Here is a 142,214-nt window from a genome sequence, read left to right on the forward strand (position 1 = left end):
TTATTTCTCCTTTCTCTCTGTGTGGTGAGAGGAAAAAAAAAAAACCCCATACACCCTCTTCTTTCAGCTCAGTCTCCGCCCAGTGGCCCCAACCACTCTTGTGCTGGTCTGCGCTTTCTTTATGTACTTCATACAATAGCTGTGCATAAGGCTTGTTCTAGAAATTTTAGTCTCTCTCCCCCCACACATGGCAACTGAGATGTGATTGGATAGCCCGGTGGGAGGGGGAGGATAACTGGGAGGTGCAAACTCTGCCCGCTCATGCGCTCTGGCTTGTTTTCCTTGCTTGATCACAGGAACAATGTTATGATTTTCATCTCACGACTGGCACTCTCTCTGGGCCCCCTGTAACCACTTTACTGCTGTTGCACAATATGCACTTTTGCATTTGAAGCGCAGTTCTATGGTTCTCAAATACATTTTATGATTTACAGGTTTACTGTAAATGTAGTGGTGCTATACTGGGTGTAAACTGGGAAAATAGGGACTCGAATGAGCCGAGATAGACCCTTCTAGGAAAAAGACTAATTTTAGTTTACTAGGAATTCTGCGTGAGTGATTGCCCACCTATGTGCCCAGTGAGATGTAATTCTGGCTGTTCGAATGCCGAGGCTTAAATGTAGCAGCTGGAAACTGTAACACTGCACACAAGCAGTTTAGTCTGTTTAATTGAGGAAACTGCTTGTTTGTACCTGTCATAAAGGTAGGTGCAGTTTCTTGAGGACAGAACAAGTCTTCTTCCTGTAAGCCTCTCCTAGTAATCCTTTCATTTACAAACACCAGAGGTGTGTCATCAGTGCTGTGGGTATGGTGTGACTAGTCACATGGTCGTAGGAAAGCCCCAGGTTGCAATACCGACAAATCCTGTGGTAACAGCAGCTGATTAACAGCTCTCTGCAGCTTACTGGAAGATTTGAAGAGGATGTGACTGCAAGTTCGCAAGGTGTGCAACAGCACAGGAAGAACAAATGCAAGTTTATGTTTAAGTCTGTGCCAAAGAGCCATGATTACTGTTATTTGACTGCCCTCTTTTAGCCCTTATCAGCTGCAGGTAGTCATGGACTGGCTATCTATGTCCTGACTTGTTTGTGATTCAGGGGTGGTAAAGCAGCTTTTAAACACGATTAGCCTTGATAGCTGTTTATGATAACACAACTATTGCATTAGTCTTCAGTTTCAAAGTACCTTGGTTGGCAAAAAAGAGAGTGCGTGTGTGTGTGCGGCAGCTGCATTTGACTTGAATCCTGGAGGATTGTCTGTGTAAGCAGTTGCCCCAGACTCGATGATGGCGGAAACATGGGGGTTGGGATTTTCTTTGTCTGAAATGCGATTCCTGTGCAGCAAACTTCATTACATAAAACTGGAGGTGGAGTTAGCAGACAGCTGGTTTATGTTACTGGGACACAATGGAGGCCTGCTCAATGTAAACATGTGCCCCCACAGATGGAATGAAGGATATGTGGGGGACTTCATGACAAAAGGACTAAAGCGTCTCAGAAATGAACATGATCTTTGTCCTGCTGAACCAACGACCTGCTTTTTCCCCACCTAAAACTATTAAAACAGTACTTGCTGTTTGTGTTCTCAAGTTATGTAACTGATCAGGGCTCAGCCCAGTCTCTGGGTATGCAGGACAGCCAATCCTCTTTTCCATGCTCGGGGTTTGGCCTAATTTCTCTCCTAGCTACATAACAACATGCTGGTAGAGCTGAGTCTGTCCTTGCCCTCAACAAAGTCTGCCTGGGCTGTGTACAGCTGTGTGATCAAAGCACTGAGTCACCACTCGCTGTCTACCCACACAAACCTGCCTCATAGCACGTTCCAACTAAGAAATGTTCAACGGACTAAGACGAGCAGTTTTGTAGATTAAGTGAACCCATTACTGCAGATAATCATGCGACTGTCTCATAGACTGCCCCCACCCCACAAGCTAAGAGTGGGGCCTTAGCTTTCACACTCGGAGCCAGGAGGTGTCAGCTGAGTGAAAGAATGTGGCAGCAGCCAAGCAAAGCGTCTCTTTTTTCCTCTGGTTTAACTCTTTCATGCTGCGCTTTGTGTTTTTCGTCCCTTGGGGCTAACGCACTGGCTTTCTTGTTCTTCTTTTAGTGCGGCTCAGCAGAGTACATGGCACCTGAGGTAGTTGAGGCCTTCAGTGAAGAAGCTACAATTTACGACAAGCGCTGTGACCTGTGGAGTCTTGGAGTCATTCTGTACATCATGCTAAGTGGCTATCCTCCATTCGTAGGCCGCTGTGGTGGCGGCTGTGGCTGGGAATTAGGTGAACCCTGCCACACCTGCCAGGTAAGACTGATGAATTCATTCCCGTGAGTTTTGTTTGTCTTACGTTATCTTTGTGAGTTCAGAGCAAAGTAACATTTGCAAATGTTTCGCATCTGTTTACAGAACACTTTATTTGAGAGCATCCAGGAAGGAAAATATGAGTTTCCGGAAAAAGACTGGGCTCACATCTCCTCAAGTGCCAAAGACCTGATATCCAAACTTCTGGTCCGGGATGCCAAAAGTCGTCTGAGTGCCAGTCAGGTGCTGCAGCACCCCTGGGTGCTGGGGGTGAGTCTGAATCCACCACTATGCCACTTTTTTTGCATTTTAGGCAAATCACAGTAAAGTTGTTCAAACAAAAAACCAATAACATGACTTTGATTTTTCAGGGTGCATCTGACACTTTGCCAACATCCATCTTACATCAGAGGTGAGAAATTAAGAGCGACAAGACACTCTGACAATAAACATTTCCAACTTTATACCTGCTTTGATCACAGTTTAATCTCTTTTCCCCTTTTCCTCATCAGGACCAGCAGTGCCAGGGATCTTACAGTTTTTGCAGATAAGGCCATGGCTGTGAACCGGCAGCTGGCTGAACAGGATGGCATGGAAGAGCAGCAGCAGCAGCAGGAAGTCCAATTTTTTGTTACCGCTTCTGGCTCGTCTATGCACCTCTCTCCTCCTTCCAACTCCAAGCTGGCCAAGCGCAGGCAGCGAAGCAGCCAGCCGAAAGGTGGGCCCGTCTCCGCCGCGGAGCTTCGTCAGCTCTTGGCCCCCCTCGTCATCGTGGGAGACTGTGCCTGAACTTTCCCGACCTTCCGTTATGATTCAAGTCCTGTTCCACGACTGCCCTGAGACTCTTCCTCCTCAGTTCTGGCCCCTCTCTGGCCTCGGTCCCTCTGCTATTCAGGTTCTCTTGCCAGCTGTAAAGGGAGATGCTGCCTGCAGCCCTTCCTCTAAATGCCTTCTGCCCTTCTCCAGCACTTCTGAAGCACATCAGCACAGGGCCTGCATATAGCAAACACAGCTATGTGCACTTCCAGGTTGGGGAGGAGGGCCAGTTAATGACTCGTTGGACAGCAAAGTATTTTCTAAGTTATGTTGGTTTTTTGTTTGTTTTTTTCCTCATGCAACTCAGTTCAGAAGAAATCCGAACATAGATCTTCGAAACTAAGCTCAGACACCAAAGGACAACCTGTTGTGCTGCTCCCACGTTACAACTGGATCCACTGTGAATTAAGTTATCTGGAATGTTTTTTGCCTGTATGTATATGCACGAATGGCCCATCTGCACATACGTACAAGCTTATGCAATATGCCGAGATGAAGGCTGTTCCTGTCTTGAAAGGATTCAGTGTAATAAGGGTTGGAAGGGCTGTAAGCCAGTGCTGTCTGTGCCTGAGGCGCGTTGGCTGGAGACTCTTCAAAGTCTTTTTTTGTTTTTTTTGTTCCCCTCCGTTTAAGATGAGCTCTTTACAGCCGACTCTTGTGTAAATGTCTGAGATGCGCACTTATCCAGCTCGGTCGCCGTGCACTTAGTGCTCAAAGGGCAACGGCTGTTTGTACCTGACCAGCTACGACTTGCCGCTGCATCGGTTGATGCAGTTTTTCCTTTTCTTCTAAATTGAATCTAAAACTAGTGAATTGATTTGACTTGGTCATGCTTGATGGCTGCCGGGGAGGGGGGAGGGGCCAAAGCTCATAGCGTGTATATCTGGCTTATTAAGCTAATTATACAGTACTTAAAATGGCTACGCAAGTGAACTGGGTCAGTGTTACTTTCATTGTAAAGAATTTGACGTCCCCTTGCTACAACCAGAATTTGTTTTTGTTTTTTTTCTACAGATCAATTTATGGATTTAACTTTAAATATTTTGGCAGTAAAAGTTTAAACTCCTGTGAAGGGGTTGAAAAGCACATTTTGCCCAATGTGACCAGACTGTCATTTGTTGATCAGATTTATTTGGACCATCATCTTCGTCCTCCTCGTCCTTCAGGGTCTCAACGTTGTCTCTAACGACACGCCGCCCCTCCCAGAATGATGTCACAAATTTTCTTTCAATGTTAGAGGCAGACGGGGAAAAATAAAATAAAATAAACACAAAAAGGAAAAACATTCCACAAAAAGACAAAAAAAACTTCAGACATTTAGCTGTATAAAGTTTACTTTTTTTTTTCTTCCAAGTTTGAAAACTCCATGTCAATGTGCCACACTGATTTTTATTTTTATCCTTTTTTGTATGGCTGTTAATAAGCTTCTTTTTTTTTTTTCTTTTTTTTTCTCTTTTCTATGGAGATTTTTTTTTTTCCATGCAGGTGCTGTTCAGTTCAGGTGAAACACCAGATGTTTTCCTTTGTTGTTTTTAATGTTTGTTTTGTTTTTGAGTTTTTAAAGTTGAGTATGTGGTGTATGAGGTAAAAATGGAGAAAGTTTAAGTTGAACTGGAGCGTTCGTGCCCAGTGAAGGCAAGTTTTTAAGTGTTATATATATATATATTATTATTATTATTATTTTTTTTATATGTGAGCAGGGTGGGGAATTGGCACCAGCACCGATGTGGTAAAACATGAAAGTGGCTGGTACATTTCAGACACAGAAAACATTAGTATGAAGTTGCTGGTGAATTTGGAGCAGTTATCCATGAGTGGCTGGTACATCTTCATTTTTCCCTACTCTGCGTTGGCAATAATCTTTCTTTGTCGTTAATTAGATTAAGTTAAAGCTCATTCTGAAACTGACAGGTAATGGACTGGCGATGACGTCTCTCAGCACTGTAGCCATTTCACCAAAGAGGGTTCAAGTCATGACATTGAAACATATGATCCACGACCTAGCAGAGATAAGTGGGGAACTTCTGATCGTCTCCGTGTCCTGTTGGCAGCACTGCAGCGACGGTACTCTGGAAATGGTGTCAGATGACGCGTTATTCTGTTAATAGGACACTGTAATAGTTCTAAGAATACCTTTCTACAGATGCATAGTTATGAGGGTTTATGTCTTATAATAAGACTTACTTGAATATGTGTATGCAGCTGTTTCTTCATTTTGGAAACTACTTTGCTTATTGGTAATCTCAAAGCATTAAGCTAATGATCAAGGCAATCTTTGTGGGGGGAGGGGGGTGAAAATATACAGATCAGTATTCTGCCTTTTTCTGGGGGGGGGGTCTTCATACAACTGAGTTTGTCCCTGTCTTTGAATGGGGGTGGATACTCAAACGCACACTGTGGCCATACTCTGTAATATCCCGACCAGTACAGTAAGGGTTTTCTGGGTCATGACCATTTCTATTTCATGTCGAATGGCGGTAGCTTTTGTTTTCTTTCGACTGCCTTTTATTGGGAGAAAGGGGACAAAGTGATATCCTTCAGCCTCCATTTCTTTCTTTCTTTCTTTTTGTATATTGTCGCTGACGTCGTGTTAAAATTCAGTCATTCGAATGGATAGTACCAACAGTCTCCCCACAATCTGAATGTAGCCTGCAGGTGAAAGCATTTAAGGCAGATCAGACCATTTAAATGGTTCCTTCTCATGAGCACAGTGTGCCAGTCAGATACAGTCCAGGCTCTGGGTTGACACCTGATTTTTAACACTGTCTGAATCGCCCCTGAGACCATTGTGTTCATGGGAAGTGGCTTCAAACCAATACATCCTGTAGTACAAGGTATTTTGATTTAAAATAAGCACTTTACTGTACCATGTGAATGATTGCAGTTCACCCAAGGCAACGTTTATGACCGTTGCTTTGGAATTTTGTATTGTTTTTCTAAAAAAAAAAAAATGCAATAAAATGCTTTGAACAACATTCTCGTCTGGCCTGTCACTTTTTTCTTTTTTGTTTTTGCTTGAAACCAGGAAAGTGAAAGACCTGTACTTTCCCTGCACTCTCAGTAGTTTCACATTAACTAGAAGGCTTATCTTCGGGCCAAGGCTGAGGCCATTTCAGCTGAATCTGCTGTAAATCCCAGTATCAGTAACGCTCCCTGATAACGTGAGCCGTGTCACAGACGCCCTTGGCTGTTGGTAAATGTTTCTCACACATGGAAATATGACTGTGGTTTCATGACACATTAGTCACGCTTGCAGCAGTGGTGAGGGGAGGCGCTCTTCTCAGCCAGACGCAGACTGATGCAACCTGCTGCAAGAGCTGCAGCCTCTCTGCCACCTGATGATCCTCACAAAATCCCTTCTGCTGAATTAACGAAACATGTCAGTGTATGATTTCAGCAGGATCTGGCATCCCGTGATTAGTCAACTGTGCAGATGGAAATATCTCAAGAGATGTTATCAGCTGGGCTTGGTCAAATGTGCGTGGAGAGAGGACAAAAATGATGATACTGCACAAGAAATGTTCTGTGTGATGAAAGGGTCTCCAGAGTCTGTGTGTGGTTGGCAGTAACAAGGGTTACAGCAACTGGTTTAGAATGAACTGGCTAATGTGATTACTTGAACGATTATTTAGTCAAAACTGATCTTAAAAGGTGAAAAATGTCCTTCCTGATTCACAGTCGTGTCTTTAGATCTCTTGTTTATATCAGGCCGGTGAAACTAATGCTCAGTTATTTTTAATAAGATGATCACTACAATCTATTAGTGATATTTATGTCTGATTTCAACCAAACTTAAATGATCTGTGGGCCCCTGCTGACACTGTCGTCTCATTGGAGGGCCACAAAACAAACAAGAAAAAACCCACAAATATTTCCTGAAATGTAGTGTTTTGTTTTTCTCATACAATAATTTCAAATATTGTATGAGAAGACAAAACTGTAAACTAATTGAAGCCTTTCATTGAACTACCAAATAAACACACTGGTCCTCTCTTCCTGGCCACACATGTGGCATCACTTCTGCTTTAATTTTGTTCGTATTTAATAAAATACAAATGCAGACATAGGTGTACACATTAGTTTGTGGCTCTTTCACTGAGCTAACACAGCCGATCCCTCGGCATGTTTGTGCTCTCTGCTCATGTTGGCTTCATATTCAGTCATTTTTGGCGTTTTAAAGAACTTATTTTAACATCACACTCAACAACAGATAAATCCTCCCTAACAGTAAAAGTACTTTGTGCATTAGATTTCTTCACGTCAGTATAAGTGGCCCCGGGCCGCGAGTTTGAGGCCCCTTTTTTAATATATTAAAAATATATTATCAAAGGGTGGGGGTTTCAACTAGCACCCGTGCAGTCGTGGTGATGCTTTAACTCGTCCCCCTTACATGTGGACTGGCAGGACTTCACGCAGTCACTGCGTGGGTTTATCAGCGGAGGCCAAAACACACGCATTCTCACACTGTTGCATAACTTCTTGTTCGGCGCAGAAAAAGCGTCAGAGGTCTGGAGGAAACTGCATGATGCAACAGCAGTTTGTTTTCTGTGCGGTGTCCAGGAAACATGGCGTGATCCACGGGAACACCGCGCAGGTATTTGTCTCCCCCTGCTGTCCCGTTAAAACATTTCAACGGGACGTGCAGGCGGGGTTAATCAGCTGCAGATAACGGAATTTCACGTCCCAACATTTAAACGTTCAACAGCATCCAGTTGATGTTATTTGTGCACCGTGTGCGTGCGCAGAGTTGTTTAGAAGGAAGGATTTCTCTAACACGAATCATATGAGCATGTTTATTAATAAGCTACAGGGCCTGCTGAAGTCTGTTTGTGTATCTTTAGATATATTTGTGTCGTGGTTTCGGTCCATTTACTTTTGCTTTTGGTATGTTCCCTGTGAAAACAATCAGCTCTGTATTGACATCTGGTTTGCATTTTATAATAACAAATAATGGAGCCGAGTAGTTGCCTGTTTCACTTCATCTTTAACAGGATCATAGCTACAAAGATATCCGTGTGAAAAGCAACGCATATCAGTTCACTGAAGGGGGTTACAATAAATCCGGTGAAATAAAAGCGTCATCTTTGAAGCCCTTCATGACGCCCTGTTATTTTTCTCGCCGCCGACACATTCGTGGCATTTTACAGCAAAGTAACAAGTGTAAGAAATACTAGCCAAATTCAATAGAGTATTTCTAGATCTTATCATTTTCATCCATTTGATGAAATTTCTCTACAATTCTACAGCAGCTGCTACAAAATCCATTGTTGGACAGAGGCTCATTTTATTTCTCTAGTTTTGGCTCTGGACACCAGCACAGCGGACACTAAATCAAACAATCAAAATGTGACCGAAGTTTAACCCAAAGATTTTGCATTAACTACTGCAGAACAGACTAACAATCTTAAATGTACGGCTTATTTTTTAATACTTGAATGAAAATCTTTTGCTGTGAGTGACGGCCTGAACTCTAAATTGCCAAATGCCGTTTGCTCCCTCAGATGCTCTGCCAGACCTTGTTTATGAGACTCTCTGCCTTGAGTTTTGTATTTAATAACTGAAAAGCGGCTCTGTTGGATTGAAATCAGGTGACTCTCTTGTCCACTGAGTAATATCCCGTTTCTTGAGAAGCTCTTGGGCATTTCTACAGATTTTGGTGATTCTGAGCAGAACGCATCGCCCTGCGCACTTTATAATTCATCCTGTTACTTCTATCGGCAGCCGCATCATCAGCAAACATCAGTGACAAGGTAACACTGGCAGCCATACATGCCACACCATGTTTTAAAGATAAAATGGTATGTTTTAGATCACGAGCTGCTTCTCATCCCAGCTGTTTCAGATGTTTTCCTATAAAGTCTAATCCAGTCTTCCAGTTCTTGAGTGTAATCAGCACTTTAAACTTTGCAAGTCCTAAAAATATTTGTATTTTTTTTTTAAATAAAAGGCTTTAATTTTGAAAAATCTACATTATCAATGGGGCAAACATTTTAAAATAGTGAGCTTGTTGAATGTTTTTGCCGTAGAAAATCAATAATGTGAACTTCAGCTTATGTAAAATTAAAAGCCAAACTATTATCCATAAGAATAAGTAAGAATGTGTTGAAGAATAAAGGGATTCATATGAAATACTGACTTTCAAACTCTTTTGCATAATCGAGGCTTTCTGTGTACATTTGCACATATCTTAATAAATCACTGCAACTGTTTTTTATTTCCATGCAAAGTATAAAGAAATAAGGAGTGGCTCACTTTTGCAAAGTAAACCAGCCAAAGGTTCAGGCGTTGAAAGACTGCCAATTATTATGCTGCTCCTGCACACCTGAAGCTGAGCTGGATCTAATTGGTAGCGCTGTGCGATACTGCAGGGCCAGTATTGCCGATACCAATACATGTAAAATATAAAGGGAGCTTGTATAGATGAGAGCAGTGTGTCCTGACTTATATGAATCAGCATTAGTTTTTTAAATTCTGAACACATTTTAATGACCACTAAATCACTGTTAACACAACAAAAACACTCCACTGGTTTTGTTGCATTTTGAAAATTAGACGCGACAGTTAACACAAAAAAGTTAAGACATTTATCGCACTAGATTGTTCCCCCCCCCCCCCCCCCCCCCCCCAAAAAAAAAAAAAAAAAAAATCCAACACAATTTTAACACAATTCAGTGCTACATGCTGAACTTGGAGGATTTAGTATCGATCTCATTGTGCTAGTATCGATCTCATACCAATACTAGCGTTGGTATTGGTACTATCGGTCTGCCCACCTCTACTAATTAAACCGAGTGGAGGGCACAAAAACCACGAGCAGCGCTTAGTTAGAAATTTGCCAGTGGAGCTGAAGGTAGGTATCACGTAGGACCACATTAGGAGCCGGCTAATGTTTTCTTTACCTGGAGGGTGTGCAATTTATTCATCTTTTTTTAAGGCAGTACAGGAAGTCTGGTTGATAGCGCCAACCACCTTCTAAGTTATGTATTGATAGGTTACTCATTTTTAAACCCTCAAAGTTGTGACCATCCACAAATGCTTAATGTGGGCTTTAGAAAGAAAGATTAAATAAATGATCGAATCCAAAGGTTAATCGCATTAACAGGCTGTTTGGGTGTTCAAAGAAGTAGTCCCCTTATTTGAGACCTATTTTTAAGTCCGTAAGTTTGAGGCATTTAATTTTTCTCGGCTAACTTAAAGATGGTGACTGAATAAGTTGGCACAATTCTCAAAAACACTGAGTTAAATCTGTACGGCCCAGATATGTAATTATTCCCCCTTCCTTAAACATTTTTGCCCGTTGTAGTGGAAACGGCACAGGTGTTTTATCTAACGAGGGTTTCGTGAATGTTCCGAGCTCTAAAGGTGGACCAACGTCTACAACCACCGTTGTTTGTGCTGTGACATGGTTTCCTTCTTTTCTTCCGCATCACCAGGTCTGTCTTTGAGATATCTGACTTATGTGAAATAAAATCTTGAAACACTTGTCTCGTTTACTTGGCTTTCACACGGACCATGAAGGGCACATTCAGGTGTTCTGGAATTAGCTTGACTCCGTGTGTTTAAGGTTCTGGACATGTTCGGGGAAATAAATGAATAAATAGCCAACATATTGTCAGCTCCCGTATTATAAACGGAGAAGTGTCCGCCTCAATCCCTTTTCGAGTGGAACAGTGACGGGGTTCGAGGAAAACGGCCGTATATTTGACTCGTTTCTACGCTCGCCGTGTAGCGGAGACGTTACGAGTCGCTGCGAGCCAACCTCACGCGAGATTTCGCTGCTCCTGACCGATTCAACATGGCGCCGTAGGAACGTTGTTATTGTTCCGTCGCTCCTGCTAGCTCTCGCTGTCCGACTAAAACTACGTAGATAAAAAAGGCCGAACGCTTTCGTGCGGGCATGAAAGGAGCATCTGGGGATAATGTTAAGATCCACCGGCTTCTTCCGAGGGATTGACTGTCCGTTTTACGCGGAACACAGCGAGGGCCAAGGCGGCAGGAATGGGTGTAACAGACCGTACTGTCACTTCAGGCACAGCCAGCAGAGACGGCCGTCCTACGGAGCACCGGCAGATGTTAAAAAGCAGAGAGACCTTCCTTCCGCACACAAAGGTGCTCGGCATTATTCTGTCAGTTACTGAATGGACCTAAATACGTGTTTGCACAGTTTGTAGGACGAGTGTGGAGTGGCACACGGTGCTGTGGACGTGTGGGAACTGGCAAATCACAACCAGAAGCCCTGGCAGACGTGTTATTGTTTATATCGTGGATGCGGAGTACATTAAAAAAAGAAAACCAAACCAACCTTTAAGGACGTGTAAAATAACCGCAGGCAGGAAATTGCAGCAGCGCACATATTCTGATGTACTGCTACAAAATTAGAATATTGCACACATGACTGCACAAAGCGAGGCGTGAAAAACGGGACTGAAGCACCAGATGAGGCGGTCACAGAGCTGTTAATATGAGCTCATGTAAAGCAGTGAGGGCGAAAAATGTTCTACTGCACTTGTAGCAGAAGGTGAGGCGTTCATGACCGATTCGCTCTCCAGTAGCTGTTCTGGTCTCTACAGTGTGTTCAGAGGCGTTAAAAAGACGGTGGCACATTCTCCTCGAAGAATGCTGCTCTGCATCCTACTGGACTTTGTTATATTATATGGTAATAATGAGCATTTCCAAGTAAACATTTAGGTTTTAAAATGGGGGGAAAAGAAAGCAGAAAATGTTTTAATTAAATCTGGGCGCGATCACATTCCCACACTTTGCTCATTCCTTTGCCTGCTCCCTTCTTTTCCTCTTCCCTTCTAGCCCCGTCTTTTACCTGCGCTATTCCCTCCTCTGCACATGCGCAGATCACTTTGTATCCAGTCTGCTCGACCTGAGCTGTGGTCATTTCTAATCCTGTCCATCAGCATCCGGCCACCTTCAGCTCCCAAGCCACACATCATAGCAGGTCTCACTAACATCTACTCGAGCATGCACACGTTTCACTCATCCACCTTCATTCTCCACTGTTACACCTGTCTCCCTCTCATTCATCGTGTATTCTGTCCTGCTTCTACTGACTCTGATTCTTCTTCTCTCCGGAGTGTAGCTCCACCTGCTGCTAACTCTCACATCCACGTCCCTGTGCAGTTCTCCTTAAACCTTTAACGCTTCCATTACAGAGCCTCTGAAGCTTTCTGTGCCATTTGTGTCCATATTTAAACGTCAACTCACGTGGTGATAGTTGTGATTATGCCCTAGTTTAACTTGATCTAGCCAACTGCATCTGATGGGAAGAACTGTATCTCGCTCTCCTTCCATCAGTCTAACAGTGACCTCACCGTCTACAAATATTTGACTACATAAGGCAACAATCATTTCCACAGATTGAGTGAGTGGCCTGTAAATTATTGCAGGAACAGTGAATTTTCTACATACAGGGACAGAGAAACAGCTGCAGTGTGAATGCATCACTTCCTGGTTAATATTTGACGTGCTTAACGAGTTGGTTGTATCCGGTCATTTCTATTTAAAATGCACACAGTAAATGATCACTTTTATTCTTCCCTCCAGATCAAGGCTACGATCCCTTCAATCCTGAAGTAGTGAGACCGCAGGAGCAGCAGAATGGCAAGCCGGCTGCCTCGGGCGACATCAGTGGCGCCTTGGAGCTGGTCAACAAGGCCATCGAGGAGGTCCGGAGTCAGGTGGAGCGGGAGAAGAGGAAGCTCTCTCGGATTGGGGACGAACCGTACAATCCCAGCGAGAACGCCAGCTTGTCTTCGTGCAAGACGGACACGAGTAAAGCGGCGGGTTTGCACTTGGCCTATGATCCCGGGAGTTACCAGATCACATCAGGAGGGTATAATCCCACCCCTGGCTGCAGCAAGTACACCTTGGATTCAGACAATCAGGGGCACAACAGCAACTCTATGGAATATGTTCCCACGTCGCTGAAAAGGCCTTTGTCTCGGACACACTCGCACCAACCTCCTTCTCCTCCTCCTAGCCCAAAGCGTTCGAATAGCACGTCCTCTTCAAAGTGCAAATACACTGTGGATAATTCTAGGCCATCCACGGACATGGAGTACGACCCGCTGTCCAACTACTCGGCTGGAATCGCTGTGAAAAACAAGAGGAGTGAGGGCGCTCGGCCCGTCAGGACAGAAGGCAGCAAGGCGCACAAGCTGTCGGGCTCGGAGTTTTCCGATGAGGACTATGTTGTAGCTGCGAAAAAGCCACGGCAGCAAAGCGTAGACACAAAAAAGTACACCTTCTCTGACTCTGATGGGGAGAGCTCTGGGGCAGAGTATCGCCCCACCTCGCTTAGCAATCTGCAGCAGAGAAAAGCCGCCCACGGCTCAGACTCTTTTGGGAAGGGGAGAAAAGGGAGTGGTGAAAGTTTGCTAAATGCACTGATGCAGAGGAATAAGCAGGACTCTGACACCCAGGAAAATATTAAAAGAAAGGACAGCCCAGAGAAAAAGAAGAAAGAGGGAGGTCAGACTAGTCAGGAGAAAAGTAGCAAGACTGAGAAACTACATAAACTTGAAAAGGGAGCAAACAAATCATCCGGTAGTAAGAGTAGCGTCAGCAGCAGCAGTAAAGACAGAGGGTCGATAAAAAGCTCAAACCAGGATTCGGCGAAAAAGGAGAACAGGAGTCACGACAAGAAAGACGACAGGAAGAACACAGTGAAGGTTAAGACGTCGGATAAAATTCGCAAGGAAAGCAGGGACGAAAAGAAGAGCGACACCAAGTTGAAAACTTTGGATAAAGTGAAAACGGACTCAAGCAAGCAAGATAAACATGCAGAAAACGGCGCGAGGGAAAGCAAGAAGCCGAAAACATCAGACAAGGAAAAGGAACAGAGCAAATATAAAGAGCATCCCCACAAAAACGGGAAGCTCGATGGTATTAGAAGAGAAAAAGATGCGAAAAAAGTTAGCAAAAGCGGTTCTAGCAGCAGTAAAGCGAGCCCATCGAACAGCAAAGATAAAGCGAGGCAAAGCGTCGGCGCTTCGAGTGTAAAGAGACAGAGTTTGAGTCTGAGCCACGCTGATCTGTTTGGAGACGAGAGTCCGGACGAGGCCGAGCAGATGGAGGCGGACTACGACGACGAAACCGAGGAAGTCCTGGTGAGGAAATCTGCCGACGCCTTAAAGAGGACTCGTCTAAACAAGAGGAAAGCGTCGGAGCTGACTCCGTCCTCCTCGGAGGACGAGGGCGACCGTGACGTGGACTGCAGCAGGGCGGGCAGGGACGAGGTTGACGGCGTCAGATTTGACCTGTCCGGTTTCCAGGACGATCTGGACTTTGACTCGGATCCCATGGAGGAGTGTTTGAGGATCTTCAATGAATCCAAAGACGTGAAGAAGGAAGACAAGGGAAGGCAGGCCAAGCAGGTGCTGATGTCTGTCGCGCTTTAGCCGTTTCCTTTTTTTTGCTAATGAATTTGCTTTGATTTCAATAGAAATGTCGTGTTGTGCCCTCTCAGCAGCACTCTAGGGACTCAGAGGAGGAGAAGAGCACAGACAGCACTTTAACCACTCTCTTCCCTGGTCAGAAGAAGAGAGTCTCTCATTTTGTTGCCAAAGGAAATGTAAGTTTCTTCCAGTGTTTTTGTTTTTCCCGTCCTATAATCTCACAGTCAGGACCGGCAGCAGGTGTCTCTGAGGTTGCTCGTTATATAAAGAGTGAGTTTTGTGCACAGTGTCGCACAGAACTACAGTTAATCATCTTACGACCTGCAGGCTTAGTTTAATGCTCATCTTTGATTGGGATATGGAGAAATAACACGTATTGCACAGTGTAACCTTTGACCCGGCTTTTCTTGCTGACGAGTCCAAGGAGACATCTTTAAATGTCTTTGATCAAAACCCTGAAATTTTACTATCATCCGCTGTAAGAAGAAATACAACAAAAACAACATAAAAGCTATAAAGGTTTCAATTTACATGTCCCTAAACTAATGAACTACTTTAAGTAGAGTACTGGCAGTTGAATAGTGCCTCTACCTGTTCCTATAACACCAATAATATTTGCATACTAAACAATAGGTTTTTTATGAGGGGTTAAACTCGATAGAAACACCACAATAGAAATAGAAAAACACGCGGCAGAAGTTTGACACAGCGAGGAAGCTACAGTAAGAGGAGGAACGGGAGGTTCAGGGCTTCTTTGGCTGAGGAGGAGTTCGTCGTTACCACTTGAAGTCAAATGTTTGCGGCTCGTTCACGCTTCTGTTGTCTCTGTTCTTTAAACGCCGGAGTCACGGGGAGGCCAGACAGCAGACCTCGCCTCGACTCCGTGTTATTTCAGTGCAGGTGTGAGTTCAGGAAACGCGGCGGGCGAGGAAGTAAAGAGCGAGAAGGCGATCTGAGGCTGTCGGGGCTTTCCGCTCATGATTTGTCAGTAGTTAGCCAGTAACTGCTCGACTGGGCGTTTCCATACCTGTGGTGACAAAATGGTCAGCAACAATTTGGGTGATCTAATCAGCGGGTGTCAGCTGACTTTGAAGTGTAGCTTTTTTTTTTATTGCATCATCAGCTCTGTTCTGAGCAACCAAAATAACATTTTTCAGTTTTTTAATCTAAGAAATAAATTCGGCTTACATGTGGCAACCTGTGAGCTCTAACCTCTGACTCACAGTTTCATAGAGGAACTGCCTCCAGACTGATCTGTAACGGTTTGTGTTGTATGTACGTCAGCGCCTTCACTTTTAGATAAAACTTCCTGTTGTCGTTTTTCAGACTGATGCACCTTCCAGGACTGCGGTGCGGCCGTATAAGAGACCCACGGCCCAGGAGATCTGCTACCAGCGTATGCAGATGGCCCAACAGCAAGCGGCTCAGCTCTCTGCTTCGGTCAAAGCAGCCACACAGGCCTCAAGCCCCAGCTTCTCTGGAGAGAGGAAGAGAATAGCGCACCGTCCTAACCCTCAGATAGCATCCTCCAAAACAAGTACGAGTGGCTCGGTTTTCTTTGCCAAGAGGCAGAAATGGCAAAAATCTAAACGCTGACGTTACGTGTGTGTCTTTCTGATTTAGGTCCCGCAGACACTAAACATGCTGCAGGTCGCGTGTTATCCCCCAGTCACACCCTTCAGAGTGTCAAAGCTCAGACCACAGTCGGTATTTTGTCCAAGACCTCGTCTACCGTCACGCAGAAGAGGGTGGCGCACACACCCACCCTGAAGGTATCCCGAGCTTCCTGTAACCTGATGCGTCGGATAGTTTGCGCACGTGGCTTGAAGTCATTGTTCTCTCTCCGTTTTGACCTTTTCAGAGTACTTCAATGAGGCGTCCTGTCATCCCCACCGAGTTCGGGGCCAAAGTTCCCACCAACATCCGCCAGCGCTACCTCAACACTTTCATCGATGAATGCGTCAAGTTTTGCCCATCGGAGGACGGCGCCTTCCAAATGGCATGAACAGCACATTTGAAACAGCCTAGGCTGTTTTTGTTTTGTATGAACCATAGATGGTGAAAAACATGGACGTAGCTACAAACCTGCATTCTATCTAAAGACCACCAGATGGCGATAGCTGTGGTCCTGTAAAGCCCGTGGGGGAAGCGGCTCACCGAACACTTGTGTGTTCATTTTATGGGCTCAGTCACTCATATCGGGTCATTTTAAATAAAAAATTAGGGCTATTTTAAAAATCTTGATCATATTGTGTATGAAAATGGAACCGCACACTCGTTGCCTCTTTGCATCACTCTTGGTTTTTGAAACCAAAGTGGCGTTGGCGGGGAAACGGTCTTCACAAGGCTTTAAAGCGGGACTTGAGACACCGCCAATGTCGCAGTAGCTACGTCAGTCTTTTCTGCCCTCTGTGGTTCTGATGGTGGATAAAAACCGTTGATGTGCTGCAGCGGTGTAAGCGGAAAGTCTCGTTTCAGGCCCTCGATGAGGAGAAGCTGGTGTACGAGCGCAGTAGCAGTAAGAACATCTACCTCAATGTAGCTGTCAACACGCTAAAGAAGCTCCGGAGCAAGAGCAGCGCCAGTCCGTCTCCCGTCACCAGTAGGTCACCAGTAGGGGTTTCCCATACACGTTACAGTGGAGCTCTTTACATCCACAAACAACGACGTGAGTGCAGCAGAAGTAGCAGGTTCTCCATATACAGTAAACATTTGGTGTTTTTTTTGTGTTTTCCCCGCAGAGGAGCCGGGGTCAGTAGCTAAAAGGAAGCCACAGTCCCACGAAGAAGTTCTGGGAGGTCGTCTTGCTGCCACAACCAGCTTCACTGTAAACAGGACGGGTAAACAGCAGGAGGAGAAACTCATCGGTGAGAGGACGAGTCCGATTTCACGCCGCTCTTTCTCTGGCCTTGTTAGGAACGTTTCCTTCCTCCTTTTGGTTTGCAGATTAAACATCTGATAAAGTGAAAAGTGCAGGACAGAGAAGCTGAAAGATTCTTTGTGTCAAGCAGAGACTTGTTTACTTGTTGAGGCGCTTTTACTTTAACAGTGAAGCTGTTCAGATGGTCTTGTGACTGTTTACCGCCAGCTACCTGCCCCGTGACCCGACGTCAAATGCAGCGTGTTTACGAGACTTTTTCTAAAGGGATCATTCACTGATCAGCAGCAACTAATAAATCCTGTGATATGTTTAAAGAGCAGTAGGTAATTCAATTGAATCAGCTGTGGTGGAAATAATCATTAGATGTAACCTCAGATCGTCTGAGCTCATCTCGAGAAGAATCGCAGTCGCGTTCGACGATTGCAGCCGTCGTCCTGAGTTTTCAGCGTCTGTGCAAAGACGTCATTTAGGTGTGTGCGTCTCCCTGCAGGAGCCACACTGTACAGGAAGATGAAGGCGTACCTGATGACAGAGGAGCAGCTCCAGCAGCACGGATACCCGCGGCCGAACCCCGAGGCCGCCGGCAAGGCCGTCGTTTACAACCAGCCCGAGAAGAAGGGCGTCGCAGACCGTGAGTGACGCTCCCGCTTCTCCCTTAATCGCTGTTAAACTGTGAATTCATGTTAACAGCAATATGAACGTGATCTGCTCTTCTGCAGCGTTTAGCAAGATATGCTGTCGATGCGGCGCAGAGTATAAGGTCAACGTCAACGGCAGCTGCGTGCGGAAGGAGGAATGCAGCTTTCACTGGGGACGTTTGCGCAGACACAAAGGTGCGTTTGCTTTATTCATCAGAAGAGCATCCCCATCAGTCTCCCAGTCGGCACCTCAGCCATCTTTGCCTTTCCCTTCTGCTTCTCATTCACTTTCTTTCATTTATTTTTATCTGCTCCTGTCTGTCTCCTCTCTTCAAGTTGCTGGAGGCTGGGAGACCAACTACAGCTGCTGTGCTGCAGCTGTGGGCGCTCCAGGCTGCCAAACGGCCAAGGTACCCTTAAAAGAAAGCACTACATAACAGGACAGCACACTCCCCATCTACATGTATTAATACTCCGTGTATTTAATACAACACTGTAAAGACTGAAATATCTTCTATATGTGGCTTTTTGGACCTTTCTTCATTCCTTTGGCAGAATTGCTCCATCTCATACAGGTTGGAGGGGAGCACTGGTTTTCTTCCGTTTCCAGTTCCTTCTACAGGTGCTTGATTGGTCCTGAGCTGGGACACTCTTGTGGTTTCTTGCTGGTGTGTTTCAGGTGTCTTGTTTAAGTTTCTTCTTCTGGGCCTGAAATCTTCGCTCAGACACTCTGTAGCTTCCTGCGTCCACCTTCACGTCTCTCACCTCGGGTCCCCTTCGCAGGAAAACATCAGCGTTGTGCAAAACTGTACCAACTGTATTCATGAACTAATGCTAGGCGCTCTGCGTCATCAACATACGCCTTTGGGAACTTTAACAAAATAGATCAGCCGTTGTTTCAGACCGCAGGACTTTTTCTTCTCGTGGCCTGAGTCGCCTACATCGAGCTGCCTTTCAGCCACTGGCAGCAGGCTGTTCATGCTGTCCTGTGTCTTCACTGTGAGAAGTGTTTGCTCTGATTTTTCCCGTGGAGCTGTGACCAAGACGTTTCGTCCCACATTAGTCAGATCCAGGACCGTTAATGTTTCCCATCATTGTCTTTTTTAATGTTGCAGAGATTTTCTTAACATCCTCACATCTGCGCTTTGACACAATCTTGTCTCACAGGTGTGACGACAACACCAATCGGGCATAACATTATGATTGTCTCTTCACCGCGGCGCCGGCTAATTTAGGGAGCAGTGAGCATTTTGTTGTGTCAGAAGCAGGAAAAATGATGAAGTGTAAAGATGTGAGTGAGTTTGACGGGGGCTGCATGACTGGGTCAGAGCATCTCCAAACTGCAGCTCTCGTGGGTGTTTTGGGTCTGGAGGAGTCAGCATCTATCAAAGGTGGAGGAAGGAACAGCGGTGGACCAGCGACAGGGTGATTGATGTATGTGGGGACTGAAGGCGGCCCGCCTGGTCTGAGTGACTTTAAAGGGTGTGTTGCTAACATCTTGGTCTGAAGCATCATAAACCTGACAGCTAAAAACGGTTTAAAGTAATAAAGTGTGCATAGATGTGTATAAAGTGCAGGTATGAAAGCACCTGATAAAAAGAGCAGGCGTGCACGTTCAGTTTCTTTTCTTTGAAGACAGATTCCTCGTTTGTGTCTAAACTTGGCTGTAACTGAGAGAAATAACAAGGAAGCAGCAAAGTGCCAGTCGTGATAAGAACTGGTTTGTGGTCATGGTGCAAAGAATCCTGCACATTGCACGTCTCCTGCCGATGACCTTTCCGTGACCTAAACGCAAACTCGCAAGGTCGAGAAAAGACGAGAAGAAGATTTCTTGCTGAGAGCCGCGTTGTTCAGAATCTACTCGCACAAAAGTACCTGATAACACGCCGACGGACGTGTTTGATGAGAGTCCGCTTTGTTAAAACTACAACGTCCTGCAGATGGACTACAAAGGTGCATCTTAGATAGGCGGAAAGCACAACTTTGTTACCGGGGTTGGAGTTACTCGTTGCAGCTGTTCATCCTGCTGCGCCTCCGGCCTTCATTAAGGTTTCTCTGCGATGCCTCCAGCTTTTTAACTGACGGCATAAATCATACAAGCTCATAATCTTGATTTATTAAGTCTCACCCAAGGCAACAACTTCATAAGACGCGGATTTTATTAAAGCAGCGTCGTGTTCAGAGTTCAGCGGTGGGTTAGAGGTCGGTTCAGAGTGAGATGGACACGAGTCACTCATGGTTTCAGTTGATGTGTTGAATCACAGCAGGGCGCTGCATCGATTCGACCTGCGGGACGGAAACACCGAAGCCCCTTTGCTTAATATCTGGAGAATTTAACCAGCTCTCATTACGGCTGCAGTGCAGCTGCCTCCAGGTCGTTTCACTCAGAGACTTTTGTATCGTCCTGCTCTTATCTAGCAATGGATTAGCAGGAGTTGATAAAAAGCCAGCACACTCGGGGACTGATCTGCTCTTTATAGAGGTCGAATTGACCTTTTTAATACCTTATGTTACATGTATCCCTGTTTATTTACATATGTACATATTACTAAGTTTATCAGACCTAAAACGGTTCCTGTCCCCACAGCAACACGTTCAGGACGGGCGTAAAGAATCACTGGACGGCTTCGTGTCGACCTTCAGCAAACCTCTGCCTCCAGATGGAAACGCAGGGGTGTTTGCTCTGGACTGTGAGATGGTGAGTTCACCACCATCTTCAGTTTTGTGCGTTTTTATAGTTAATTTATTGAGTTTATTGTTGATTTATACGTAGTTTCACCTGTGAAAACTTGGCAAATAATTATGCTTTTATGCTTTTTTTGTTACTTATATGTTTGCTAAATAAAATCTTTATTTCAAAGAGAGTCTCTTGTGTAGAAATGATGTTGTTTCTTGTCATTTATTCATTTTTCCCTCACCTGTGGAAACAGTGTTACACAAAGCAGGGTCTGGAGCTGACCAGGGTGACGGTCATCGACTCAGAGATGAAAGTCATCTACGACACGTTTGTGAAACCTGAAAGCAAAGTGGTGGACTACAACACGCGGTGAGTCCTGAGACAATATATCAGCCGGCTTTTGCTGCTTAACTAAACCAACAGTGATCTCGGGTCTGATTTTGATCTCGTGTGTGACTCACAGGTTTTCGGGTGTAACGGCGGAGGATCTGGAGAGCGCCGCCATCACCCTGAGAGACGTTCAGGCCGTGCTGCTCTCCATGTTCAGTGCTGAATCCATCCTGATAGGACACAGCCTGGAGAGCGACCTGCTCGCTCTGAAAGTGAGTCGCTTCTTCACTGCAGAAAATGTAAAGCAGTTTCATTTTTCCTTTTTCCCCTTCAGCCGTCCACCCAGCTGTGCAGGTTTCCTGAAAGTCTTGTGAATATCATAACTCGAACAGGATTTTATATCGTGTGTGCATCTGCTTGGAGGGTGAGAGGTAGCGCTGGTGGAGGACGTCCTCCCTCTGCTTAAAATGTATTAACTTAACCCCACGAGGTTTACCAAACGGTCACTGCAGTGAGTTTTTTAAAAGCTATGATGTCACAGCGTGGGTGCTTTCCTCTCTGGATTGCAGCTCATCCACAGCTCGGTTGTAGACACGGCCATCGTGTTTCCTCACCGCCTTGGTTTGCCCTACAAGCGTGCCTTGAAGAACTTGATGGCTGATCACCTCAAACGCATCATCCAGGACAACGGTGAGAACGATGTCATTGATTTCTTTGTAATTCTTCATAAAAATTGAGCACCGCAAACACCGGTGTTTCTCAGCAGCATCTAAACTGATCTGTGTGGAAAATGACATGAATGTTGTTTGAATTGCTCCGATTTAGTTTGGACGTTTTTGGAAAATTAGGAATGGGGGTGGAGCCTGTGAGGGCTGCGATGTGCACGGTGTCACACACGGTGTTTCAGGATGAAAAGAGTAAATTGCTGGTAAATCTTTAGGGGAGGACGGCTCTTCAGATGGATGCTGCTCCAGTCATTTTATGAAGTGGGTGAAATAATAGTTAAATGATTAAATTATAACAGCAGTTTCATGGGAATGTAGTAAACCTGGAGGGTCCAATAAAATGAAAGTGAGCAGCTATAAATTTAAACTCATGAGTGGAAGCTCATCTCACACAAGTTTTAATTCTGCTGGTGAAAAAGACAAAGTGCTTCAGGTCTAACTGATGTGACTGCAGTGTGACCGTGTCACCAGCAGATGTCGCTGCAGAAGCCCGAGTGTTTGGGGAGAAATCTGTGTTTTTGACCTGAAATACAAACGTCCGTCTACGACAGCAACAGCTTCACGTCCTCAGTCATCCAGGTCACGGTGGCAAGAAGGCACCTGGACTTTGTTTTGTTGGTAAAGGCTTTTCAGCAAAGAGGCTTCTTCATGTCTGAACACTTGGTGTTCACAAACCAAAAAGAAGTCCACTTGCCTTCATTCCAAGTACTCAAGACTCTTATTTGTCCACTGTGAACGACCATCTTTGAACAGAGGGCGGGGCCTATGACACCAACTGTCTGCCATCGATAATCCAGTTCTGAGATCCTTCCCAGACGCCTCAACGCCCACTCACATCCTGGGCCCTTTGACCTCAGGAAATCACATGATAGGGTGGGGCCAGGTTTCCCAATGGGTTCACCTGAAACCCTGGCTGATTGTGACCCACACCCGTGTTCACACCTTGGCTCGTGTGATTAGGTAGAGGATCATTAGGGGGTCCGTTGTCACTCTTGGTGATTTACTCCCACAGAGCTTAAACTCTCCACCATTTGACCTTAGAACTGAAGAAGCTTCTCGGATGAGAGGTGAAACGTCTTCAAGCAGGTTAAACAAGTCCAGACGCTTTTCTCTCCAAGCTCCTTAGACTACGATGACCTGGATGACTGAGAACCTTCACAGAGACTCTTATTTTTGCTGTTCTTCTAGCAGATTTTCATCCTGGCCTTCAGTCATGAGTCAGTTGACTTTCTTTGAAGAGCTGCTTAAAGGGATTATTTTACTCATTAAAGTCACTTTACATGTGTTGAGAAGTTCTGAGAGCTCTTTGCCTCCGCTAGCTTCAATGACGGGAAACGTAGGAACAAATGGGGCTTAAAAAGAAGACGATGTTACTTCTTTGTTTGTAACTTGTGCGTGTCTTTTCAGTGGAGGGCCACGATTCGAGCGAAGATGCAACTGCCTGCATGGAGCTGATGATCTGGAAGATCAAGGAAGACGCAAAGGTCAAAAGATGACCTCTGACCCCTCTGCTCTGTTCTTCAGTATGATTTCCTGCTTTCATGCTGGTTGCAGGCGGACAGAAGTTCAGGAGGAATGCACTTGCTCTCACTAAGAACCTGTGGTCAGAGGAACGGGGGAGGCGGGGCGAGGGGGGGGGCGTTGAGCAGAGTTTGACATTTTAATCAGTAAAAGGCTGAGAGGTGATGATGATGATGAGAGGAGCTCGGTGATGATGCTGTCTACTGTGTTTGAGATGCGAGCTGTCAGCCCCCGTCAAAGCAATAGGAGCCTCGATTAACCATGTTTTCACTCGCGGATTTTTCTTCAGTTCTAAATAATGTAAGTTAACACATATTTCTGTTTAAGGCCTCAAACCTACTCATAATTAAAAACCGCTCCACGGGAGAACTAGTTAGAAAGTCGGGTCGTTGTCCACTGAACGTTAGGAATTATTATGATATTCATGGCAGGCTGTACCTTCGGCCTAAATTGCACTATAGAAATGCTCTTGTTGTTTAGGGCCCAAGTCTGAGTACCTCATGTGTGTCGTAACGAACGATGTGTTACTTGTTCTTAGTTACATTTAGGTGCTTTCAGCCGTGTAAATGCGCTTCTTCGCGTGGCACCTAGTTTCCTGTCGCTGGCGCTCTGTTTATACGGCGTTTCTAACAGAGATCGTTTTGTCGATTGCCTCTCAAACCTGAGAAATACTTGATTGTGTCGGAGGGCAGAAAACAAAATAAAGTCAGCCGGTTTGGTGTAGCTGAAGGATTCTCTGTGTTTTAGTGTCCAGGCACAACAGTGACGATCCACCGCTGTCTCTGCGTGAAGTAGAACCACAGGAATAGTCGTGCCAGCAGGTGTGACTTTGTTTTTCCTCCGTAAAATGACTCAATTATGTTCAGTTGTTGAACTAAGCCTTGGTTGTTAACAGCAAACAAATCTCCGTTTAGTGAGCATCAGCGAACCTGTGCTGTTTATGTTGGAAATGACTGAAAAACTACCAGTGCTGTAAATAAGCAGTTTTCCTTTTGTATTCTTTTTTTTTTTTTTTTTTTTTGGTGGTTTATCTTTTTCTATTAAAATCTATTAGTTTAAACTAAATGTTGCTCTGATTTCTGGCTCCATACACACCCGTACACCTGCCCGTCATGAATCCTGTGCTGTCCTTTCCTAATGCTCCTGTCATCGTAACACACCCACGTCACCAAGCAAAATGAATCCAGTGAAATTCCCAGTCGGGAACCGGCCAACACCCAGGGAACGTGGTAGAGCGGGACGCTGGCGGGAACTCTGTGCAGCTGACGTCTGGGCAGAAATGATGTCATCGAGTCACGTCGACATCGCGTTTCCAGCAGCTGAGTGTTTCAGGAGGCGGACCCAGCATTGGGGTGGTGGAACAAAAATCAAACTTGCAGTGTCCTAAAAATATAAAAGTTACTTAAGCTTACTTACTTTTAGGAGTCAGTTCATGTGAAGATGAGACTTGTGAAACTTCTCCTGTTGCTGTTGAATTGAGTGTGACACCTGTGATTCCTCTTATTTCTTTTAAGGCTGTTATTTAGAAGAACCCCTCTGTGAACTAGAAGTGCTGTTCTCTGAATAACAGTCAGACCTCGACATGATTTTTGGCCTAAAGAAGTTTGATTGCGAGGTTCCTCTCCCCTTTAGTCCAACCAGAGGTGGCTCCTACATCACAGAAGATCTATTCTCAGGCCTCACGTGTCGCACTGGTTTAAGTATCCGGTTGAACCACTTGTGACATCACTATTTAGTGTTAAACTGAACACACACACACCTTTCAGTGCAGCAAAGCTTAAACTTCCAACACATAATATTCTCAATCCTGTATTTTTTCCATAAAGGGGACTTTAAAGTGTGATACAGGATGTTTTCATTATTGTGCGTTTTCTCGAGCAATGTCTCATTTTAAGCTTGATTTAACAAACTGAGCTCGACATTTCGACAGACAGGGAAGAAAGAAATCATTTCCATGATCTCTCGAGCTGCTGAAAAGAACTTAAAAACAATGGTAAATGTAAATATTGCTTTACTTGTCCCTAAGGACCCCAAAGCACTTTACACAACCAGTCATCCACCCACTGGTGATGGCAGCTACATTGTAGCCACAGCCACCCTGGGGCGCACTGACAGAGGCGAGGCTGCCGGACACTGGCACCATTGGGCCCTCTGACCACCACCAGTAGGCAACAGGTGAAGTGTCTTGCCCAAGGACACAACGACCGAGACTGTCCGAGCCGGGGCTCGAACCGCAAACCTTCCAATTACGAGGCGAACTCCCAACTCTTGAGCCACGATCACCCCAGGAAAAAGGAAAGTTTCCTGCTTAAAGTTTGCAGCAAAGTTGTTAAAATGAGTTCAAACAGCGAGGGGCCACTTCCACTTGGATCCGTCACACAGGTGCTGTTTGTGTGCACAGCAAGTGCTCGAACTTTAGATTTTGCAGATTCTTGCTGAATTCTTGCCGCTCTGGACTTTTAACTTGTCGTGGGTCTCTGCCGTTGTTCAGATCAGAGGACTTCTTCCACCGCAGCTGCACAAATGCTTTGTGACAGTGTGACAGCTTTTTCTCGGGACAGGCCCGGGCCTCTTGCAGGCTATATGTCCCTTTAAAACAGCAGGTGCAGCCGGTTTAAACTCTCCTCTCTCCAGCAGATGTGTAAATCGTAAAAAAAAAAAAAAAAGATAAGAGAGAAATGCTAAACTGTGAGGCCCATCCTTTCTTCAGTGTGTTTGCCTATTAAGCTCCTCCCGTCACATGTCAGTATGCATTTCCCCAGGCCGGGCCACGGACCCCAGGTATTAAAAGAGCCAGTTAGCAGGGATCAATACCTACACAATGTTCCAGTGACAGGGAGGGGCCTTCCTAGTGTTTATTGAGTGTTCCAGAGATTTCGAACATGTGGAGCAAAGCAGCTTAGAGGGGTCGTCTTCATTATCAAATTCGATCAGTGCCTCTCTTTCTCTGTCCCCCGTGATCACCTTTGACTGGTGGTGGTGGTGGGAGGAGGGGGAAGCTGCAGGCCGGGACCCCAAAAGTGACCACATGCTGAGAGACGGAGGGCTGCATTATCTCTGAGAGGAGCAAAGGAACACTTTACTGCCCACATCGTGCATGGACTTAAAACTGACGTTGGAGTTTATCGAGTCTGTAATCGATAAGTCGTTAACAATAAATGATTGAGCTGCTACAGCTTTGCTCGTGGACCTTTGCTTCCATGGTGCAACCTGGAGCCAAGTGCTCGTAGGCTGTAAATAGCGATCACTTTCATCATCGATGTACAAAAACTGACACACTCGGATGTCTCGTTTGGTTAGATGCACAAATCAGAACTTCAAAAATATTAGTGAGAAAGATCCCAAACATACTGGCAACACAGAGGAAAAAAGGAGGGTGGATGGTTAAATGGAAAAGACTGACCTCGGGGAAAAAGAGGAACGAGAAAACATGCGCACAAATGGAGACTTTGGAGCAGGGATGTCAAAATCTTTTCACATCATGGACCAGACCAGTGCAAGGCCTTTAACTAAGCATCGAATCCTGAGATGCCTTAATACAAGAACAAAAGTTCAATTTCAACAGCACATCTGGGTTTTTCATTGCTGAGGCTGCCTTGTATTTATAAAACACAAGGTTTTTATTAATATGTAGCTGCCTCCACCAGTGTGTGAATGTGAGAGTGAATGAATAGTGGCATTGTAAAGCGCTTTGGGTGCTTAGAAAAGCGCTATATAAATCCAATCTATTATTATTATTATATGCTGATTTTTCATTTATTAAATTTTTTGCTTTTACTGTGGAACCACCAAAAAAGGTTCAATTGTAAATAGTTCAAATACCTGGCTTTTACACTTAACTACTTTGGTATCATATTTATTACAACAGCAGCTGTAAAACCTATAAAAAAATACAGTTAAAAATTCCAAATCTATGCCTTCCTTCGTATTTCTCAAAGCCTTCGAGGAGGCCGGATTGGAGTCTTTACTGGGCCACTTCGGGCCCACAAGCCTTCTGTTTGACATCCCTGTCCTAGACTACATTAAAACTTCATAAATGGTCTACACAAGCACGCTGCTCCCCCTTTTCCTCCATCAGGTCACTCACTCTCTGGACTTCTTTAGCAGCGGTTGCCTGTGTAAAGTATTCGCTCCTCATTGGTGCGTACGGGCTTCAAACTCCTTTAAAAGTGCAGCAAAATCACTATTTACACAGATTTTATTGTCACTGGGTTTAAGACCCACTGAGTTTCCCCTCTGTTGGTCTGACTTCACCCCTGCTCCCCTGTGTAGCATGCTGCGGGTGCCCTTGACCCCGGGGACACACACAGCTGCCCGTCCCTCCCTGCCTGTCTTTAATCTATAGCTCCAATTAGGAGACTGATCTTTACTGAGCCCCTTATTGATCAGCTGGTGTGGCTGCTTATTACCGTGCTCCCAGGGGCTGCAGAGGACATCACAGTAAGATAACGGGACTCGAATTGCACTTTAATTGTTGTAAAGCAGAAGTTATTCAGGTCTGCTGGATTTCTTAGTGTGTGTGAACGTTTGCTTGTAGCTGTCATAACTCATCTCCTCACTGCCTTTTCTGAGCCGCAGTGTGTATATTTGAGCTTTTCGTGTGTGTTTGCAGCCAGGTCAATGTCACTCTAAGCCCCGAGTGTCATAGTCAGTGTCAGGCCTCAGCGTGATCCTGGCACTCACAGGGACTTAAGAGGACCGACCGACCCGCCGCCGCCGCTCTCCCAGTCCCCCCTCAGGTCAAAGGCCAGCGGGCCCTATCGATTCCCCCGAGTGTTGTGCAGAAGTCTTTAGATCCTCTGCTCTCCCTTCTTCTGCACACATGCTCCCGGACTCTTACCCCCCCTTCAAAAGGCCTCCCAATTGTATTTTGCGCGCCAATCGATCCATTCGGTGTCCGAGGGGGCCGTCCTTTAAGATAACTGACAACTACAAAGGTCCCGTCCTGACAGGCCCTTGTCAATACAAATTAGTACTATTGATAAGCAATTAAAGAAAGACTGGGCCACTATATAAAACATCTGTTAAACAGGAGGCATTAACATCTTACTGACCAAATAAAAAGAAGCAGAAGATGACGAAAAGCACGGCTCCAAAACCAAAACAAACAGGAGGCGAGCGCACGCCTGAAATCGATCAAAAGCCGAGATCGTTTACTCTAGTTTTGTTTTTTTCTGCAAAATATTTGACAGTTTGTCGGTGGGAGGCTCACAGGTTTCCCCCCTAAACTCAACTAAGATGTACCTGCACATGTGATGTGACAATAAAAGTGATTTGATTTGATTTGATTTGAGATGCACAAGTTAAAAACAGGATTTGGGACCTCACAGCTGGTTTGGAGGACCAGTCCTGATGAGACTGCACTCTCACTGGTGAAGGACCCACATTTTGAACTTTAAGGGGAGCACTGGCTGGTTTAATAAGTTATATTCAAAAGTTTTTCTCTTTGAACATTCTTGGCTTTAAACCATGGATTATGTCATTTTCTCCACACCCAAAAAGTTGTTCCTGTTAATGATTTCTAAAGCGAATATTAACCGCTACCATTAACACCTCCTAGTAAAGGCTGACTTATTAGCTTTGTCTGAATTGACTTATCCCCTGACTAACACACACAGCCTGCTGTGTGTTTGAAGCAGCGTGTGAAGTATGTACGAGCACTAATGTCATGTTTGGTGACACCGAGCAGGATGGAAACTGTAAACCGTTCACACCATCATTTTCTTATTGGGAGCAGAGCAGCAAGGTCCCTGTAATTCCCTCTGCTATGTGACAACAGTTATTAAACCTGCATAACACCTGCTCGGCGGTGAGGCTGTTGTCAGTGCCGTGACTCGGCCTTTTGTCTTCTATTCGCCGTAATCCACGCATGTGTAAGTGGATCCTCTAAGAGCAGGATAACTCCTCTTAAGTGGTCTTAAACTCTACAGGAGGGGCTGAAATCCACTAACTTCTCATTTACCTCTGCACTCCGGTCCTCGAGGCAAAAGCAGTTTTTACCTCGGTGATGGGACGGTACCCTCTCTCAGACAGCATTCACATAAACACAGATGAAATACGGCGACAGCGTCGGTTAAAGGTCACTGGGTGTTGAGAGTTTAAAGACGCTAAATGAAGCGCCTCGCTTGTGTCGATGGGTAGGTGGTGAACCCGGACGAGCCCTGCCGGCCCGCAGAAGGGGGAAATGAACCGGAGTGGGGGTGGGTGGGCAAGCGAGGGGGGCTCGTGAGTGAGTCGGTGGTGGCTGCTCTGGGATGGGGAGGGTCACACACAAGCACACTCTTTGTGTGCCTCTAATCCCCCCAGCCAACACAGCTTTGGCCAGGTTTCATCATGAAAGTGCCATGAAATAACTACTTTTTTTCTCTCCTCGCAGTAAATCTCCCCTAATCCTGCGGGCTGTGGAGACAAAGGCCTCCGGGACCTAATCCTGGAGCTTTTAGTGGGGCTGAGGGGCTGGCTGACAGAGCCTCTTCTAAATGACTTATTTCTATCGGACACTAATATAGCCTGACAGCCAAGAACAGTGAAAGGAGAAGAGGGAAAAACACAGGGAAGAGAGGAGCACAAACATTTTCACATATTTTGGAAGTCTAAGCAGTTGATTGTGTTTGAATGGGAAACAAGTGAAGTGAACCGTGGTCAACCCTCAAGTACACGGCATGGGACCAGCAGGGGGGCAGCTCAGGTGTTTTATTGTTGAGTATCAACACAAATGTGAGCAATTTTCTTACCTACAATCGATTTTTGGACTTGTTTTGCCATCAAAACATGTTTGATGCAGGTCTTTGCTTCATTTCTAAATGAACAGTCTGCGGTGCAGGACACACTCTTCAGACTGCATCAAGCATCAAGTATCCACACAGTCATTGCTGAAAACACAGACTTATTAGCCTCACTGTATCTGTCCACTTTACTGTGGAATAGGTTTAAGGGATAAACTCTATTAACTCTTTCAGCACCGTTAAATCTCTGTTTAACCTGGAAGAAGATCTCGTCTGATGAGGTTTCCTCGTTTTACTCATTGTTAACGTTGTTTTCAATCCAAGAATAAAGACTGTAGTTTGTTTTGTAGAAATGAATTTTGCATTTTGGGCTTTAAAACAAAAGAAATATCTTCCTTTTTCTTTTTCTTGGTCATTGGAGTATGAGTATACGGAGAAACCTGGATTTTTTTTTACACTGACACAAACAGTTCTGAAACGTCTTCTCCCGTACTAAATTGTTAGGTCAGCATTCATCCCAAGAATCTGGGCTCTGATATGCTGTTGTGAAGTTTCCTAATGAGGTGTTGTCTCATTATAAAACTGTCCAGTTTGGTTTGAAATGACAAACTTGTGACAGAAAACCTGATTATAAGCTGGAGGTGAAAGAACAGGGATGCAGATAAAGTGTGATGAAGACACCAAAGAGATGCATTCTGGGACATGAGGGCATCCAGTGTTTTTGGAGCTTTGCCAGAACTGAAGTCTCAGAAATTTTGTTTTATGAGTTCTTTGCAGAAATGAGCATCAGCGTGTCTTCTTTCTAAGCCTTGAGAGTCCAAACGTGACACCATGAGCTGAAAACAAAAGTGGAAATACTTCAAAGTGTTTGCTGTTAAACTAGACATGGTTTTAAAAAAGTGCACCAGAAGTGATGGCGATGAAAGTATTCTGGCTCCACACTGGTCATTTGGTGCTGGAGGACTTTATTCTTTCTGGTGATTTGATGCAGTCCTTGATTTGGTCTTGTGTCCCTGAGAGGACTTCTAATTTAGCTCAGCTGGAGCTTATAAATTGTTCTCGCAGAGTAGGGTTCAGATTAACTTCACATTGTGACAGTTCATAGGCAAAATATGGTCCCTGTTAGCAAAACAAACCCTTAGAGAAAACCCCCTCCGAGGGGGAGACTGTCAAAACCAGCGGTATGGGAGAAAGAGGGACCGAGAAGGAGAGGACAATCAAAGGCTGTTATTTTAATCTGCCCTGCCTCGGAGATTAGCCGACCACATTGTTTTAATTGTTTTAAAGGGAGGGAATGAAACGCGCTCTTATAGGGAGATCCTTGGCATAAATCTCTCAAGTTCAATAGTTTCAAAAACTTGAGCTCCTCGCATCCCCCCTCTCTCCCCTCATCCCACCTAATCCCGGCTAATACCTTTCTTTCTATTGGCTAATGGCTGAGGGGAGCCTGGGTAAACGCTTCTTAAATAGCCGTGGGTGAGAATGGTTTGGGAGAATTAAGCCCATGCCACGACAAAGAGCGCTGCTCTGCGAGGATATAAGGCCCAAATTGGACTAAAAAAACCTGGACTACCGTTTACTGGCCGACCTGTGTGCATGCGTAAAGACGCACTTGGAGCTGGATCTCACGGTTCTGCTTTGGATTCGAGTATCAGGTAAAAACACGCACACTTTTAAAACTTAAATAAAAGAAAGGAGGAGATTTGAGTAACGTCTTAACCCGGATAGCAACTTACTATTCTAGTTTAGCTTCCTGGCTGCGTGATGATATCACTGAATTTACGAACTAAGACTTTTGAGCTCTAAACTGCGAGTTAAACGGCAGTCAAAACAGAAATAGCTCTAAAGCAGAAGCAGAAGTGATAACCCACGAGTGCAGACGTGATCCTAGATCCGTTCACACTGATATCACTATTATCGAAAGAGGCAATTATACCGTTTTATCTACTTTGACCCGTTTACGCACAGAACTTCAGATTCTGTTACACCAGCGTAAATAATGACGTCATTTCAGAGAAATCAGTGGAGTTTATATCAATAGAGTTTATGCTCATTCTCGCTCAGATTTTATTACAATAAAAAAATAATATGGTCTTTTATTAATTTATAATAAGACAAGTGTCACCGTGTTCCCATTTAATTAGTAGTTAATTCGTTTGGAGAGGAGCTGGCGGTGATGTGGAGACTTAAACTCTGGATTTTCGATTAATCTTAACTTCGCTTCGGTGGGCAGTTATTGTATCGATACCACAGTAAAGGGAAAAAACGCACAATCTTGAAGGTAATGAAGTCTCTCTGTTTCTTCAGGTTCAGCATGAACTCCTTGAATTTCTGCGGGACGTCCAGCGGCGGCGTGTACCCCTTCCACGGAGTTAACTCCATGCTGGTGGACCTGCGCCACCAGATGGCGGAGCAATACCACGCATACTCTGCAGCAGGTCCCACAGTGCACACACTCACTGTGGCGGAGAGGCTGGCAGGTGGGTCAGTCACCACGGTGGGATTACTTTTTTCTTTTTCTCACAATGTACATTAATCTTTTACAGCACAGCATATATCAATAACTACAGTTACTTTCAGATTAATAACACAAATTATGACCGATATTGAGCCTCAGGGAAGCAGTCTCGTTGCTGCATGATTATAATGTAATCTTTATAATGTAATATTTACACAAACATCAATATAAGTATATTTTATAGTGCTATTTGTTTAAATATTTGTACAGTGTGAGAAAAAGATATGTTTGTCCAGTACAGAAAACACAGTGAATTCCATCCCAAACTCATAGTGACCCATTTAAACATGGTGCTTAAGAATTATTCCTGGTTTAAGTGACTGTTGTTGTCCTTTTGATATTGTTGACATTTTTGTTGATCCTCTGTAAGTTGCTGAAAACGTGCCTGAAGTGATGTGCTGCTCCCATTTTCTTCCTGCCAGAGCTCATCCTCGAGGCTCGCTATGGCAACCAGCAGAAGCAGCGCCGCAGCCGCACTGCATTCACAGTGTCGCAGCTGCAGGCTCTGGAGAAAGCCTTCCAGCAGACGCAGTACCCAGATGTTGGCATGAGAGAGAGGCTGGCTGTTTGTATAAACCTGCCCGAGGCTCGCATTCAGGTGAGAGCACACCTCAAGTATAATCTTAAAATAAAAATGCATGTTTAACTTTGAGGGTCACTGCATTAAGCTTTAATAGTGTTAAAACACCTCACTTATTTGTGGCGCATCGGTCGTCCTGTCTTCCTCATCCAGGTGTGGTTCAAGAACAGGAGGGCAAAGTTTCGTAAAGGTCAACGATGCTCCCCTCTGTCCAGAGACCAGAGTCTGGAGGAAGCTCCACATCACAGCAAAGCAGGACACGAGGACATCAAGGCTAGAGACAAACAGGACATCACCTTATCATGCGGTGACAGGAGCATCCCATCAGCGCCTCCTCCTCCTGATGTGACCAAAAGCAGGGATTTAGACTCTGACACCTCACAGTGCCCCCTACGACTTCCCTCTCCTCCGCTTTTCCCCTTCATGGCAGGAGAGTGTTATAGTCACACACCTCACCAGCCAGTTGTAGGAGTGCTGTCCACTGAGCTCGCCTTCCCTCCGGTGTTCTGGCCCGTCATGCAGCAGCACAGCTCCACCCTCGGGATTCCTACATTGTCACTTACAAAAAACTGTAGCGTCTCCCTTCAGACTCCTTGCTCTAGTAAAGCAGTGCAACATCCGCATCTGGGGCTGTAAGTGATGTGGACCCCTGAAGCAGTCCTGTGAGAGACAAACCTGAAACCTGCTGAAAGTATATGTTTATATTCTGTGAGTTTCACCTGTCTGCATAAACGGATGTAACACTCTGTACTTTCACAGTTCATTTTTCCTAATCTGCTCAGCGCTATATAGCTTGTTACACTGCTAAGTACTAGGATTAGGGGTAGACAATTAAAAAACATAGCAAAAGCATTTGGGAAAAGTCATTTTGTAACTGAGCACTGAAGCATAGAAATGTTAAATAAAATCACTGGCACCTGCTCTTTCTATTATTTATTTTAGACTCAGAGTTCTCTTTCAAGAGAGGATTATGGTATAGACCATAGCCAGGAAAACAGTGGAACTGTTGGAAATGAAGTGTGAGCAGCTTGGAAAGAAAAGCAACTGGACTTCTTTAAGCTCTTTCTGAACTAAAGAAGATTCACAGCTGAGAAGTGAAACGTCTTCAGGAAACTTAAAGAAGTCCAGTCGCTTTTCTTTCCAAGCACCTTAGACTACAATGGCCTGGGTGACTGAGAACCTACTCAGACATTTTGGAAAGGAAGTTAAAACTCTGATATTTCCAGTGGTATTTAAAAAAGAAAAGAAAAAAAGAAGCAAGTACAAATACCAGCTCACTTTGAGGTATTCGTACTGTGAGGATTTTATGTAACTTTTAACTTCTGATCCAAGATTTTCAGCACTTTTCACTCCACTACCTTTACTAGACAGTTTCAGTCACTTACATGTAAATTATCCCATAATTCAGGAAATATGTTGTAATTATTGTAAACTGTTGTAAATTGTACATACAGTTAGTAAAATTGTATATTTGTCTTTTTTTCATTAAAATATTTTAAAATCTAAGTGATGTTTGACATGAATTAATTATTAATAACAATAATTAGTACCAATTATCATTATTATTATTACCATTGCGTTATTGCCTCAGTCACAACGGACTGAAAAGCTTGAAGGACTTTTACAACCTAATGTATGCTTCAACTATATGCTCCCTGTTTATCTGTAAAGGAGTATTTTTACAGACTGTAAAAGGGTTAGTACTACACTGTAATTTACAGTGTAGTACTAACCCTTTTACAGACTGTAAAAGGGTTAGTACTACACTGTAAATTACAGTGTAGTATCAGTACTAGTACGTTTTAAAAGGACGGTAGTAGTAGATGTTCGCCGGGCTGAGCAGCTCTACACTTGCAGCATGTTAGTTTCAGTTTTACCGGTGGTGCACATGTGTCAATCAAAAGCAACCGGTCTGGTCTGGAGCACGTAGTCGGGGAGCTACGATCGCCTGATGTTTCTGGTTATTCACCAAAGCGGTTGCGCCGGTTTTCCAGCGTAGCGCCGTGTGGCGTGAGCCCGGGTGACGCTGTGCAGTTAAGGGAGGCTTAAAGAGACAACAGTGAAATCATAGCAACTTGAGGATAAGAGGCACCAGACGAGGAAGATAGCGACGAACGCAGAACCATGACTTCGACTGCGTTTCGATAGCTAACATTTAAAGGTAACCATTCTTCCGTGACAGGGCTTCATTCCCAGCGGCTGTTTTTCAAAAAGCCGCAACGCAGTTTATTAACGTGCCTGGCGTGCTAGCTTGCTAAATGACTAGCTTGAGAGCTAAGCGGTAAGAGATCCCGGGCTGCCGTTGGTGTGCATTCGCTTGTTTAGGATTAAGGAGTTGCCCGGCAGTGGTCCGGGTAATGGCTGTAGCTGTTATCTGAACTAACATAAAAGCGACATTATGAGGTGACTCAAAGATATATATAGTTATATTATAGTATTTTTTTCAGTCGATAATATTTGTAACAGCCTCGCTTGGGACGTTATTTTTCGGTTATTAAGCATTTACTAACTAGCCACGTATATGTAGCTCAGGAAATGTCAGTCAATGAATATTTGATTCTCTGTAAGGCTTCGACTTATTTAATTTGAATGTGTTTGCTAACAGGTAGCCCGTGTTGTTGTGATACTGTGTTGTTAACAAATTGGCTAGCGTTACATCGTCGGCTGGGTTTTTTTTTTTTTTTTTTTAAAGCAGACGTTGGGCCAAGAGGATCGGTGTTTTTGGCAGGTACGAGCTAGGTTACCTTAATTCAACTGTGTGACATGTTGGCTTAACTACAACTTGAAATTAAATGTTTACATTCACTTACCGTTAATTCTTAATTAAATAGTCAAGCTAGCTACGACTGAAGGATGTCAAGCTAACTCGGGCTTCCTAGCCAGCGCTACGATAGCTTTAGAGTATCTGGCCTTGCCCGCCGAGCCAGCAAGTGTAATGTTACAGAGCCTTTCTTAAAGCTCATACCGACGGTATTCACTTTTTTAAAACGGCGTTTTCCATCTATCGTTCTTTATGGGGAAACAAATCGGCTAACAAGTATAGAAAGCGAGTCTTTGGGTTGTCCGAAACTAACGCTAAATGACAGCTGTTAAGACAGTAGCAACTTAGCAACTAGCTATCATTAACCTAAGCTAAAAAAGGAAGGTAAGTGACGAGGGAAAATTTGCCATTCCGGTTTGGTTACCGCTGCTCATTTGCATTTTGGGGTATTTTCTGTGGGTGTTTGTGTTCGTATTTACACGGTTTGAAACGGTCCTGCTAGTGTTATTGCTAGTTAGCTTTATGAAACTGGCCTTAGGGACATTATCTGGCTTAGGGAGGTTTCTTTTGGAGGGGGATCATTCATAAATGGACTGTCTTTGTGCTTCCAAATACCTTCTCGATACGTGAAATATGTCGCTGTTCGCTTTGCATGTTTTTAACAACTCTATAGTTATGTCAAATAGCTGTCATGGGAAAAACAATGCACCACTTCCTTAAATGGGACAGACTGAAAACATGGGCAGCCTACGGAAAGTTAACCAAGACAGCAAGATACTGAGGTCATTGGTGTTTTTCAGAAATATTCCCATACTTGCCCAATGTCCTTACATCATGTTGTTATTTTTAAATGTGTTGATAGTGTATTGGCCTCCGGCAGCTTGAAAAATGAAGTGCCTCGCATAATGCACTCTACCATTCCAGGAGCTGCTGTCATCTTTTGGCATGCACAAGCTGATAAGTTTTACTCCGTCACATAGTGTTCATCTTATCTCGTGACCGGCAAGGTTAGTTTCGCCACAATTCCTGTAGTAAGTGTCACCATATGCAAAGCAACCTAGGTATATATATATAATATAGTGCTTTGTTTTTCTCATTGTAGTCTTTGGAATGAATTCTGCATTGGCCAGAGTCACTTTGACAAATGTGTCGTTGTAGTAAAGACGTATTTAAACACAAAAAATTACTTGCTCATCCCTAGCAAACTTCTAGCTGATGATACTGTGTTTTTTATCTTGTGATGGTCAGACACGGCTGAGCTAGCTGTGGACTAGACTGTTTCTGAATCTTTCCAATAATGTTGTCCAGTGATGCAAATGTTGTGATTAGATGAAGCATTACAGCAGTCATTGATCTGTGTAAGTGCCTTTCCATAGGAAAGAGTAGCTGCCCCAAGCTAGCGCCTGCATTACCTGCTCTCTTCAGCAACATCTTAGATCATGGACATGACGGAGTGGCTCTGTGCAGAGACTCCTGCGTGTGGTTGTGAAAGACGACAACAAGATGGTTATTTAGCAGTATTAGCTATGTTGGTCTTCATTATAAACACACAGCACATTGTTACATGGTTTCTTTTAGAATATTTTATCTGTAATTTCTCATGTCTGAGGTCAACAGTTCTCCTCGTATTGATTCCTTTATTGAATTTGCTTTGCGTCAGTCTGCATAAAGATCTCATTTCAGCCGTAGTAAGGAACAGCCACTGTAGATATAATGTGATACTCATGCAAAAGGCTTGAATTTGTTTGTTTTTTTCCCTGTCGAAAATGTTAATTTCATAAAGGCCCAAGTGTTGCTGGAACAAGTTGTGATTAATTTGCTAAATTTACCAGCATTTTTACCATTTTTAATTGTTTTGTAGATGGTTTGTAAAGTTATGGCAGGTACCTGCCATTGCAGAGCTTTTATTTCTGCAATTACAGTCCAAATTGTCCATCTCCAAACAAGCTAATTTCAGTTGTAAGCGTGAGTAATGATTGGGTTGTGTGTAAATGATGGCCTGGGCTCTTAGTCGAGACAATACCAAAATACATCACAACCTATGGACTGATTTCTGGCCATGTTTTTCTTTTTCAGATAACAAACCAACATCACCCCAGACTGTTCGTTCCTGCTGTCAGTGTAATTCCGGGTTGCCCGCTAAGCTGTGGCCCTGCATCATGGAGAGCGTCCAAAGTGTCACTGAAGGCTGACCAGAAGGAATGAGGCACTCCAGGAGATGTTCCCAAGTGGCCTTGTGGATGCAGTAGTTGCGTTTCCGAGTGCTTTTTTATGACTAGTGTTGCATGTGTGTCTTTGGACACATCCTAACATCACCTGCCTATTTGTCAGGCGGGGACATGATGCTCTGAGACTGGAGTGGAGAAACGCACAACAAAGAAGCCCCTCTGGTAAACGAAGAAAAAGGGAAAAAGCTGTCCAATAGACACACGGGTCCATTCGGCTGCAGTTTTGGCTCATTTAAGTGTCTTCTGAACCGCTTCGCATTTTAACAGCAACACCTTTCCTCTGTCCTGTGAGGTGTCTCCCTCCCCCCCCCCCCCCCTCCCTAAAACAGTCTCCATTGTCATTGGAGTTTCTATGGTTTGCATGGCTGGAAAATAACCGTGGAGAGGCCAGGGTATCACAAGCTTATGGATTTTGACAAGAGAGGGGGCAAGGGAGAGACAGAGGAAGGGAAAAAGATGTCTAAGACAACAAGCAGCAGGCCTGGACATGGGGGCAGGAGTACAGGGAGCAATTCTGGAGTTCTTATGGTTGGTCCAAACTTCCGCGTGGGTAAAAAAATTGGCTGTGGAAACTTTGGAGAACTGCGGCTGGGAAAAAATCTCTATACTAACGAATATGTGGCCATTAAGTTGGTAAGTATCTCTTGAACTATCTCTTGAAATTGAAAACAAAAACCTACTGTTCCAGGTGTCCTCAAATAACTTATTCTGATAAATCTCTATTGTGAAAAGTTATTATCTTAATTACAGCCCAGTTTCATTGTGCACTTGACTGTTTGAGAGTGAGATACACAGGAAGTAAATAAGAACAATCAGACGGGGCCCTTTTCCCACGACCTGCTCTTGTATGCTTTTGAGTCAGCTGTCCTCTGGATGAGGTGAAGAAACTGCGACTGAAAGAACATTTTTCTTAAGTGCATTCCAGTGTTTGTTTGTTTCTTTAGTAACCTTTGTCACTTCATGCACAGTAGCAATTCTTGTAAAGATCATTTTTACACTTCCTTCCCTTTCACCAATTTCTTTGTCATTAGAATAATGTTAATTCATTTGTAGGCCCTTATTAAATAATCCCACACAGGCCTTAAGCTCAGTCAGTAGTGTACTTGCTTTGTGTCAGCATGAGCGGTGTTTTTTTTTTCCCCCAGCGGCACTGGTTTAGTAGCTTTCAAACAGACTGTGAAAACCACATGAAATGTCAAGGCCTGTTTGTTTTCTGATTGCTTGATTCTGGGGCAGCCTGTGACAGCTCAGCCATTTCCTCAGCACTTCAACTTTTCTCTTCACCATAAATTTGTTGCCACTTGTACCACTTTGATGTTTGAAATCTGTTTTTCCCCTGAAATTTGGTCAGTCTAGAAGAAGAGGTCTAACTCCCATTCTAAGTAGGTGTTAATACTGTTGGGGCTAGGCATATGATTTATATATGATTAACGTTAACGTTTCTGTCTCTGAGGGAGGTCGTTATCGCTGAATAGGTATTAACTAAAGGTTGTGCTAACCACTAGAAGGCAGAGGTTAGCAAACAGCTGTAATTGCAGTCCTCCTCTTGTCTGAAGTCTTTAATTGTGCTTGGTGCCTCTCCCCCTCTGCCTGTGAACCCTCCCATCTGTTTGGGTATTTTTATCCCCATGGTGTCCAGCTATATCTGGATCTGGCATTAGGGCTGTAACACCACTATGTGGATCTCGTGGCTACTGGACCCAACATCTCCGACTGTAAAATAACAACAGGGTGAAGTCTGCCAAAGGGCTCATCAGACCCGACTTGACTCTGTAGACTCGGGGTTATTAAGGACTTTTTTTGTTTTGTTGTTGATGTGTATTTTCATGTTGTTTTTAGAGTTAAAATTACGACTTCTGTTGCTTCCTTTCAGGTTCACTATCGTTATCTTTTGTAGGCGTACATTTTCAGCATCAGTGTTATTACTGGGCTTTTATTTATCTGATATTTTAGAAAGACACAGAAAAACAGCAACATGTAACAGTAAAATTACAGTTGATGTTTTGTGTTTGCACATGTGTAGCTTTGGGTGAGTTTGTTGGCAGGTTGTGTACGTATGGGTATAGAAGAAAGGACAGACACGGGAAAGAAAATTCAGTGAATACATAAAAAAAAAATAAAAAAAAATAAAACGCACACACACACTGCTGTTTCGTGGCATATTAGGTTCATTCCCAGAGATGGGAATACCCTAATAGTAGAGCCAGGATGGGTCAGGACACTTAACAGCTGGCACAGCTCTGGGCATTACTGGCGTTGACATGAAGAAGGCTTCTCCCTTCACCCAGACTGCAGATAGTTCCCCGTCCACTTGTTTCTGTCTGTCCCTGATCTCACAGCTCTCCGGGGTAACCCCGTGAGTGTCACTGCCTGTCAAGTAGGGTATCTGATTTGTCAGAGGCTGTTGCTGAGCATTTCCTGACAGACTAAAACAAATAACAGTCCTGTTATCTATGAACATAAGTTAGACATGAGTTGAATATTGTCGTTTTATCACAGATTTCATTGATCACTGTAAAAATGACAAAATCAGAAAATATGCTGTTTGTTACATGTATCAATCTGTCAATCAGTTCTCAAACAGTTCACTAATTGTTTAGTATATACAGTGGGGCAAAAAAGTATTTAGTCAGCCACCGATTGTGCAAGTTCCCCCACCTAAAATGATGACAGAGGTCAGTAATTTGCACCAGAGGTACACTTCAACTGTGAGAGACAGAATGTGAAAAAAAAATCCATGAATCCACATGGTAGGATTTGTAAAGAATTTATTCGTAAATCAGGGTGGAAAATAAGTATTTGGTCAATAACAAAAATACAACTCAATACTTTGTAACATAACCTTTGTTGGCAATAACAGAGGTCAAACGTTTACTATAGGTCTTTACCAGGTTTGCACACACAGTAGCTGGTATTTTGGCCCATTCCTCCATGCAGATCTTCTCGAGAGCAGTGATGTTTTGGGGCTGTCGCCGAGCAACACGGACTTTCAACTCCCGCCACAGATTTTCTATGGGGTTGAGGTCTGGAGACTGGCTAGGCCACTCCAGGACTTTCAAATGCTTCTTACGGAGCCACTCCTTTGTTGCCCGGGCGGTGTGTTTTGGATCATTGTCATGTTGGAAGACCCAGCCTCGTTTCATCTTCAAAGTTCTCACTGATGGAAGGAGGTTTTGGCTCAAAATCTCACGATACATGGCCCCATTCATTCTGTCCTTAACACGGATCAGTCGTCCTGTCCCCTTGGCAGAAAAACAGCCCCATAGCATGATGTTTCCACCCCCATGCTTCACAGTAGGTATGGTGTTCTTGGGATGCAACTCAGTATTCTTCTTCCTCCAAACACGACGAGTTGAGTTTATACCAAAAAGTTCTACTTTGGTTTCATCTGACCACATGACATTCTCCCAATCCTCTGCTGTATCATCCATGTGCTCTCTGGCAAACTTCAGACGGGCCTGGACATGCACTGGCTTCAGCAGCGGAACACGTCTGGCACTGCGGGATTTGATTCCCTGCCGTTGTAGTGTGTTACTGATGGTGACCTTTGTTACTTTGGTCCCAGCTCTCTGCAGGTCATTCACCAGGTCCCCCCGTGTGGTTCTGGGATCTTTGCTCACCGTTCTCATGATCATTTTGACCCCACGGGATGAGATCTTGCGTGGAGCCCCAGATCGAGGGAGATTATCAGTGGTCTTGTATGTCTTCCATTTTCTGATGATTGCTCCCACAGTTGATTTTTTCACACCAAGCTGCTTGCCTATTGTAGATTCACTCTTCCCAGTCTGGTGCAGGTCTACAATACTTTTCCTGGTGTCCTTCAAAAGCTCTTTGGTCTTGGCCATGGCGGAGTTTGGAGTCTGACTGTTTGAGGCTGTGGACAGGTGTCTTTTATACAGATGATGAGTTCAAACAGGTGCCATTCATACAGGTAACGAGTGGGGGACAGAAAAGCTTCTTACAGAAGACGTTACAGGTCTGTGAGAGCCAGAGATTTTCCTTGTTTGAGGTGACCAAATACTTATTTTCCACCCTGATTTACGAATAAATTCTTTACAAATCCTACCATGTGGATTCATGGATTTTTTTTTTCACATTCTGTCTCTCACAGTTGAAGTGTACCTCTGGTGCAAATTACTGACCTCTGTCATCATTTTAAGTGGGGGAACTTGCACAATCGGTGGCTGACTAAATACTTTTTTGCCCCACTGTAAATGTCACATGAAACATATCAGATGTTCTCATGCTGCTTGTTTACTGAGCCTCTGACTTAGTAACACAAATGTTACTAAATATGTGTTTAAAAAAAAAGTAGAAATTTTTTTGCATTTGAATGGTATGAAAAAAAGATTAAAGTTTGCTTATTCTGCTTTGCTAAGTACTCCTTACAGGTCTATTATAGACTTTAATATAGACTAGAGCCTGATTTAATGGTGCATTTTGGACAACATCTCTTGGAGAAACTCTGATGTACAGTAATGAGTAGATGAGAAAACAAAGACAGAGGGAGAGTGTGTAATATAAATTTCTTTATGCCCGGTCAAGTGAAGATTGTTGTTTTACCAAGAAACTAATAAAACTATTTTCTTGGGATAACAAATGTAATCTGGTTGACGAAAGTAGTTTTTAATCTGCTTTGTTGTAACAACCAATTTTAAATGCTAAGCTCTGATGGATGGCATGTAATGATTAGTTAGTCTTTGGCTGGTACTGTTGTTTGCTGAATGCTGTGTTTGGCTGGGTATTTTGGTGGCACCTCTGTGAATCAAAGTAAAAAGGTGAATGTCAGTTTCACCCTGCTTTGCCACTTAATAGCAGAGACAGAGATTGAGTTGGTATGGTATGAAAGGCCTGTGCACTCGATCCTCTGGCAGTGGATCGAGAATTGCTTTAAACGTTACTGCAGAGAGAAGCTGCTAAGTGCTGAAAGGTCGTCTTTGTTGGCCGGCCTTGTGGACACACAGTAGGTCAGTCTTTGGTTCAGCTGGGTGCTTTCTCACACTGGCAAGTGCCTACGTGTTGGAGGCAGGACTGTACAGACGCTGCTGTAAGTACACTGCAGGCTTCACTCCCAAGGGGAGATCCCAGAGTCTTAAAGAAACAAAACCATTAAATGTCTGCTTGCTGTTGTGGCTTACTGTACACACTAGCCACCCATCAGGCTTTACTGAGAGGGTAAAGTGACACATCATCTCCATCAGAACGTTTTCGTCTAAACCTTTCTATCCATGAGGCATTTTACAGATTTTCATTTTAATACTGCTGTCTTGATGTAGCACTCGCTCTGTCTTACCATCTGTAGTTAATTGTTTTTCGAGAGGTCTTCAACCCCCTCTCAACCACTTCCCTTAGTTTTTGCGTACATTTTTGTTAGGATGTCTACCAGTCCACTTTGAACAGACTTTTGAGTTACAATCTTTTCAGTTTGGTTTTTATTTCTAATCCCTTTTGATGTAGCTGGTTGTTTATCGACAGATAGGAATGGCCTGTGATACTTTCCGCCTTCAGAACTGGTATTGGCAGTAATGAATCAAATAAATGAAGTCTCCTCTTTGTGGTCATGACTACCTTTAGCTATGACAAATGTCTGTAATATCTCCTGAACGCAGGAGGAGAGTAATAAGTAGTGTGGTGCTGATACTTATTGTACAGCCAATGCCTCCCTATAGCTCAGTGAGAGGGGGCTGATGTTGGATGGCCATCTAGGGAGATGAACACAGTAAACACAGCATCCTACTGTGCATTGTGTGCCAGCCACGTGCATGCAGAGGAGTATTTTATGTAGACGGTGCTTGTTAAAGACAGACACATTTCAGATGTGGGGGGGAAAACAACATTTGTTTTGAGGAATAGAAAGACACCATATGAATTTATAAACTAGGGCTAGTTATAGTCAAATCTACAAGTTGGATAAAGTACAAAATGTCTGATTGGTGCATGTGCTTTGCTGATGTCTCTGCCTTTTACACTTGAACACGATGCCTATCAAGAAACACCGTAAAGCTATTGTGGCTTTAAAAGACGCTGTTTTTTGTTTTGTTTTTTTCACTGTGCAAAAAGACAGAGTGCATATTGTTATTTAGGGAAATGATCTAGCTGAGTGCATTATGCAAGTTTTAGACAGCCTTATTAGATAGCTTAGTCTGAGTCAAATAGCAGCAAAAAACAACCTTAATCTGTGGTAAATCTGCAGTTCCCCCATCAGCGCTAGAGTGTTTTATTATACTTTATTTATTTATTTTTGTTTATGGATGGCAAATTTGGAGTGTCACTGCTTCCTTCCTTTCCACTAAGTAACTTATACAAGGACAAACGGAGTGAGAAGCAGCATGGTTGTTGGGACTGCATTATGTTCAGGCTGCTAGACAGCCAGGTACAAACGAAAGCTCATATCTATTTGTATGTGGCTGAGGCACTGATAATACTGAGCAGATGTTCACTCTGTTAGAAACAAAAAAGTCATTTAATGTTACTTTACGTATTTCACTAAATGTTTTGCTTCCAGTGAGGACCAGTATACACTGGTAACTACAAGGGATGACCATTGTAAGCATAAATACTATCTGATACTCGCTGTGAAATATTTTAGTTATTTATTTTGTGGTTTTAACAGACTTTAATGTTGTGCATTTCTCACATTTATGGAGTAATATTTAATATCACCATACCACATATAATTCATCGGTCTGATATCTGGTTGTTGAGGTGATGTTCTGTTTTTGTTGGGTAACAAATGCGTTCTTTGTGTGTTACAGAATGTAGTAGGGGTGGTAGTTTACATACAAGTGCTGGTAAACTCCAGGATGTAGAGATTGTAGTACAACAAATAGTCTCACAAAATATTTGATCTATTAAAGAACTTGTTTGTTTGAAAATGACCATGCCTAGCATGCTCTGTGAAGGACCAACTATAGCATGGTCGATTATATACCTTACTCCTTTTTTTATTTTTTTATTTTTTTATTTTTTCAAATTCAAGTTTGAAATCATGTTTGGTGAACAGATGATTGTCTCCGGTTGACTCTTTTATGTTCTGTGGCTGAGTCACCGGTGCAGAGGCATATGAGTGAGGCAGTGTATCTGAGTGAAGCCAGTCACAGTGCTGGGTCAGTCGTGATGGAAATCTGAGGGGTTGGATCCAACTCTCTTGTCTGCCTCCCACTGAATCATGATAAGCAGCTCTCGTTGCGGTCTAGTTCAGCAGCTTACACCAGCTCGCCATGAGGCAGTTGTTGAAAAACTTTGAAGGAGCAAAAGCTCTATCAGCATGTTTGTCAGGAATTCAAGTGACATCTTGACGCTTTAGCTTTGGCTCTCTAGAGTGCATGCTGGGCAGACTGAGTTAAAAGATCCTTGGATGTCAACAGTATGTAAAAGCCTACCTTTAGTCAGCTAGCTAATCCTCTAATGCAGGGGTGGGCAATTCCAGGCCTCGCGGGTCGGTGTCCTGCAGGGTTTAGAGCTCACCTTGGGTCAACACACCCGAATCACATGATTAGTTCGTTACCAGGCCTCTGGAGAACTGCAGGAGCTAATTTAGCCATTTAAATCGGCTGTGTTGGTTCAAGGACACATCTAAAACCTGCAGGGACACCGGCCCTCGAGGCCTGGAGTTGCCCACCCCTGCTCTGCTCAAATGAATCGGTAGCCGGCAGCAACACAGTGCGTTCATGCAGACTCACATTTGATGTTTGTCAAGATTTTGTCACAGGCATAAAAGCTGCACAGGAATGTCTGTGTCTTAAATGTTGGTGTTTTTTATAGAAGTACATAAAACACTGACACTGCAAAATCGTGACAGCATAAAAAATAGGTTTGAATATGGTGTATGGGCGTGTGTGCCTGTGGAGCAGTGAGTGCTGTGTAATTGTAGCTTCTAAGTCCACATCCTGGTTCAAACCAAAGCACTAGTCACATTTTCCATTCAGCTGTTTCAGGAGTTACACTCGAGAGTCCATCGCCAAATTACATGCAATGTTCAATCATCACCAGTTTCTCACATTTTGCTCCTTTTTGGTCACTGCCGTGAATGCATGCTTCACCGCTCTGCCTTGACTTTCTTTACAGGATTGTAATTGAGGTGGTACACAAGAGCCAAAATAACCAAACCAGAATCAGATGATGGTCATTTGAAAAGACCTAGAGCCAGACTGACCTCAGGTCGGTCTATTTCTGAGAGTTTGCTTTGCAAGAGAAGGGGGCAAAGCTCGAGTTCAGAGTTAAAGCTGCTCGATGCCATGTAGGAAATTCAGATATGCTGCCGTATTGCTGGGGCTTAACGGGATCTAGGGCAAATGATTAGGAAAGGGACACTGAGTCATTTTTTTGTCATGTTGACTGTAGTTAAGCTTGTCAGCTTTGAAATGAAACTACAGGCTCTTTAAATCTATTGAAAAATTTTGTCATATCAGGGAATTAAAATATAATAAGTGTAAATAAAATACAGTAAGGACTGCTGATTGTTTTCTGTTTTGCATTGCACTGTTACACACACACATCAGCTGTGTGTGTGTGTGTTTTTAAGATGTTATAAACAATGATCAGCTGAAATTCTAGCTAGGCTTTATTTACACAACTTGTGGCTACAGTTTCAGGGTTAAACAAACAAGGCTATGCAATTCAGCGTATCAAACTTTGGCCATGACTCGGTCCCGTAAAAGACAAAGGAGACTTCCTATTAAGGTTCATGTCAGTGGAACAACCCATGACTGTGTAGATCACTGCGTAATATGTTTTTCCTGCTCTGTCTGTAGCGGCTGACTTTGACATGTTTTAAATGCGCACAGAATTGTCAGAAGCTATAAGCCATAACTGTAATATAAAATTAGGGAAAGCAGTTTATGGTTGCAGTAAATGGCATCTTATAACCACCTCAAAGCCTGATAATAATAGATATTGAACACTAATTCCTGCTAAGGTCATCTTGACTCTTGATAATAACATTACATGGTTGTGTTTCTCAATTCATTCAGCTGTGCCACACCTGTCACAGAGCCACTCCTTAACACAGGCAGTAATTCAGTTGGAATAATAGTGTACACGGGTCAGAGGCCACCACTCCTTTACTGTACTCGTGTGCATAAAGAAGTGTTTCTTGACCTTGTCCGTAATGTTCTTCTTCACCTCTTGCGTTTAAAAATAATCTTTCTAAGGAAGATGATTCTTTGGGATTAAATGAATGTCTAAATCTGGCTGATCCCAGCACTTCCTGATTGCCGCACTAGGTTTTGGGAAACAGCTGATGATTCCATCTGGACATGTTAAATTTGAGCTGAAACAGGAGAAGAGCTGGCCACTGGCCAGCTGTTGCCCTCGAACACCGCTGACTTCTTAAAACCACCTTCTAACCTCTAGCTTGAATTGAGAGAATCTAAGCACACCTCAGCCATTTGTCTGAGGCCTACGGTGATCCATTAGCACAACTAAAGTGAGTGTGATGGCTTGGAAGTAAAGATGCACTCTGTTGACATTTGTGTTGCTCTGTCTAAGATGAGATGAGTCACATTGTCAGTTTCATATTTTGAAATGGTTTACTGGGAGCCAAGCAAAGGTCAGCATCTATTCTGAGCCTTATGCATAATGCTGGGTCTGATCCCTGGACATAGGCATACATATGCAATGTCATCGTGGCTGAACAACAGATATTTATTTATGAATTGCATTACATCCGTGCAGCTGTTGCTTCATCAGTCAATTTTAAGTGTATGATATTGTTCACGGGGGTCAAGGCGCAATCTCTTTTATTTAATGAATATGACATGATACGTCTTTGCAGCTGAATATGTCAGCTGTAAAAATAATTGTTTAACACCATATAACTGGTGTTCAAAATGAATACAAAATAATTATTTTAAATCTAAATTTATTGTAAGTTGATGCTACATGTGCAACCAAAACAACTTACTGTCTTTTTTGGTGATTTCAGCTATAATTTTATTTTATTCTGCTGTAATCTGGTGGTTGTTACTTTACCCAGTCCCTGAGGCCAGAGCTGATGTTTCTCGGCTGTGTGGAAATGGAGATCAGATTTAGCCCAGATGACATCATATGCAGATGGTTAATCCCAGGAAAAGGACTTTGTGTGGTGCTGACGGTCTGCTCTGTCTACAAGTCTTTGGAGTCCATGAAAAGTTATAATGCAGAAACCAGCAACTGATCGCTGATGACATAATTGTATATTTGTACAAGCTTCAAGTGTTTTGCTCTTAAGGGTCATCCTTCAAATGGCATGTAACATTTAAACTCTGTGCCATTCGCAGGCTGTTGTAGCTGCAGGATTTGAGGCTCTAAGGGATGTTTTTGTGTTGATATCAACAAGTCTGTAACCTTTTTAGTGTTGAGCTGCAGCTAGTAGTCATTTATAGCTGTTTCAGTTCCCATCTTGCCCATTATAGGGTGTCTTCAGTAGTTAGACTGAAGACACCCTATAATGAAGCTGCTTCAGTGTTGTGTCTGAATGGCTGTCATGCTTTTGGAAAATCTACTCCTACTTTCTTGCTTGTGAAGTTGTTTATAAGGATTTGGTTTGTCAGTAAGAGATAAAGCTGTCACAATCTACAGCTCTGGGTTAGTTTCCTTTCTTTATTTAGGGTTTGGTATCATAAATTTAACAGCTTAGATGTAATGTCAGCAGCAAACTATTGTGTTGCCTTTTTAACACACAGAGTACACCAGTCAGCCAGGAGAACTACAATCAGGGAAAGATAAATGAAACAACACTGCTAACACCAGTATGCTGTGATTATTAATTTAACGTGGTCCACTGATGAACAGTTGTTGAGTTGGCAGCTGGGTCAATGGTGCCAAGGCTCCCTGATGTGTGTGGGGAGGAAAGGCCTGGCCTATGTGTTCTGATCCCACAGAGCTGGCCATTGATTAATCAGAAGCTCAGGGTTCAGTTTCCTGGGGTTCAACTAGGCCAAGGTCCTGAAGCACTTTGAGTGGCCAGTAAGAGTAAGACACTAAAACTGACTGTTTTCTGTATATTAAGTCTTTCTTTTTTTCTAACTTTAGGAATGTGCCTAATAGAGCCCTGTATTTTGTTACTCCACTAAAGATAGCATAGCACCTCTGTGCCCTTTTAAACACACAAAATGTCCCCATCACCTGACCATTAACCCATCAGAAAGAATCTAGAGCAGAAAACTGCTGCTGGTCTGACAGGCATATATTGATGTGAACTTCTGTTATTTTGCTAGACTTGGAATATGAATTGTGGTCCGAGCTGTCGCAGAGTCTGTATGCCACGTGAGTCCAGTAAACCTGAAGGGCTGTTTGGGGGCTCTGTCTTTAAATGCTGGTGTCACTTCTAATGTGGGTTCCTCAGTCCTCATATACAATATAGATAGAGTGTGTACAGGGGTGTTGGTGTGTGGGTGGGTGGGGTGAAGGACCCTTTTCAATCTGTGGATCAGCTGAGTATACATTTAAGACAATGAAAACCTACTATTGTATTCCTTCCGCCATAGTGCCTTTGCCCTGCCCAGTCACGCTACAGGATAGCTCCCATTCTGAGCATGCATAGTAAGCCCAGGAAGCAGATTTGAAAAGAAAAAATCTTGATTTGTGCAGGAAGCTGAGAAGAATCCTTATCATATACAGAGATGTTACATCAGACATTTGTAGCTCGGCCCTGGTCATTCACACAGCCATAGCTTAGCCCATCTGCTGGGAATAGAGATGACTCTTAAGTACGTAAAGCTGCCATAAGCCTCTGTTTCCTATTGTAAGCTGTTTTAAAGGGTCCTGCGATCTGCCATCTGTTTTTGCCCCTTATTTATATATTGAATATATTCTCTCCCTCTCCTCCCTGGCATGGCCTGACATGTGTGAGAGACCTGCTCCACCTCCCAGAGCAGTCACACGTCTTCTCCCTCAGGCTTCCACTCCTTTTTATTGCCTCCTCAGTTTCTACTCACTAGCTCTGTGCTTTTCTGTACTTTTTTTTTTTTCTGAAGAATTGCAGAAAAATATGTATGTGATGACTCTGAGATCAGCCAAAGGCTTATCCCATCATCATATGTTCTAGAAAACTATGCGTATAGTTCTTTTTCAAAGAAGGGTTTTCCATGTGCTTATTAATATAATATGTTTACATTTGTACACTGTGCAAAAGTCTTGAGCCACCCCTCATTTCTTTATATTTTGCTTCTAAGGAGCCAGGCTTGCTTAAAAGTGCTCTTCAGTCTTTCTGGAGGCCTTTCAAAGTTTTTTCTAAGGACACTGAATAATTGTTTGTATCTGAGAAATATTTCTTTTTGTTAAATTACTTAACACTGATCTATGAATCACTGGACACTTTGTTACTACAAGCCTGTCACAACAACACATAATTGTTCCTATTTATTTAGTTGAATCTACAAAAATGCCAAAGATGGTGCAGTTTGACCGGCACAATCCAGCGGTTTTCCACCAGCAAGGTGATACCCAAAGACCTGTTAGCCGTAAACTTGGCATATCATATCATATCATATCATATCATATCATATCATATCATATCACAGCATCATGTGTAATGGGTTCTAAATCATTTTCATGAAACTCGACAAATGGAGGACAAAAGAACTGCCAGGCTTAAAAGAACTACCGTAGATGTGCAGTCATGTCTCTAAGAAAGACTGACACAGGATCTGCCCCCATTGTTCCATTTACTGAAACCTCATCAGAAATGAGTGAATAAAATCAGAGGACACAGATTTATGGAGTGATGAATCCAGATCTGAAATATTTTTAATAAAATCACCATCATTATGTGCAGAGTAGTGTTGGATAGAGCAGGGCGACCAAAAATATTTATCACGATATACATTTGAAAATTTGCGATAAGATATAACTGACGATATAATTGACACTAGACAAAATACTTTACAACTCCTCAACTTTATTAGTGCAAAAAAAAAACAACATCAATGTATTTTCACTTACACAAGCAGCTGTTTTTTATGTGCATTAAAATAAATATAAAAATTTAACAGTGCAAATGCAAATTCCTCGCTGACAGTTTAACCAAAAGGCATTTCCAGTGGAAACTGGCCGACATATCCTCAGCATAACCATGTATAATATCCACGAAACTTAAAAAGAGGTTATACACACACAATACAGTAATATTATGTTGAAGCACATAGGGCTGCCACGATTTGTCAACTAGTCACGATTACGTCGACTATCAAAATCGTCGACGACTGATTTAATAGTCGACGCGTCGTTTGAAACTTTGTACGATCACAAAAGACGCAGGAATAAGTGGCAGGATTTAAGAGTGTAATAACGGACTGAAACAGAAGATGGCAGCATTGCATGTACAAGGATGTCAGCTACCGTTAAACCCCGAAGAAGAAGAAGAAGCAGCTGTGTCCCAGAATTCATAGCGCGGCCCAGCGCAGTTTCCAACAATGGCGGCAGCTAGTTAGTTTTAATGTTACTCTTATTATTCTTTCTGGGTCACAAAATAAACGTTTAACATATTTTCAGGCGAGAATGTAGCTGTGTAAACCTCAAATATCTGCTCAGTTTATCAGGACACCACATATTTTCAAAAGCGCTCCGACGTTTTCGGAGACATCTGTTACCCACTAGCTCGTTAGCGAGCCGGGGGCTAGGCTCACTAGCGCCCTGAGAACACCGGACTCCCCGCAAATCGTTTTCAAACCCACCGCCGTCTTTCGCTACTCAGGTTAAATATATATGAGTCACTTAGATAACTTAAAATGTTATTGTTTGGCTTTTTTTTTTTTTTTTAGTATTTTATTTGTTCCTGAGTAAATCAGTTTGTCTGAGATTAAAGTTATAATTTTTACACAGCTGAATAAACGTCAAGCAGACAGCTGATTATCAGAAGTGTGAGATGCTCCAGAATATACTCCAGTGTCCTGTTATATTTTAGATAGCAAGGAGTTTATTAAACTTCACCGAAACAATCTGCAAATTTCATTAAAATTTAATAAACTATCATCTTGTCTTTATTTTTAGTTAGCACAGACCTTAAACACTTAAAGCTGTAAGCTAATGATAGTTATATAAGAGCAGATGCTGCTGGTGCAATAAGCTGTAGTTTTACGTCCAATGGATGATGATCTGATTAGTCGACTAATCGCAAAAATAATCGGTGACTAGTCGACTATCAAAATAATCGTTTGTGGCAGCCCTAGAAGCACAGTACGTATCACTCCGCGAGGCTCCGCCTACGATAGCCGTAATGCTCCGACAATCCATCAAGCGGTGCGGCTTCGAAGCTTAGCAAAGTCGTACTGAAACATTTAACAGATTTTTGAGCGCCGTGCACATAAAATCATTTCGAGGTCAGTAAACACAACCAGAGTTCATACATAAGGCACACGGGATTATAAGGGGCTCTGTCGACTTTCAGAAAAATCAAAGGATTGATTTTAAGTGCGCCGTATTTTCCAAACAACACGGTAATAACGACGGCCCGCTAGCATGCGCTACCAAAAATAGTGCTTTGTTGTGTATCTGACGGACGAAAGCTAAACCAGTTCCACACCAGTGAAGCTGCAGCATTTTTACAAACCAGTTCAGGTTCATCTGTTTCATTCAACGATCCGCTTTCGCTCTTCTCATTCTCCGCCGCCGCCATGTGCGTATGTAAACAAAGGCGCACTGCGCATGCGCGTTTTACCCATAGTCTATCGCGATATTTCATTTTCTTATCGTTGCCCAACATTACACCGGTATTACTGTGAACGGGATGATATGGCCCAGCCCTAGTGTTGGATCATGTTGACAAAGAGCAAAAGGCAGACAATTGAATGTCCTTCAAGAAGCCTGCATATGTATTCCTAAAGACTGCTTAAATGCTAGCTTTCTCAGCTGTTTGCAGAAGTTGCACACTGCAAAACACATAACATAACATTACCAAATAAATCCAGTGTATTAGAGAGGGAAAAAGCCAACTAGCTGTATAACACTGATCACAGCTGTTTTTGTTTTCCCCACAATTAGGCACCTTTGATTAAACCAGGGCCTATGTGGGTGGCATTTTAGCACACAGGCAACACTATAGCAAGGTTGGTCAATGCTCTTATGTTTTGTTTTGTTTTTTTAAAACCACCTCCGCTAAACCGTCTTCTGAAAGCACCTTAAACAAAAGCCACAGGATGTATTTATAGCCCTGACAGCCATTTATCATAAAAGGATGTAAAGTCCCTCACCGTGTTCAACATGGCTCATACTTTGTGTTCACACTCCTACGTCCTTGCAGGGCACCAGAAGTAGACGATGCTCCTGATTTGATAAAGGCCTAATGGAGTGAATGTGGGAGCTTGACAGCCTTTCAGCTTTCAGTTTATATAATTTAAAATAGGAGTGCTTTGGAATTAGATGCCCATGGGAAACAAGTTGATCAAAGTGAAGTTGCTGGGCTCAATAAAGTTTAGGGAATTTTCATATTTTTGTATGTAGAGTAGCTGACTTAACACACAGAAAGCTACAAAACTTTAGGCATGTAAAGCCAGTACACCAAGCACTAAAACTTGGGTTTTAACAAAGGCTGTGGCACAGCTATTGAAGATTAAGGAGAGGAATTAAGTTGGGTGTGTTTGTTCTATCCCCTTCACGTTTGTCTATAATGCCCTTGTCATCATGAGAGTGGGGTTAATCAGATTACATTTTAGGTTGCAAAGCTGGAGCTTGCGATATAATGAACATTATGTCCTGGCGTGTTGATTATCAGCCATGTCATCACAAAAGCCTGTTGTACACCAGCTGGAACTGCTCTTTATCCTCTCACGTCCCTCAAGTGTGACCTGAAACTTAATTAAAGTTCTGTTTGGCATTAAAATAAGTAAAACGTGGTACAATAGGTATTTAAGTTAATTGCAAGGCAGTGCAATAGAGCTGGGCGATATGAGATTTATTCATATCACGATATTTTTTTTTTCATTTCAGGCGATAACGATATCTATCACGATATAAGCCAAATAACTATATTTGTAAGATTTAAATGTGCCGTTGCTCACAAGTAAAATGTGAAATAATCAGCAGCTTGTTTTTATTTAAATATTTATTTCCCATAATAAGTTCAACAGGGTAGATGTACTTAAGGAACATGAGACTTTTTCAGATAAATAAAGGCAAATATTGCAAACTACACAAAAGGCAGCCGCTAAAGCGTTTAAGTTTCAAAATAGAACAAACGAAACAGACTAAATTGTCAATTCCACTTAGAAACAAAATATTAATTCTAAAAATAAATCTTAGTTTGTGTTACAGAAGAACAGACAAAACTGACTAACTTTTGTCAATATCAAATAAACTGAGAACTAAAAGGAAATTCTCAATCTCTCCTTGTTGTATAGCTTAGCTTTTCAAACAGTTTTAACAGTTACTTTAGTCTGACAAAAGCCGAATGACGAATTAGCGCTTCCAGTCAGAGACTGAGGCTACGTCCACACGTACACGGGTATTTTTGAAAACGGAGATTTTCCGTTTTCATTTTAAAAATAATCCCGTCCACACATAAAGGCAGAAATGAAGGAAAACGCTGCTATGAACATGCCAAAGCAGCAGGTGGCGCTAGATTCCTAACCGTGCAGAAATGTTGGCCAATCAGAAGTCTAGAAGCCTCGGTGGGAAAAAGTAAACAAAGCTGGGGCATAGAAGCAGAACCGAGTCGTATGTGTGGACGGACAGTAACTGTGTGTATATGTAAGCATTTAAACACTGCAGAGAGTAGAATTAACAGTATTGTAGAAATTCATTTCACCGAAACAATAACGTGGCGCACAGTGTGACGCATGCACCAGTTTATTGTATTTCCAGACTTGCTTTCGGCACATTTACAGTGCACGCTACTCTGTTTTTAGTCAGACTTGAAATAGCCGAAATACCTTCACACTACGGAGCTTCTATGGCTCTTCCGTTTGACAATCTCTCCGGCATTGGAACCATCATCTGTTTTCTCTTCGGTCACGCTCGGTTGATTTTTTTTAGTCGGCACACTCATTTCCTCCATTACCCGCTGGCTGCTTCCCAAACAAACACACGTGCGGCTTGGCACTTGTGCTGTACGTAACAAGTCACGCAACGTGACGCTGCGGCTGTGATTGGTTCGGCTCTGCGCTACTTAATTTGGATCGGCTGACCTTTATTTTTTTTTATTTATTTATTTTTTTTAGAGGACAAGAGCGGCGAGGTCTATCACGATAGCTTAATTTCTCTATCGAGTAAAAGTTATATCGCGATACATATCGTTATCGTTCTATTGCCCAGCTCTACAGTGCAATCATAAAAATGCACGCGAGGTTGTTCCTCACAAACATTGCTCCCTTGGGGTAAAATTCACACTTTTATGGTGTAGGGAGTTTAAAACGTCCTTTCACGTGCGATATGACCAAAATCTCATATCCCGATATAAGACCTCTATCGTCTCAATAACGTAATAATATAAATCACAAAAATTTAACATTTTCTGTAAATTCTGTGAATCTCGGGCATCTCGACTTGTGTGAAGTGTTTCCAGCTGGGCTTCGTGTACCTGGAATTTTTAACCGATGCATGAAACGATATTTATTTTGGTTATAAGTTGTAACAGCCGCCGTTTTCGTTGTGAGTATTTATTACACAGCGTGCTGCGGGGAAAAGTCTGTTCTAACGTTTGAGTCTAATGTTTATTTTTTAGCACCTGACTAGGGCTCTGGGTATCGTCACTGATTTCTAGAATCGATTCCGATTGACAAGGTCCTGAATCAATTCGATCCACGATTCGATTTCATTTGAATCTGGGAAATTTTGCCTCAGACAGTCAGAAATATTATAATTCAGATCAGTATATTTACATATTTTTGTATCTATAAAAAGGAAGCTGACACTTTTGAGACTTTATCAAAGGTGTGAGCATCACAGCAGAGGCCTTTGTGTCAAAGTAGCTGAAGATAAAACACAGAAAAACATGAAGGCGATTTTCCTGGCCTGGGATTTTATAAAAATGTTCTGTAGTAGATCAAAAACAAAAGAAAACCATTAATCAACTTATGAACATTAGCTCTGAAGTAGGGCTGAACGATTATGGAAAATAATCTAATTGCGATTTTTTGCCCCAATATTGCGATTGCGATGCGATATGCGATTATTTTTTAAGGTCTTTGTCTTCTGTATTATTAAACAAAGACAAGCAATACATCATATAGTATGGCCAATACTATATTACATTAATTTTAAACTGTTCTTTCCTGGAAGACAGACCTCTGTTATGATGACATGAGGTGATGCATGAATTGATGACTGACATTTTTATTTAACTTCTTCAATCACAACAGTATATTTGAACATACACAATAGTTTATTTTTAGCTTACAAACATCTGAGCATAAAGTGCTGACAAGGAACCCTGGTGTAAACATTAAAATGAAAGTCAGTACAATGTGCAGATTGCAGAAATATACATAAACAAAATCAGTGGCTTTACCACACTCAGTTTTTCGACATCTGTGAACTACTAGACAGTCATTCAATTAAAAAATAATATTAAATCAATAAAACTAATAAATAAAAAATACACACATCTTACTGATCTCTGCAGTCAGTAACATTACACATAAAGTGCAAACATAATAGCAATTGTATAAACACACACACAAACACGCCTTTAAAATTTAAAGGCGTGAAATTGGACGGTCTAGTTCTGATTAGCGTCACTGCTGTCTCGGTGGAGTTTAATAAACTCGGCCGTCTGCTTCTTGCTATCTAAAATATAACCAGACACTGGTGTAAATTCTCGACTGTCTCATACTTCTGTTTAATAAGTTTTCTGTTTGACGTTTAGTCAGCTGTGTGAAAACCAAGGAGGAACCCACCCGGGGGATTAATAAAGTTTTATTTTATCTAATCTAATAACTTTAATCTCAGCCAAACCGATTTACTCACGAACAAACAAAACACTGAAAAAAGCCCAACAATAACATTTTTAGGTTGTCTAAGTGACTTATATATTACGTTTAACCCGAGCAGCGAAACTCCGCGGTGATCTGAAAATGATGTGCCGGGAGTTGTGCCGTTCTCGGCCGCATCAGTAACCCTCGAGCTCCCAGCTAGCTGTCGAGCTGGTGGGTAGCAGACGCCTCTGAAAACGTCGAAGCACTTTTGCAAATATGGGATATCTTGATAAACCGAGCAGATATTTGATGTTTACACAACTACTTTCTCGCCTGAAAATATGTTAAAAGTTTATTTTGTGACCCAGAAAGATTAGTATGAGTAATTTTAAAACTTAGTAGCGGCCGCCATTGCTGGAAACTGGAGTTTGGCTGGGCCGCGCTATGAATTCTGGGATATGGTAGTAATTTGGACAGCCTTCGGCACGTCGCTGTGACGTAATCGGTCTACAAATGCGGCCTCAGGAGGATGCAGCCCATGAATTTGGACATGTCCAGAGTATAATCGCAGCCTTTGCGGTTAGAAAATTGCACTTGATCATGTCGCGATATTATCGCAAATGCGATATATCGTTCAGCCCTACTCTGAAGTTACAGCGGTTTTATTAGAGACAAATTTAAATTTGTTTAGAAGCCTATTGAACGGCAGAAATTAGGTTTTCTTTTCGGAAGTAAGTAAAAGGAAAAAAAAAAACAGCGGCCGACAGCCTGTAAACAATGGTAGACTTGTGCGTAACAAGCAAACGAATAATGCAGAAAACAGATTTCAGGGATAGACGGGAAACTGTTCTTGAAGTATACTGAGAGAGAGAGCTGTGCATGAAGTGTGATTTTATTGTGGTGGAAGCAAAACAGCAAAAGTCAGAGTGAGTCCATGACGATGTTTATGTGAAGCTTAGTTTGGATCTTCTTTTGCTGCTGGTTTGGTCAATATTGTTTGGAGAGAGATAAAAACTAACAGCTTTAGGCAAAAAGGGCGTAAACACAAAGCGCGGACCCGCCGAAACATCAGAATCAGCGAGCTGTCGGCTTTCAGCCCCGACCGTGTCCGTGCCGTCGGGGGAGAAAGGCGACGTCTCACTGATTGTGATCCGCGGGCCCGCGCTTTGTGTTTACGTCTTTGTGCAGAAGCCACCTGCTCACAGTTACTGTTTTAAATGTTTGGTGGTTGTCAAAATTTTGTGACGTTTCACCTGAGATTCTGGAATCTCCGCAAAATACATTTATATAAAAATATCGATTCAGGATTTTAATGAATCGATATCACGTTATCCAAGCCAGAATCGATGAATCGATTATTAAAACCCACCCCTACACCTGACGTCTCTTTTTTGCTTCTCATCCGTAAACACTCTGCATACTCTTTCATGTTTCAGTTTATTTTGAAAAGTCTCAACAGGATCTTGAGCTTTATTGTGAAAGGTTTATGTTCGAACAGCCCTAGTTTTACATTTATCTCATTTACAGGAAAACTTTTTCTGTGCCAAAAAAAGCAACTTTTGATGCAGTCACCTGTACGCACGCATACCTACACAAACCGATGTGTGAACACTCTTCCTTTCTTCTCTTTTAGGAACCTATAAAATCCAGGGCGCCGCAGCTCCATTTGGAGTATAGATTTTACAAACAGTTGGGGAATTCAGGTAAGAGACTTCACTTTGTATTTTCTTTTTCTGTATTTATTTTTTCCCTCTAATAGGTGGGAGTTGAATATGAATGGACATTTTCACACTAGATTTACCTGTGCTGCAAGTGAAACCTTACGCAGAAAGACAATCATGAGCACCTGTGAAGATGGGTGATTAATTGAGTTTAATCGTTAGTTAGGATTTTGGTCACTGCAGGTTATGAAACAATGCTCTTGTTTTGTCTTGTTTTATAAGTCCAGTGCACCAATTTTTCTTTAGTGATTTACTTTCACCACCTGCTACTAAGGACACTCACTGCAAGTCGAGATATTGGAAGTGTAAACAATATATAGCTTCTACCTTTGCTCGCTTCTTCCTTAGGAAATAGAAATCATGTCATGGTGTCATAACTATGAACCTGCAGCGGCTCTTCCAAGGCTTGTGAGGTCTGGGCCTCTTCTTGCTCTAGTTTGCAGCTGCAGGCTTCGTGGTGGTGACTGGTGGTTGCACCTGCATGATAGGCTTCACCATCAGCTCTCACCCTCCAACCCCACCTGGTTAAAGTTCTCTTCTCCTCTGTCTTTGTCATCCTACATATGTGGCTGGTCTCTAGCTACACTCATAAATGTGTAATGTGTCTGTCTCAGACACTGTATTCAGGATGTTGGGCAACACGGTGGCTTCTGCAATCCAGCGCTCGCTCCTATGTATTTTGAGTGGACTGGTTCTAAGTTTATGAGAATGCATCAATTTGTTGGAAGACCTAATTACACACCAATCAATGTATATTTATAAGTACAACATTTTTTCAGTTAAACTGAAAAAGACCGACTGTACCTATTTAAATGAAGCTTACTTGGTCGTTTGTGTGTGCTATTCTAAATCTACTCCAAGTGCTCCTGTTGTTGCAGTGATTCTCGTCTGTTTGTCAAGTAAAGTGCATGTGTCCTGGTCTAATTTAGTGACACGTGCCTGCTTCTTGGCTCCTTGTGCCAGAGCAAAAACCCTCCACTGTTGATACGGAGGTGGGGCATTAGGGCAGTCCTTGGCTATTTATAGCTGGCCCTCTACAAGCATTTGGGCCATTATGGTGTCTGCTTGGATAGCTTCCCTAGTCTCCTTAGTCACGATATCCTCTGCCTCTCTGTGCGCTGCCTGTACACTGTAGGGAAACGCTCCAAGGTGTGTTGACAGGGTGTGGCTTGTTTGTCTGGATGGCACTCTTTGGTGTAATCTCTTCATTTGACATTCACATTTAGTCAATCATAACTGTACCTGTCACCTCCAGTGCCACTTTCCTTTTTTATAGCAGAGGATTCCTGCAGTACAAGCCTGTTTCCCTTGCATTCTTCCTTTCAGTGAGACCACTATTGGTCTTTAGCTTTATTTATGTGTGTGTGTGTGTGTGTGTGTGTGTGTGTGTGTGTGTGTGTGTGTGTGTGTGTGTGTGTGTGTGTGTGTGTGTGTGTGTGTGTGTGTGTGTGAATGCACCTGCTTAGCTCTGATATTGTCTTTACTCAAACTGATTTTGGGCGAAGACACACAATTGTCCCTATCCACTTGAATTCAGCACCGATACTAAGTGTGGAGTTAAGCGATGCAAAAACATATCCTCTCCATTCCTCTGTTTGTTGTTCAGTAGCCATCCCTCAGGGGTGCTAAAAACCAACAAGTGATCATTGGCCTTTTTAAAGTATCCCTGATGTGGCTCACAGCCATTAATCCCACACATGGCACTGTTGGGCTGTTTTAGTCCTCCCCTGTCACTCACCGGGACAACAAGCCAAAGAAGCCCAGAGTATCACACCGCTTTGGCTTGCCTTCTTCCCAAACTGCTGGAACCACGAGCAACCACACACGCACCTGGGTGTGCACAATAATGGTATGCGTCATGAGACCAGGCAATCTTCCTTCCACTTCCTGTCCAGTTTTGATTCACACATGCCCATTGTGAGCATGGGGCGTTGGACAGGGTCAGCATGGACACTGAGTGACTGCAGACTTCCATACGCAGCAAACTGTGATGTACTTTGTGTTCGGATAGCTTTCACTGAGTAAAATTAGGATTCTCAGCAGTTTGTACTGCAGTAGCACTGCTGTAACAAGCACAAGCCAGCTTTCCCTGAACTCCTGCACTTTCTGTTTTTTCTTCCACCACATTATCCTTTGAACACTGACTGCCTAATAGTCAGGTGCCAGTGTAATTGGATAATCAAGGTTGTTCACTTGAACTGTCAGTGGTTTAATTTGTTTTAGGTTGAAGTATATTATGTTCCTGTTCTAAACAGGTTCAGTAATAGTGATTTGCTCCGACCTGTGCCAGATGTCTTTTGTGTTAATCTTTTGCAAGCGGAAGCATACACACATGAGTAATTTCTGTGGCAAGGCTCATTTATTTTAAATAAATGAAGCGATCTGGCTGCTTTCTGACATTAAGAGATGTTCACATTCAACAGGTGGCTACATAATATTGTCAAGTTTTGCAAACTGTGTGTAAATCAAGGAAAATAATGGGGAATATCTGACTCTATCAAAATTTGATTCATTCTTTTGCTACTTGCACAACACTTTAGAGCTGCAGTATTAGAGCTGAGCAGAGAGGCCTCATCTCCAGCTGGTGACTGACCACTACATGGTGATATGTCAGGAAGGCTCACTTGACCGTCTAGCATGGGAGGAATCAAGGCGATAGATTAAATCTATTTATGTTGTCAACTTGGCTTAATGGGGACATGTGACCCTGTTAGTCCTGCCCAACCGGAGAACCTCAAATATGTCACAGCACGGACTACTCAGCGCTTAACGCCCAGGAGGAGCTTATCTGCACACTATTAATTCTCTCTTGTCCTGAACAGATCCCCGCTGTTGGGAATCCTGTCTCCCACTTTGCAGATTTTTGTGAACATTTAGAATGGATCTGTTATTGCAGTTGCTGCTGCTGCCAGTAGCAAAACAAGTCATTGACATATCCTTTTAGAAGAAGTCTAATGCTACCAATCGTTCACTTTACCACTGTCAGGGGACTGGCTTCAGTTTATAGAGAGTAGGTATCATTTAATGGCATTTTATAGCCATGTAGCTCTTCGAGTCATCTCATCACGCCTGCATGGATGTTATGTAATTAGGGTCATTTGTATGGAGGTCTCCTCTCGAATATTGTGGCTGTTAATATTCAGAATCATGAAGGCTTTCAGTGGCATGACGCGGCACGTTGATAATGTTTTCTGCAAATCATTGAGGCTCATCCACCCACCTGCTGTGACCCTGGAAAATCATGTGCTTTTATATATTTACTGCTGCTGGTATTATTCAAAGTTGGACTGATAAGATTATTTTAACAACTGTGTCCTTAAGCTGTGGTGTCATCGGGCCACACATGCTTCTGCGGAGGTTAAAATCTAAAGTTATCAGATATAATTAATAATTAACTTACGCCCAAACTCAACAAAAGTATTGCTGCTTGATCCTCAAGCTGCTGGTTTTTAACCTGACTACATCTTCGGAGATTGTTGTGCTTTTAAGCTGTGTTGCATTTTTAGCTTCCGGCTCAGTCTTTGAAAGCTCGAATGCTGATCATATTTCAACTTTGTGAGAACCTCTTCAGAGCAGTGAACCTAATGGAAGTCTCTACTTCTCCTGCTCTCTCCTCAATATACTCGACTCTCTAATCTAAATCTTTAATATGGATTCCTTCTCCTCTACCCTCCTCTTTGATGCTGCCCCCTCTCCCCCAGACTTCTCCTCTTTGGCCCTTAAGGCTGACATTTCATTGTAGGCCAACATTGTGTTCGACTAGCATGATGCCGCCTTCCCTCTTGCTGTGTCGCCTGAGAAGGACTGCCTGCACATACAATTGGGTGAATTGTCTGAAATTGTCAAGACAGCAAGGGTCAGAGCGCCACTGACGCAGGCTTGCAGTGAAAGCCAGAGCTTTTCCCACAATGCTGAACACACAGTTTATATTTTTGTACGACTTTATGTTACGGTTAGAATTACAGCCATTTATCCTGGTCGGGGCGTTTCAGTTTGCTTTGTGTGTTGTTGAAGGATCCTTGTTTTGTCGTTATGCTTGAGACAATATCCTCTTTTGCACAGCTATTGTTGTGTCATGGTCTATATTACATTTTTGACAAAAATCACCTCATTTACTCCCAGCTGGTCCCATCAGTCATTTTTAGACTAGTTCTCGCAGCTGCTCTGTGTACAAGCTTTGCTCACCCGCAGAAGATTACGATACACACTGCACTCTCCTCTCGTGATGAGTTGAATGCCCTCTAGATTTGGGCCAAGCTTTGACGAGCAGGCCTCCGAGTGATCTCTCATCACTGCCTCATCTGTGGTATTAGACCACAGACATGCGTTTAATTGGTGATTCCAAACTGGCTGTTGGTTTGGATGCATGTTGGATAAAACACTAACATGCAAAGAATAGAGTCTTTGGTGTTTATGTTTCAAGTTTAAATATTTTTTTAAAAAAAGTCAATGTGGCTTTTAGTATAAAATGTTTTTAGTGGTCAGCAAGAGTATAATGGTGCTCTATAAATGTCAATACAGTCCATTCCATCATCACCAGTGAAATCCTAGAGGCTAAAGTGCAGACGGACGTGCTTGTTTGTGTGTATGCGTGTGCATGGATGCACTGGGGTCCTGTTGCAATGTTAAACTACCATTAAGGCAATTAGGGCTGCCACAAACGATTATTTTGATAGTCGACTAGTCACCGATTATTTTTGCGATTAGTCGACTAATCAGATCATCATCCATTGGACGTACAGCTTATTGCACCAGCAGCATCTGCTCTTATATAACTATCATTAGCTTACAGCTTGAAGTGTTTGTGCTAACTAAAAATAAAGACAAGATGGTAGTTTATTAATTTTTAATGAAATTTGCAGATTGTTTCGGTGAAGTTTAATAAACTCCTTGCTTTCTAAAATATAACAGAACACCGGAGTAAATTCTCCAGCGTCTCACACTTCTGATAATCAGCTGTCTGCTTGACGTTTATTCAGCTGTGTAAAAACTATAACTTTAATCTCAGCCAAACCGATTTACTCAGGAACAAATAAAATACTGAAAAAAGCCAAACAATAACATTTTAAGTTATCTAAGTGACTGATATATATGTTTAACCTGACTAGCGAAAGACGGCGGTGGGTTTGAAAACGATTTGCCGGGAGTCCGGTGTTCTCACGGCTCTAGTTAGCCTTGCCCCCGCCTAGCTAACGAGCTAGTGGGTAACAGACGTCTCCGAAAACGTCGGAGCGCTTTTGAAAATATGTGGTGTCTTGATAAACTGAGCAGATATTTGAGGTTTACACAGCTACATTCTCGCCTGAAAATATGTTAAATGTTTATTTTGTGACCCAGAAAGAATAATAAGAGTAAAGTTAAAACTAACTAGCTGCCGCCATTGTTGACAACTGCGCTGGGCTGCGCTATGAATTCTGGGACACAGCTTCTTCTTCTTCGGGGTTTAACGGCAGCTGGCATCCTTGTACATGCAGTGCTGCCATCTTCTGTTTCAGTCCGTTATTACACTCTTAAATCCTACTACTCATTCCTGCGTCTTTTGTGATCTTACAAAGCTTCAAACGATGCGTCAACTATTAAATTAGTCGTCGACGATTTTAATAGTCGACATAATCGTGACTAGTCGACTAATCGTGGCAGCCCTAAAGGCAATGCAGAGTTGTGCCCACTCTAAGCATGTTCCTGGCAACTGATTTACTAGCTGTTATTTAAATGGGAGAGAAATACGTGACTAGTCCTAATGTCAGATCCTTAGCTCTTTAAACAACTCTGTCATCTCTGTCTCACTGTAGTTCCTTCTTAGATTTGTATGTTAGAGCTTGATCATTCTTTTAGTATTTTACTCTTTATTTTTATGCAAATCTGGTGGGAAGATCACTGTTGTGGTTTAAAGGCATATTTTAATGGATGGATCCTCAGCTCTGTTCAGCAACGTTCACCAAATTCAAAGTGAAGGAGAAACAACAGCATTAAATCCTGAAACACACATGTGCGAATCTGTACGTCAGTCCTGTGCACAGCTTTGCAGACCATCGCCTACATTTTGTAGCTGTTTACCGCCCCGTCAGACATGTGTCAAACAATCATTCTGTGGGTGGCTCTTCCACACTGCAGAGTACTGTAGTTATAACCTATAAGAGAACTGATATCTATGTTTATTTTCCATTTGGTCATCTCTGCTGTCACTCCCTTTCCTTTTCAGCAAATCAGCATTTAATCTATGCACAGCATCGTCCCTGTAGGTTTTTAGAAGTCTGGACACAAGCACATTTGTGTAGGTCGCATACCTGTGATCTTTCTCTCTGCGTAGTCAAATAGCTATGCAAATGGACACAAATGTGGTACCATGAATTGATCATTAAGCTGCAAACTTTGTAGCTTTGGCTCAAAAGCCCTGCTCATGACTACAAAAAGGTTATAAGACTGGAAAAGAAAATCTGTTCAGATAAGCAAGTCTGTTCTTGTGCTTTTGTAATAAATAAATAAACAAATAGGAAAATGAGTATATTGTTAACCCAAATTTTAGCCCACACAAAGAAGCCTAATGTTCAATCACTAAAACAAATTTTTCATCTTAGCAATGCAAGTAAAGACCTGTAATTTGGTATCTTAGTGAAAAAAAACAAAACAGGTACACTTAACTTTTTTTTTTTTTTTTAACTTTTTTTGTATAATGGTCAATTTGAAAATTCACAAATAAGAACAATAATTATATTTAGGATTAAAAATATAATTTTGGTGAAAGAGCTTGTGCATGATGGTGGATTAACCACTATAAAGAAATGATAAATCTGGATCCTCCCTGGTCTCAGTTGTTGTCGTCGTCAGAATAAAGCGTGTGGAAACCGCAGCCTCAGGCCAAAATACTTTACTGTGTAACATTTACACAAACTGCAGTTGATTTTAAGAGATTTGAATCTTTCCTGGTGGTTTTCAGATGCACTTGTATTTTTGAAAAATGAAGCAAGACTTTACTGTTCCTGATTATTCCAGGGGAGGGGGTGTTTTCGTAACAGTTTTGCCACGCCCCCAGAAGTTCCACTGTCAAAACGCTGATATATTTAAAGAAGGTAAATACTGCCGGGTTGATCCTTCCACATTCTTTAGAAGTCGTCCTATACACAGACTATGATGGGTGTGGCAGTTTCTGGTAACAAAGGCTTTGTACAGTTGTTGGTTGGGCGCTGACACCTTTCCCTTTAATCCTGCTTCAGAGGACAAAGAAAGCACTAAGCCACTCCTGTTTCTGAAAAACCTGTTGAGGAAATAAAAGTTTGCCCCACTCTTTCTTATCAACAAACCAGCACCATAATTCAGCACACAAAGCACTTTGTTAATTAACAATTAAGCACTTAATTTATGTTAACACTTAAAACATCGTGTTTTCACTGCTGTTGTTTACAGTTGTTGTGATTGACTACAACACTGACAGCATGTGCTGGCCTACCAGGAACCAATGGTGTAACAAACTCTGACTTAGTAACACAGTGAAAATAAAAGTCTCAAAAGTGATTATGCAAAGCCGATTATCAATAACTGTGTTTCAGTCAATTAATTTATAAGGCAAAATCTAAAAAGTCTCACTAACTTTGTTATTGTGTCTCCACAGAGGGAATCCCTCAGGTGTACTACTTTGGTCCTTGTGGGAAATACAATGCCATGGTGCTGGAGCTGCTTGGGCCCAGTCTAGAGGACCTGTTTGACCTCTGTGACCGCACCTTCTCCCTCAAGACCGTCCTCATGATAGCCATACAGCTGGTAAGGCCTAAAGTGGGAGAGGAGTGAGCATATGTTCAGAGGAGCTTGCTTTGGTGACATCAGGCTTCCCAGAAAGTTATTCATAGTGCAACTGTGAATACAAATGTTGTCGTTAGCGGCTTGTTCCAGAGGGCAGGTTTACTGACCCCTCAACCTGACTTTGAACTCAGTGGGTAAATACCAGAAAGTCTGAATTTTAGTTTATTAAAGTGTTTGCCTGGAAGATGGCTCCATTATCACTGCAGCTAGAAACAGAGTAGAGACGAGTACCAAGTTCTGTAGTATCTAGTTCCAAACTTACTTTGTGTTTGAATTCGGTGTTAAAATCTTAGTCGATATAAGATGACAGTGGTAAGATATTACATGAGCATCATCAGCCACAACATGAGAGTATGAGAGAAGCCTGTGCATGTAGCATTTACTCTTTTTTTTCATTCAAATTAAAAAAAAAAAATTGAGTAAACATACATGTGCTTGGGTTTGGGATGTTTTCATGTTCTAAGCCTCTGCTGAGGTGGACATGCTTGCTGTGCTGTTGCAGTTTTGTCTTTGGTTTGGCTGCCGTTAACATTTTTAATGGGCAGGCTTTCTTTTTATCGCGTTTTGCATAAACTGCTTTGAGTTTTCATGTTTGGAAACTGTTCAGCTTGCAAAGCGATTAAAACTTCAAATGCTAACACCGATCGTTCACCTAGATAACACGGATGGAGTATGTCCACACCAAGAGTCTGATCTACAGAGACGTGAAGCCTGAAAACTTTCTTGTTGGGCGGCCAGGAAGCAAGAGGCAGCACACCATCCACATCATTGACTTTGGTCTGGCCAAAGAATACATAGACCCCGAGACCAAAAAACACATCCCCTATCGGGAGCACAAGAGTCTGACTGGGACGGCACGCTACATGAGCATTAACACACACCTGGGAAAGGGTAAGAAAGTCTCAGGAATACACCTGTGGGTTGATTAGCTGTCTACATTTGCATATGCAAACTTTATTTGCATGAATATTTAGTATAATGTGAATGTCCTAACTGGTTTGCTCACAAATGCAGCATTGCAAACAAATGGCATTAACCTGATTTTTACATACTGTTATCTGTTTAGTCACTGGGTGTTACCTGAATGTTGGTGATATGCGAGATAACCAGGGATGCTTTAGGATTGTTAAATGAATCATATTTTTCTGATGTCTTGTTTCGTTTCTGGGTTATTTTGAAGCATTTTAACCAGTAACCTCATAGTCCTGTAGCACAAAGCAGCATTACGGGCCTAGCATGGTAACTGTAGGTTTAAACCAGAGTTTTCCGTGTTACAAACGTGGTCATTTCTACAGAAGAGTTGAAAACAAAAATAGCCATGACGTCAATAAAAAAAATTGACGATATGTTTGTGCTTTTAGAAAGTTATTAGCCTCTGTAAAATCTGCTGCTAGTACTCTTGTCCTCTTTTGGGCACATGCTGCCAGCAATGCCTGTTTTATATAAATATGTGAATGGATTGTTAAACCCTGGACTGGCTGGTGGTTATCGCATTGATAACAACCTTCATGTGACCGCCTAGCGTGATTGCCATTGTTGGTGTACATGAAGCCTGATAAGGATAGATCTCAGTGTGTTGAACTTGAACATTGATCGGTTTGTTGCCTTAATCAGTAGTTGCCGTGAGAAGCTCAGTCTGCTGCTTCTTCGTGACGCACGATTGGCCATCTTCATGTTGAGGCTCGATAAGATGTTTTTAAGACGGGAACAGTGGACTCGTGCTTTGTTTCTTTGAAGCCACTGTTAGTCTTGCCAGCTGGTTATAAAATGCATTTGTTTATCACAGCTAACCTCATTTTCATCCTGATCTTGTACTTCCAGAACAAAGCAGAAGGGACGATTTGGAGGCCTTGGGTCACATGTTCATGTACTTCCTTCGAGGCAGCCTTCCCTGGCAAGGCCTAAAGGTACTGCAGCAATTTGCCTCATGCTGATATAACGCTTGTCTTGTAATCCACTCGATGCGTGGCGTAGCGGTTTCTTTTTTGATACTTGACGCCCACTCAACTTTAGCATCCTCTCAGACTGGTGACATTTTAAGGTCTCTCTTTTTAGAAACTGAAACACTGAGAAACAGTTAAATTGGCACAGTTGGATACTTAAAATATTGTCTCTTTATTTTTCTGTTGAATTTACACACCTTTTTCTGCACAAACAATCAGATGCGACAGGAAACCACCTTCTGCACCTTGTTTTGCAGCTTAAGAGCTGTGAGAAAAAGCTTACATGACTAAGGAGCACGGCCACAGTCGCAGGTGTCTCAAGGGCCGGTTTCAGCAGGCTGCAGAGCTGCTGTGGTTGCTTTTTGAAGGCATCGGTATCAAAGGTGTACACAGAACAGACTAGAAGACAAGACAACTCATCTGAACATTTGCTATGTGGGTGGAAGCTCTTGGTGGATGAATGTGAGGGATGTATAAATGTGGGGGATGTTGGATAGCTCTGGCCAACACAAACACACAACAGGAGAGTGAGCTTGAAAATCCGCTGAAGCTTATCGATCAATATATTGGCAGCTAAGGAACTCGCACAGAGTTGTGCTGACCCCCTGTATGGAGTGTAAAACTATACCACCCTGAAGGGTTGGAGGGGATCTGGTTGGTTTAGAGCAGAAGAACATCCCATCATGTGTGATAGAAAATTAAATAACAGCTGAGAAGCCTTTCCTGTGCCAGTGAGGAGGTCAGCGACAGGTTGCCCTAGATTTGTGGGATTTCTTTCCCCACACCAACAGATATCTACAGCTGAGACGATGTTGCAAAGTGCTGATATCGACATGACATGTGGCAAAACTTCTGTGAGTCCAAAGAGCCGCGGCACAAATGCAGGCGCTGCACATGTGATATCACGACTTGAGAATCTGTCTGTTTTGAATATTGGACATGTTCATGGACGCCTCAAGCAGCAGCACATGTGCTCATATTTAGATTAGAGTAGGATTTATAGTACAGTAAACATTTAAACTTGTTTCCCCTGCAGGCCGACACCCTGAAGGAGAGGTATCAGAAAATTGGAGACACCAAGCGAGCAACGCCGATTGAAGTCCTTTGTGAAAGTTTCCCTGGTCAGTAGAGCGCTATTTTCCTCCTTTCGGGTTTATTTATTTTAAATGAAAGTGGTGTGGATTTCACAGTATATATCTTTTGGTACAGAAGAGATGGCCACCTACCTGCGCTATGTGAGGAGGCTGGATTTCTTTGAGAAGCCGGATTACGATTACTTGAGGAAGCTCTTCACCGATCTGTTTGATAGGAATGGCTACGTCTTCGACTACGAATACGACTGGGTCGGCAAATCGCTCGTGAGTGCCTTTCACTGAACCCACCTGACCTCTGCTAGCATCATCAATCAGTTTATATTGTTGCTCTAACTGTAATTATTTCTTAATAACGCAAAGCTAATTATTTTTGCAAACCCGATTACCAAATTGCCAAAAGCGTCTCTCATCACGTGGGCATTAACATTATTTATTTTTGTTTGTTGTTTTTAAAAATTTCTCACTAAGGTTGTTTTGTTTGTGCTTTTGTTCGTTTGCCTTGCAGCCCACACCGATAGGCCCCATCCCCAGTGACACGCCCGTGCAGCCCAACAGCAGAGACAAAGCACAACAGCAGACCAAAAACCCGGTGAGGTTATCAGCAACAACATTAAGACACAACAATCACCACTCCCGCCTACCAATATAGTTGCTTGGGTGACCACCCAAACCAGTCAGGTTTATCCTCGAGGTCACTCTCGTTGTTTCCAAATGTAAGCAACTTCCTGTTCGCGTCTACAGTCTGACTGGTCAGCAGTGACGCCCGTCTCCCCACAAAGTCCGTAAAGTAAAAACAAAACGAATGCCTTTGTAGCAAATGAACGGGCACGTGCCGTTACGAGGCAGACTCTCCAGCTGTGAAACAAAGCATCGTTTTTGACTTGGATTAATTCTTCACACCTTGCCACGCTAAGCTCAGTCATTGCATGCATGAGTTGAAAATGCAAATTGCATTGTTCACACCAGTAATGACAAAGTACAGACGAGTGACAAATAAATGGAAAAAAAAAATCCAAACTTTAGGAAGGTGACGAGCTGCCAGGACACCACCTCTTGAACTCTCCGGAGGGTTTGAGCACAGCGCCGGCGGAGAGCACCGTCTTACAGCCAAGCTCAAAATGTGCCGTTGGTGTTCACCTGGGCTATCTCCTGACTTTTGGGGCCATAGCATATGATTCACACTATTTGCATAATCACCAAACCAATCGGTGACTATCCTGGAAGAGATCACTCCTGTCAGAACAGAAATGTGCAACCATTGGCTAAATGCAACCACTCAGCACAGCATTGTATCGATGAGCAGTCAAACATCCCTTTAGGCTCCTTCTCTCACCCCAGCTGCCCCCCCCCCCGAGCCTGGTTCTGCTGGAGGTTTCTTCCTGTTAAAAGGGAGTTTTTCCTTCCCACTGTCGCCAAAGTGCTGCTCATAGGGGGTCATATGACTGTTGGGTTTTTCTCTGTATCTATTATTGCAGGATCTACCTTACAATATAAAGCACCTTAAGCTGTATAAATAAAATTGAATAGAATTGAAAAGTGGGCCCATACCAGGTGGGAGATGCCGGAGTCACCAGATCACCTCACTGTGGCAATCAGGGGTTCATGTTTTTCCTTTAATTTGTCATCCGTTTTTATTTGCTTAGTCTGTGACAAAGTGTAGACTTTTTGTTGTTAATAGCATGCTATCCGAGCCTTGTTTCTTTTGTTTTTATATAATGTTAATGATAGGATAATGATTGATTGGTTTTATTATGCCAAAAAAATCTATAAAATATAACCAGTGATAACAAATAATTTTCCTGATCATGAAGTTGTACTTGGTGAGTCTGACTCATCGGTTCCAGTAAAGCTGTACAAGGAATCCGTTTGACTTTATGATTGACTTGTTTCTGTGGACTCTAGCCTCTTTTTATTACTCTGTATTTAATGCGATTGGCTCGGCGATAACGTTCCACCTTTTAAGCTCGCAGCGCACGGCCTTCTGCACCATGTACAGTAATGACTGTAAAGCTTTAACATCCTGCTTAAAACAGCGTATCAATAGAACGTGCTGGCTGTGAGCATCTGTAGCCAAATGTCATATTTGTACATATATTTTTTTAGGTCAGTGAAAGCAGAGTGTAAGAACTGCTGTACTGTAAACCCGAGTCCACAGCTAAGTTCAGAGAGTCTGATGACGTGATGACGCTGTTGCTCAGCGGTGCCAGCTGAGCCCATCAAGGCTGTTTTCTTTTACTCCTGCATGATTTTACTAGAGTGTCGATCTGTGCTTCACATAAATTTTTGCTTCCCTCTACTCCTCTATTAACATAGTTCGTCTTAACAAGCCTGCTTCTGCTTGGGAGATGTCTTCTATAATTTTTCTTTTTCTTTTCTTTTTTTTAATCCACCCCCCCTCCCCAACTCCTCTCATTGTCCTTCCACATTTCTGCCCTCACCCCCTTCAACCACATTGCCTTTCCCTCACTCTTCATTCCCTCACCCCCTGACCCATAACCCCCACAAACTTCTTCACCCCCCTCTCCCTTCTCACCACCTCACACCCACCTGCCTCAACCCTTTTTGCTCTTTGCGTCAAGTCGCCTGAGCCCAAAGGAAGTGAGTCTCAGCCCACTCCCGTGACCAATAAGGAGACTCTGGGGTCGCACCTCACAGCTGAGCGGCTGGGGGGCTCTGTTCAGGTACTGCTGCTGCTACAGCTGCTGCTTTGATGGCTCATGCATGAGGCCATATAGGTTTGTCTGTGTGTCTGACCCCCCCCTCCCCTCTCTCTCACTGACTTCACACTGCCTGCCCGTTAGATGCTCTGTCTCGACTCTGTGCTCGAATCAGACTGTGTGAATCCTGTGTGTCACTGCTGTCGGTCTGCTTCTAGGCTGCTTGCATCCAAGGCCATCCAAAGATGACATCCAGCAGTATCTTATAATAATAATATAATAGAAACACTAAAGGTCTATTTTTGTACATTTATTCTATAATAGTTCTTTGTGTTTTTGCTGTTTTCAGTGTGTAAACTGTGTCACCGGAAATAAGTCTCTGCAGAAAATGTGGTGCACAAGCGCCACCCAGTGTCGGCTAATAGAATTGCAGTATTTAGAGGATTGGTTCACGTTCTTGTCTTGCAATCTTATTCACATATCAAGTTTTCCTTGCAGTTTTCCTCTCTCTTGTTCAGCTGTCCATCAGCTGTTTTTTTTTTCAGTGTGTTTCAAACTGACTTTAGCAACAAGAAGAGATTTTGGAGTAAAAACAAAGGAAAGGATTTCTTACCAGCCTCAAAAAGCAGGAGAAATGATCACAGCGAGGAAAATCGTTTTCAATACTTGTTCGGTGCCTTATTTGTGTTTGAAGACAGAAATGAACAGTGTGAACCTGTCCTTTAAACTTTGTTGGCTTTAGCTGGCTCATCCTGGGTTACTTGCATAACTGTTTTCTTACCTGAGAGGGCGGATAACTTGTGATAGTCAAGGTGCATTTATTTGATCCTGTGAATGTTCATCAACTGGATTCAGTCTGGTGTCCTTCTCTAATGGTGCAGGTGATGAGCTCAACAAATGGCGAGCTGAACACTGATGATCCCACAGCCGGACACTCCAACGCTCCCATCACCGCTCCCACCGAGGTTGACGTACCTGATGAAACCAAGTATGGGGGGATCCTCACATTCACACACAGAAAACACATGCTTTTCTTTTTCAGTGCTGTCCAATAAGTCCAAATCCAAAATTGGTGCTGAAAAGCATCTAAATTGTTTTGTGTTCCTTGTTGTTAGCTCCTCCGTGTAGAAGCCTTTTGAGTACAGGCAGTGACTTAGTCACAGTAACAAGCTGCACTTTGTGCTACTTTAAATATTGTTTCCATGCTTCCTACTTCAGTTAAGTTAGGTTTGTTTACATAGGAACACAGCAGTGCATTTATATACACCGTTTTAACCTATTATAACTATATAAAGAAGAAATCAGATTTTCTCTCTGACGATCAAATATTGGAGCTATTACCTGCTGTAAATACGCCAGCGTCTGTTCTAAGCCTGACTAAAACATCAAGTATGAGTGTGTCACTGTCATATCTCTGTGTATGTTGAGCAGTAGCAGCTGAGGCACAGTAGGAATGTTATCAATGGGACTTAAAGTTCACCAGCAGGGAGGGGAACATTTTAACTGTTGCACATAAAGAATATAACTGTAAGTGTAGTGAAGCAGGTTAGACTTACTTTAAAACTCCTTTATTTACTGTGACTCAGCTGTGTGTCAGTAATTCATGAGACCACACTCAAAAAAACAAAAGACTAGGCTGTTATATACATATTAGTTAAAAACAACACAACAGCCTCTTTTAATGCTCAGAAATGTTTAAATGAATATGGCTCGTTTAATTTAGAAGCAGTTACATCATCTTATCTTTCTGAAACATTCTTCATGTTGTCTTTTTTCTACGCGATTCACAGCCCACAACTTTGCTAGCTCTAGTTAAGCTTAAATAGGCGACCAGCTAGATTACCATCGTCATAGTTGAGCTATGCGAGTCTTTTTCATTTGCACCTACTCAGCTTGACTCGACTTTTTCTTACTGGGTTTTGGTCGTTTTCCGCTACAGTTGTGTACCACCCCAGTGTGGGTGGGGTTGCTGTAGCAAGGCGGCTCGACAGAGGGGAATGGAGTCTGTTGATGTCACATTTTTTGGCTCAACTCGGCTCATGTGGATGACGCTAAAAAAGCACCTGGTACCTGACGCTGCCGCCTAGTGGAAAACCCTAAAGACCGAGCGGAGTCGAGTGGATTAGGTGCCGTGGATGATCCTCAAAGATGATCCCCCAAAAGAAATATTTGTAGTTTCAAACATGAACAACTGAGTTATTAAAAGTCCACGACTTCCTTAATTCATTTATAACTATTATGAAGACAAATGATGAGATTACAGTAAGTGAAATGGTTAAAAGAAAGGAAGCCAGATTAGAACTGGCTGCTGAACCCCAACCCTCACAGGCCGTGCTATGTACCAGTATCTACATGTGTGTAAATACCTGCTTTTCTAAAGGAAGCCATGCCTCTGTGTTTGTGCAGGTGCTGTTGCTTCTTCAAAAGGAGAAAGAGGAAAGCGCTCCAGAGGCACAAGTGAAAGAAGAGAACAGAGAGAACTTGAAACATTGTGGTCACGGTCAAGTTTTAAATGGAAGCAACTACACAGACCCCCCCACCGCCCATTATCTCTCTCCAGCTACCCCCCCACCCCCCCCCACCACCTCCTTACTCCTTTCACCTCATTCCCCGCTGTCACATGTACCTCCCCGCTTGAGTTCTCTCTCTCTCTCTCTCTCTCTCGATCCCAGCGAGTGACAGGAACGTTGCAGTCACAGCGACTCCACAGACTTTCAATTCCTTTACAGATGAAAAATAAACAAACCTGCATCACCACGTGAGGGGGAGGGGCTCGAGAAAAACGTTTAAAGAAAACAAACAAAAAAAAGCTGTAACAATGAAACTCGAATACCGTGGCGTGAATATGAAAAAAGATGCTGTTTGAAACAGTTGTTGTATTCTAGATTCCATAAAGAACGTGTGTTGTTCGAACAGTCAGCTGTTGATCAGGGGAAACCATTCAAGTGGTTCGAGTGCAAGAAATCTGCTCCTTTATTAGGAAAATGTTAATTTTATTTTCTTTGGTGTGTCTTTTTTGGGATCAAGATGAAAGAGGAAAAGGTGAACTATGCTGATGTTAAATCTGAGCGACACAGGAAGCGTTTCATCTATAAATCAGTCTGGAGGATTTTTATGCATTTTTTCTTCCTCTTTTTGTTTTTTGTTTCTTTTGTAAGTGAATCCTCAGTTTTCAAAGTCAAATCCCTGCATTGAAAACTTATTTTTATGTTGTAGTGTTCTGGAGTTCAATTCTTTCCTCACTCTGGCTTCCTTCTATTTTGTTTCGTCTGTCGACGCGGACTTTGTAGCACAGTCACTGGCCTCAGGTACTGTGGAAGAATGAGAGGAACCGATATTAAGCTCTCTTATTATTATTGCACTTTTTGGAGGAAAAAACAATTACAGTGGAAAACTTTAGGTTTGAAATTAACAATTAAGGAAACAACTTAATAAAGACTGATCTAGGAAGAGTCCTTCATGATGCTTATATTTGAGTTATGGCTGAAAAATGTTGTCGATTCTCATGAAAGAAAAGGACATGTCTTTTTTTGATTTTTATTTCTTACATCAAAAATAATTTACCAGGAAATCATAGTTTGTGCCTTTCTAAGTAAAATGTTTAAAGCTCAAGTGAGTGTCCCGCAATGACATTTTATCTAATCTGACCCTAATGCTCACTGGATTACTCTGTGTGTGTGTGTGTGCGCATGTGTGTTTGTATTTTTTTCCCAAATCTGGAGGTTTTGCAAGCAGATGACTGTGTGCACATCCTGTCAGTCACGTATAGGTCAGTATACATCCTTCTCTCTCCTGCTGTAACGCCACATCTGTACAGTGGTGGCGGTTTGGCGTGTGTGCTGTGCCACCTCAGCGAGACGCAACAACCCACATCTGTCTGACCCGCTGTTCACTTTCATCTGGAGGTCACAGATGGGCAGTGAGGTTAACTCGTTTAAAGGGTAGACGAGGTCTGGGCTGCTGTTTTCGATCAAACTGTACTTGACAGAAAAAAATTACATTTTTTTTGTGTGCGTTTTATCATGTTTCCCATCAGCCCCTGTTTCATGTAGCCCTTTAATACCTTTTGTTCGTCTGACGGCCTGCTGCCTCAGTGTACATCGGTGCCAAACATTTCTCCAACAGCTTTGAAGATTATCAGAAAGATTTTCCTTTTAATTTTTACGTTGCATTTCCTGTAAAAGTGAGAGAGGAGGAGGGGAACAAGTTGAAATTCCTCTAGATTTGTGAAAACCCCCACAATGCATCTGTTCAGCAGCTTTCATTTTCTTCACAGCTCCAGCCCCTGCTGTAATCAGTGTAACCTGTTTTTGGTTTTGATGAGCCGTCTTGCTGTCACGAATCGGTGGCCTGCTCCTTTAAGGACACGATCGAGCCTTCCTACCGGTATGATTGTTGTCGCACAGGGCTGATCATGTGATTGATGACGAAGTGAAAGGCACGACACGTCACAGTTTCGGTTTACAAATGGTGATCTCGCTCATTAATGTGGGTGGTGTCAAAGAAGTTTACGGGATGCTGAAGATTTAATGTTTTCATTGAAACCAAACAACCTCGGGATGTATTTAAAGTCACGCGACACACTTGGATCGACCCCACAAGTCGAGCTTCTAATGAATTAATGTTTTACCTTCTCAGTTTAGTGATTTATTTTGAAAGGGGAGATAAATGTGTGTCTGAGCAGGTTTCGGAGACAAATGTGCTTAAATAACCCGCCAGGTGACGTCAGAGGAGCCAGCTGTCTTTAGTGTCGTCGTAAACGTGGCTTCATTAGACAGCGCGCGCGACAGCAACCCAAACAAAGGTGTGACTCGGGGTGATCAGGTGCGCTGATCCAAGACTCCCCCCTTTAGGCCCTGAAGTCACTCTTTGAAAAGTTGGGTGGGGACCTGGCTTTGCAAAATCACTGCGTTTATTAATTTTATAATTCAGGTTTTGTTTTGTTTTTCTGGAGAGGGCGGGGTCGACCGATGTAAATTCTGCTCTCCGTCTCTTAGTGTACCTACTTGCATTATGTATTTGTAAATATGACAACGACAGATCTCTAATTGTGAATAAAGCAAAGTTTTATCACAGGAGTCACCGTGGAGCAGTTTGTGTGCCTGCTGATCTTTGTTAGTCTGCAGGCGGGTTTGTTACCCGGCGGGACCGTGTGGGTTACTGGTTAACCTGCGATCACAGCGCAGTTAGGCAGGTGTGTGTGACAGCTGATTGGCCAAGAAGCTCAACGGAGTGTGCGTACCTCTGATTGGATACGGGCCACACCGGGACAGCGGGCGTCGGGCACGGTAAGAGGAAAACATGGCATCCGCTGGACGCATGACCGGCGGCTCTCGGTCATTTTGGGAGTGATCTCTATATTCTGCCACAAACATTATGCCAGTGATTATAATTAGTAATGATGGGTATATTCAGTACAGTACAGAGGTAATAACTTACATTAGGACATGTCCGAACATATTGGTAATGGAAGCATCATAATATCCTCATGGTAATAATTAAATATCCTATATATATAGAACTTCTTTTAAAAAGTTTCTTAAGGTACATTTTTCAGTTGGTTTGATATTTAAAAAAACATTTAAAGGACTTTGCGCGTTTGTGTTTCAAGAACAGACTCCTCGGTGGGCCCATGTCCTCTATTTCCTTCCTTCCTTCATCATCATCATCATGTTTTCGGAGGAACTTCAGCTCAAATGATCGGTTGCTCACAGCATGTAAGATCAAACTGATTTAAAAGCATAAATGTAAAACCAAAAACATAATTTTTAAGTAAATGGAAAGAGAGACACCTGCTGTTACCAAACTACAGGTCACCTTTTGTTTGAGCTTTTTTATGGGGCGCCGTTTGTAAAGTGAAACATGCTGAAATTAACGGCAACATTTTTCCACATTTAGCTCAAAACCTTACAAAAACATGTTTTTTTTTCCGAGTAATTGTTTTTTACAACATTTAGTAAAATATTTGTAACTTTTCATCAAATGTTAAATCTAAATGTTAAATCTAAATGTTAAATCTAAATGTTAAATCTAAATGTTAAATCTAAATCTAAATGTTAAATCTAAATGTTAAATCTAAATGCTAAATGTTAAATCTAAATGTTTAGGCTAATATGCAAATTTATTGTACTGATCAACGGAAATACCAAAATAAAAGCTTCCCGAAAACCTCCGGTGCAAAATTGTGTCTGTTCTCCTCACTTCTCCCCGCCATGTGCTGCTTCACTTCTTGCCTACGAGCGTGCTGCAGCGATTGTGAAGTGAAGACTGCAGCTGCTAAGAGTGCACTACTGCTGAACCTTTGGATGGCCGACAAAACGGATCTTCCGATGTTTTCAGCTAAATCGCCGGACGTGCTTTCTCATGGTCGGGTTATGGCTGAATTCCAGTGGAATGACGGTCCCGCCATAATAGACGTTCCAGCCATGTGTTCCAGCCCTAAACCTAACCTTATCTAACTATAACCTTATTCCTAACCTTTACTAGCAGTTAAATGACGTAAAATAGTGTTTTCCAAAGCGATTTTTAGAAAATGAACGAACGTGTAGATTGAGTCCAAACGGTTCTCATGTGCTCTCCTTTTTCCGATGCCGTAATTTAGGAACGTGTTGGGTACCCGAAAGCATAAAATGTTGACAATTTGTCACCTAGCGAAAATTATTACGCTTTGGGAGTGAGAACGTGTCTGACCACTACCGGCACACTTTTGCACCGGAGGTTTTCGGAAACTTTTATTTTGGTATTTCCGCTGATCCGTGCAATAAATTTGCATGTTAGCCTAAACATTTAGATTTAACATTTAGATTTAGATTTAAATATAATATTTAGATTTAACATTTAGATTTAAATCTAAATATTTAGATTTAACATTTAGATTTAGATTTAAATATAATATTTAGATTTAACATTTAACATTTAGATTTAAATCTAAATATTTAGATTTAACATTTAGATTTAGATTTAACATTTAACATTTAGATTTAACATTTAACATTTAGATTTAAATCTAAATATTTAGATTTAACATTTAGCATTTAGATTTAACATTTAGATTTAAATATAATATTTATATTTAACATTTAAAATTCTGTTTTAAATATGAAAAGTTACAAATATTTTACTAAATGTTGTAAAAAATGACTTGTTTTGAGCTAAATGTGGAAAAATGTTGCCGTTAATTTCAGCATGTTTCACTTTACAAACGGCGCCCCATACTTTTTAAGCTGTGCTTAAAAGTCACTTTATTATCGGTTATATCACTTCGAAGCATTTATGACTCCGATGATAAAAACAACTTTAGGTTTCCTTCCTGCTATAGCGGCTTTCTCTCCTGTTAAATACGGATATAAATGTCGGTTTACATAAATACATCTTAAGAATTTCCCCCCAAAAAAACATTCATCGGTGTGAAGTTTAAAATCAGTCCCTTTCAAAACGTCCTGTGAGCCAGTTTAGTAAAAGGTGGTGACTCAGGTAATGTTATATATGGGACTAATAAATCATTAGAAACACGATTTTTCATAAGCAGTTTTATATTTAAAGTGCTCAAATAAATGTATTTGCCAAACTACTGAACTAAACTGATGTTGTTGAGTTATCTCTGACTGTGGTCTTGGTATTTTTGGTATTTTTTTCCACTTGAATCTGAAAACATGATGAGGTCAGCTCTAGTCAGATTCCTTCCATGCCTCCCCTTTTCCTTCTGTGCTTCCTGAGTCTCCTCCTTAGCTTTAAAGAAATATCAGGCCTGTGCAAAAACACAAAACATATGGAAAAGTGTTCGCTGCAGGTTGCCAAATATCAAACGCACCCAGAACAGAGCAAATGGAGCTGCATATCTCAGTGGATGCTGGGGCCTGGACTTCCAGGCTGTGCACAATGTGGATCCCCTCCATCACAGACCTCTCTTTGTTCAAGGCAAGAAAGGAAATACCCAAGAGGTTTCAACACCTCTGGCAAAATCAGAAATTTCATCTGAGCTGTCTCTTTCACAGAAACTGGTTCTCATAATAGGTGCCGGGGTATTGTTCTCTTCGATCTTCCACATGGGCACAAAACAGGCTGGCTCAGCCGCACAGGGACGATCACCTGATCTTGACTGCACCGTCACAGGAAGCTGTAGTTCACTCTTGGTTCACTGAGCCACCCTTTTACCAGGTGGAGCTTGATTCTGTGCTTTTGGCTCATTCAGAAAGTTTCTAATAGGAAAATCTCTTGTGATGCCACAACACAGGTGTACACTGACACTGCCAAAGGTGCTGGGTTCAAATGTCTTGACTGTCTTTCTGTGTGGCATCAATTGGTGATAATAAATTGACACTAGGTGTGTATGTGAAATCTGAAATCTCTTATTGTTAGGTTTGTGATGAGCTGGCAGCCTGTCCAAGGCTCGCTCAGCTTGCTGCCCTGTGTTTGATGCTGTGGATGAGTCGGGTCAGCCTCTGAATTCTCACCACCTTCAAATAAAATAGTAGTTCAGTAAATTTAACTTCTAAGTTTAACACACTTGTATAAAAACACCAATGCACCACAGTTTGCGCTGAATGCTATCTCGGAGCATCTACGCCACCAGAGAAAGGTTCAAGGTTCAACTTGAATGCACACAGAAATTAACGCTTTCACATTCAGGCTCATTTCTTCTGTCTGTCGTGTAAGACTCCATGATATTGAGCTCAGGTCCCCACCATCTACTGCAGGGACTCCTTATTCTGGGATAACCAGGTGCGCCTGACCAATAGTGAACTTTTCTCACAGCTGTATCTCAGTTTACCTCACAAGCTCACTCATATTACCAAAACTATGGCCACACAATGAGTTATGTGGGTTTGTTCAGTGTTTTGTGGCAGCTGAGTAATAACTTTTCCTTTTCCGTTCTTAATCTAAAGTTTTGTTGCCATCATAACTTTGCTGATGTGGCTTTGTGTTCTCTTTGGCTCTGAAACCAGTCAGCCAGCTCGCCGGCATCAGTGCCAGCGTTTTCCATTTTCACTCTGAGCTGTATAATAATATTTATTATAATAGCAGAGCCGCCCAGTGTGTACACCACCTCTCTGGGACAGCTGGGGTGGGGCTCCAGCCACCTTTACAAAGATTCACCTGTGCTGTGTTTGACAGTGGGAGGTTCTGTCATTGGAGACAAAGTTACTCAGTGTAACTTTGTTCCAGTTTAACATACTGTCAGTAATATAAATCAAATATCATTGAAAATGGGCAGGAATATGGCAGCTGTATAAAAATGTCAAATCAAATCAAATCACTTTTATTGTCACATCACATGTGCAGGCACACTGGCACAGCACATGCGAGTGAAATTCTTGTGTGCGAGCCCCACAAGCAACAGAGATGTGCAAACACAACAACACAAACGAGCAAAATACAAGAATGGCCAACCTGAAACTAATAAATATATGTACAATATATAATAGTGTATGCATTTCTGGATGTGTATACTAAATATTTTCCTACGTGTGTGTGTGTGTGTATACACATTTTTACAAATTAAATAGTAAAAAATAAAAAAATAAAAAAAATAATAATAATAAAATATATAAAATATACAGAGTTGAATATGTGCAAAACAGTGGCATTTATATACAGTGTGGAGTGCATAATGTTAAAGTTCCAGTAGTGAAGCTGAGGTGTCTATGACGTGTTCAGCAGTCTGATGGCCTGGTGGAAGAAGCTGTCTCTCTGTCTGCTGGTACGGGACCGGATGCTGCAGAACCTCCTTCCTGATGGAAGCAGTCTGAACAGTTTATGGCTGGGGTGACTGGAGTCCTTGATGATCCTCCCCGCTTTCCTCAGGCACCGCTTCCTGTAGATGTCTTGGAGGGAGGGAAGCTCACCTCCAATTATCCGTTCAGAGCACCGCACTACTCGCTGGAGAGCTTTGCAGTTGTAGGCGGTGCTGTTGCCATACCAGGTGATGATGCATCCAGTGAGGATGCTCTCAATGGCACAGCGATAGAAGGTCCTGAGGATGCGGGGGCTCATGCCGAATCTTTTCAGTCTCCTGAGAAAGAAGAGGCGCTGCTGCGCCTTCTTCACTGTTTTGTTTGTGTGTACTGACCACGTAAGATCCTCAGCCAGATGTACACCAAGGAACCGGAAGCTGCTCACTCTCTCCACAGCAGCGCCGCTGATGGTGATGGGGGTGTGTACTTCTCTGCACCTCCGGAAGTCCACTATCAACTCCTTTGTCTTTGCGACGTTGAGGGTGAGATGGTTGTCTTGACACCAGTGGGTCAGGGCGCTGACCTCCTCCCTGTAAGCCGTCTCATCACCGTTGGTGATAAGACCCACCACTGTAGTGTCGTCCGCAAACTTCACAATGATGTTGGAGCTGTTAGTGGCTGTGCAGTCGTAGGTGTAGAGTGAGTACAGGAGAGGGCTCAGTACACACCCCTGTGGAGCACCAGTGTTCAGTGTGATGGGGGATGAGGTGATGCTGCCCAGTCTGACCACCTGGCGTCTGTCAGACAGGAAGCTAAGGATCCAGCTGCAGAGGGAGCTGCTCAGTCCTAGATCCTGCAGTTTCCTGTCCAGCTTCGAGGGAACGATGTATTTCTAATAGAGTGATGAAAACACATTCGTTTTGTCACTGTTGCGGCTACTCCAACCAATGGCCGCGGCAGGCTAAACATGAGGACACCTGATGACGCGCAACAATTAACGCACAAACACTTCTGTATCATTTGCTTCTTTATTTCCACATGCAACTGTCCAAACTATAAATCAGCACATGGGATCAACCGTCAAACAAACGCACAGACTGCACAAGCAAATAACTGCAACTTACAAATAAATGCACCAGCTACTATGTCAAAACTCCAAACTGGTCTATGGCAGCAATTAGTGCATAAATATACAAACACCATCAAGTTACAGTCAAATATATCAAATCATTCAAATTGTGCTCAAGTTGCGGTATGTTGCGACATGTTGCGGTCAACAGAAAGTTTTGCCTCGTGCTCACCCTACCTTCTGCTCATCACATCAGGTGCTGTGTACAAGTGAGTGCAACCACATTTATTATCTACCACACCCATGAGACACGCCCAACACCCATACACCAATATAGTGAGTCCATTTAAACCAACCCACTTCAGACGGGAACCACTCATATGGCTCCTACAGTCACATTTAGATTACTGTTCGACAACTTGGTCAAATAACTGGAATAAATTCGTATAAGTTGCAAATTTCTCGTTTAGTTCTACACTTTCCTTTTAGTACAAGTGTTGGCCAAACCAGCCTTGTGTTCATTTCTCTGAGTGTAAAAGGGAAATGATTCCACAGTTAGTTTTATTAGAAAAATCATCCTAGCAAAAGCGCCAAAAATTCTCTACAGCAAACTGTTGTTTTTTTTGTGACATCAATATACTCCACACGTCAGTCGACAGACGGGCAGCTTTTTTTGTTACCTGCCTTTGAACTAACCCAGTGCAGAGGAGAGCACAGTATAGAGCAATGATGGTGCATGGAATTCACTTCCACAGTTTTTGGTATTAAGAATGAACACAACTTGTAAAAAAATTGCAACAGTATATATTTACACAGGAATAATCCTTAGAATTGGTTATTTGCTGTTAGGTTTTCGACATTTTATGTGATGAGCATGTCGGTCCCTGGGATGGAGTTAATCATAAAAGGAAATGAGATACTCTGAATCCTATAGATGCTTATTTGTAACAATTAATGTCTGTTTCATGTTGAGCTGTTGGTTTTAATTGTGTTGTTTTGTTGTTTCCGAGCCTGTTTTGTCTTTCATATGTTTTATGTATGAAAAAAGCTTTTTTGTTAAAAAGTTCGTCAGAGCCCTGGAACAGTAGCTCCTGCTATAGCATGAGCTAATGGGGATCCTAATACACTCAAACTGAACCTCCATAACCCTGAACTGGATAAGCTGTGAAGAAAATGAACAAGTGGATGGATGTGGGTTATTATACCGAGCTGTTCTTGGAGGTTGTGGGTTTTCCAATAGCTGCATTTTGTTTTATCCTGCCCTATATATAATAGGTTTATATACTATATTCCCACATGGGATCACAAATCCATCCACAGTCAGTATATGAAGGCAGTTATATCAGCTGGAGCTGTGGCCTTGTGTCAAATGATTGATTTGAAAGAAAAATTGGCTTGAAATGAAATTGACTTTTTTGTTTGGTTTGTGCCACTTTGGTGTTTATGGACAGTAAGGTGTTTAGGTAAAAGGATTGCTTTGTGGTTTTCCCAAAGGTTGATTCTGTTCACCTGGACGTAGCGTTTTCAGTGGGAGAAACGTTTGGTGACCTCTTCGGTCTTAGTCGAGACTGAGTGAGAGTTTCTGAGCTGTTTTTTAGTAAGTAAGTAAAAAGTAAGTAAAATGTATTTATTAAGCGCTTTTCACAGACAAACAGTCACAAAGCGCTGTACACAAATATTAAAATAAATACAATCAATAGACATTATACACAATGTAAAAGATCAAATGTAAATAATGTAAACAATATAAAATATGTAGATCAACAAAAGGCTTGTTTGAACAGAAAGGTTTTTAACTGCTTTTTAAAAGAATCCACAGAGTCAAGCAAACGTAATTGTGGTGTAAACTGTTCCACAGCTTTGGTGCAACAGACAGAAAGGCTCCGCCCCCTTTTGTCTTCAGTCTGTACGGGAACCAACAGACTCTGAGTCTGAGCGGAGACGACGAGCAGCAATGTATTTTATAAGAAGCTTGGATAAATAATCTGGGGCCGTTTAGTGCTCTGTATGTTAAAACAAGATTTTTAAAGCAAATTCTAAACTCTATTGGGAGCCAATGTAAAGAATATAAGACCTGAGTAATGTGAACACGCTTGGTAGGACGAGTTAGTATTTTGTATCGCCTGAAGGCGAGAGAGAGATGATTTATCCAAGCTAGTAAACAGGGAATTACAGTTCAGCTGAACTGGAAAAACTTCAGTGTCTTGCTGTTTCTAAAGGGACTGTAGTAATACTGGCAGCAAAGTGGAGCTTTTGTTTATGGATCAGTGGGTCTAACAGACAAGGTGTCTAATGGTGTTGGGGTCATACTGGTTCAGAGTGTCCCATCTTGCAGATGAGTCCCTCTGTGACTGACACCCAGTGGTTATCTGTGTTTTAAAGTCTTTAATGGACGCTGTCGAGAAAGAAAATATCAACCAGAAAAATACGTCTGATTTCAGGACACACACACACACACACACACACACACACACACACACACACACACACACACACACACACACACACACACACACACTCTCTCTCTCTGCTTTTACAGAGTAATTATTTAGTGTCTGTGGCTGGGGTCCCTTGGACTGCTTTGAGGATGCGAGTACTTGTCAGAAGCAAACTCTTGATATGTTTGTATTTTGGGGAATGAGGTCTTTTTCTTGTTCTCAACATGTGAACATTCCCTACAGTAACAGGTGTGTGCAGGTCTGGCTCCCTGCAGGACTGCTTTGCTTAAACAGACTGGGATGTGTTGGGTTCAAACTCTACAAAACAGTCAGACGTGCTACCTCACACACAGAAAAACACAATTACTGTACAGGGACTAAATAACCTCTGATATGATGGCAGGTTTACATATATGTTGGATTTATGCTGATTTCTCTCAGATTTTCTCTCAGATTTGATGAATCTCGCTGACTGAGTATATTTAGACATAATTTACTGATTGAGATTTAAAAGTAAAATCTGTACAGATAAAGCCAGGTAAGCCAGGCTACCATCAAGCTTATGAATATGTAATGCAATGCCTTACTGGAGGAGTTTAGGCTGCTGAATTCTATAATTATATTAAAATGTAGCTGCGTGACTGAGGATTAAAGTTACAGCTCTATTTACAAATGAAGCAGCCGATTGCAGCTACATGTCGTGGAGGATTTGGACGTGACTTGTGCTGTGCGGCACTAGAAGGGGAAATGTTTAAAAAAGACTGCAATGAAGAGTTTTTATTCCTGATTTAAAAGGAATGAAGTAAAACATTCCTCTCCACGTCTCCATTGTACTCTTAGCTGACCTGGCACTAGCAGTGTTTGTGGCACCGATCCAAGGAGGTGAACCTCTTGAACTTCACTCTTTTTGTGCACGTAAACACGAAAGGTGACACCTTCCCGACTATTACAGTTTGCACCCAGTGGCGTGTCTAGAAAATTTTTGTTGGGGGGGCCAGGTAGGGGCACAGATTTGGAGAAGGGTGGCAGATTTAATTGGCAGATAATGTTTAAAAAAAAAATTCTACCAACCCTTAACCATAATTCAATAATCCTATAAACCTAATAACCAAATGCACTTTTAACTCTTATTAGAATGAGATTTTAACCACTACGGTGCAAAGTTTTTAGATACTGCGTTGATAAAGTACAAGAGATACAATCAGTGCTTTGTCAGTGTTTACTCAGCATTCAAGGACATCAATATTTGCATAGTATTTTTACTGACATATAGTGCACATATGTTTTGGGCAAAAACATTTTTGAAAATTAAAATACGAACATTTGTAACAAACAATTGACAAATTAGCCAATGCCAATGCAAAACTTTATCTGCCTGTTAAAAAAAGAAGATAATCTTCTCACAAACTGGTGTTTGATTTTGAAACAGGAAAAAAGTGGAGAAACAAATGAAAAGACTAACATTTGAATAAAACCTGAAAGCAAGTAAATACTTTCTATGCTGCCTTATGGTAAACTTTGGTAATATTGATAAAGAACAACACTGGCTGATGATAAAATACAGTCAGCTGGCATGGTGACACTGCCAGTATTAAGCTGCAGGGCTGGACTGGGACAAAAAAATTGGGCATTTTTACTACAGACCGACCCACCAGGTAGTAAAGCCATAAAGACTTTGAATGAAAACAAATGCTGTTGTGACAGTGATGTACAGTCTTGTTGGTATATGTATGATTTCTATACATTTTACGTCAGATAAAAACTTTGGTTGTAAGATTTAGATAATTATTTAATAAAAACTAGGTATTTTAAATGAGAATAAGAAAGAAAAGTATTTCTTTGTGCCCCCCTCTCCCTGTTAATGCCCTACCTGGCCCCCTGGCAACACTTTGCTAGACCCGCCCCTGCACAGTTACCAGCTGTCAGCTACATAAAAAAGGATCCTGGTGTTATTTGTCTCTCAGAAACAGTTCATAACTTCAACTCATTCATGTCACCTAAAAGGTAAACCTGTTTCTCCATCACAGCTCTGATGGTTCAGTAAGGACATCTCCTGGTTTCATCTTCATGTTTCCCTCTCACCACATATCTAAACAGACATCATGACCAGCAGCTTTACAGCTGTGGCTCCAGCAAACATCAGCTGATACTAGAAATTAATATTAAATAAATTCTAACAACAGCTGATCAAGCTTAAACGTGCTGCTGTTGTTTAGCGCAATATCCGCTGGTTTCCTCTTTCTGGCGCAAAGTGGGCGATAAACAAGAGAGAAAAGCCGATCAGCTGATCATTGATCAGTTTCATGATTGAAGTAGCAACAGGAGAGGGAGGGGGAGAATGAGAGGAGAAGAGCCAGCTGTGCAGCGTAAGGACAGAATAAATCCAGCTTTGTGTCTTTTTTCCATTCTAGCTAAAGTCCGGGACAAACTGCATCTCTTCTCAGCTCAATACGAAACGTGTAATATTTTCTCTGAATGAGGGACCATTCCATTTTTAAGGAGCCGTTGGCAACTCTACTAACTAACCTTATGAATAAAATAAAGTTCACTATCAGTAACATCATAGCACCCACCCAGCTGTATAAAAACTCCGTCAAACTGGCTAGAACGCAGTACGAGTTATTGCAACTGACAGTAAAAAGTCAGCAACATGAAAATAAACTCCACCTAAACTTAGTTCATATCTGACCCAGATAGACTGCAGGTCATAACTTCTTACCTGAAGTTCAGTTCACCTGACACTCGGACTGGCGGCTGCTTCGGGGCTCTCCTCCTGCCTCCCCTTCCCTCATCCACCTGTTGCCTCTGTGGAAGCCCCGTCATAGCCACCACCAAACAACGGAGTTATTTCTACACATCGACCTGCATCTGGCCAATCCACCACCTCTCATTGTTCATGCCATTACAAAAAAAATAAAAAATAAGTCACTGGGGATATGCCCGGTATGCCCGATGGCCAGTCCAGCTATGTTAACCTGCAACCAAATCTGCAGCTCCATACAGCAATGTTACGACTTAGATTATATCTTATAACTCATAACTCTTATGTTAGCTGCCCTCAGTAGCATACTGTCTGAAATATTCCACAGCTGCAATAATTCTTTAAGTGTTATTTTTTTCCTTGGTATTCTAATTTCACCGAAGTTTACTAAACTCAACAAACTTGATATTACTTACCGGGACATTTATTCTGTCCTCATTTTCTTTCACCGAAAAATTGTTTCCTGCAGTGCCGTCTTTCGCGCTTGGCTCTCCTACCTTTGCTAACGTGATGCGCATAGCGCAGAAGCGATGCTGCATTCACTTACACTCGGATATCTGAGCGTCACCGTGAAAACATAATCGGACATTTGATATTTGATTGAATTTTATTGTTTTGCCTTTGGGGTGGCACCTGGGGTGGCCAGTCTGGTTTGGGGGGTGGCCTGTGCCCCCCCAGGCCACCCCGCTGGACACGCCATTGTTTGCACCGCTTGGATCTTGTACGCTCTAGGAAACGAATAACCAAAAATCGATTGGTTGTGAGATGAAGTGAAGTAAAAACTGCACGAGACAAAGCGTGATGTGATCTTATTCTTTTAAAAGCAAGTGTTTGCCCCCCCCCCTCCCCCCAGAAGAAACAGGACATTTTGAATTATGCCATGAATCACAAAGCATTACACTAACATGAATCATGTCTATCACAGTGTTTTTCCCGGAGTGAAATACCAAAGGTTTATTTACAAGAACTCCTTCTTTAATCCTTGTTTATTAAGGTTCGTTGAGGATAACAGTGTAACAGAGCAGCATTAAAGTAAAAATACAGGGAATAAATGAGCAGTATTTGTTTATATGGCACTATCATCTCTATACTACTATCACTATTTTACTCTATCAGCTCGACTTATTAAAAACACCAGTTTTTTTCTCCATTTATTAATTTTATCAAACGGTATTAGAACTGCTGTGAAGTATCAGTGTTATTTAATATGAGTGTTTATGTGACAGTACACTGAACACATGTGTTGGCCCCCAACTGCAAACTTTTATTCTAATTTTATATCTGACTTACTGTATAAACCTGTAAAAACTCCTCCAGCCAAATGAATGAATAAATACATAATTAAAGAGCACGTGCCAAAAATACAGCTTTTATTGAAAACAAATCCTAGCAAAAGTTTTAATTTGTATTTTTTCCCCTCTCGGTGTTATTTTCTAACTAGTGTAAACTTTTTACGGTCCCTCTTAAGCATCTACGCTGAAGCCGGTTTGTTGATGAGCTTTAAGAACTATATCGTCTAGCGGAAGACTATGCCTGCTTCCGTTTTTTTGAGCCCTTTTGTTGCTAAATGTTATTACTATGTGTCTGCTGCGAAAACATTGCTTTCTAATAATGCGTGCGTCTGGTGTGTCGCCGTGCTAAGGCAGAAAGCGCGACCTCTTGCGGTTGAAAGGCGGCGGTGTAGCGCGGCGGGCCTCATCATCGCGGCGGACCAGCGGGACAAAGCACTTGTTCAGAGACCGCTCACTGCGCCTCTGTGCCGGGGACAGACGGCTGCCACAGACGGAGAAACCACTCCAGCGCTGCTTTCAGATAGAGGTTTACTTTAAACGGAGAAACGCATTTTTCTACGGGCGCTTTAGTTTCCCAAACAGCTTCACACTTTTAAAGGAAGGAGAGTTTTGACAGGAAATAAGGGCGGCCACTGGTCAAGTTTCTATCCCCCCCCCTTCGGCGACCTCAGGTAAGATAACCGTGAGGTGGATAGAGGTAATGCAGACTGTGACTTTTTTGCCTCTAAGAAGTGAGGTAACTTTCTTTAATGTCTCATAAAGTTGTTCATACTTGCCGCTGTTACAGCGAGTGTCGGGTTTACATTCGTTACTTCGACAGGTGGGCTAACGACCCCCGAGTCCTGCTAGCTAGCTTACGCTCGGTACATAAATCTGTTTAAAACTACCAGAATCCCTCTTGTTCGAAAGAGCGCAAAACCCCGCCTGTATTGATATCACGACGAGTATTTAGTTTGACGTAAAATAAATCACGGTTAAATCCAAAGTACTTGAAGCATGTAATCAGTTAGACCGCTGTGTTACCTCAGTGATGTATGTACCCAGGTTAGCGCTTATGAATATAAATACATGTGTGTGTGAAGTTGTGCTTTGGCCATGCAAAATACTGCACACCTTACAGCGCCTTGATCTTATCATCCTTCATATTTAAAGCAGAGCTACTCTAATGGCTGATCCGACTCTTAATGCAACCTTTATTAAGACCGTGTAAGCGTTGTAGACACCGGGGGTCTGTTGCTTACCTCCTGCTTCAGTTTGCCTACTTTTTCCTCAATCAGCTGGTTATTCTGTAAAGTCATTGTTGGAGGTCCGTGTGCCTGTCTTTGTGTCTCGGTCTGGCACGGGGAGGGTTTTAAAACCACCAGGTGAAACGCGTCCCTCAAGCTTTTTTCGTGTTAGAGCATTAAAAGAAAGCTGTGATTATTCCCCACAGATTTTATGGTGCAGCTTTGTCAGTGGGTGTTTTTGAGCAGGAAGTCTTGGCTGACTCCCGTGTGAGTGTGCCAGTGGGTCGCAGCCTACATCGGGCAGGGGTCTAATAGTTTTTGACAGATGTACGGCATGTGACTGTATAACTGGAATTCCTTCATGAGCGACGGATGATAGAGACTCTGTGTTGTAGTGGTGCTCAGACTGTGGCTGGTGGGCGTCTGACGTGACCTGTGACTTCGGTCCAAGCACTGCGCTCTCTGCCCAGCCTCAAAACGAGCCAGGCAACCCAGTGTTAGACAAACACGTACTGATACTGCTGTCGGTGTTGTACTACTCCTGCTACAGTAGTTACACTGTATCCAGGCCAGTACTGGGAGAAAAGGTCCCCAATAAGTAATCCCCATGTTTTTGTGGGCTATAACAATCATTGTGCTGCAGCTACAAACATCTTTCTTGTTCATGTACAAGCTCTCAATCTGAAGTAGTAATAGTAGTAGTAGTTTTATTATTTATTTAAAACAGAGTATTTTAAGTGTGTAGTGGCTTGTTGGCTGATTTCTTCCTGAGATGACCTGAGGTGCTCAGCTTTTGCTTGTGCAATCAAGTGGAAATTTTAGGGAGAAGCAATTAAATGTGAGGTAGAAGTCACGCAGTCAGAGCTGAGTGGTGTGGACATACAGAAATTATTTTACTGCTACAATATAACCTGCATTATTACCATTGCATTAATAATATCCTACAGCACTGATATTGCATTAAAGATGTTTATTAAAGCTATTGCCACCATATTAACCTTTTTATTACATATAGTTATTTTATACACATTGCATGTTTGTGCTCATTCAGAGTTGATGCTCAGTCTATTAAAGAAGGTTTTAAGCTTTGTGAAGCGCTGTGTCTTCACAATCTATTGTGTAGGTGACTTGGAGCACAGAAGGATAAACAGCGTACACGCTTACAAACACATATAATCCTGTCAGGCCAAAGGCCCCAAATTCATTTAGCTTCTAACTGCATTTCAGTTTGCTTGGTAACAGATGACAGAAGACCAGTCAAGAAAGGACAAGCCCTCTAGACCATCTAGGCTTTAAATTTATTGCCATGTATGGAAGGTGTTATAGGAAGAGGAACTTCGGTGTCTGTTTTAGCCATCTAACATGTACCATTTACTGTAATCAATGTATTTGATCTGTAATCGACGTGAGAAGGGGCGTTAACCCCGATGTTATAAAAGCATTTTCAAGTGCATTCTTAGGAGGAGACGTGTGCTGATGTGATGCTGCAGACTTCTTCTCCTGTGTTCATTCAAACTCATTGTTTGATTGCATCTTCTGGGCCTCTGTTGGTTTGTTTCATTGCTCAACATTTATTGAGTTGGGGACAGTGGGCTGCTGTAAAAAGCTAAATTACCGATATAAACAAACGCAGTAGCAGGAACTAAACGAGCACCCAGCTGAGAATAAAGGACATGCTCATCCACCTGTACCCCCCTCTTTCTGTTTTTCTGTTTTCTGCCTCCGTCCGTGCAGGAGCAGCACAGAGGAGCCCTTGTTTGATCGTCCCCGGACACTGCCCCAATTTCTTTCTCTCTCTCTCTCTCTCCAACTTTGGTTTCATAGCAACACTGCTCCCGTGACGGGCAGCCTTGACTTCTTGCCCTCCTGCTCCTGAAACAAAGACAAGAAGTTATGGAGGGCAGGAGAGAAGCGGGGGAGAGAGTTAAGAGACAGGGCAATTGTATGGGGGTTGAAGGACACGGAGGACCGAGGGAGGGTATAATGGGAAGGTGTCTGAGATGGAGGCTCTGAGGCGAGACCTCTTCTTCCATTGTGTTCACCCGAGTCCCATAAAAGAGAGCAAGAGTTATGACACTGTGGGCAGTGCCAGGGACTGTGTCTCTCTCTGTGTGTCTAAACTTCTGAATGACTCGGCATCTTAGGCTTTTCCTTCTTTTTTTTTTTTTAATTACCAATAACCCCCCCGAAACATCTCAGCACAGAAACTGAGTAAGAAAAATGTCAAACATGCTCTTCCACCGGCTCTGTACGTGTGTCTACATGCTGTTTTAAATGAAACTTGAGATCCGGTTACACTTTATTTGTTGAATGACAATGCTAACTAATGAGTTGCAGGTGTAACGCTTTGTTATACTCGTATTTACACCACACACAGAGAGAGCACAGTTTTCAGTAACATAAAGGTAACGGAGGCCTCGAGGTCTTCTGCAGGAAAGCTGTTTACGTGCCTTTCAGTGAAACGTGTTGGCCTCCCACTCCCTGTACAGCTCGGCGTTAGAAGAATGGGGATTGTTATGTCGTAAACTGCGGCCTTGCAAATCTCTGTGTAGCAGAAAAATGTTTAGCTGGATACTGAGATGTGAAATATTCAAATTGTGGACATCGTGAGGCTAGAGACACTTCCACAGCCTGTAAAGAGGCAGAAAGGAAAGTATTGTTGTTTGGATGCTCTCCCTGTCCTGGTACTGACGTCTCCGTACTGATTCTGACTCGGCTGCTTCACAGACCTCATAACTGCGGCTATTCCTCTCATTTTTTTCTCTGTGTGTCTTTTTCTATGTGATCTGTCCAAGACGTGATTTTCTCAGCCAAACAGGAGAAAACTGGATAAACAAAGCTTAGTTGTGCCATCATAAAACGCACTCCCTTGTAAATGGTAAAACATTTACACTGTCCTCGTTTGCTAGTCACACCTAGTTTTCCCGTATCTGCTCATGTAGCGTTGCTCATATCAGTTCAGCTGAAACGCAGCTCAGGACGGCTCCTCCCGCCTGTGCGCCGTACATGTTGATCTCTCGGTTGCTGACGGACTTTTTGTGTGTTTCTCTTTACACTTTCAGACGTCTTTGAGCGATGTTTGACAAACAGCATTACGAGAGTCCGCCGGTCTACAGTCCCCCTTTCACCCCTCCACCCAACAATGGCTTTGGGCCTGCGGCGAGCTTCCATGGCCCTCAGAGCGACTACAACGTGTACCCACCTCCACCAGGATCCTACTACATGGAGGACAAGCCGCAGCACTTCTACAAATGGCTGTCACCTCCTGGGATCGTCAAAGCCATGATGGTCACAGTCATAGTGCTGTGTTTGGCGATATTCGCCTGTGTGGCTTCCACGCTCATGTGGGATATCCAGTACGGGTACGGCTCGGGAATGGGTTACTACGGTTCTGGGATGGGCTACGGCAGCGGCTACATTGGAGGCAGCTATGGCTCGGGCTACGGTGGTTACGGCGGATACGGAAACTACTACGGCTCCGGCTCCTACATTTCTCCTTACTCGGCCAAAGCTGCTATGATTGCCATGGCAGCCATTAACTTCGTAGGAGCACTGGCCTTCTTCATTGCCAGCTTCTCTAAAACCAACGCAGTCCGCAGCAGAAAGTACTTCCTGGCTGTCTTGATATCCAGCGTTTTGATGGCTGCCCTGCAGGTAAAACTGCTTTTAATTTCCCATGTGCTCTTTTTTTATTAACACACACAGAGAGGAGTGCAAGTACTTTGGTGAATGATCTTCTGAAAGCATAATATTCATGTGAAAATTATGTTTCTCAACACTTTATTTGTCTCCTCAGTGTTTGCCAGGTTGTGCTATCATAACACTGTAAAATATGGGAGTGGCAAATAATCAGTAAAGCAAAGAAGTCTCGACAAATTCAAACTAGACAAGGTACAAAACTAAATAAAAACACCTTTGCTGGACAGTTTTAAAGCTGTAAATATATTTTTACTAATTTTCTGGAGATAATAGAAGAGAACCTTCATCTGATGGAGCGAACTCTGACTCTGTGCTTCTGCATCACTGAGGAGACTGAAACACAGGAGCCCTGTACTTTAAATAAGTCAATTATTTACAAAAGCTAGCATAACACGGTGAATAATGTACCTGAGCACTCAAAGTGCTTTACACAGCATGCCTCATTCACACAGGTGCTTTCTGTGTAGCGTTCACACACATTTACACTCCGATGGATGCAGAGAGCAACTTGAGGTCAGTATCAAGGATATTTGGCATGCAGACTGCAGCAGCCAGGGATCAAACCACCAACCTTCCAGTTATTCGATGACCCGCTCTGCCTCCTGAGCTACAGCCACCCCAACGTGACCAGAGCTCCCTCATAAACCTCCCATTTAGGACAAAACCTTTTGTAGTCGTTCTCATCAGCTGTTTGACAAAAATCCCCAACTCCCCTGCCGAAAGAGCTCAACTTTATCATCATGCAGCTAAAATAATTTTAGCTCAAGACATATACTTAAACTGTTGTTGCACAGACAGTAAAGCTTAAAGGGAAATTAATTTACAGTCATCACTGAATCTCTCACACACACACACACACACACACACACACACACACACACCATGTTTTCATATCTTTGTGGGGACATGTCATTAACACAATGCTTTCCCTAGCCCCTGACCCTAACCCTGACCCTGAGCCTGACCCTGACCCTGAGCCTGACCCTGAGCCTGAGCCTAACCTAACTGTAACCCTGACTCGAAAACCACATTTTGAGCCTCAAAAATGTCTTCAGACTCGTGGGGATTTTGGTCCCCACAAAAATATGAATAGAGGGAAACACAAACAGATCGTTTAGCTTCTGAGTTTAAGTTTGTAATATTGGGCCTGTAGACGGTGTCATTGTCCACTGCAAACAGCTGATAGTTGTTGTGGTACCGAGCTCAGTGATGTAATGATATAATAAGTCACATGCACAGATACGTACATGGACAGCAAGCATGTCTGTGAGAGCTCTGCTCTTTCAGGTTAATTCAGGTGGATAGTAAACTGGAACTCCATTAGGATAATAAAGTGTATTTTTAACATAATCATATCATCATCAGTATTTTCCTGCAAGCTTCCCATCTCACACCTACGCCGACAGTCAAAACTGGGAACGCCTTTCTTTGTTATGAATAGTATTTAAATTTGGATGTTTTCTAAAACCCGAAATACCAGAAACATAATTTGAAGCCGAATACTTCTACTCTTCGCTCTGTTGGACCGCTGCATACAGATGTTAATCCAGCACACCATTACGTTTATTGAGCTCAGTGTACAGAGCACGACTCTGGAGCCAGTGTGAAAAGAGAGAGTCTGACTTTCTGTGCTGACCTGGAAGCTTTCACTGTGATGATTCATTCATTTACTGTTAACATAAATGTTTGTTTTTTAAAAATGATTCCACTTGATTTGACTATTAAATACATACTTATGAAAGCCAGAGAGCCAGTGAACATTTGTTAGTCCAACGTGGAAGGTGTCTGTCTCCTCCTTGTACTGTGGCCTTTGGACTCACAATGTGTTCTCCACACATGTGATAAGATTGCTGCTGACTGTTTGCCATCATGTAATCTGATGCTGCTGCCTCTGAAACGCCTCTTTCACTAATCAGCCCTCAGATGTCACATGTGTCTTTACTTTTCTGTGTCTTTCAGGGCATCATAAACATCGTCTACATCGTGGGGGTAAACCCCATGGCCCAGAGCTCCTCCAGTATGATGTACAATCCAATGCTCATGATGTGCCAGAATCTTTACCAGACCAGTTACTCGCAGATGGGAGGAGTGGGAGGCTTCCCCATGTACAACCAGTACCTGTACCATTACTGCTTTGTGGACCCACAGGAGGTCTGTAGCTATATTAAATGAAGGATTTGTTTCCAGGATTATTTAATGATGACGCTGCCCGATGAACCTGTTTATTCTGAAATGGTAAAAAGTCTGCGAGAGGTTTTCTTGATTGATTTGTTTTTTGATTATTTCTGTGTTTATCAGCCGTTTATTAAAAGTGAAAATGGTAACGACTTCAGTTGTTTTCTGTTATCTGCTTGTTAAAACCTGTTCAAACTGTGGTGTAAGTGAGATTTCCTTCTCACATTAGTTCTGTGCAGCACTGTGACTCGTAATGTTGCCACACATTTGTACTTTTTGTACCGGGATAAACCAACTTTATCTCGGCGCTTATCTCTTTCGTGATGTACTCAGACTCATATTCTTGTCGTTACCAGGGAATTGCAATGGCATGTGGATTCCTGGTTGTCATCGCCTTGAGTGTTGCTGCTTTCTTCGCTCAGAGGACAAGAGGGAAGATCTGGCGCTACGGCAAACCGAATATTTACTGGGAAGAGCCTCTTGTTGGTGGGAAGGCCTCAGAGGGCAGAGATGTAGAGGACTGGGTAAGAGACAACAGGATGGCGGACACAGTTTAATAAGGTTTAAATGGAGGATTTAAAAAACTAAATCACATTTCCTTCCTGCATTCCTGCATTTCCTTTGCCCCAAACTAGCCTAGAGTCTATGCATGCAGAGCTTGGAGTCAAGTGAGCAGGGTCACGCAGAGTTTAAATCCAGCCTCAGGTGGAGCACAGTAATCACGACAGATTTGATAAGATGATGAAATGCTCAACCACAGCGGGGTTTGTTTTGTGTCTTTTGCATAAACGATTAAGCCGACTTGCTTTACCTCTCTGTCACAAATAATGTGATTTGTTGCTAAATGGCAGCGAAGTAGGTGAGCAGGCAGCTGCCAGTGAGGTAATCTTCTTGTGTAGATAGTCATCAGTGATAATGACAGGTAGGCGATTGTGGTGACCTGTAAATAGCCAAGCAGAGACTTGCACATACCCTATTTTAGTCTGTTGATTACCCCTGCTGTTTGTAACATATAACTTGCGTCGAGAGACAGTTGATTGGTGTTGATCGCCAGTTTACTTCTCTCATATGCTTTTATTGCCTGGCTTTATGAGTTCACAGTCCGAGAGGAGTTTCATGTGTGATGTTGTGAAAGGTTCAGCAGGGAAACAGTAACGCTAACGCTAACGTTTCCTCTGACCGAGTCACTTTGTTCAGGGTCAGGATGATAGCAATCGGTGATTGTTTGCAAATGGCCTACAACCTGGTTTCAGTCTGAATAATCATTAACCACCCGAGGAGATGGTAAGCAGGCAGGTGGTTTGCCTCTGTGTTTTTCTAAAAGTCAACAGCCTTTCAGTCATGTAGGACCAGGAACTGAAATGTGGGAGCGCTGTGTAAGAGATTTAATTATAGTTCGTAACCTGCCGTAACAGGATAGTCTGATGAATTAAGGATGCAGAGAAACGTGCACTTTTATCTAAGAAATGTTTTCAGTCACGTAATGTACTGCAGGTTTCCGGCACAGCACCTCATCACACTAATGGTCTTTATTTCCTGTTCCCATCTAGTGTTTGTTCAAACATCATCCACTCGAATGTCAGAAACGCAGATAAATATACAAACATGGCACATAGCAGATACGTGCCAGCTACAAAAGAAAGAAACCCAGATTAATTATGATTAAACAGGGCACAGTGGTTCACACTGTTGCCTCATAGCGAGAAGGTCCTGGGTTCAATTCCACCATCAGGCCTTTCTGTGTGGCGTTTGCATGTTCTCCGCTGCATCCTCACTCTCGCCCTAAGACAGCCGACGCAGGCCGCACAACCAAAACTAAGACTGCTACATTCTCGCCTAATATCATTTGATTACACCGGTGTGTCGAAGGACGCTGGGAGTCACAGTGTAGCTCTTGCAAAGATACCTGAAGTTCCACCAAACAGACGTGTTGTACTGGTGAATGATATAGAGCCGTTTGTTGTTGAAAGAGCTCGTCCTTCCCGACAGTGTAACATAGCGCGCAGAGGTGTACAGGCAGGGCGGAGTGAATGAGAAGAGCCCACAGTGACTAGCACTGCTGCCTAATAATGGAGCACAGTGAAGTCATCAAGCTTGTTGCAGGAGCAGTAATGAAGTCTCTTCACTAGAACAAATTTCTCCGAGAAGTCAAAACACCAAAGTATATTTTTAGTCACAGAAGAGTTTGTACAGTCAGAAAGATGAATCTTAGAGGATTTAATGATCAGTGGGAGCAGATAATTATACGTTTACAACATATATGATCTGTAGTCTGTGCGTCAAACTTCCTGCATGAAGACTGCGCTCTACATGAAGCACATCGGCCAGCGTGTGCCAGTGGCTTTCTCCTGTCCTTACGTTCATTATATTACTATCATTATGATGATCACAGCCAGTCACATTCACACTGCAGGCTTTTTTTATTACTTTGTTGACACACTACCTGCGTCTCTGCCACAGAATGAGTCATCGGCCTCGTTTGGCTCCTTTAAGCACCAGGCGAGTGACAGTCTAAGGCTGTGGTCGGTCTGAGATTGGACCCGTCTCTGTTGTTGAGCTCAGGGAGGCCTGGCTCGCTCTGATGACCTCACACACAAGCTGCATTCAGCTGGCCCGAGGTGGTGCGCTGCATTGTGTGTGCTGCATGAGGTCATCAGAGTCGGTTCCTGCAGGGCTGTCTGCAGCATCCTGAGCTGCTTCACAGTTAGAAAATGTTCTGTCAGGACATTAAGCAGCGTGAACTCAACATTATAATGAGAAAATATTGGTGAGTTGGAGAGCAAAGAATCGGTTACTCTTCCACATTTTCACCTCGTGTCTGAGTAGTTAAATCTCTGATTAGTCACTGCTCTAACAAGTTTCTGTAAAGACCATCATCTCTACTTAATTACCTCAAATAAAAGGTTTATAAAGTTATGCAAGCCGACCTTTCCCGGCTGACACAGACACATCTCCTGATTTTCTGCTTTTAAGCCTTAAGAGTCTCCATCAAGACTCTGTTTCTTTGTCTATGCCCCCTAATTCCTTCCTTTGTTGACATGCACTTATGCCTCATTTATACTGCTGCTCCATGGGTCAGCGCCTCCTCATCAACATCCAACATTGCCTGCGAGACATTTTTTTAATCTTCCTGTCAATCTTTGCCTCCTGGCTTTGCTTCAGCAGGCCCAGCACTCTCAGACATTCTTACTGTGCTTGCGCTCACAGCCGCTGTGCTTCTCACTGAGAGGACATTGTTGAGATTCTTCCAACAGGATTCTCCTGCAGCTGCACGAAGCCCTGCTCGCCCCCACCCAAGCGCTCCACCCAGTGTGATTATTGTTTTTTAGGGGCAAGGCTGATGTTTAGCTCTCAGGAATTTAGCGATGTACCACCTAGAGAGCGGAAAACCTGGTCGATGTTATCACAGGAGTAGAGCTGTGTACGGTGGTTGGTTAGTAAACCCTCGGTGCGAGGTAGTAGAGATAGTAGAGCGCGTTTCAAGGCCTTTGTTCGCAGGTCTAATCATTGATACACTTAGTGGCTTAAACACTGACCGACCCTGAGGCCTTCACTGTGAGGAAAGCCGTCATGCTGTCACCTGACCTCACAGGAAGGACTTGGAAATACAGGGAAACGTTTCGACTCCTTTTGTTTAACGACAGACAGGAAGGGCAGATCCGTTCCAGGTGTCCGTGAAGATGTGAGAGAGTAGAAAGAAGTGAAGCATTGCTGTGTATGTCATTCACTGCTTTAGGTTTTAAGGATCAGAAACAGGCGTCAGTAAAACAAACAGTATTTTATTGCAGTCTGAAAGAATTGGTTTATTTTTGGTTAGGCTTAGTTTTGATTTATAATTCACCTCCTGTAGCTCTCCTTTGTTTTTGCTCTCCTGAGCTTTTCGTGCACTGCGAGCCGAACTGCTCAGTGTGGAGTTGGATTGCAAAGTGCAATTTTATGCCTGACTGCTCACTCAGACTTAAAGTACTAATTACTAAACTTTTTCCTTCATCTCGTTCTCTGTGTCTTTAAAAGCCATCATTGAAGCCAACGCTTTCCTTTATCACTTTCTACTTTAGTATATTTCACTGCTTCAAAGCTTTTGCTAAGTAGAACTAGTAAATATTACGAATGGCACAAAACAAATTCCCAGTAGATGGTTTTGGTGCATCCGATGTGTCAGAGGAGAAACGAGGCCGTGTGCTGGTCTGGTCTTTGAGTGCGTCAGCTGTTTGTTTGCATCTGCTGAACCTGCTCTCTCTGCTTTTTCCGTCCTGCTGAAGGTGAACAATGTGGAGGAAAGCCGGAGTGTTCAGGATGCCCCGACCCTGCTGGTGTCAGAGAAGGGAGGCGGGCCGCTTAACGCCTCAGTTAACAGCGTCGTCTCCTACCCCCCACCCAAGGTGGAGAGCAGCTCCTACAATGACGATGCGTACGACAACAATGAGTAGGTGGTTCACTTTTCTTTGAATACTTATCTCAACACCGTGAGCTTGCAGATATTTGTCTGGCGTGTATAGTATATACTCTGTATTATTATTATTGTAGATTGTTATTCTTTTCACACAGTCCCAGAACCACAGAACTGTTTCGTGCTTCCTGATTTGTGTCACTTCAGTCAGCTGTGTGAGATCACTAATAAGAACACACACTTTACCCTGAGCTCAGGACTTATCATTGAACATATTTATTGTATCAGAGGAAGAGAAAAGAAATAGATTGTTACAAAATATCTTTGCCACAGATTCTTTGGCTCAATGATGCAGAATTAATCTGTTTATATTTTCCTCTTCACATACATATATATGTGTATATATATATGTATATGTATGTGTATATATATATGACTGTGCTGTTAACAGCACAGTCATATATATATACACATACATATACATATATATATACACATATATATATATGTATATGTATGTGTATATATATATGACTGTGCTGTTAACAGCACAGTCATATATATATACACATATATATATATGTATATGTATGTGTATATATATATGACTGTGCTGTTAACAGCACAAAATACACACACTTTACGCTGAGTCGATGTGGTTCAAAGTGCAGATTTTCCTCACAAGGCAAACAGAACCTGTGTTTGATAAGCAGCAGAGATGCAGTGTGCACAGTTGTTTTTTAGGAGCTTGTAATATCTGTGCCATTGGATTTGGATTCCTCCACAAATCCCCACAAACCCATAAAATTGAATGTCTCTCTCGTTCTCATTATTAAAGAGCTGTAGCTGCTTCCTGGTCACTGAGAGCCTCCATACGGCACAGAGTCAGATTGTAGATATGAGCAGCAATAATCATAAATGGGTTAGTAAAGGTCTACCTTTGCCTTCCTCCATATGGCGTCTGCCCGGGGCATTTAGGAGCACTCTTTTATTATTGTGATTATAATGTCGTTAGAGCTTTTTAATCTTTGGTTAAATATTTTTAAAATGTTCGACTACACCTTTCTGCACTGTGAAAACTAAAAAAGCTAAAGGAAGCTGAGGGAAAAGGAAACAGGGTGGCAGCACACGCGATCGTCTTTTTTGCAGTAACTCTGGGTCATATTGCACGATGAACAGTCTGCTTTTTTAAATCTTAGCCTCATAATGCAAAGTTCCCTCCCCAAATCTCTTTTACATGTAATTCCAGTCTAGCTGCATAATGTAAGAAAGTAGTATCGATCATTAAATCAGAGATCAACATGGAAAAACTCTGCTGACGTTATCGATTGGTTTTGTCTGTTTCATGTGCTCCTATCTGCAGCGTCAAGCACGTTATGGTTTAAACGCTGCTGATCTTTTCCATGTGTGGGATGATGTTTGCCATTACTGTTTCCCAAACTGATGAAAAACACAAATGCAAAAATCTCCTTGGTGAAAAACAAAAAGCTCCGAGCTCTAAGCTCTTCTAAACTTATAATCATTACCCCCTCGGGGGGGTAAGCCCGTGAAAGAAGAAGCCGCGTTCTCATGTCTTTTTTCTGCAGGTACTCTGAACGGACAAACAGCCGACCATTGGTCACAGCACACCTCACTCAACAGAGCCATGATGTGGACATTTTCTTCCACAGCAGGGGGACCAGCTCGAGCCCCTCAGAAGAGACGGGCGGAGGCCGCAAACCCTCCGCAAACAGGGGCAAGAGGCGCAGACGTAACCCAGAACTGGACGAGTCTCAGTATGACACGGAGTACACCACAGGAGGAGAGACGGGCAATGAACTGGATGCAGAAGAATTGGAGAGGTGAGAAATAATCTTCCACTTTATCTGTGAGCTGCTCACTCACAGTCTGGATTAGAGAAGAAAATGTCATTAGGCAAAAAACTCAGGATGGGGATTGCAGCCGAATGCTGTCGTGCCCTCGGGACCTGACCTATATTCTCTGACACGACTTAATTCCTAAGCTCAGAAGACCATGCACAGTACCTTCATTTAGGGAAAGTGCAGGGAGAACATCTCTTGATTTGAAACATGTACGTTTAAAATGGTAAAGTTACAGACACTCAAAGGACGAGAGGCCACGGCGTTTCCCTCGCTCTGTCCAGGAGAGCAGTTAATCCTCTAAAGCATGCCGCCTCACATGAGCTGTACTCGGCCATAATTAGAGAAGTGGGACAAAGGTACAAGGTCCATTATAGAGACAGGAAATTTACACTGTGCATGGTTACATTTATTCACACTTTCAGTATCCCAGAGGGAGACATTTAAAGTTGAACTCGCCACAGCTGAACTTTCAGTGTTTCTGTGCTGAAGGAATATCAGTCATTCTTTTATGCTGGCTTTGATCACTTGGCCTGGACGCTGAGCAGCAGCTCACCTTTTGCATGAAAGAAAGGGCGTGAGCGCTTTACACCTTTAATGGCCTTAGGGCTGCCACAAACGATTATTTTGATAGTCGACTAGTCACCGATTATTTTTTGCGATTACTCGATTAATCAGATCATCATCCATTGGACGTAAAACTACAGCTTATTGCACCAGCAGCATCTGCTCTTATATAACTATCATTAGCTTACAGCTTTAAGTGTTTAAGGTCTGTGCTAACTAAAAATAAAGACAAGATGATAGTTTATTAAATTTTAATGAAATTTGCAGATTGTCTCGGTGAAGTTTAATAAACTCCTTGCTATCTAAAATATAACAGGACACCGGAGTAAATTCTCGAGCATCTCACACTTCTGATAATCAGCTGTCTGCTTGACGTTTATTCAGCTGTGTAAAAACTATAACTTTAATCTCAGCCAAACCGATTTACTCAGGAACAAATAAAACACTGAAAAAAGCCAAACAATAACATTTTTAAGTTATCTAAGTGACTCATATATCATGTTTAACCTGAGTAGCGAAAGACGGCGGTGGGTTTGAAAACGATTTGCCAGGAGTCCGGTGTTCTCACGGCTCTAGTGACCTTGCCCCCGGCTAGCTAACGAGCTAGTGGGTAACAGACGTCTCCGAAAACGTCGGAGCGCTTTTGAAAATATGTGGTGTCCTGATAAACTGAGCAGATATTTGAGGTTTACACAGCTACATTCTCGCCTGAAAATATGTTAAACGTTTATTTTGTGACCCAGAAAGAATAATAAGAGTAATATTAAAACTAACTAGCTGCCGCCATTGTTATAAACTGAGCTGGCCCGCGCTATGAATTCTGGGACACAGCTTCTTCTTCTTCGGGGTTTAACGGCAGCTGGTATCCTTGTACATGCAGTGCTGCCATCTTCTGTTTCAGTCCGTTATTACACTCTTAAATCCTGCTACTGATTCCTGCGTCTTTCAGGATCTTACAAAGCTTCAAACGACGCGTCGACTATTAAATCAGTCGTCGACGATTTTGATAGTCGACTAATCGTGGCAGCCCTAATTGGTCTCCTGATGCTGGCTCTGTTTCAGGATCCAGTTTAAAATGTCAGCACTTGTCTTAATGGTTTGGCGGCACCTTATTAAACTATCACGACACTGAGGTCTGTGAGCCAGCTGCTCTTGGATATTCCTAGATCCAGATTCAGTTCTAGTTGAGCTGGATTTTATTATAGAAAAAGCATTGTTTTACTTAGTTTTATTTAATGATTTTTAGCGTATATTTGCAGTTGATTTAGTGACTGTTATTATGGTGCATATGCTTATAAGCTGGTTGTTTTAAATGTGCTGTAGAAGTAAACGTTTACTTGACTGATGGAGTTGATAACTCTGCATTTTGATTGGTCGAGATTTATTTGCAATGCTGATGTTTGTCTTTCTTTCCTTTGCTGTCTCTCCATCACTCATTCCTCTGCACCACCTGCCTCCCTTCATTCTTTTCCTCCAGCATGTACCCAGAGATAACATCGGATGATCAGCGACACGATTATAAGAGAGAGTTTGACGCCGACCTTCGGGAGTACAAGCGGCTGTGTGCTGAGATGGACGACATTAACGACCAGTTGAACAAGCTCAGCCGGCAGCTGGACACGCTGGACGACACCTCAGCCAAATACCAGGTGAGATGAAACCTCTCCTCAGAAAGTCACGACACGGCTGAGCTGCACGAGCCTGGACACGGAAAGGACACTAAAGCAGGATCATAGAGAAGCTCCCTCTCAGTGGAACTCATTTCACATAATAAATCATCGAATTTCCCAGAGGAACCCACCCGAGGGATTAATAAAGTTCTATCTTATCTTAAATACAATCCTGGATCTGCAAAGACGACAAAACAAACATTTACATTTGTTCTATATTTGACGTATTTATTGTGTTTGTCACTTAAAAAACTGCGATGATAAAGTCCGCCTTGGTACCTACTCGGATCGACTCGCCAAAGTTTTCAGGGTTTTCCATCAGGTCATCGTACCTGCGATCCGAGCAGGTACTAAAATGTGATGTCGTCAGACTGCACGCCACTGATTGGCTGGTCAGTGGCGTTATTTGCAGAGTCACGAGTTGCGTTCCCCGAGCGTGACGAGGAGCCACACAGACTAACCCGGAGTTTATATCGTCGCCTCAACGTTCGTGACGCATACTAATTACGCAGTCGGATGCGTTGCTATAACAACGATCATGCACATTAGCTGGTTTTCAGTTGTAATGGAAAACCAGTCGATCCGAGTAGATACTAATGGAAAAGCGTCTATATTAAGCTCCGAGAGTCACACGCAGGAGCTTTTTCCATCATTGCTCGTTGGCTTTTAGAAGCTGATCGGTCCCCCGCTGTTATAAATATACTAACCTTTCTGAGAATTGTTACAGGGAGTTATGCTAATATCAGAGTTTTCCATTAACTGTCAGTTTTTGTACAGTTCATTTCTCGGATCACAACTCCAACCTGTCTGACTTTGTAGAGTCTCTCGACTTGGCCTTTATCGAGGGTGAAGAGTGACTCAGAGCCACTGTGTTAAAAAAGTCATTGCTTATTAAGCTCTCTGTGCATAAAAGACACAAAATTTGAGCTTTAATGTTTCCTTTGTGTATGACGATCACACCAAACCTTATAACCTCTGTGTTATTCCCCAGATTGTAGCTGAGGAATATAACCAGCTGAAGGACCTGAAGCAGGTGAGGAGACATATCAGGCATTTTTTATTAACTCACCTAAAACAAACATTATTTATTATTATTAAAGACCTTTGACCCAAACCTGTGTGGAGTTTCTGTTTTAACGGGCTTTTCTGTGCTGCGTCTGCAGACGTCCGACTACCAGGCTAAGAAGACAGAGTGCCGCCGGCTGAGACACAAACTGTTCCACATCAAACGCATGGTGAAGGACTATGACAAGAACCACTGAGCACCCACTCTCCCCACAGCACACGATACACTCCAACATGCCACAAAGACTCTGTGACCTGCTGAGACCAAAGTTAAAGGACACACTCACGCTCACACACACACGGGGAACACGCTGCAAGTTTAATGATCTACTGTAAACAAATAATCGCTGATTTTGGGAGAGAATGAGGGGAGGAGCCTCCGGCCTGTTTGGCCTCAGTGCTTGCAGGGTACGGCTACTCCTGAGGATCAAAGGCTGCGGTTGGAGAGAGGCGGTTTGAAGGTCACCTAACAATTAGTCGCCCGAGGTAACGCTTTGCTCGCTTTTCTGCGTTTGCTCTCCGATAGGCGACTTTTCTTTGTTTTTTCCTCCACAGATAAGAGTCGGTGATGTTGTAGGTGAGCAAACACGCAGCCTCTGTGTGGCCGACGAACATTAGCTGAGGGTTTCTCACGTCGGCGTTCGTAACGACCTTAAATGTGGCTGAACTTAACAGCTTTCTTTTACCGTTTTTTTGCTTTTGTCGACACTGAGATTTTTATATTTTTTTACAGATGTTGTGACACCAAAACTGGCCAACAGGCTGTGTGTGGCAGTGTTGTATTGTGCGTTCTTTTAACGAGTCGTGCTCTTTGTATATATCAGAACAAATTTACAGTTGGTCTCTAAAACCTGGAGATTCATTCGTGCTTGTACATACTGTAGGCTCATAGTTGTGTGTTTAAACTATGCAAATTAGTCAAATTAACCACAGTGTCTGTATGTTTTCATCACACTCCTGAAAAACCCGCCTCGCTGTTTCTGTCGATAAGCTGAACTCATTTGATTCTTTGCCAATGAAAACGAGCTTTAATCCTCAGCGTTTGTGAAAATCTACTGTACACCTTAAATTCATGTAGACTCGCTTGTGATTCGTCTTGCATTTGTATTTTTATGAAGAACATTGTTGTCATTTTAAAAACCATTTGCGAGCCATTTATTTTTGTAAGAATTTATTTTCTTTGACGCTATTATAAAAAGACCATTTTTGTAACTGTGTACCTCCATAAATGATGTTGTCTAAAAAGTATTGAATTTAGTGAATAATAAACATTTCTAATTCTCTATTTGCTCTGGAGTGCATGTGCAGCGAGTTGCCAGCAGGGGGAGCAGGAGCGCTGCTGATGCAGCAGTCAGTGAGACTAATGTGAGCTAATACTGCCCTCTGGTGGTGCGTTTCTGTACTTCCCTGCTTCAGGTTTTAGTCAGATTTTTATTTCTGTTTCAAACTTTTCTCCACTTCTCTGCCGCCTGCTGGAAATCAGCTTCTGGCCCAATTGATCCTAATCCGTTCCTATCATAAAGATTGGCTGTTGATCCATCAACAATCCTTCAGTTTCAATATTTTTACCTTGTGACACGGCGCTCCAGCATGCTGGAAATTGCTTAGGCTACGTTCACACTGCAGGTCTTAATGCTCAATTCTGATTTTTTGATCAAATCTGATTTTTTTTGTCTGCTCGTTCACACGATAAATAAAATGCGACAGCAAACGCGCTCTATTGTGAACGCTCAAAGCGCCCGCATGCAGAAAAGAAGACGTCACACACAACGCGCTCTGTTTAGACCCAGACCAAACAGTATTGTGTGACTGATGGCCCTTAATATAAAGACTTGTTTCGGACTTTACGTTTCCCAATTTTGCTTTAAGTTATAAAGTTATTGTGTTATCTACATTTGGCCTAATAATGATCCTTATTGCTGTTTTAGAGGAGCGCTGCTTCAAAGGATAGCTGCAGATTTCTGTCAGAATCTGCAGGTTATACAAAACAAGGAAAATGTTCATGTTTCTCCAACGTTTTCTTCCCAACAGTTTCACTGACATCTACACGGGATGGCCAGGCAGCGTTCGCGATGTCGGGCGCTGATAATCAGCGTCTGTCTTGTGTCGGTAATGTAAAAGACGGATTTAATGCGACATGACCATCAAACAGCAGTCGCTTTCTAAAACATCAGATATGTATCGGCTTCAGGACCACATACGAAAGTGACCCAGGTCGGATTTGAAAATATCGGATTTGTGCCGTTCACGTTGTCACACCATGATCGGATAGATGGTCGCACAGGGTCAGAAAAGTCGGATTTGATGCGCTTTCACCTGCAGTGTGAACGTAGCCTTAGACTGTCACCGTTCTAAAGGAGGATGTTTTTAGTCCCTAATAAGCAACTGGCTTGGAGGACTGATAAGACTGGAATAGATCGCTTATCACTCGGGCTTTGGCCCACGAGCTGATAAATACCGACTCTTGTCCTGTGACTCTGCACACGATCGCAGGAAGATGTAAGACTGAAGCGACAACGGACACAAAGTCTGGTCACGGCTGCACGTTGTAACTTTTGTCACCAGAGCAACTATGTACTCGTCACCAACACTACTAAGGTTTGTGTTGCCACTTCCACTCACATAATTCTGTTTGTGTAGCAGTCAAGTGTGAAACGAGTTAGTCTAAGGGTCATGAGGTCACCGACACAACCTCTTCAGCTGCATTAGCCCATGCAAATCTGCACATACTCTGCCGCATTCAGGCTGCAGGTATCAGTTATTTCCATCACACATCTGTCTTCAGCAGTTCATTTAAACCTGTCATGAGCAGCTGAATGAGTTTTATTGCTTCCAACAACCAGTCACGACGCACTCGCGACCCACGTCTGACCAGAATCGACTTTTGACCTTTTTGACTGTATTGTTTCACCTTTCTACACGTTGGTGTGAAATGTGGTCCTAATTAGTGCACAAACCAGAGACCGAATGAGGAGTCGCCAAGAATGAGGGACGATCTCATCACTTAGTCCACGTTTGTGCCAAATTTTGAGAAATTCTCATGTTTTCTGAGAGAAACCCCACCTCCTCCACCTCCTCCACCCCTGCATGTAAACGTGCCTGATACACTAGTTCCCGGTGGTCTCTTCAAACATGTTACACATGAAGTTATTCGTCACGTCTGAAAGAAAATGCACCACTCAAAATAACGTATATGTTTATTTCCAATGCAAAAATAACGCGCGGGCGTCTTTTGCATGTTTCAGTTTTGCCGCAGTCACACAAAGATGATTCTTTTAAACGTAAAGCTACACAATCAAATCACTGGAGTTCACATCAAAGCGGAGAAGTCGTCTGACAGCGCGAGGGCTCGTGGCCTCGCTCGCCTTCTTTTAAACGACATAACTGGAAATATAAAAAGAACAGAAATGATCACCTGCTCGTCGTCTTACTTCAGTCAGTTTGGCAAAACAAACATCACAATTCATCGCAATGAGCTGCAGGTCGTCGCGCTAACACACCAATGACAAAGTTCCTCTCACGTCAGAGCGGCGCTCACAATCATCTCGAAGAGGCCGCTGACACAAAATAACAACTCAAACCACACCTAGCCTCACAAAAGCACAGGACACAGAATAATCAGCAAAGCGGGCGTCACCTGATTCAGTGTAGCTTCCACTAAATGATCTCAAACGATTCAAGTCCTCTCACATGACATTTAACATTTTAATCTCTATTTCTGGCTAAGACCTGCCCGCTGGGTCTTGCTGTTTGCTTACAGTGATAGCAGTGCCTTGATCCCTTTGTAAATATCTTTAACACACATAGTTCTCTATACAATCTCCATCTGTCAGCGACGTATAAACATGAGGTAATGATGTCCGACTGGGATGCGACCGTCCCGAGGAGCCCGGCTGTGTTTAAGTACATTCGCTTGATTTCTAACGGCAGCTTCTGCAGCGCTGTGTAACGTGCTAAAAAGAAACAGTTCAAATGGTCGAGGAGGTCGGCGCCGCTCTCGTGCCCGTTTGAGGCTTCAGCTGCCGGCTTTAAGCTCAGAATATAGACGAGAAAAGAAGATCGTTGTAACCTTCCAGCACCTCGTGAAGGGGCTAAAAAAGCTTTTTGTGCTGTCTGCTGGATTTGGTACCGTTGCACAGAGCGAGCTGAAGCTGGCACAGCTTCATGTTTCTCATACAGTCCTGAGTGATTTACTTTGATCTGTGTTGAACACGGCGTACAAAACAGGTGTCGTATATACATCTGCAGCCTCCTCTGTGGTGAAGCGCTGCATGAGGCGACGCGTCGCCGTCTTCACAAATGCTTCGTCTGGCAGCAAAGTCTCTTACTTCAGCACAAAGCGTCGCACAGCTTGCGTGCGACCTGCACGCCGCGTCCCGGCCACGGCAGCGTACAGCAAGTGGCGCTGCTATGGCTTCGTTCAGAGCGCACTCTGGTTTCAAGTCACACTGGGGGCGATGGGGGAGGAGGTAGTGCTGGCACGTGGCCTCGTGGTAAGGAGTTTTACCGAAAGCCGAGTTCATCCGGAATGAGGGCGAGAGAGGTCTGCTGCAAACGTTAGAGACGATCAAACTTTCTTTCCCTGAAAGCAGCTTTGGTGTCATATCGGGCAAACTTTGCAGAGCTAACGAGAGGAAAAAGTGACCTCCGCAGCTCTGAGTCATCTCAGTGTGATCTCACTCCAGAGCTGGCTTTACTGTCCCGGTGCGTAGGGCCAGCTGATGGAGCTCCCCGATAGCTGCATGTCTCGGATCAGCGTCTCGATCGGCGTCTTGCCCACCAGCCGCATGAAGAAGAGCTGGGAGATGAGGTTAGCCGGCACGGCGCGCAGCGCAGGGAGGCGCAGCAGCAGGCGGCCGAAGCGCTGAGGCTGGTTGGGGTACTGCAACCTCTCGTACTCCGTCAGGGCGACCTGAGCCTTTTCCTGCAGGGACTCCACGTGAGCCGGGTCTGTCAGACCACAAGCGTCTAAAGGCAGAAAAACAGAGGCTGTGTCATCACCTGATGACCAGTGCAAAAGGTTTTTCTTGCTTTTTGTCTGAAAGTGTGTGCACCAACTTTAAAAATAGACATTTCTGCTGCAGATTGTGAAAAATGATAACATTCACTTCTGTGTTACTTGTTTACATTTTCCAAAGCTTTCGACTGGGCCAGATTGGAATCTTTTGGTGGGCCGATCGTGGTCCCTGGACCTTATGTTTGGCACCCCTGTTTTAAACTCAGAGATCTGAACTTTATTTTGGCCCGTTTGACATTTGTTTGTGTTTATTTATAATTCTTACACTTTACTACTGAGTAACAGGATGTCTGTGGTTTGGGCTACTTGATGATGTCAGAGGTCAAAGAGGTCAAATCAAAGCGCCTCCCTGAGACAGCGGTGATTTTATTTCTGAGAAACGTGTGTGATGCCTCCGACAGCTTTGTTTTGGTTCTCTGTGACCAAACCGTGGGCTCAGTTTACAGTAAAGAGATCGCGCCGCAGTGAGTTACTCACATAACCTCGAAAGAAGAAGATCAGACTTACCAGGAGAAAACAGCGCGATGGCTTTGAGGCAGCTGTACTCGGCCGAGTCCACCTGAAGCCTGTTCAGCTTTTCCACCTGGTCCTGGAAAACCCTGACCTGATCCATGAAGGACACGACGCGCTCGGCGGACATGGGAGACGAGTGAAAGCCGGCTGCCGCCAGCAGAGGAGCCATGTGCAACGGGAGAGCCGACTGAGCTGCGTTAAGGATGAACAGCTCGCTCCAGCTCAGTCTCAGCAGCGCCACCTGTGGAGCGAAAGGGTCACTTTGAGCCACGAGTGTCTGTTGTTCAGTTTGGCGACTGCAAGTCACCGCGCTTTAGACCTGACCTGCTCTGAAACCGGGAGCTCCGGGAAGTACGGGATGTTTCTGGCCCACTCGATGGTGCTGAAGAGGAGACGGGCTGCCAGCTCGCAGATGCTGTCGATGCCCATGACGGAGGCGCCGCTCGCAGATGCCTGCATCTGTGCCTGGCCGTACGGCGCCCCGTAGCGGCTCGGGGGATACGGCTCGGCCCGGAGGAGCTGGGAGATGAGCTCGGACACCGGCTGGCCGTTGAAGTAGTCCGCCCCAATGTGACCTGGACCCACACCCGCGATCCCACCCGCCAGGGAGTTGGGACTGATACCTGAGTGCGATGGAGGGATGCGACCCCGCTGGACGGCTGCAGAGAGAGAAAACCGCTGAAAACCACTCGCTTCAGTCCAGAGAGCGAGTAAATGAATGACACGCTGCATGTATGCAACCTTTATGTTCTTGCCCATAAAGACGCCTCGGTACAGGTCAATAAAAATGTGCTTTGATGACGGTTTGAACAGTTTACAGATGTTTCCGAGGGCAGGCGCAGAACACCAGCTTCTGAGAAAAACCCCACCCTGAACTTCTAGCAGCTGAAACATGACACAAACCAGTTCACAGAAGAGCTTCGAGGGGTCGAGAGTTTACGGAGTATACTTTTATTAAATCAGGTGTTTTGGCTCGACAGTGTCCACGAGTAGAACATGACTAACATAATTAGCTCGGTCCAAAAATCTGTTCTAGTGAAATCTGAAACTCCCGTGGGTCAGGTGGTGCAGCGGGTTATTCAAGACTCCTCCTGTCTGCATGCCAAAATATTGTTTGCCATGATACTCAACCCGCTGTTGCACCTGATTCATCCACTGGAGTGTGTGCAAATGTTAGGAAGCCCTTAGCTATAGCTCAGGAGAATCAAAGATAAGGCCCGGGGCCCAGAATCGGCCCAGCAAAGGCTCCAAATTTGGCCCACTGGACAGATTTAGGAAGGTGAAGCAGGGCAGCAACGTCCCCACAGTCATGCATACGACACCAGAGTTTCTTTCTACTTTATCTCCTACAGAATCTGTTTAAAGCAGATCCACAGTGAGAGAAAAAGCACATTTTCTGTGAACGAGCACAAAGTTTCAGTTTTACTGTTTTGCAGTTTGAGCAACGAGCTACCAGAAGTCCTTCAAAGAGTCACACTGACAGATTTCTTTAATTCGCACAGCAGCTTCTCTTTATTATGTAGAAAAACTAATGTTGCACTTCTCCTAAAATATCTCAGGGATTAAATGTGTAGTTTAATCTTAAACGGCCTAAAGAAGTTTAAAGGCAGCTGTATGTGGCCGACGATGTAAAATGAGTTTGCTGTCCTCGGTGCAGATGAGACTTCTGAGACTGGATAACACAGACTAGCAGCAGAAAGGGCTTTAAATGCTCAGGTGAGTAGAAAGGTGCGATACAACTACACTGCTTTAAAAGAAGGACCATTACAACAATGATCACCTTTTGGTCCTTAGTCTCAGTCACATGGACGTTACGCTCTCTCAGCTCAGGATTAAATGTTTGCTGGGTATATATTTGCTCACCTGGAGGTCACCTCTTACCTATACGTGAAACATTGACTTCTCAGGTGCAGGGAGATTAGCTCTTTACGAGTTATCCATCAGGTCAGTGTCAGACAAAGGCCATCGTTTGCTGTGCTGCTTCTCAGTAAGTGACCTCTGCACTTGTTTGGTTTATTAAGTTGCAAATGAAAACAGAGTGAACCTGTTACAACAGCTCAGTTTCTTTGCAGGTGTTTAAAAACAAACAGAAAAAGTCATCATTAGATAAAAAGTTAGTTATGCTGTCGATCTGTAGGCAGCAGATTAGATTCATCTTCACCGCGGCCGCACCGAGCACCGTTGGTGTTTACTTTGGACCCGTCGTGACCTCTTAATAAACGCTCCCACGCACAGTGTGTGTGACTGCAGCGATCGCCCGTTTGTCAGCACATAACTGCTAAATACAGATTCGCACCGGCACAGGATGAAAGAGCCGGTGTCTGTGCGTCGCCGCCGCTCCGTAACAAGTAAATCAGTAGTGAGATGCTTTTGTAGCTTTTATACATCTGAAATCCTTCGCTCTGCGTGCACCAGATTTCCGTTTTAAATTACACCGAATCAAACGTAGCGCTGGTGTCAAAGTCTCGCTAAAGGCAACCTGAACGGCCGCTTCCCTCACTGGGTCAGAGGTGAGACGCACATTTCCAGGTAATGTGGAAACAGCGCAGCCTGCGTCACGGCCACGCTCGGCATGGTTCACTAATAACCGCAGGCCAAATGTAACCCCTGGCACGCTGCACCGTGCGCACTATGTATGGCACAGCGTCTGGTGTCCACTGACACAGACCGAAATACAAGTGGGGTAAGGTTACAGCCGAGCACAATTACAGCTGAGGTTTCTGTCAAGTCAACTCGACGCCAGCGAGTTGAGGGTGGAAACGCTGAAATGCTCGCACCCACCCAAGACAAAGGTAATGAACCGTTTTCAGCACATGAAGCAGAGTCGGGCTGTCAGTCGGTGGTTTTCCTCGTGTGACATTTAAGCATTGTTGCTTTCTGCTGTTTCCTGAAGCTCAGCTGCTGCATCTGAGTGAAAACAGGCTTCAGCTGACAGATAACTGGATACCTGGACAATGTCCCAGTAGGTGCTTCAGAGCTGTTAAGCAGCAGCAACCAGCATCCTCTCTCGGTGCGAATCAGAGTTCCCAGTTTAAATGTAGCTTTGTCATCATCAAGCCCAACAAAGGCGCCCGCGTGCCTCCACCTCAGTTATCTACAACACTAAAAGCAGCTTACATATTAATGCATCGGTAATAATAATGCAGCGGTAGTTTGCAAGTGGCAAAGCAAGTTGTTCACCTGCTAATGCTTTCAAACGTTTTCCACTCGCTGCTTATCCTGAAACCTGAATTCCTTGTTGCTGAAGGCAACAGAGCAACAAGTTGTAAACACGGCATTCGTGACCTTTCGAGCCGATACGACCGGCTCGTCTGTAAATATTTGTGAAATTTCAGCAGATAAGGAGCCGACGTGAGCGTTTCTGAATAAGGGGTAATTATTACATGGCTCCCCTCGCTGCGGCGCAGGAGTGTTTCAGTTTTTGTCGTAATCAGACTGGATGCAAACATGGTGATGGGTGCACCTTTCAGTGGGATCTTCCACCACGGCAGCAACTCCACCCGTTTATTATTATTAATGACCTTTAGCAGGAGTAGGTTTGACCTTTTGATACCTTCTTTGCGCATCCCGACCCGGAAGCACTTCTTCAGACGGCAGTACTGACACTGGTTCCTGTGGTGCTGGTCGATCTGGCACTCTCGGTTTGATCTGCACAAACAAAGTACAACACAAACATTTAAAGATGAAAGCCGGAACTGAACTTAAACAAACTTCCTGTATGGGATTGAAATCTCCCTCCTTTCTCTCCCTCTGTCCCCACGGACACCCTCCCTCCCCCCCAGAGTCATGATAAGTGAGCTGGAGTGGCTGAAAGCTATCGAGGCTCGTGACCTTTGTAAATCAGCAGCTCTACACGCCCTTGCGTTGCCTCTTGCAGCAGGTTGAGGTCTGCAAATATTTCACTGGGAGCTCTTTCAGCCCCAGATGTGACAAACCAACAACACAAAGGAAAAAAGGACGTGTTGCACTCAGAGGTCACACTGCAGGAGAAATAAGTTTACTGGGCGGCTGAGAGAGGTCTCAGTAACAGAACTGAGTTGCAACATAATGTTCCTGCGGTGAAGAATAATGGGAATGCTGACCTTCTGAAGCAATCCATCCTCACATGACTGACCTTCAGTGCTTTCATTTCTGTTATTTTTCTCTTTTTTTGGCTGTTTGTGAGGCTGGATCGCAAACTTCAGGAGTGAGAAATGGACTAATCTGCTTATAAGAAAGTCATACACTAATGTAATCAGATTACAGAGTGTGCACGGTGTCTTTAGAGATATAAGGGCATATATTGCTGCAGCTGTGCCCGTACACCTGCCTACAGGAGGAGTCACAGATTCTAACAAACACTCGGGTTTGTTTTTAACTGTATCAAAGTGGTTAAAAATATTCTCCACGTGCAAAGCAATGCGTGTTGTGTCCCTACCTGCAGGAGTAGCTGAGGTTTCTCCTGATGCTCCTCTTGAAGAAGCTCTTGCAGCCCTCGCAGGTGAACACGCCGTAGTGCTTCCCGCTGGACTTGTCCCCGCACACCACGCAGTCCACCACGCAGGCCTTGTCGTCGTCGCCGACGTCCACGTCGCTGCTCCCGGCCCGGGGCGACCCCTCCTCGTCCTCCCCCCTCCTCAGGTAAGCCTTTTCCCCGAGTCCGTTAGCGCCCCCGTTGGGATTACCCCATCCTCCGCTCACCATGGCCATATTCTCTGAGACGTGCAGCCCCGTGAGTGGATCATACACACAGACCTCCCGTCCCACCGCCTTCCAACGGGCTCTCAGAGTCTAAAGAGCCGAGTCCGCCTCCAACGGCAGCGATCCGAGGAGAGTCAAAGTGACGGGGGGAAATTCCGCCTCTTGACCTTTCTCGTCTTTGCCGTCCGGTCGAGCTGACCTGTGGGTCTTTCCACGTTCTGTCGTCCCTCTCTTCTTTAATCCCCGGCTCTCTCTGTCCTGTTTTCCGCCCTGACCTCTGATCACGCTGGCTTCCCGAGGTCCGACAAAACTTCAGACGCGCACACGCAAACACGGTGTGCGGTTCAGAGTTCAGGCAGTCGAAAAGGGTGCAGCCTCGCTCTTTTCACAGGAAACAATAAATTACACTTTGACTCCCTCCCTCTCACTTTCTTTCTCCGTCTTCGCCCTTTGAAAGAAAAACTCTCACCTATCCCTAAGCATAGTATGTGTCTGTGTGTGGGTGTGGGGGGGGGCAAACAGCCTCTGCTGCCCCTCTCTGTTCAGCGCACGACTTTCTCTGGGAAGGACGAGCAGGCGGGAGGCGAGTCGTACACAGCCCTCCTTCATGCAGGGTTAAACTGCCCTGCCCTCTGCTCTGACTTATAAACTCGTCCAACCAGTTCCTGTCGTGCTGAGGTTTTTATCTGTTCATCAAAGCCAGTTCTAGCCTAGACTCACTCTTGACGTGTCGAGGCTGAAAGTGATGGAGAGCAGGAAAAGATTTGCCCCGAAAAATAACCCGAGGAGTTTGGGAAACTCTGGTGAATAGACTGCCTATTAATCTAAAAGTATATTTAAGGCTATCTGCACTCGAGTCCAGGCTTGATGTGAAAATAAGTAAAGAATTAGACGCCTTTCACTCTCAGGAGCAGCAAAGTTCACCTCCTGTTTCTGTCGTCCGGGCTGAAGTTGAGTTTCTCTCGTGATCCCTTTCAACTGTTTTAAAGTCAGCGGGGGATCAGATGTCACAGAAGGAAAAAAAAGCAACAACAAGCTGAAACAAAAGCAGAGTTGAGAAATCTCTTCAGCCGCAGCTGCCTCTCCTCTCAGAGCTTTACAAAGTGCTGCCTCTCTCTTCCTCCTCTTGTTTTGTCAGTACTTGTCCATCCAGCAGTAACAACCAGAGGCCAGAATTTCTCTCTGCATTCCCTGTCGGCGAGTCACGGTGTACTGTTGCACTCTTTGCTACTCTGCCTGTCCTTTTCCCCCCTCTCTGCCTTTCCTTCTTTCTGCCGGCCCCAGCAGGAATAAATTAGGCAAACAACAAGCGCAGGAAAAAACACGGTCACAGACCTTTCAGCGAAAGCCCGGCGCTGCTGCTGCTGCAGTGGAGAGCAGCCCGGAGATGGCCTCGTCTCTCTCTCTCTGAATCCCCGCTCTGTGTCTCTGCCTCGCTCCCTCCTTTAGGGAGAGTGAGCGTGTGTCTGTGTGCTGAGGGATTTGACACTGCTATTCAAGCCCTGCTGTTGCCATGGCGCTGCTCGCCTTATAAGGGCAGCGGAGTCAAAGAGCACAGAGTGGGCTGCAGCCACACACAAACACACACATGTACACAGAAAGAATGCCTGACTGGCTGCCGGTTTCTGCCCTGACCCCGGGCCCGCCTGGGAGCAAAGGGGTGGTAGGGGCGGCGGCCACGGTGGTGGCGGTGGGGGGAGTTAACCTCTATGCTGAAAGAGAACGAAGATGAGGGGGGGGGCTCAACGAGCACACGGCATTCACACTCGTGCGCTCCACTCCGCTCTAATCCCAAAGACTTCCTCCGACTTTGTTGACCCAATAATAACAGGGAGCGCCTGTTGTTGTTGAGCAACTTGTCAAAAGGTTATATGATACGCCGCCGGCTCCTTTTCACACCTGCTGCGCACACTCACAGGCCTGCGCGAGGCACGGCCGACAATCGGTGCCGCGACCTTTCTTTTCCACATCGAGACGGAGGATTTCGTTTATTTGGATGAGCAAGAGGAGGAAGATGATGTGATTTTATGCAGACATGGTGGTCAGGAAGATGATCAGTGCAGGGACAGGAAGTGATGTGGGAAATAAGGAAGTGGGGCCATGCAGTCAACAGTAAACACGTGTTTTAGTTGTCTAACCTTAATCTTAATGTTATTTGTCCTAAAGGGATTTGCTGGTCGCCCATCTCCAGATGCGAGTTGGTCTCCTGTACACACTCCAGTCTGGTCATGAACATAAATAATCTCTGCCTTCATTCGTTTTTGCTTCGGTCATTTTAATTTAAACTCTTCCTCTCTGAAATAACTGGTCTCTAGTCGCCACACTGCTGCCGCTGTATAGCCAAAAGTATTCAGTCGACCATCCAAATCACTGGAATCAGGTGTTCCAGTCACTTCCATGACCACAGGTGTATGAAATCATTCACCTGGGCATGCAGACTGCTTCTACAAACATTTGAGAAAGAACGGGTCGCTCTCAGGAGCTCAGTGATAGGATGCCACCAATTTCCTCACTACTAAATATTCCACAGTCAGCTGTTAGCGGTATCATAACAAAGCAGAAACAACTGGGAATGACAGCAACTCAGCCACAAAGCGCTAGGATGTAAAGTCACAGAGCGGGTAGAGCGCATGCTGAGGCAGGCGGTGTGCCGAGGTCGCCAACTTTCTGCAGAGTCAGTCGCTACAGGCCTCCGAGCTTCATGTGGCCTTCAGATCAGCTCGAGAAGCGTGTTCAGAGAGCTTCGTGTGATGGGTTTACGTGGCCGAGCAGCAGCTTCCGAGCCTTACGTCACCAATCGCGATGAAAAGCACGCTGGACTCTAGAGCAGTACACACGTGTTCTCTGACGTAACAAATCACGATTCCCCAACTGACAATCCGATGGACAAGTTTGGCGGTTGCCAGGGGAACGGTAAGCGTCTGACTGCATTGTGCCAACTATAAAGTTTAGTGGTGTGGGGTCGGGCTCGGCTCCTTAGTTCCAATGAAAGGAACCCTTCAGCTTCAGCCTACCATGATATTTTGAACAATTTGATGTTCCCAACTTTGTGGATCAGCTTGGGGACGGTCCTGTTCCAACATGACTGTGCACCAGGGCACCAACCAGGTCCGCAAAGACATGGATGAGCGAGCTTTTTGGTGTGGAAGAACTTGACTGGCCTGCACAGAGTCCTAATCTTAACCCAACAGAACATCTGGACCTGAACAGAACATCTGGACCTGAACAGAACATCTGGAAGAACGGCCAAAACTTCCCATAAACTCGTGGAAAGCATTCCCACGAGAGCTGAAGCTGTTATAGCTGCAAAAGGTGGGTCAACATCGTATTAAACCCTGTGGATTAAGACTAGGACGTCACTCACAGTCACATACGTGTGGAGGCAGATGAGCAAATACAGCGCACTTTTACCTCATTCTTAACCACAGCGCAGGTTACTGGCACAACTGGTCAGCACAGTTAAGGCCATCAGTTTAGTTTCACTGCAGTAAAAAAGCTCATTAAAACATTTTTTAATGATTCAGGTGACTTTCTGTTGGACCGCACCTCATTGCACGTGCACTGAATGAAACCCTGCAGAAATATTCACAACGACACTTTCCTTTACTTGGTGATAAGGCTCTTCAAAGTCAGGTTTGAAGAGCAAAATAAATAAATAAAAATCAATGTCCTAACTACGATAACCCCGATGCTTATTTCCTTACACTTGAAAGCAGCAGGATGCACTACAGCTTATCTCTAACTCGTCCTCCAAGAAGTTTTGTTTATATATGACTAGTCAGTTTTCCAAACATTGTTTTCATGGAAATCATAACTGCCGTATGTCACAAGACTCTGACACCAGAAACCGGGGTACATCCTGAGTCAAGCGTGCAGTCGGAGCAGTGGAAGTTTACAGTTTTGGTAAGATGTTAATCAAGGTTACGTGACACTTTTAGTCATTCTTAAAGTGGACTTTCCCGTATGAAAACAAGTGCGCAAACTTCTAATGTTCACTTTTTCCTTGACATTGCGCAAACCCAACCACAAAAATGTTTTCGTAGATAACAAGAGCACGGTCATTTTAGATAATGCTGGATGATTGGTGCTTTAATTTGGCAGCTAAAAGTACGGCAACGTGTACTTAAGGCTTCTGTCTTACAGCTCTAAATCTAATTTGCCGCCTGACTCATCCATCCATCGTCTTGGCGGTGGGCAGGACTCCTGTGGAATTCCTGGCCTGCTTTCCCTGCCACACCGGCAGTATTGTCATGTGAGGGTCTCCGTGAAAAGGGGAGGACAGAATAAACAATCGGAGCCTCCAACCACAGTTTCCAATAACAGCCTCCAAATAGAGAGCGAGAGAGAGAAAAAGCAGTGAGGTATTCACTGTTGCTTCCAAGCAGGCACGGCTTAAAGAACCTCTATGTACCAAAAAGCGTTTGCTCATCACATGGTTTTACAGGAATTCCCCCTGAATGACAAAACACGCTGTCCCTGTGGTCTCTGAAAGAACACGTTGTCTCTGAAGATTTACCGAAGTCAAAAGAGTTAAAAGCTGATACAAAAAAATTGGCAGCAAAGATTTATTTGTTTTCCAGCTTTGTACATGTGAGCATTTGGTAACTTTAACCTACATCCAGCGCATGGATCAGCCTTTTGTCTGGTTAAGAGGTTATCAGGGTTTAAGCTGCTGGAAGTTGAATTAGTGCTTTCCTGTAAGCCTGAGCGTGTTTGTGTGTTAGCAGAGGTCAGACCTCCATTATATGGAGCTGATTGAGGAGCATGCTTAAAGCTCAGCTCCTAAATATATTAAATCTGTTTGTCATACACAGTGAACACTTTTCTAAGAAGTGTTTGTGCTTAATATTATATAAAATGTGATAAGTGACATGAACAAAGCCAACGTGAGAAAAAAGCAGATCATTAGATCAGTTAGATCTTGTAAATTAAGCCTTTATCAAATAAAGACTAAAGATAAAGTCGACTCGTTTGGGCAGCTCAGAGCTCGTGTGACCAAAAGAGCCCAAATCTTGCACTTTTGCTTATAAACACCTGACAGCTTTGGATGAAAACATTATTCTGTCCTGAAAGCATATAAAATATATATATTCACTAATTAAAGCAGAAAAATATTTGCCACTGACAAAAGTCACATGCTTTACATTAAACTGTGGTGCAACATTTATAAAGAGGAGGTCACGTCGTTGACCTTTCTCTCGTGCTGTGCTCAGACTGTGAGTTTAGCATAGCTCCCCGTGCCCTGCAGCTGCATCTGTTTGGGTGCTGCAGCAGTTCGACAAGCACGGCCGAGTCTTTGAAAGTCGGAGGCAGCGCGCGCACATACCCTTGTGCATAAGTACCGTACATGTGCCTTACTTAACCAGAGGTTAGTGGATGTGTGCGTGTGTTTGTTCTTTGCTCTTTGACCTGCAGGTCAGGAATGCAGCTGCTCTCAGCGTGAAGTCGGCTGTGGCGCATTCTCAACGCTCTCTGGAGCCCAGAGCGATCCGGGACCCACTTTTAGTACGCTCACCTGAACACCACATTACATGGCACACGAGCGTGCACCGACGATGGGTCCAATACCTCCATACCTCCTTGCAGCTGTTTCTTAGATGTACAGTGTACGTATTTTCCCCGCTCTCGTTCATATTATCAGTCTTACTCTGTTCTCCTAAACCTCATTTTTATTTCTTAATCCTTGTTGCACATTTATAGTTTTGTACCATCTGACAGAATAAGGCCCTCACCTGTGCCCTGTCAGCTATGTCGTTTATTTTGCACACTGTTAACTTGTCGGATCAACAAAGTATCTATCTGTAATAATATTTATGCTTTTCAGTTCAAATCAGTTTTATTTCTACAGCGCCAAATCACAACAAGTCGCCTCAAGGCGCTTTATATTGTAAGGTAGACCCTACAATAATACATACAGAGAAAACCCAACAGTCATATGACCCCCTATGAGCAGCACTTTGGCGACAGTGGGAAGGAAAAACTCCCTTTTAACAGGAAGAAACCTCCAGCAGAACCAGGCTCAGGGAGGGGCGGGGCCATCTGCTGTGAGAGAAGGAAGACAGGATGAAGACATGCTGTGGAAGAGAGACGGCGCTTGTACTGACATAAAATATGTTTTATTTTTTTAACATCTGTGTGAAATGATTCGTGTACGTATCAAAGGCTCGTGTGCTAACATGGCTAATGTTACCGGTGATAGTAAAAAGTCCAAAGGAGCACAAGTGAGCGAACATTTACGTGAGCGCCGTCTTTGAATATGTGAAATGCATTAAAAATAACCCACATGACAACCATCAAGCTGCTGACCAGGTCTGTTTAAGTCGTCAGGAAATTAAACGAAAGCGCACATTTTGGCCAATAAAAAGGACCCCTGCATACATGTGGTGCATCATATACTGTTTCCCAGTGAAACAGATGTGCATGCCAGTGTTATGTACATTCAGGATTAGCCAGTTGAACTCTAATCATGTGTTTAGCAAAGGTTCACATTTCTCCCATAACCTTCTTGGCTGAACACAATAGTCTCGTGTCAGAAAGCGTCAGATGACGTTCAAAGTACACCGAAATATTTCCCTGCCTGAACGTCACTGCCGCCCGAGTTCATTTTTAATACGTCGTGTTTAATAACATGAAAACCTTGAAACTAGGGGACGTTTCCACAGCTGCCTGCATGCAGTGCTTATCTTGTACACAGACTGAGGTTGACCCCAGCTTCAGACGGCTCAGGCTTACCTCTGTGAGCGTTGCTCTAATTATTAGTGTGGCAGCGTGTTAACAGCATTGGTTTCAGTGCACAGGAATTTGAAGGCAGGGGTTAAACTTTAACTCTGGAGTAACTCTGAGCGTGCACAGACACATGACTCTCTGCTCCTTCCTTATTAGCCCCAGTGCCCTTTGGCCCAGAGGCCTGAGAAACAAAAAAACACCGTCTCTCTCTCCCCTTCACAACACTCTGTACAACCTCAGGCCTTTGACCTCGAGGGAATGACGAGCAATTTAAAATAAACACAGCAGCACAACCTGCCAAAGAAAAACATCTGCTGCGGTGAATCCAGAGCAACACACGGTGTCTAATCAATATTGGCCCTACTGCCCGCCCGGGACCTGCTGGAAACGGTGGGAAACTTCCCATTTGGTGTGTTTCGTTGTCATTCAAATCAGCCATTTCGTCTTCGGTGCGAACGACGACCTATTGTTTGAAGAAGAGTCGATTGAGCTGTTTGCCACAGCAGCTTTTTCTTTGTCTACTGTAAAAGATAAGATACAATATTGAATGTAGCCGATGATAAAGACAAATAAGCCTCGGCTTTGGTCTGCTCTGTCCGCTTCAACCCCGACACCAAGAATTTCCCCCACAGTGTTATTAAGTACGATTCACATGTTTATGTCATTTTTAGATGCTCTAATTAATTCCTTCTATGTTATTTTAGCAATAAGAACAACAAATTCTTGCTTTCTTGTGCAGAGCTACATGGGAACATTGTTACCAATCACATGTTTGTGCACGTTAGAGGGAATGAATTCATGATTGCATCTCCTCAGTGAACATAAACAGAACAGGACACGATGATGAATCAGTGGGAGTCCACTCTGCTAAGCTTGCATTCGCCAAGAAACAGCTCAAGCAGATGCATTCACATAAATCACAGACATTTGTACCGATTTGTTTATATACGAAGGAAACAGTTGAGCTACACCCTGATAATTCGTCAGCTTCATGGAGAAGTTATGGCTCAGCGATGATGGCGCATTGGCAGTCTGTGGGTAGCTTTGGCCTGCTCGTCTACCTCCAGATGGTGGCAGTGTCAATAATACGTGGCACAAACGGTGTGTGAGCTACTCGGCCAGCCATGGAGAAGAGCACCTTTTTCTGGTGAACTCCATTGTCGCTCCCATCCCTGTCCACTTATCAACCAATCCACATCGAGCAATATGAAGTTGGGATCTTGGAGGACTTGGGAGCAGTGGTTGAAAATCTCTCTCTGAATTAAGCACTGGTTTTGGTGGTGGAAGTATTTTCAAACTTTGGGCAACCCCGAGCCAACTCTCGCTACATAGTAAAGTCCATAAATATCTGGAAATTTTTGTTGCCTTTTTTTGTATTTTTGCTCCTATACACCACCACAGTTTAAAATTCAACAAATAGCTGAAGTTCAGACTTTAATTCAAGGGGTAGATTGAAGTTTACATGTCATTCTCAGTATCCAAAGCTATCCAGATACAGCCACTCATAAACAATAAATGTGGGCTGATGCCTCGAAAAGTAGGAAAGCTGGATACCAACAGCACAACAGCAGTTCCTGACTTCACAACAAGACTGCAAACGCAGCGAAACTCAACTTTCTTTTGTGTCGTCTACAGAGGAAAATACCATTTCCTCTTTTCTGCATAGAGTTGTTTTCTGTAGCACAAAACTCAACAAAGAACTGCTTCCCAGCCTTTTATTAGCATGAAATTTGGTTGAATGTTAGGTGGTTAACATTTATTTTTTTATCACACAATGGAGCAGAAATGATCAAATCTGTATCACAGCCAACTTCCAAACACGAGATAGTAGCCCTTTCTTACAGTTTAACGTCTCTCCTGGGAGACGCTACGAGACCAGCAGTGATTTATGTTTGTGTAGGCTCTCGGGTTATGGTAGTCTTTAGAAAAAAAGGCAAAGAAGACGGCAAAACTTTAGGATTGTGAAGATGTTTTGTTTTTCATTCAAGAGCATCTTCAGTCCAAAAAACAACTGGCACAGAGTCCCAGGTAATAAACCCCCTTTGGTGGCAGTCCAGAGCGTTGTTAACGCACTATTGATCATGTTTTAGAGCTGAATAAGCATCTTGGATAAGAGGTAAGACGTCTTTGCAAACCTAAAAAAGTCCAGTTTTAGCCTCCAATCCTCCTCATATACATGTTGTTGTCACTGATGGTTTGAATTGTGGTTCTGCAGCCAATAAAAGTTTGTAATGAACAATTTGTCAGGTCAAAGGACGCTGATGTAAACTTTAAAACCCACTTTAAAACTGGTGAGATACCACAGCAAAAACTGGACTGTAGACGGACTGATGTCGTTGTCGTTTCCACATAGAGTTCGGATCAAACCGTCAAGGCCGTCCTCTTAAAAAGTCAGAAATACAGACCAGATTATTTCGAAGAAGGAAGTAAATACTAGTGTCTTTTGTTTTTTAAAGTATAGTTGTGACAGACTTCTCCACATACCTTTCATTTTTAATAAACACTTTTAAGCTATTTATATATTAACACCTCGGATTCTTACGATCATCTCCTTGGACAGGAGCCCAAGATGCTGACATCACAGACTTAGGAATGCTCCGGTCTAACGTTAAGCCAATTAGCGTATTAGGATAAATGGTGGATTTGAAAGTAAGAGGTTACAGGTCTGGGTCACCCTCCAAGCAATGTTTTGTTTTCTTCGATGTCTTGTTTCATTCGCACAGTAGAAAATAATTCCTGAACAAAAACTAAAAGGTCGTTTAGGCCACCTTGGAGACGCAAGCTGAACAGACTTGGTGGTAATGTTTGTAACACTGGCTTGTCAGGTTGACAAGCTGTCGACAAACAGCCCATTTAAAATATTGATAAAAGTTCTGAGCCGCAGAAACCCATGCCATTAAGCTGCCGGTGCACAGTTTTTGTGCCGATTTTAATGACGGGAGGTTTGACATTCATAAAATCTCTAAGAGGGAAATTTCTCAAACTGACTTGTTGCAGTGGTTGCAACCTGTTACTGTACAGTACTTTAGAACGACCTATACTCTTACACGCTCACGGCAATCAGACTGAAAACACCTGAATTCAAAGATGAAGAAGAACAGGCCAAAAGTTTTGACCATGCAGCCTTTGAAGCTGTTTGCTTTTTACCATCAAAAATGTAATTAATCCTAAAGCTCGGCATTGAAAATAAACGGATCACCTTATCAATCGCCAACTTAAATCTCTTGAAAAACTCCATCCAATCTACTGCTCCCCGTGTGTGCAGTCTGATATCAAACAAACATGCCTCCAGGTCAACTAAGGTGCTTAGGATGACAGAAAAGTGAGCTAATCAGCTCACTAGAGAGGGGTCAAATGCTTTAACGGGATTAGATAAGATAAGATAAGATAAGATAACCTTTATTAGTCCCACACGTGGGAAATTTGTTTTGTCACAGCAGGAAGTGGACAGTGCAAAAGTTATGACGCAAAAATTAGAATACAATAAGAATAAATACAGTACACAGCTGTACAGAATAGAATAAAATGATATACTATATACAGTAGAATAAAATAGAATAAAAATATACAATAAGATAAAAATAGAATACGAATGCTATATACAACTGAGTAAAAATACAACGATGCCAAAAAAGATTATTGCACTTAGTGTTATTGCACATGTGTGGATGTGTGTGTTTGTTCAGTTAAAGTCTTTGTTGTGGAGTCTGACAGCAGTGGGGAGGAAAGACCTGCGAAATCTCTCCGTCCCACACCGTGGGTGCCGCAGTCTCCCACTGAAGGAGCTGCTCAGTGCTGTCACAGTCTGCTGCGTGGGGTGGGAGATGTTGTCCAACAGGGATGACAGCTTAGCCGCCGTTCTCCTGTCACTCACCACCTCCACTGGGTCCAGAGGGCATCCTAGAACAGAGCTGGCCCTTCGGATCACCCTGTTCAGTCTCTTCCTGTCCCCAGCAGAGATGCTGCCGCCCCAGCAGACCACGCCATAAAAGATAGCAGAAGCCACCACAGAGTCATAGAAGGTCTTCAGGAGTGGGCCCTCCACCCCAAACGACCTGAGTCTCCGCAGCAGGTACAGCCTGCTCTGCCTTTCCTGTAGAGGGCGTCTGAGTTATGAGTCCAGTCCAGTCTGTTGTTCAGATGAACACCAAGGTACCTGTAGCTGTCCACAGCCTCAATGTCCATACCTTGGATGTTCAGTGGTTGCAGTGGAGAATGCTTGTGCCTGCGGAAGTCTACCACCAGCTCCTTGGTTTTACTGGCGTTGATCTGGAGGTAGTTCAGCTGGCACCAGTCCACAAAGTCTTGAGTCAGTCCTCTGTACTCCTTGTCGTCCCCATCAGTGATGAGGCCGACTATTGCAGAGTCATCAGAGAACTTCTGCAGGAAGCATTGGGTGGAATTGTGGGAGAAGTCTGCAGTGTAGATGGTGAAGAGGAACGGAGCCAGAACCGTTCCCTGTGGGGCCCCCGTACTGCAGACGACCCTGTCCGACACACAGCCCTGAGTCCTCACATACTGTGGTCGGTCGGTGAGGTAGTCCAGGATCCAGGTAGTGAGGTGATGGTCCACTCCAGAGTTCTCCAGCTTGTCCTTCAGAACCGAGGGAAGAATAGTGTTGAAGGCACTGGAGAAATCAAAGAACATGATTCTCACAGTGCTTCCAGCGGTCTCCAGGTGAGCGAGGGAACAATGTAGGAGGTGAATGACGGCATCATCCGCTCCAATGCCAGGCTGGTAGGCAAACTGAAGTGGGTCCAGTGATGAGCTTGTTAGGCGCCGAAGCTGAGCCAGGACCAACCGCTCCAGGGTCTTCATCAGGTGGGATGTCAGAGCCACCGGCCTGTAGCTGTTGAGGTCCTTGGGGCGTGAAGTCTTTGGCACTGGTACAACACAGGAGGTTTTCCAGAGCTGTGGGACTCTTCCCAACCTCAGGCTCAGGTTGAAGAGGTGCTCCATCACCCCACACAGTTGGTCCGCGCAGGACCTGACGACCCTCGAGCTGATGCCATCTGGGCCCGCTGCCTTCTTGCCATTAATCCTCCTCAGTTCCCTCCTAACCTGGGTGGTTGAGAGAGACAGGCTGGAGCCTTGTGTTGAGTGTGTATTGGATGCTGTTGTTGGGGGTGGGGAGGAGTGAGCAGGGTGAATAGAGGAGGTCGAGGCCCCACCCCTCACCACCTTTCCCCTTTAATCACCTTAATAATGTAGTTTACCCCCCCCCCCACACACACACACACGTTGACGAGCCAATCGACCTCTTTAGCTCTTTGAAAGGTTTTTTCTGCCATTCTGACCTGTTGTGGTTGCACCTCTTCAAGTTGACTTTATTGTCAAAAACCATCACAGGAAGGTGCTCAGCTCCACTAAAGGTGTGCATTCAGTGTTAATGGAGTAAACCAAAGTGTGTGAAGTTTTCAATACTAGTTCAGAAGGGAGGCAAATATTATAACTAGGCTAAAGCTTTATGGTAAAGCAGAAGCAGATGACCGCAGGCTCTTCAGAGCTTGTTTTTAGGAGGAGACTAGCTCTGAGAGCCAGCGGAAAAATGCTAAAGACACACTGACATGTATGGACGTTGTCTGCTACAGGAAACTTCAACAAAAACTGCTGAAACAAAGAGATGAAAGGAGCAAGCAGTGGCTAAAGTCAGGAAGGATGTCGCGGCGGACGAGCATGAAAAGAGGAGGAAACAGGGAAAACATGAAGAAGAACCCCGAGAACGATGTCAGGCCAGTGCAGCAAGCCACTGACACCAAATTAAAGAAGGTTAATGCATTTAAGAAGACACCCTATCCTGGGTGGGGTGTCCTATTAGGAGGGGGCCCCAGGGCAGACCCAGGACACGCTAAAGAGATTATATCTGTCAGCTGGCCTGGGAACGCCTCAGTGTTCCCCCGGACAAGCTGGAGGAGATGACCCTGAGAGGAAGGTCTGGGCTTCGCTGCTTAGGGTGTTGCCCCACGATCTGGCCCCGGATAAGTGGAAGAAAATGGAAGAATGGATGGACGCTAACTCAGCAAACTGAAGAAGTTCACTGATCCCATCAGCAAAAGCCCAGATGGGTCAAAGTCCAACATGGAGGAAAGAAAGGCTTCATAGAAAGTAAAATAACCATCAACCCAACAAGGATGCATGGTAAAATAATAAAGGCAGACTTGGATATCACTGAAGCTTCCTGACTGAAAAAATAGCTTATATAGCAAGTTCCCTCAGAAAGAAGACTGAGACAACGGTTCCAACCACAGAAGGGTCCTCCTACCCTCTGATCCAAGCAAAGTGTTCAGCAGAGTATTCGTGAACATAACAAGCAATGCTGTTAACCAACAGCTGAGGTCCAGACTCTGATAAGGTGCTGACCAGGGTTTTAATAGTTTTGCAATTTTCATTAGTTTTTATTTTTATTTAGTTTTGACTTCAGATTTTCAATTTTATATTAGTTTTAATTAGTTTTTACCAGTTGTTTGCTAGTTTAGTTTAGTTTTTATTTTTTTGAAAATCCTTAGTTTCAGTTTAGTTTTGATTAGTTTCAGTTATAGTTTTAGTTGTGTTTGCAATAATTAAGTGTAACAAAATCCCAGTTTCATCATATCAGTCATTCTCTTCTGCTTATCCTCGGGTATGTTGCTATTCCAGCTACCATACCCTGCACAGGTCGCCTGTCTGTCGCAGGGCTAACACGCAGAGACAGACAACTCACATTCCCACCTATGGGTTCTTTAAATAAATAAATAAATAAATAAATAAATAAATAAATTAGGGCAGATGAACAACCATTGATACCAGGCAACTTTAAATTTTATATATTGGCCCCAATGAGACTATAACTCTTGCAGCACCGGGTGTTCGTAATTTTGGTTCAAGTGATAAACTTTTTGAAGGCAATTGACTCACAGTTATGTAGATGTCCCCGTCCTGTTGTCCTGGGATGCATCACGCTGCCTTGTCTGGGGTTAGCGTCTGTTTCTGGGGATGAGGGTTGAGTGTGCTCCCTTCTCAAGCTAAGCTAGGTTAGCCTTCTGGTGTGAGCTTTTCAAGTGCACTTTAAGGTTTGTGGGATTTTTTCCCTTTAGAAATGTCCCTCATAATTTGTCTCTTTCCACTACAAGACACTTGCTTTATCCAAAACACAGTCATATTCAAAGTAATCCCAAATTGGACTCTGGCGCTTTCTTCTGACTTTTCCTGACATGATTCTGCGCGAGGACGCAGCAGCAACACAGACGACTCGACTAACGTGCTGCCACCTGCTGGCATAATGAGACACAGCAAGAAAAATCTGGAAACTAAACTTCATTTTCACCCTCGACTATTGTATGACACGCACACATCAATGAAACTAAACACATTTTTGCTATAAATTCAGTTAATTTTAGTTAGTTTTGTGAGCACACATTACAGTTTTAGTTAGTTTTCCTTTTTTTGTTTTTATTTTTATTTCCGTTAACGAAAATGTTTTTTAACTTCTAGTTTTCGTTATTTCGTTAGTTTTCGTTAACGATAATAACCTTGGTGCTGACATCACATCTGACTCAAATATTTGGACAATGACACATTTCCTTCCCTCTGTGCACAGTGGACTTTAAATCAAGTGCATACTTTCAGCTTTAATTCAGGGGATTTAAACCAAATTCATCTTTTTACACAGTCAGCCATTGACTGACGAGCAGTTTGACTGTGAAGTGTGGTCTGTTCTCTGGTTATTACAGGGCAAGTTAAGATCTGTGGTTAATTCCAGGTGTTGAACTTCATTTGGTAGCTGTCCACAGGAACTCTCAATATGAAGTCCAAAGAGATGTAGATACAAGTGAGGGAGTGCATCAATAGAAAAAAAAATAAAAATAAAACCTATCAGAAAGACTGAAAGCTCAGCAGAATGAGGGAACCGGCCAGCTAAGCAACACAGAAGGACCTGAAAGACCACAGAAGAAAACTAAGTGTGCTCTGACAGAATTACTTCCATGAGAAAGAAAAACTTCTAAATATCTACTCAAGTCAGAAACGCTTTGAGGAAGCGTTCAAGATACGCCGTCATAAACGTAAATACAACAACAAAGTGCAGCCCGGTGGTTAGACTCAGGAACAAGAACATGAGATTAGACTTTGGAGGAAAACATCTAAAAGAGTCGAAGGCAAAGCAAACAAACAAACTACAGACTCATGAAATCAAGATGGACTTGCACCCGACAGGAAGTGGAAAGACTCATGAACAGAAGCATACCACACCATCTGTTAGACACGGTGGAGGTAATGTTATGGCATTGGCATTTGTGGCTGCCGGTGAAACCAGGTCATGTGACTGCTGATAGACGTTAAAGCAGCGGTCCCCAACCCCCGGGCCTCGGACCGGTACCGGTCGGTGAGTCGTTTGGTACCGGGCCGCGAGAGTTGAGGCTCAGGTGTGATATGTGTGGTTTTCAGGGTTTTTATCGGTTTTCAGCGTTATTTTGTTATCGTTTTTATCGTTAACTCGGTTTTCCTGGGTCTTTTCACGTGTGTCATGAATAAATCTTCTTTTTTTCGGTACTGGTACTGGTTTTATTTTGTTGTATTTATCCGCGACACCTTAAAGGCCGGTCCATGAAAATATTGTCGGGCATAAACCGGTCCGTGGCGCAAAAAAGGTTGGGGACCGCTGTGTTAAAGGATGAACTGTGACGTGTACACGTCTGCACTCTCTGCTCAAACTCAGTCAAACGCTGCAGAATGACCAGACAACGCTTTGCAGTGCAAACGCTTAATGACGCAACCCAAGAATTTGTGACGGCAAAGAAACAGGATATTATTTGATCCCCAGTCAGTCACTTGTTCATCCAGATATTCAGAACAATCGTTATATTTGAAATTCTGTTGGTTTTTGCTCTGAAACTGAAGGACTGTGTATTAAAATGAGTACTCCTAAACACTTAATACAATACCTGTGTTAAGCCTTGAGTTGCATAAAGATGAGGTTCTTTATTTAAATCACCCAAATAGTTGTGGACTGTCGTTGGGAGTGGGCCTGCTTTAGATTTAGGAGTCTAGGAAGTATGCACTTTGGTTTGAGCGTCCTTTCCTAATCTTTAACATCACCAAGCCTTTCACAGTACATCTATGGATTTCTCACAGCTTCATCATGCCTTCCAATATTCCCACATTAACCCATCAAATGAATCAACCATTTCAGCCATGTCAAGAAAGCTCTTTAGCAATGAATGAACACCCGTGTGCCTGGAGCATGGAAAATTGTCCCTTCCTGTGGAAAGCTGTGCTTCCCTGTTAGTTTAAGAGCATGTCTTTGAACTGCAGCGTCGATGCAAATTTAACTGAGGATTTTCATTGGATGCAATTTCCCAATTCTGTCTCTCAGCTGTTAAAGCATAAAATCTGATTTAAAAAATTTGCAGAAGTCCATAAAAGTGCCAAAACCCAGTTTGTCCATCAAATCACATTTCATCGTGATATCATTACTCAGATGAGTAACAGTTTGCACAAAATGAGTCCTTCAAGTTTTCAGTGCCGCTCTTACTTCACAGTTTCATTGACTTAAGATCGGAAAATGTTGCTTTGGCAAAAGCAAGATTTTCCAAAAGTTATTCCCTTATTTGCTTTTGATGCACTGTTCAACACATCAGTCCACACCCTAAAAGTTCAGCTGCGTCTGCATCTTCTGAAGGTTACAGTTTATGATTCACATCAGCTTGTTTCCATAACATTACATCTGTAAGCTGCAACGCTCAAACACCTTTTAACGAAAAATATTTGGTGGGTTTTCCATGTCTTTGTGGAAAATTGTCCCCGCCGTTCAGTGGATCCGTTTAGATCACAAAGAATCTGTTTGTGACTGAAAGAGTGAATAAAAGTCATTAACAATCACATCACTGACTGGGAGGCAGTGATATCTGGGAAAACAGCGCGATAAAGGGGACAGCAACACCGACATTAACAGAAAGCATCAGCAGCATCCGAGTGAACCCAAGCCCATGTTGTGATCCGATTACAGCGGCAGCATTATAATAAGATGCTGACTTCCTGACCCGTCAGTGCTTAAGCCCTTACTTGTGGTGATTACCGAGCCTGAGTGCGGTGTACTCCGGCTCAGTAACAATGGGGCTACACCCACCTTCAACCGACCTTCAGCTGTCTTGACAGTTGTGCTGAAATTGTGAAAGATTGCATGTTACACGGTTATGACATGAACATGTTGACAAAATCAACAGACAGACACACGCGCAAGCACGACAATTTTTCCTTAAGCACTTCAAACTGTCGTTGTGGTACCCTGTGCTGCAATCAGCATCTCCAGAAACGCAATTTTCCATAGTGAGACACACACCTGCGTTGACACTGACAGCAGCTGTGACAGGGCCCACATCACGTGCAGCTGGAGCTTTGTTTCAGGACACCGGCGTGGTGTTCGTGATCATCTGCGTTACTGCGTGTTTCATTTGCGATATCTTTGCCAACGTTGTTCGTCGGCTGTAGACAACAGGCTTTATGACGGGGTTGTGTCTGACTGATTGTACCTATAATCAATCCAGTCCTTTTTGGCCATTTAAAAGATCTTCATAGAACTGTTATGTTCATTTTTAATTTCTCTTTGCTGTTTGGGCTGATTGGGACCTGATGACTGTAAAAACAAAGAATTACTGGATTTTTTTTACACTATAATGTCCTCGTAAGTGTATATCAGGCCTTTGTAGAGCAAAATTTTGTATTTTGATCTAGACGGACCAAAATGTGATGTCCACATATGTGGACACCAGGTCCTAGGAGGTTAATGCTGATCTAGAAGGAAGCCTCCTGTCCCTCTGATACTGAGGAATTAAAAGCTCAGATGAGCTGACCTGCAGCCCGGCGCTGAGCTCATTAAGCATGTGTGGCTCTCTCACCAGGACTTCAGACTTTTACCTTTGTGGTAAAAGTAAAATACTCCAGAATAATGCAATAATTGTATTGTGTAGGGTCTTCACCTTGTGATATGAATCACTTTGAAATCACTGTTGTTGTGATTCGGTGCCATTTAAATAAAACTAGATTACTTGGTGTGTTTCTTGTCCTGGTCTTTGTCCAGTCATTCAAAACAGAAAATCCCAGCACTGCTCAGAAGTGGAGACGTGTTAGAACATGCAGGCTTGTGCGCAGTAGTAACTAATTACATTTACTTATTTACAATTACTTGAGTAACTTTTTGGAAAAAAATACTTTTAGGAGTAGTTTTACTACACTGTACTTTTTACTTTCACTTGAGTAATATGAGGAAAATGTGAAAACATTTTGGCTGCTGAGTGTGAGTGACGTCACTGAATGAACAATAAACAGGAGACACAAACCTACAGTTTCTGTCAAAGTGAGACGTTTTGTTTGTGCATGAAGTTTGTTGTTGTGTCATTTGGAGAGCAAAGAAATGAAACTCCAGATATTATTAATATGAACTCTTTTTTTTGCTTTTCAGTGTTTTAAATACCAAAATTTGCTCTAAACTTTATATTTTTGTTTGTCTGATTGTCTCATTTTTAAACATTAAATCAGGTGTGATGATCAGTTACTCAGTACTCAAGTAGCCTTGTTTACTAAATACTTTTTTACTCTTGCTTGAGTAATTTCTTGGACAGCTACTTTTTACTTTTACTTGAGTAAAAGTAGTGCTACTATTACTTGAGTACAATTTCTGGCTACTCTACCCACCTCTGCGTGCGCTACATTTCACTGACCATATCAAGATTTGTTGTTTTTTCCTGGAAATGATCGAATTCCGATATTTTTTCCAGGATTTTCCTGCTATAAAGTCATGGTTCCTGCTACTCTGTGGACAAACGCACAGACAGCAGCTGCAGACATAACAGACTTGAGCTGTAGTCTGCTTAGAGCAGGGGTGTCAAACTCAAATACACAGTGGGCCAAAATTCAAAACTGGAACAAAGTCGCGGGCTAACGCTAATATTTATTGAAAAAAAATCTTCCTCCAGATTTAAGAATGAATCTTTTCTTATGGACTCAAACAAGTTTTGCTGAAAAATTGAATATGGAACAAGCAAAGCTTAATACAAAACATTATATATATTAGCTGTATAATAACAGTAGGCCAGCTCTGATAGTCATTTGGTATGGCTTCGCTGTCAAACTCTGGCCCGCGGGCCAAATTTGGCCCGCAGCCTAATTACATTTGGCCCGCGGGCCAGAGTTTGACAGCTATGGCTTAGAGGTTGTGTGTAGCTAATACTTTGGTGGTTTCTTGTATTCACGCTCTGATGATGCCACTTGTGTCACTCTGACACAATCGGTCGCTCGGTTCGGTCACAGCGACACCATCTGTGTTACATTTGTGAATGAGTAACTTTAGCTTAGACTGAGAAAAGCAACACGAGGCCAATGTATTAAAAAAGTCCTAAACATCAACAGAAGATGTTGGAAAACTGTGTTATTGGTCTTTTGGAACTTCCATCATCAGCTGTGTGCTGTCGGAAACTGGAGGCACCTTCACTTCCTGCCGGAGTCCTTTCACTGATGTCGCCACAGAGCTGCTGTGGTTTGTTGGTTCCTGTCTCAGTTGCTGTTTGATAAATAACAAAAAAACTTACTTTAGTGGTATTAATATGTATGTAAACAGGTCTGTATGTAGCCCATCTCCTTAACAGTGGGGTGAATCTAAACATTACTCTGCATGAACATCAGATTATTAACATCTTTATGCTTTTCCAAAAACATTTCACCACTAAATACTAAAGACTTAGAAGAGTTTTGTTATTTGAAAGCCCACCGTGCTTTTTCACAATTATTATCATCATTATACCACCGTACAATCGTTATAGATGTCTAACACGTCAAATACAAATCCGTGTGTACTTCAAGGGTACATACATCTACAGATTTTATGCAGTTGTTTCCAGTACAGTTTAAAATTGACTAAAATGCACAAGGTGTGATCAGCTGCACCTAAAAGCTTCTATAAGTGGGTTTCTGATTAGGTCGCTGACCTCTTCCACAGACCAAACAGCAGTCTCGAGCCTGAAGAAAGCAGATGCATGACCAGAAGCATTTCCATCTCTTTTTTTAATCCAACATTGGCAGGTTGTCCACCATTCATCCACTCCCCACAGTCAGTCTGATGTCTGTGGACTTCAGACATGAACTGGAGCACTTGCCGTCTTATAGGCAGGATAAGCATAAAAATAGCAACTTTGCTCTTTTTTCATAGTAAAATATGAGGCAATGGGTCACCAGTTTGAGATGCAGTGTGCTCAGACATGCCCACCATCAAGTCATCAGAGCCGGACCACCTGAGAAAGATCCAAATCTTTCAGGTGGCCTATGAGCCGTGGCTACACAGGTAGATTATCTTTAATGAGATGGGGGCTCAGTTTAAATCAAGTATTTCAGCTTTTACAGGCACAGTCAGAACAAATGTGATATTGGTGACATCGAACATCTGCTGGTGACGTTTCGTTATGAAGCCTTGAGTTGAGTTTTCTTGATCATCATCTCAGTGTTTTCAGACTGAGCTTGAGGAAGACGAGCAGATCTAACGAAACCTTGGACACATCCTGCTTTCTGACTCTAAAAATGACTCGTTTAGAAAATGAACTAACTCATAAATTCAGTTCCACAGAAGTCGTTTTGAAAACAGGGGCCAATGAAGAGAATGGAGGTTCAAGGCGATTCTGCATTAGCTTCACTTTTCAAACCTGGAAGCTCAATTTTTTATACTGACCTGTAACTTTTTAATTCCACCTTCAAACTAAGCAAGTACAGGCAAACACACACTGATAACACCACAGTTTATAAAATCCCAGCAGCATGAAACAGCAAAGGTACAGACTAAGCTTACCCATCAGGCTTCCACAGCTGGAATAACCAGAGTCTGAAATATGTCATCAAACAAGGACAGTTTAAGCCTTCGGACTGTTCACTGGAGGATAATGAGAAGAACCAGAGAACAAATCATTGTTAATGCTGTAGATGCCCACAGCGTGTTTGCTGAACAATAACTCCAGATAGCTAGCTGTTAGCATATTTCCATGTGGTCCGACACTTACAGGAGATGAAGGTTTGTGAGGTTTGGACTTGCAGGAGGCCTGAAGCAATGACGGCTTGCTGTCATAAATCCCCATTCATATTCATACGTCAGGTAATGAGAAAAGCCTGCAACCTATTCTGGGATACAGCCAAACAGGCTGAAGCTTTGTGCGGTGAACTTAGGCGATGTTGTCAACCACAGGTGATTGGTAACCTACTGTTAGCTCGCTAGTCGTTATTTTAATATAAGTTAAATTATATTTGCATTGTTATGTAAAACATCGTATTTAGGTGTTTGTAAGTTCTTTGTGACTGCTCTGCCTGTTTACACGTTTCAAAAACAATCAAAACGGTTAGCTTGTTTTAAAAAAGCATCAGCAGCTGGTTTATTTTCTTTCTTTCCAGCACAATAGGCTGTGATAATGGTTGTGTTAAATGTATAAAGCAGAAATGATCAAGCATGAACAATATATAGTTAATATTTTCCAGAGGAGGGTTGGGAACGCTTTTAGCTGAGGTCGGCCCCAAAGTTAAATTCTGCTCTGATATCAAGAGCACCAAACCACCTGTCGGTGTGGTGTGTGGACGAGCAGGTGAAAGTGTGAAGGTTATTAAAGTAAGTGAATTTATAATGCGTCCTTCACAGGCAAATAAAGCAGTTAAAAAAGAAATAAAACGGATAAAGGTGAGACAAATATTCCTTAAACTGAGTGTGAAAGCTCTGGGATTTACTGCAGTGGTTATAACAAGATTTTAAAAATGTGTCTATAAAGTTAAAAAACATTTTTTAAAACTGAAGAGATCTCGTTCCCGAATTAGTTAAAAGACGTGCCACTCCGTTTTAAAGAGATGATTTGTTAAGACGGGTAAATAGAGAGTTGCATTGATCCCAACGAGGAAAGATAAAAGTATGAACAATTTCCAGCAGTTCCACTTCAGAATTAAAACGTCTTAACTCAGCAATGTTCCTCTGATGAATGAGGGCTGAGTCAGCTTCCTGCCAGTCTAAAGACAAAAACTGTTCAGGATAACCTCAAAGTCACATAAGCTAGATGTAGCCAACCGATTTAACCAAGACCTGATGGCAGCTTGTTAGGTTGGAAAGAACAGGAGAGATGGATGCATACAAAATTTGGTAAAAAAAAAAAAAGTTAATTAAATGACCGAATTATACAATATACAAGCTAAACAGTATAGATCCCAAAACTGATCCCTTTGGAAAGTAGCCTTTTCCAAAAGACGGAGATTAATGGTGATAAAACAGAAAATTCTGTTTGGTAAAATTGAAACCAGTCTAATGCTGATTTAAACACAATCGTCACCTGATGGCTTTAAGATTGTTGCAGGACATGAAATCAGCACAAGTAGGTGAAGATATGGTGCTGAGGTAGCTGGGATAGGTTCTAGCACCTTACCCTTCTGCTCCCTGATAAGGATACGCAAAAATGGATGGAAATGGTACTGTTAGAGAATATGGGGGATGCCAGAAAAAGATAGAGACACCAGCCTGTTTATTGCATCAAAAAGGACTGAAGGATTTCTCTTCCTGCGTGATATAAGATTAGCAAGAATTTGTAGTTCTGGCTTCCTTTATACCAACATTATAAAAACAGTTGTGCACTCTCTCAGATGAAGTCTGTGCATTTCTAATTTTTACCACATGTACTTGATATACAGTATGTGTTCCATTACAATAAATCACATACTGGTGTTGAATATTGCATTGTACAGAGAAGCACATTAGAATAGGAGCACGCTGTAAAAATGACCTTAAAATCTTGTTTTTGTTCATTTTTCTGATGTGGAAGCTGTTTCCATGAAAGCTTTAGCTCTGATCGAAGCACAATGAAACACTGATCTTAACTGAATTTGTAAATCTAAACAGCTTTCTCAACCTGCTGACAGGCAAGCATGCAATCCTATAAAAGCATGAAAATCCCCTAAGTGGACTTATAATGTGCAACAAGATTGTAGTCTTTATCTGTCGGCCTGTGGTGCGATGGGCTGCTGGCCTGAGCTGTTTGATCTCATTATCTGAGTGTGTGTGAGCACAAAAGCAGATGTGATAGGCCGTTTGATTGAGGTCAAATCTCTTTTGCGCTCCGCCGTGCCAAAAGCCCCCTCCATCATGCTCCCGACCCCTCTGATGGGCCGGCTGGTGTCAGAGAGCTCAGGAGTGACATGTCAGGTCAGCGAGGCAGTGCCCTATGGCACCAAGCAGAGAAGAGAGGCGTAAAGAGAGCAGGAGATGGAGTGGTTGTGGTAGGTGAGCTAATGGCTTTGAGAAAGAAGAGGTACAGGCCTGAAGGTGCAGACTGTGATGTCTTTATACAGCGTACGAAGGGACAAATTATTAAAATGCAGGAACGGATGCAGAGAGTAAATGACTTGACCTGAAACCCATGGGTCAGGACCCCCACCCCTCCACCCCCATCTCCGTATGTGCATGTGTGATTGTGTCCACCCCCACACTGATTGACAGCCGCTGTCTTTGTCTAATAATGCTTTGGGTATTTTTCCCAGGCACTAAAAGAAACGCTGCTGTCCAAAGGCTCGAGTGGAGGCTGCTACACGTGGGGGTAGAAGTGTGTCCAGAAATATGGAGCCTAAATGTTAACAGATGAGACTGTTGGGGCTAATCGCTCGGTTCTCATGCTCTTTGTTTGACTTTCCAATCTCACATCCTTTGGGAGTGCACTGTTGCAAAACTGTATTTCAGCGCATGCTTCAGCGCACACGTATCAGCTAGATTAGATTAGACCTTTCTCACTTTCTCACTTTTTAATGGTGGAAAACTACATTAGATCACAGGCGTTTAACATTACTTTGAACTATTTTATTTTTGTAATTATGTTGCAAATGAATTCAGTTGAATTAGGATTTTACATGCACACAAAAACGGCCAGAAGAGACAGCTGTAGTCATTATATATCTGTATGTTTGTGGACTGTTAATGAGTCGGAAACAAGTCAGTCTTTTTTATTATTTTATTAAAAATGTTTCAAATGGTCGGCTCCAGTTGTGTTTAAAGAACAAAAACATTTCATGTGGGCTAACGTACTACACACATCTTTAAATAACAAACATGGAATATTAGCAGGGAGCCGGACAACAGCAAATATATATGCATTTATTGAAATCAGACATTTTTTGTTGTATCTACTCGATCTGGAACTTTGTGTGTGCATTTCTCAAAACAGGCAGTAATAATGTATCAAAGTATATTTAATGATTACTGCACTTACACTATGTTAGTATATTTTAAATGAAAATATACATTTTACTCCAGTTTTCCATGGTGGCGAGATATCTGAAAAATAATACGCTGTTTAAAATGAATAAACTGTCACTACTTTTATTTTGATAATTGAAAGACGACTTTTAATAGAGTGCTTTTAGGTACCGAAATAAAACATCTGAACACTTTTTCACCCCTCGAGGATAAACAAAAGAACAAAAATCCATTTCTTTCCAAGAGACATTTTGCTTTATTGCGTTGCCTTTGACACAAGAGTCACACAGAGGTTACAACAATCGTGTCATCGAAAAAACCTTTGATGAACTCAGAAGCTTAACGCAGATCTTAGAGAGCGGCAACACAAAATGGAAAGATAATTGTATCATCTGCTCTAATGGCAGCTATTACAACAATGGCGATGGTGACCTGGAGGCGTGGGGGGAGCGGGAGGACGGGCCCTCTCCGGTGACCTCTGCTCGGGAAAGGGCGAGCTCAGGCAGGAGTCGGAGCGTCAGGGGCTCGCCACCTCGTCTGGCACTGTGAACTCTCCATTCACAGCCTAACACAACAGGCAGGCATCGCTGTGACCCTGTGGGTGTGACACTCAACCTTTGCCTTAACCTCCTGACCGGCAGTCACAGCTGCAGCTAACCGGCTCGGGCAGGTCAGGGCGAGGGGTGAGAGATGAGAGCAGGGAAGATGGAGGGGGAGGAAATAAAGAGTAAAGGCAGAGCGACTGAAATATGAACGAGTGGGTGACAAAGAAGGTGAGAAGCTCAATAAGCCGGGTCTTAAAGGGTCAATCCACTGAATTTAGAAATAATAATTTAAAAAAGCCCAGTGCATCTGGAAGTATGCACATTACCAACAAATAAATAGGTACACTAGAATAAAGAGGTAACAAATAAGGTTTTTACAGGATATAAAGAAATAATTATACTGTAAGTAAATTTAAAGACTGTGTCATTTCCTGGTGATTTAGCAGAAAAACAAACAACATGGGTACTTTTCAGGGTGCAGACTGCATTATGGAAACCTTATGTTTAACCTTGCATAAAATGTTCCTCAGTATAACGGGATTACAGCATAAATGTACAAGGCAGATATTTCCAGACACGATAACTATACACAAGGTAAGTTTAGACATACGAGAGTGAGGCGAGGCTTAGAAAACGAGTAGTTACGCTACTATGTCGACTACTAACCCCGCTGTCACAAAAGGAAGGATGCCTGGCAGCAGCTTCGTGCAGTTGGTGTTTGCAGGAAAATGGACGTGTGCACTGTTGAGGTCAGTCCCGAGGCCTTTAGTGGGCTCAGTCTTTGAGTCCCAGCTGTTTGTCTGATGTGGATCCTTTTAGAGACGCCAAGCTTTAGAGTCCAATTCAGTTTATTGATAAATCTTACACAACCGTTCAGGTAGAAATCACAGTGTTATGTTTTATTTTTTACCCCCCAAGAGCCAAAGAAAGTGCTGGATGTCATTAATGATTGCTAGATAAATAGATATTCTTTACAGGCCCAGAAAAAGGCTAAAAATCTAAGCATGTAATATAAACTAGATAAAAGCAGAAAGCTATACTCGTCATATTTACACATGTAGCTGATGTGATTAAGATACGGATGTCGAGATGGCTTTCAGCGAAGACTTGATGTCTTATAAAACAGTCTCTTCCCTCCTCCACTCCAAGGCTTCCTCTGCAGCTTTTGCAGCTCCGCCCTGGCCGTGTCGACTCTCCATCGAGGCCGCCAATTTCTGCTCCAGCCGCCACACCTGCTCCCGATACTTCCTCCGTATCTGACGGTATGAACTCAAGGCTTTGCTGCGACGAAAAGATCCACATGACTTTTTAACTTTGACTCAAGCTGAGCACAAAGGGCCTGATGAACAGACACCAAAGAAGTATATTCAGCAGCTTTCTTTTTCCATTCACCTGTGAGCTTGTGTGAGGCGAGCTATCTGCTCCGCATTGTCCCTCCTGTGGGAGGAACTGTCTGAGACGGCTGCGTTCAGT

At 43.2% G+C, this 142,214-nt stretch overlaps 7 protein-coding genes across 16 annotated transcripts in view; 5 read left to right on the forward strand and 2 right to left on the reverse strand.

Moving 5' to 3' along the window:
* The window catches only part of mknk2b (MAPK interacting serine/threonine kinase 2b), an 11,961-nt gene extending 5,872 nt beyond the window's left edge, over positions 1 to 6,089 (forward strand). The window contains exons 11-14 of the mRNA XM_004553799.4: positions 2,107 to 2,301; positions 2,404 to 2,568; positions 2,670 to 2,710; positions 2,811 to 6,089. Of these exons, the coding sequence (XP_004553856.1) occupies positions 2,107 to 2,301; positions 2,404 to 2,568; positions 2,670 to 2,710; positions 2,811 to 3,087 (678 nt within the window). The 3' untranslated portion in view covers positions 3,088 to 6,089. The remainder of the gene's footprint in view (positions 1 to 2,106; positions 2,302 to 2,403; positions 2,569 to 2,669; positions 2,711 to 2,810) is intronic.
* Positions 6,090 to 10,850: 4,761 nt separating this feature from the next.
* On the forward strand, positions 10,851 to 24,359 carry rexo1 (REX1, RNA exonuclease 1 homolog). Of its 2 annotated transcripts, none has more exons than XM_004553796.3 (16): positions 10,851 to 11,223; positions 12,670 to 14,501; positions 14,594 to 14,698; positions 15,849 to 16,059; positions 16,146 to 16,294; positions 16,384 to 16,521; positions 17,001 to 17,124; positions 17,264 to 17,389; positions 17,894 to 18,034; positions 18,123 to 18,236; positions 18,378 to 18,451; positions 20,629 to 20,739; positions 20,972 to 21,087; positions 21,182 to 21,320; positions 21,618 to 21,738; positions 23,181 to 24,359. In XM_004553796.3, the coding sequence occupies exons 1-16, from the start codon at positions 11,034 to 11,036 to the stop codon at positions 23,267 to 23,269; spliced, it is 3,780 nt and encodes a 1,259-aa protein (XP_004553853.2). In that variant the 5' UTR covers positions 10,851 to 11,033; the 3' UTR covers positions 23,270 to 24,359. The 2 variants fall into 2 exon arrangements, with proteins under 2 accessions (XP_004553853.2, XP_004553854.2); XM_004553797.3 differs by having other exon boundaries at positions 14,597 to 14,698.
* A 7,034-nt stretch (positions 24,360 to 31,393) lies between these two features.
* On the forward strand, positions 31,394 to 33,753 carry dmbx2 (diencephalon/mesencephalon homeobox 2). The gene is made up of 4 exons (XM_004553795.3): positions 31,394 to 31,674; positions 32,327 to 32,499; positions 32,960 to 33,135; positions 33,271 to 33,753. Exons 1-4 carry the CDS (start codon positions 31,616 to 31,618, stop codon positions 33,751 to 33,753), a joined length of 891 nt encoding a protein of 296 aa, XP_004553852.1. The 5' UTR covers positions 31,394 to 31,615.
* A 1,305-nt stretch (positions 33,754 to 35,058) lies between these two features.
* Positions 35,059 to 75,760, forward strand: csnk1g2b (casein kinase 1, gamma 2b). 8 transcript variants are annotated; one of them, XM_012919849.4, is made up of 12 exons: positions 35,059 to 35,278; positions 37,955 to 38,739; positions 58,570 to 58,639; positions 66,267 to 66,415; positions 67,111 to 67,345; positions 68,276 to 68,361; positions 69,434 to 69,518; positions 69,610 to 69,755; positions 69,997 to 70,080; positions 72,071 to 72,172; positions 73,030 to 73,136; positions 74,555 to 75,760. In XM_012919849.4, exons 2-12 carry the CDS (start codon positions 38,512 to 38,514, stop codon positions 74,607 to 74,609), a joined length of 1,347 nt encoding a protein of 448 aa, XP_012775303.1. In that variant the 5' UTR covers positions 35,059 to 35,278; positions 37,955 to 38,511; the 3' UTR covers positions 74,610 to 75,760. The 8 variants fall into 8 exon arrangements, with proteins under 8 accessions (XP_012775303.1, XP_004553850.1, XP_023007978.1 ...); XM_004553793.5 differs by having other exon boundaries at positions 35,062 to 35,278; positions 69,607 to 69,755; XM_076876263.1 differs by lacking the exon at positions 35,059 to 35,278 and adding an exon at positions 35,379 to 35,398 and having other exon boundaries at positions 69,607 to 69,755.
* A 14,053-nt stretch (positions 75,761 to 89,813) lies between these two features.
* On the forward strand, positions 89,814 to 107,316 carry si:ch73-61d6.3 (occludin). 2 transcript variants are annotated; one of them, XM_076876028.1, is made up of 9 exons: positions 89,814 to 90,053; positions 93,671 to 94,262; positions 96,267 to 96,458; positions 96,839 to 97,006; positions 100,745 to 100,908; positions 102,543 to 102,713; positions 104,776 to 104,947; positions 105,960 to 106,001; positions 106,132 to 107,316. In XM_076876028.1, exons 2-9 carry the CDS (start codon positions 93,684 to 93,686, stop codon positions 106,228 to 106,230), a joined length of 1,587 nt encoding a protein of 528 aa, XP_076732143.1. In that variant the 5' UTR covers positions 89,814 to 90,053; positions 93,671 to 93,683; the 3' UTR covers positions 106,231 to 107,316. The 2 variants fall into 2 exon arrangements, with proteins under 2 accessions (XP_076732143.1, XP_004553842.2); XM_004553785.3 differs by having other exon boundaries at positions 89,816 to 90,053; positions 102,459 to 102,713.
* A 1,896-nt stretch (positions 107,317 to 109,212) lies between these two features.
* On the reverse strand, positions 109,213 to 117,854 carry nr2f6b (nuclear receptor subfamily 2, group F, member 6b). The gene is made up of 5 exons (XM_004553784.6): positions 115,981 to 117,854; positions 115,117 to 115,211; positions 111,888 to 112,222; positions 111,558 to 111,804; positions 109,213 to 111,001 (listed from the first exon to the last, which is right to left on the reverse strand). The coding sequence occupies exons 1-5, from the start codon at positions 116,250 to 116,252 to the stop codon at positions 110,727 to 110,729; spliced, it is 1,224 nt and encodes a 407-aa protein (XP_004553841.1). The 5' UTR covers positions 116,253 to 117,854; the 3' UTR covers positions 109,213 to 110,726.
* Positions 117,855 to 139,983: 22,129 nt separating this feature from the next.
* Positions 139,984 to 142,214, reverse strand: part of ushbp1 (Usher syndrome 1C binding protein 1) — a 9,283-nt gene continuing 7,052 nt past the window's right edge. Inside the window, exons 13-14 of the mRNA XM_076876092.1 lie at positions 142,134 to 142,214; positions 139,984 to 142,022 (exon numbers count right to left, since the gene is read on the reverse strand). The exon at positions 142,134 to 142,214 is cut by the window's right edge and continues 42 nt beyond it. Of these exons, the coding sequence (XP_076732207.1) occupies positions 141,857 to 142,022; positions 142,134 to 142,214 (247 nt within the window). The 3' untranslated portion in view covers positions 139,984 to 141,856. The remainder of the gene's footprint in view (positions 142,023 to 142,133) is intronic.

The sequence above is a fragment of the Maylandia zebra genome, linkage group LG17 (assembly GCF_041146795.1).
Source record: "Maylandia zebra isolate NMK-2024a linkage group LG17, Mzebra_GT3a, whole genome shotgun sequence".
Taxonomy (NCBI): Eukaryota; Metazoa; Chordata; class Actinopteri; order Cichliformes; family Cichlidae; genus Maylandia; species Maylandia zebra.

Excerpts from the sequence above, each read along its gene's own strand:
- dmbx2 (XM_004553795.3), top strand. The coding sequence starts at position 31,616 with ATGCGTAAAGACGCACTTGGAGCTGGATCTCACGGTTCTGCTTTGGAT. Across the intron at positions 31,675-32,326 it reads GCTTTGGATTCGAGTATCAG|GTTCAGCATGAACTCCTTGA; the intron begins GTAAAAACACGC and ends CTGTTTCTTCAG. Across the intron at positions 32,500-32,959 it reads TGTGGCGGAGAGGCTGGCAG|AGCTCATCCTCGAGGCTCGC; the intron begins GTGGGTCAGTCA and ends TCTTCCTGCCAG.
- rexo1 (XM_004553796.3), top strand. The coding sequence starts at position 11,034 with ATGTTAAGATCCACCGGCTTCTTCCGAGGGATTGACTGTCCGTTTTAC. Across the intron at positions 16,295-16,383 it reads CGCACACACCCACCCTGAAG|AGTACTTCAATGAGGCGTCC; the intron begins GTATCCCGAGCT and ends TGACCTTTTCAG. Across the intron at positions 21,739-23,180 it reads ACGCATCATCCAGGACAACG|TGGAGGGCCACGATTCGAGC; the intron begins GTGAGAACGATG and ends GTGTCTTTTCAG.
- csnk1g2b (XM_004553793.5), top strand. The coding sequence starts at position 38,512 with ATGGATTTTGACAAGAGAGGGGGCAAGGGAGAGACAGAGGAAGGGAAA. Across the intron at positions 69,756-69,996 it reads ACTGGGTCGGCAAATCGCTC|CCCACACCGATAGGCCCCAT; the intron begins GTGAGTGCCTTT and ends TTTGCCTTGCAG. Across the intron at positions 73,137-74,554 it reads GACGTACCTGATGAAACCAA|GTGCTGTTGCTTCTTCAAAA; the intron begins GTATGGGGGGAT and ends GTGTTTGTGCAG.
- si:ch73-61d6.3 (XM_004553785.3), top strand. The coding sequence starts at position 93,684 with ATGTTTGACAAACAGCATTACGAGAGTCCGCCGGTCTACAGTCCCCCT. Across the intron at positions 94,263-96,266 it reads TTTTGATGGCTGCCCTGCAG|GGCATCATAAACATCGTCTA; the intron begins GTAAAACTGCTT and ends TGTGTCTTTCAG. Across the intron at positions 100,909-102,458 it reads GATGCGTACGACAACAATGA|GTACTCTGAACGGACAAACA; the intron begins GTAGGTGGTTCA and ends TTTTTTCTGCAG.
- nr2f6b (XM_004553784.6), bottom strand. The coding sequence starts at position 116,252 with ATGGCCATGGTGAGCGGAGGATGGGGTAATCCCAACGGGGGCGCTAAC. Across the intron at positions 112,223-115,116 it reads GGTCGGGATGCGCAAAGAAG|CCGTCCAGCGGGGTCGCATC; the intron begins GTATCAAAAGGT and ends CTCTCTCTGCAG. Across the intron at positions 111,002-111,557 it reads CATCGCGCTGTTTTCTCCTG|ACGCTTGTGGTCTGACAGAC; the intron begins GTAAGTCTGATC and ends TTCTGCCTTTAG.